Source organism: Monodelphis domestica, chromosome 1 (genome assembly GCF_027887165.1).
Source record: "Monodelphis domestica isolate mMonDom1 chromosome 1, mMonDom1.pri, whole genome shotgun sequence".
Classification (NCBI taxonomy): Eukaryota; Metazoa; Chordata; class Mammalia; order Didelphimorphia; family Didelphidae; genus Monodelphis; species Monodelphis domestica.
The window spans coordinates 457,857,907-458,002,085 of record NC_077227.1 but is presented as its reverse complement, the minus strand read 5'-3'; the positions used below and the strand labels follow the sequence as shown (position 1 = coordinate 458,002,085).

At 41.7% G+C, this 144,179-nt stretch overlaps 1 protein-coding gene across 11 annotated transcripts; it reads left to right on the top strand.

Annotated features, from left to right (window-relative positions):
* Positions 1-44,940: 44,940 nt before the first annotated feature.
* LOC100023014 (tyrosine-protein phosphatase non-receptor type substrate 1) lies at positions 44,941-118,832 on the top strand. 11 transcript variants are annotated; one of them, XM_056812375.1, is made up of 9 exons: positions 44,941-45,518; positions 46,283-46,373; positions 67,096-67,437; positions 94,890-95,204; positions 100,081-100,407; positions 105,294-105,398; positions 109,091-109,115; positions 112,036-112,075; positions 117,591-118,832. In XM_056812375.1, exons 2-9 carry the CDS (start codon positions 46,292-46,294, stop codon positions 117,855-117,857), a joined length of 1,503 nt encoding a protein of 500 aa, XP_056668353.1. In that variant the 5' UTR covers positions 44,941-45,518; positions 46,283-46,291; the 3' UTR covers positions 117,858-118,832. The 11 variants fall into 11 exon arrangements, with proteins under 11 accessions (XP_056668353.1, XP_056668359.1, XP_056668354.1 ...); XM_056812376.1 differs by having other exon boundaries at positions 44,989-45,518; positions 46,286-46,373; XM_056812377.1 differs by having other exon boundaries at positions 45,034-45,350.
* Positions 118,833-144,179: the final 25,347 nt, after the last annotated feature.

The window sequence follows — 144,179 nt, the reverse complement described above, 5'->3', positions numbered from 1 at the left end:
GTGTTTCACTTTCTAATTCTTGCTGCTGAAATGGGTTAGAGATATATAGAAATGCTGATGACTTATGCGGGTTTATTTTGTATCCTGCAACTTTGCTAAAGTTGTTGATTATTTCAAGTAACTTTTTGGTTGATTCTCTAAGATTCCTTAAGTAAACCATCATCTCATCTGCAAAGAGTAATAGCTTGGTCTCCTCATTGCCAATTCTAATACCTTCAATTTCTTTTTCTTTTCTAATTGCTACTGCTAGTGTTTCTAGTACAATGTTAAATAATAGAGGTGATAATGGGCATCCTTGTTTTACTCCTGATCTTATTGGAAAGGCTTCTAGTTTATCCCCATTGCAGATGATGTTTGCTGATGGTTTTAGATATATACTATTTATTATTTTTAGGAAAGGCCCTTCTATTCCTATACTTTCTAGTGTTTTCAATAGGAATGGGTGTTGTATTTTATCAAAGGCTTTTTCTGCATCTATTGAGATAATCATGTGATTTTTGTCAGTTTGCTTGTTAATATGGTCAATTATGTAGATGGTTTTCCTAATATTGAACCATCCTTGCATTCCTGGTATGAATCCTGCCTGGTCATAGTGGATGACCCTTGTGATGACTTGCTGGAGTCTTTTTGCTAGTATCCTATTTAAGATTTTTGCTTCTATATTCATTAGGGAGATTAGTCTATAGTTTTCTTTCTCTGTTTTTGACCTGCCTGACTTTGGGATCAGTACCATGTTTGTGTCGTAGAATGAATTTGGTAGAACTCCTTCTTGGCCTATTCTGTCAAATAGTTTGTTTAATATTGGGATTAGTTGTTCTTTGAATGTTTGATAGAATTCATTTGTGAATCCATCTGGACCTGGGGATTTTTTCTTAGGGAGTTCTTTGATGGCTTGTTCAATTTCTTTTTCTGAAATGGGGTTGTTAAGGTAATTTATTTCTTCCTCTTTTAGTCTAGGCAATTTATATTTTTGTAAGTATTCATCCATATCACCTAGATTGCCATATTTGTTGCCATATAATTGGGCATAGTAGTTTTTAATGTTTGCCTTAATTTCCTCTTCATTAGAGGTGAGGTCTCCTTTTTCATCTTGGATACTGTCAATTTGGTTTATTTCTTTCCTTTTTTTAATTAGACTGACTTGTACTTTGTCTATTTTATTTGTTTTTTCAAAGTACCAGCTTCTAGTCTTATTTATTAAATCAATAGTTCTTTGACTTTCAATTTTATTAATTTCTCCTTTGAGTTTTAGGATCTCTAATTTAGTCTTCATCTGAGGATTTTTAATTTTTCACTTTCTAATTTTTTAATTTGCATGCCCAATTCATTGACCTCTGCTCTTCTTAATTTGTTAATATATGAACTCAAGGATATTAATTTCCCCCTGAGTACTGTTTTGGCTGCATCCCATAGGTTTTGAAAGGATGTCTCATCATTGTCATTTTCTTCAGTGAAGTTATTAATTGTTTCTATGATTTGTTCTTTAACTAACTTGTTTTGGAGAATCATATTGTTTAATTTCCAATTAATTTTCAATTTACCTCTCCATGTTCCCTTACTAATTATTATTTTCATTGCATTGTGATCTGAGAAAGTTGCATTTATTATTTCTGCTCTTTTGCACTTGTTTGCAATGTTTTTATGCCCTAATACATGGTCAATTTTTGTGAATGTACCATGTGCTGCAGAAAAGAAGGTATATTCCTTTTTGTCCGTATTTATTTTTCTCCACATGTCTACTAACTCTAATTTTTCTAAGATTTCATTCACTTCTCTTACCTCTTTCTTATTTATTTTTTGGTTTAATTTATCTAGTTCAGATAGAGGAAGGTTCAGGTCTCCCACTAGTATAGTTTTTCTATCTATTTCCTCCTTGAGTTCCTCTAGTTTCTCCTTTAGAAATTTGGATGCTATGCCATTTGGTGCATACATGTTGAGTACAGATATTTCCTTACTGTCTATACTGCCTTTTATCAGGATGTAATTACTTTCCCTATCTCTTTTAACTAGATTTATTTTTACTTTGGCTTTGTCCAATATCATGATTGCGACTCCTGCCTTCTTTTTGTCAGTTGATGCCCAATAGATTTGGCTCCACCCTCTTACTTTCACCCTATGTGTATCTACCTTTCTCATATGTGTTTCTTGTAGACAGCATATGGTAGGGTTTTGGACTCTAATCCACTCTGCTATTCGCTTGAGTTTTATGGGTGAGTTCATTCCATTCATATTCAGAGTTATGATTACTAGCTGTGTATTTCCCAGCATTTTGATTTCTGCTCCTTTACCTGCCTTTTCTTCTTTCACTATTTCCTTCTACACCAATGTTTGCTTTTGAACAGTCCCCCTTGTTCCCAGCCTTATTTTACTTCCCTTTCTACTCCCTCCCTATTTATCCCCCCCTTATTTTCCCTATAATCTTTCTAAAATTAACACCCCCCCACTCCCTCCCTCTCTTGTACTGCTTCCCTCCCCACCAGACCGTTTGTTACCCTTCTCCTCCCCTATAGGGTGAAAATCTATTCTCTGCCCCCAATGGATTGGATTGTTTTTCCCTCTTTGAGTCACTTTCAAAGCATGTAAAAGTTGAGTATTTCCTGTCTCTGACCTCTTTCCCCTTCCAATGTATTGATGTTCTCCCTCCTCCCACCATGAGCTTCTTTATGACATATAAATTTACCCCAAAATTCTTTTCCCATTTCTTTTAATATTAGCCTATTTTTAAGCTCTAGTTATATATATATATATATATATATATATATGCATACTCATGTGTATATATTTTTGCATGCATATATCTATATACCTATTTATGTCTTATCCTTTCATCCTATACAGTTTGTTGCTGTTCCCTCTAAGTATACTTCTTTTTGCTGCCCAGGTAATAACAACAGTTTTTAAGAGTTACCAATGACCTCTTTTCTTATAGGGATACATATCATTTTAACTTATTGAGTCTCTTAAAAATTTTTTTTTGTTTTTCTTTTTTCCCCTCTTTTTTAATTACCTTTTGATGATTCTCTTGAGTTCTGTGCTTGGACATCAAATTTTCTGTTCAGGTCTGGTCTTTTCTTTATGAATTCTTGAAATTCTTCTATTTTGTTAAATGACCATACTTTCCCCTGTAAGAATATAGTCAGTTTTGCTGGGTAGTTGATTCTTGGTTGTAGACCTAGTTCCCTTGCTTTCCGGAATATCGTATTCCATGCCTTTCTTTTTTTCAGTGTGGATGCAGCCAGATCCTGCGTTATCCTCACTGTAGTTCCTTGGTATCTGAATGACTTCTTCTTGGCAGCTTGTAATATCTTTTCTTTGGTCTGATAGTTCTTGAATTTGGCTATAACATTCCTGGGTGTTGTCAGTTGGGGATTAAGTACAGAAGGTGATCTGTGGATTCTATCAATCTCCACTTTTCCCTCTTGTTCAAGGATTTTGAGGCAGTTTTCTTTAATAATTTCCTGTAATATAATGTCCAGGCTTTTTCTTTTGTCATGGTCTTCTGGTAGGCCAATAATTCTTAAATTGTCTCTCCTTGAACGATTTTCTAAATTCTCTGTTTTGTGAATGAGATGCTTCATATTTTCCTCAATTTTTTCATTCTTTTGGTTTTGTTTTATAGTATCCTGCTGCCTTGTGAGGTCACTCAATTCTAGTTGTTGTATTCTGGTTCTTAAAGACTGGATTTCATCCTTAGTTTTTTGGTTGTCCTTTTCCTTTTGGTCGGATTTTCTTTGGAGGTCATCTTTCATCTTCTTCACCTCATCTTTCATCTGCTTTGCCTCATCTTTCATCTCCTTTGCCTCATTTTTCAGCTGGTTTATTTTGGCTTTCAAGACACTATTTTCTGTTTCCAGATGACTTATCTTAGTTTTTAAGTTCTTTTCCCAATTGTCTTCAGCCTTTCTTAATTGTGTTTTGAATTGCATTTTGAGTTCTTCCAAAGCCTGTATCCAATTCGATGAGATTTCTGATTTTTCCTTTGCTGGGCCCTCCCCCTCTGTTTCATTCGCTCTTTGCTCATTACCTGTGCAGAAGCTGTCTATTGTAATTTCTTTCTTCTTTTTCTGTTGTTTGCTCAAGTTTACCCCTTCTTTGCTCCCCGTATTTGGCTGTGCTCTTGCTCCTCTCATCTTGTTTTGGTTTTGGGGCTGTCAGTCTCCCCTCTTGGAGCTTTGTCAGATCTCTAGGGGATCTTTGTACAGTCTCTAGGGGAGGAATGTTAGCTTCCCTGTCCTCTGGAGGCTTTTGATTGGATTGAGTTCAAGTGGGTTGGGCTGTATGTGGTATGAAGCTCTGAAGCTCTGAAGACTCCTGGAAGGCTGGGCTGCCCAGGCTCTCCAGTTCTCTCCAGCTGCTTCTCCACTGTCCTCAAGTGCCTTTGCCCGCCTCCCTAAACTCTGAGGAGTTCTGATGGGATTAGTTCAACTGGATTGGTCTGGATGTGCCCTGAGGCAACTGTGAGACTGGAGCCCGATGGAGGGACCCAGCCACTGCCTGTTTCTCCCTGGCTTCCTCCCCGCTGTCCAAGCTGGATGCTCCGAGCCCGGCACCCCGCTGCTCACAAGGTAGACCCTGCAAACCAGCACCTTTGCCCGCTCAGAGGTTTCCCCTGCTGCTAGGAGCTCAGCCCTCTGGGTTGTGGAGGAGGGGTCCTGGGACCTACCCTCTGCCTTCCCCTAGCCCTGAGTATTCTCGGATTCTGGCTTTTGGGGGGGTGTATCTTTTGATTTGAGTCCAGAGGGAGGGTTCCCTGCTTCTGTCCTGTTGTTCAGATTGAATTTCGGTGCCCTAGGAGCATTCAGTCTGTATCAGTAAGGAAGGGTCTTCCAGGAGGTCTGAACTTTTGCCGATTGCTAAGCTGCCATCTTGACTCCGCCCCCTCCACTCCCCCCCAACCCCCGTCACATTTCTTACCTTCTCAATGGGAGGGGGTAGGAGAGAGGGAGAGAATTTGGAACTCAAATTTACTTTTTAAATAAATGTTAAAAATAAATCAATAATAAAGCTTTAAAAAGAAGAAATCCTGCAGGCAGCTGGGTGGGTCAGTAGATTGAGAGCCAGACTTAGAGACAGGGGATTCTGGATTCAGATCTGACCTCAGACACTCCTAGCTGTCTGACTCTGGGCAAGTCACTTAACCCTCATTGCCTACTCCTTACTGCTCATCTGCCTTGGAACTTATAGACAAAAGATAAGTATTTAAAAAAAAAATCCTGGAGACCTAAGGAGAGCTAAGCAGGGCTTTCCATCCCAACTAAAAGTGAAACAGGAGACAGAGAGCCTACCCATAACATAAATCCCTGATTCAGAAACTGAAGCTGAAAAGATGAGTAAATCAGAGAAAATACCAATCAGCCTAAAAAATTATTGCAAATCTAACTCTATAACTCTATAATATCTGTAAGAAGAGACTAAAAGGGAAGAATATAGATTTTTCCACATGAAGTACATGAATATCTACAAGAAATGAAGCAAGAGATAAAAAGCAAAATAAAAGCTCTTGAGGAAAAAATTGGAAGGAAAACAAGTAGCTTAGAAGAGAAAATAGTAAACTTTACCCAAGAAATGGAATTCCTAAAAACTATAATAGACCAAGTAGAAATAAATGTCTCTAAGAGAAAAGAAATAAAATCAAAGTAGAACAAAATCAAAAGACTGAAAGAAGAAAAAAATGTAAGCTATGTGATCTTTAAAAAATTGACATGGAAAATAAATCAAGGATAAATAATGTAATAATTATTGGGCTCCATGAAAACCATAAGTAAAATTTAAAAAATTATCAGACACAATATTCAAGATCATAAATGAAAACTTCCCAGATCTCTTAAAACCAGAAGTCAAAGAAAAGTTAGAAAGAATTTACTGATCACCTCTTGAAAAGAAGCCCAAAAGGAAAAGTCCTAGGAATGTCGCAGCCAAAATCCAGAGTTCCCATGTCCAAGAAAAAATACCATAAGCATCCAAAAGGAAGCCATTCAAGTACCAAGGAATTAGAGTCAGAATTCTATAAGACCTTGTAGCTTCTACTAAAAAAAAAAAAAACCCAAACAGAGGAAATCTTGAAATATATCCCAAAAGGCAAAAAGTGTAGGCTTATAACCAAGAATCATGCAAAGCTGAATACAATTCTACGAAGAAGAAAAATAGATTGTTTAATGGAATAGAAGACTTTAAAACATTTCTAATGAAAAGACCAATATGAGTAAGAACTTTGAAATGCAAATATAATGTTCTAGAGAAACCTGGAAAGGTAAATTTGTTTAGGCAGTCAGAAGAAGCTGTATGATACTATAGTGCTATCATTATAACAGAGGGAGAAGAAATAAGTGTTTCTTAAGAACCTTGTCTTCAACAAAAGTATTGAGGGAGTAAAATAAGGGGGAAAACCTAGTGGGGGGGGTAAGCATAAAAGAGAAGGGAAAGTAAGAGGAGGCATATGCAAGTAAAGAAAGGCTGAAGAAAGGGGTGGAACTTGCTATAATTGGAAAGTTTGAGAAAACTATACAAATTTGAAAGAAAGGGTGAGGGGAGCGGACTTCAAATGAACCTTATTCTGATTTGAAACAGTAAAACGAGTTGAACAGAGAATTTGGCATAGAAATACAGGGAGAAAGCAAAGGTGGGAGCAAGTGAGGAGTGAGTAGAGGAAGAATGATACTAAGGAAGGAACAATCAAAAGTAAAACAAATTTCCCAATTTGAAAGGGGAAACTAAAGGGGGGAAAAGAAACATCCATCCTTTTTCATTAGTTTCTTGCTTTCCTGCTTGACTATAATGATTTATTACAAGAGTTTCCCAGCTGCACCTCTCCCCTTTTCTTTTTCTTGATTAGTGGAGGCTAAGAGAAGAATCAAAAGGAGGAAAAATGTTAGCTACCCAAAAGAGGGCTATTGAAACTTGTTTTTTAAAGCACAAAACAAAACAGAAAGGAGTTCAGAAGGAAGCACAGATAAGCAGGACAATTTTGAAAGTAATGTATAGAATTTAGAAATATATAGATATATTAAAAGCAAGTGGTATAAAATGGAGATATGTGGTTTAATATTGAATCTTCTTTTGATGTTCTGTTGTATTTATGGAAATGTTCTTTTTTGGTGTTTAAACAGAGAATAAAAAATTTTTTTAAAGAAGGGAATGGATACAAGAACAAGGCAAGCAAGCAGCTGATTCAGGAGTCAAATAAAGTCAGAAGCACATAGTTAGTCAAGCAGCAGGTCAGCCATAAGCCAAAGGCTCTGGTTCCCTAGAAAACTTTAGGTAGAAACACTGGAGGACCCACCATACCTTCCTAGGAGAGGGGATGCTGTGATGGACCCCAACGGTGGGCTGAAGAGTTTTATCTTCAGAATTCCAGGCCTTCTTGGTTAATTTACTTCTGCCACTGTGCCTACTGAAAGGTCCTGCCTTTTTAATAACAGCCTTAGTTCTTTCGAATTGTGGAAAGGGAACGTTATTCCCACAATGAAACCAGCCCCCACCATAGAGAAGGCATATTCTCACATGCCCAGCCAAGTTTCCTTCTAGAAGGGGCCAGGAATGGAGAGAGGAATAAGGGAATTCAGTCAAGGCAACTGCTTAGAAGCAATAAATGAGAGGATATTTGTAAAAAGTGCTTAGTCCAGTGCCTGGTAAATTGTAAACGCTATACAAATACTTAGTCCCTCCCTTTCCCGCCTATAAAGACCTTCAGAGCACAACACAGCTGGGAGATAGCTCTGTTAGCAGTTATATGAATGAATCTACACCCCTATTCCATAAACTCCAACACCTACTTTCCATCCCTGGGCTAGGAACCGTGGGGGGATACAAGCAAAGCTGAAGAATGCTTCGGAAAATTGCCATTTCCTCTGTGGAGGTTGCTATTGCTTGTCCTTCGTATTCAAGGAGGACCAACGACAGTATAGAGGGATGATCTGGGCTTACATTCGATTTAAGTGAGGCAGAGTGGCACAAAGTGGTCAGCCTCCTTCTTTCTTCCAGGCATCGGAGTCCAGTGGCAAGGCAAAAGTCGTGATGATTGGCCATGGCCCAGGATACACTGGATTCCCTTGACATCTTCAAAGCCTGGCCAAGCTAAGTTTGGAGTCATTGCATGCTTGCAAAAGGTATCCTTCTCGAACCCAAAAGGGTATCCTTCCATGCCCATAACAATATTATGATAAAACAAAAGGCAACAGAAAAGTTAAATTAAAAAGTTAGCCATGCCCTAAAATTCACTACCTTGAAGCCAGTCTGATGCTGTGTCCTTGTACGGATGACGGACACACAATCTATATCTAATCTCACCTATAAAGATAGATTTTATATATTTATATTTTATATATAGATTATATATAATATAATACAAAAATATAATAACATTATAATATAACATAACATAATATAATATAATAATTGGGCCTATAATCTAGGAACTATGCATCCTGTTGGAGCTTCTGTTCCCTTGCTATAGTCTTCAGGGACCCACGGTCACTTCCATGTAACTATGAGAGTTTTAGTAGAGGAATAATCTGTGCCTTACCTCCCTACTAGACCATAAGCTCCAACACAGAAGAAATTGTGTATTATGCAACACCCCCCCCCCCCATATTTACCCTAGGTAGCTAGGTAGGACAGTGGATAAAGTACCAAGCCTGGAGTCAGGAGAACCTGAGTTCAAATATGACCTCAGATATTTCTTAGCTATGTGACCCTGGGCAAGTCATTTAACTCCCATTGCCTAGTTCTTATTGTTCATCTGTCTTAGAAATGATACTCAGACAGAGGGTAAGGGTTTTAAATAAATAAATATCCCAACAGTCTGCACACATTCGAATTAATAAATGATTGTTGAATAAATAAATATTGGAGTTCAATGGATTGGGAGACAGAAAACCTTGGCTCAAATTCCAACTGTCCCTTACTTTGTATATGACCCTGGGTAATTATTCACCCTTTTTAGGCTTCAGGTTCATCCTATGTAAGGTGAGAGATTTGGACTAGATGACCTCAAAGTTCCCTTTCAGCTCCAAGCCTATAACCTTGAATATTAGTGCCCCCATTTGATGACCCTGGACAATTTACAACCTGGCTGGGTCTCAGTTTCATCACATATAATACTAGGTGACCTCTAAATCGCCTTCTAGCTCTAAATCGATGATCTTGCATTATGTATTATGTGTGTTATGGAAACTGAGACCCATTTGTCCAAAGTCACCCAGCTACAGGAGAATGAGGAGAGATGGAGAGAACCCCAGCTGGGAAATGAAAGGAGGAGAAAGCCCACACCCAGAATCTTGGTCTCTTTCATGTTTGTGTCTTAGCAATTTGTGGTGGGTTGTCGAGAATGGGAGAGCAAGAAGCCAGGGAATTGACTGGAGGCCAAGCCACCTCAAAGGAAGAGGCAGCTTTGGCGTGGTGCCAGCCAGTGAGTGAGTGAGTGATGAACCTGAGCCCCAGCTGAGGAGAGGCTCAGTGACACTTACAGGAATGACACCAGGAAAGAAGGCTTCTGGTGGGCGAACATGATTACGCCCTCGCCCACGAACAAGCTACTTACTGATAATTCCATGTTGAGACTACTGCAGAGCACCTGATTTGCCTTTATGTTGGGGGGGGGGGGGTTGGGGGGGGAACAATTCCATGTTTGGGTTGGAATTTTCTGCTGTGACTAATTACTGAGGTGAACTCCCTGTGCCCCTTCCCTGGGACCTGGGGGTAGGAGGAGCAGCTAGTTATTCTTTCCCCTAAAGAACTAAAATCCATTGCCTAAAGTCATCATTCATAGAAATGTGGGGTGTATGGGGTGTTCAGGGAGGGGTAGTATCTCTGGTATGGAGGGCTTGTCGTGCCCTCCTAGGGCAGCTCTCCAGCCTCTGACCCTCACCTGACACCCAGCTCTCACTTGTGGCTCCCAGTAGCTGCTAGCATGTGGCAGCAGCCGCACCCCGGGAAATGGCTTCGACAGGCCGGCTAAACCTTGTGAGGGTAGCCATCGGGTCATCGACCCCTGGTGAACCAGGGCTTTGCTCACCCAGCATGTGAAGACTGTTTCGGCAGAACAGACAGAAGAAACCAATAAGAAGGTTCAACGGCTGAGATGGCGACACAGCAAGGCACTGTGGAGTGCTTAGGGCAGGTTGGAGCACAAAGACAACCCGGCCATCCAATGCAGCTGAGGAAGTCTCCAGATGTAATGACTTTTCATGCCACTGGACCCAGGCTTCCAACGCCGAGAGAGTGGGACTGTCTCTGTGCATCAACTTTTCCACTTAAATCTTCATGCACAAGTGTCTTTGTGCACAAAAACGCACAAAGACAATAGTCATCCTCGGTTACCGAGAGACAACTACTAGACTAGACATAGGAATGTAGGCCATTGTGCTCAAAGGGACCTTAGAGATCTGGGCCTCAGAGCAGGAAAAAGACTTGTTCAAAGTCAAACAATTAATAAGGTGCAAAACCAAGATTCAAACCCAGATCTTCTAGCTTCCAATCTAAGGTTCTTTCTAATATTGCACATTGCCACTCTCCATTGTTTAGCAAGGCAAGGTGACACAGCAGATAAGAGTGCCAGTGGATAGAGTGCTGGCCCTGGAGTCAAGAAGACTCATCTTCCTGAGTTCAAATACTGCCTCATACACTTACTGGCTGTGTGACCCTGGGCAAGTCACTTAACCCTGTTTCCCTCTATTTCCTTATGTAACTGCCTGCAGTCACAAATTAATATATTTGTGGGTGGACACCTGAGAAGGAAAGTTAGAAACTGAGGGGAAATGGGTGACGAGGAGAGGAAGAGGGAGAGGGAGAGGGAGAGGGAGAGAGAGAATATAATGAAGGAAGAAAGACTCAGAGACAGAGTTGAACAACATGGGCTCCAGCATTTGTGCTCCTCTGATGGTAGAAAAGAGAGAGAGCTACACGTGTCCCCAATCTTTTATTGGAAAATCAAGGCATGAGGAATGGGAGGTAGTTAACGAACATGTGACATGGCCTAAGATTTAACATTGGCTCAACTGACAACCACAAGATCAAAGAGGAGGAGGTCAATCAAACATGTGACCTGGTAGGGAATCTGGTCTGTCAAGGTAGGATCTAGGACTCTGTGGCAGCTAATGTCCTGCCCAGGAATTCTCCTGACCTCTGGATTGTAGGTTTGGAGAGTGGTCAGAATGAAGAGTACCAATTAAATACAATGATCAAGAAATAATATGTCCATGAGTCTGGTACCTGAGCACATAGGTTACAACATTAATACATCAATAATACTTTCAAGATCAGAATATACCTGGGATGCCACCCCTTATGTGTAAAATGAGCTGGAAAAGGAAATGGAAAACCACTCCAATATCTTTGACAAGAAAACCCCAAATGGGGTCATGAAGAGCTGGACATTACTCATGACAAAAAGCCCTCCATAATTTGGCCCCAACTTGCCTTTCCAACTTTATCTCCCACTGCTCCCCTACAGTGAAATTTTCTTCCAGCCATGCTGGTCCCCCCAATCTCCCTCAAGCATACCATGAAGGGCAGGAGCAAACCTAGACTTTGCCCTTCAGTGTTAAGTGAATCATTCAGGTTTGTAGAGATAAATTGATTCTCTCTGGGTCCTGAGTAAATTTTCTCTGTCGTTCGGGAGAGGGAAAGAGGGAAAGCCTCAACCCCAGGATAGCACTTTAAATCTGGAGAACTGTATAATAGGTCCCTAGGGGAAGGAAAACTCAACAGATGAAAGGAATTTTTTTGAATCTCTAAACAACCTAATGTGCTTTCCCCTTGATGGAGAAGGAGAATCATATCCCAGGTAGACCTGTAAGTATAGGGAACTATCATGATTCCCCAGAGGAGTTGGAGGCCCACTGTAGAAGGAAGGAGAGTAATTAATAGCCCCAGCTGGGGTGTCCTTTGTGTTTTTTTCTGGAGTTTTTACCAGTTAAATCAAACCTGTTCTATATTTAATATTTTGTTAGCCTGAATGCTTGCATGGAATATAGGGTCTCTCACTTTTGCAGCAGACCTGAATGTGAGTGAAATTCTGGTGCCCTTGGAGGAATTCTGGATGAAGTACAAACCAAATAGATACTCACTGAGAAGCCCTCAAGACTGGTCCATTTCCTCGTAGCTGATAGCTAGTTTGGATTGGTGGAGAAACACCAGAATTAGGAAACCCTGATTCAGTCTCTTTGAGCTTTACTTTCCTTTTCTGCAAAATGGGAGTAATAATAGCACCTATCTTCCTGAGTTGTTGGTATAATAGCTATAACACTGGCTTTGGATTCAGAATGTTTGGGTTCAAATTCCATCTCTGAAGCTTACTACTTTTGTAACCTGGGGTAAATCATCCCCCTAGGTTTGTTCCTGGATCTCTTTTTTAAAAGATGGAGGAAGGGTAATTGGATTTTTAGTTGGATTGGATGGCCTCCAAGCAGTGATGAGCTGGAGAGCCCATTGTAAAATTTTTCAGTGTGCACATTTACTCCTCAAAAATCAGGGCCCGATTTATTGTTTTGGTTAACCCAGGAAAGTGATGGAGAAAATGTGAATAAAGCAAATTAAAGTTTAAAGTGTTGCTTCGTGCATATTGTTTTTCTGGAGCCCAGGTTGTTAAACATTCACCAGCATATCAAGTCCTCGGAGGTCCCTTCCCATTCTAGATCCATGAGGCTATGCAAAGTGCTATACAAATGTCAGCTATTATTATGTAAATCCAAAGTTGCCGTTGTGGCGCACAGGTTATACAAATTAATGTCAGCTATACTTATTTTTCAAGGCCCTGCTCTGGGCTTAGTAACGCAGATGCCCAAGAAGGGAATTAGCTAAAAAAGATGCTGCTTCCCGGGCATACACAGTCTAACATTCTGTGCTGTGACATTCTAGGTTCAGGGAAGCCTTCGATCCCTAAACGTTCCAATATCCACCCCCACCCCCCACCCCAGCTCGTACACTCTACGTTCTAGGGCCCTTCCCAGCTCTGGTGCGCTGTCCTGAAGTCTCTGGAGCTGAGATCCGCAGTCTTTTGGGGGAGCCCTGCCCTGGGTTCAGTGACGCAATCTGAATCCTCCCCCCTCACCAGGTCCCCCTCAGGTAATCTTTTCTAGCTTCGCACCACGGGGCCCGGCCTGGTGGAGGGGATTGTGCTGCAGTGGTGCGGGCGCGGAGAGGAGGGAGAGGAGAACGGGGAGGGCCCTTGGCAAAGGCCGTGGAGAGGGTCGGCTGTGAGCGCCGAGCCGCCCGCCCGTCCGGAAGCGGAGCGTGTCCAATGCGGCCGTTTGCATTCAGGGACTGCCGCCCTCCTGCCTCTTCCGAGCTAGGAGAGGAGCGCGGGGGTGGCTGGGCTGCTGCCCGCGGAGCTGGCTGTGCGCACTAGCTGAGCCAGGAACCCAGGGCACCATCCCTGCCTCCCCTCCCCCTATCTCTGCCTCTCCTGCACCCCCTCGGAGGTACAGCTCACCAATCCAAAACGCGACCTTTCCTAGCCGAGGGTGGGTGTCCCTGAATGGCGTGGGTGTCCAGGAGCTTCCATATCCCCCGGGTCCAGCCGCTGTCATTTCTGCAAATGCTGCGTGTCCCCGGACTCTCTGGGATGAGGCAGGGTTGAGGGGGTTAGGGGAATTGTTCATTCTAGGTGATCTGGTCCGCCTGCCACACAAGGGCGATCTTTACTGCAGCGCTAGCCTCAGTCACCTGGCCGAAGGCCTCGGAACTAACCCCTAAACAAAAGGCACTTTCTGGTGGGATATTACTGAAGTTTATTCCAAAGCCTGTGAGTGAGCAGCTCATCCCAAAGCATGCGACCTCCGGCCTTCCACTGGCAAGGATCACTCCAGACAACCTCCATCTCTCCCTCTTCTGAGACTATACAGGAAGCCACCCTTTGCCTGCTAATTTAACATGTCTTGTGTTTCTGTATTTCAAACTCATAGATTAGAGCTGGAAGGGACCTTTCAATGGAATGTTCAAATTCAAAATGAGCCAACTAAAAGCTCTGACCTGGTCATTCCCTTGCTCAAAAATTTGCCCTAGCTCCCCTGGGCCTCTAGGACAAAATGCACACCCAGCCAACTCCCTTATTCCAGACTTATTCCTTCTTCATATGTTTATTTCAACCAAACTAGACTGCTAGATACTACTCTAACTCCATCTCCAACTCAGAGCATCCCCTTAGAATTTTTACGTTTTTATGTGTTGTTTTTAAAAACCCTTACCTTCTGTCTTAGAATTGATACTAAGCATTGGTTCCAAGGCAGAAGAGTAGTAAGGGCTAGGCAATTAGGGTTAAGTGACTTGGCCAGGGTCACATAGCTAGGAAATGTCTGAGCCACATTTGAACCCAGCACCTCCTGTCTCCAGGCCTGACGCTGTAGACCACTGATGGTGAATCTTTTAAGAAATGGAGTGCTGCCCTCCTCTCTGCCTCCCACTAGAGATCCAGTGCTATGTTCCCCCATCCCCCTTTGCCCCAAACAAGGGAGAAAGGAAGTGTTCCCATTGGCTACTGGACAGAGGGTGAGAGATGTGAAAAAAAGTAATCCAGCTTGGGGGTGGGGGAGGGTGGGGGAGGAAGAGAAGCTCTGCCTGAGTCCCTCTGCCTTTCTAGCTCTGGGAGGGAGTGGGGAGGATGACAGTGTGTCCACAGAGAGTGCTCTGCATGCCATAGGTTCATCATCACTGCTCTTTACACTTCTATCTAGCTGTCCTTGTCCTTATGTTTTAAGCCCCAGTTTAGGCAATACCTCCTCCATGAAGCCTTCCTGCCCTCCTCACTTCTAGTTATTAGGAAGCCCCTGTTCCTTAAATTATCTATTATTTATGTACATGGTGGATCCTGAGAAGAACATAAATAAACTCCTTGAGGGCAGGGACTATTTCATTTTTGTCTTGCTTTCCCATTGCCAGAGCATACTGTTGTGCACATATTAGGAACTTCATGTATTCATGTTGTATTTTGTTGAATTGAGTTGGGAAGGTCCTTAGGATACTTTAGAATGTCAAATCTCCAAGGGACTTCAGGGGGTCTAGTTCAACTTCCTTGTGTTAAGGAGGAAGAGCCTGGGGGGAGGGGGGAACTGTGCCCTGGAGAGTGGGCAAGACTTATCTAGGAAACCTGGCAAATTAGTAAAAAGGCAGAGAATAGAACCAAGCCCCCTGACACCCAGTCCAGAAATTTTTCTATTGGATTATGTTACCCTACTTACATTCTTGTTAAATTAAGTCTTCCATCAATTGTTATCTTTTTACTTGTGCTCTTCTAGTTGCCCAAGTGAATGTAAACCCTTTGAAGGAAAAGACCAAATCTCTCTTGAAGGCATTTGTTTAGGAGTAAAGAGACCTGGATTCCTGGGTTTTGTTGGTCTCGTTATTTCTCTTTCTGCCTTTCTAATATTTTCTTTCTGTCTACCTTAATTGCTCTTCTTTCTTCGATATTTACTTTCCCTCTCCCTGTATCCTAAGCTCTCCCTCACTTTTCTCTCTCAACTTCTGACAGTCTGTCTCTTGTTAATCTCCATCTTCTGTCCTTTGTTTCTCTCATTTTCCATCTCTTTCAGTGTCTGTCTTCATCTACCTTTCTCTTTCTTTTTCTCTGTCTCTGTGTCCCTGTCTCTGTCTCTCTCTGTCCATTTCTGTCTTTCTCCTATTTTTGCCTATCTTTTGGGGTCTCTTTCCCACATGACACTTCCCACACCTACTTACCATGTATATAGATACCTCTTCTGCCCCTGCACCCCAACAAAGTGGAAAGAAGAAAGGACTGAACTGAGGGTGGGTTCAGGATATAGAGGATACCCAGTCTGCCCCAACAATTTGTCCACCCCCATAGGAGGCGGCCGATATCAGCTGTGAGATTGCTGAGGTCTGAAACCCCTGGTTCTGGTTCTCATATAGCATCCATCTACCTGAGTACAGAAGGGATCTGGGGGTAGGGGAGAAGACCATCATGAAGGTACTGACAACATTGCTGCTATGGGAACCAATACTAGAGAAACAGTTCAGGGAGATGATCCATTCCAGGGAGCAACCTCACCCAGGGAAGAGTTAAAACTCTGTGTTTTAATCATTGCCCTCCTCATTACTTCCTGGGTGACCCTAGGAAAGTCATTTAACCTCTGTAAGCCTTTAGTTTCTTCATCAGCTTTGTGTGCAGTAGCTGTGGGTAATGAAGGCTAAGAATGATTGCATAAAACCGGAAGAAACATCAAACTCATTTGCGTTCTTTGCTACAAGAGCAAAATATTTTAATAGCATCTTGTGTAGCAACCTCCCTCCTCCCCTAATCTTGAAGTTAAAATTCTTATTGCAGCCTGGAATTGATTTGGGGGCCACCTACAAAAACACACAAACATACACACACACACACACACACACACATACACACACACACAGAGGGTGGGAGAGGGGGAAGAGGAGGAACACACACGTACACACATGCACACAGACACCCTAGTAAGAGCTCTGCCCTTGCCTGGACTGACAAACACCCAGTCTATTTTTTTAGCAGAAGCTGCTGGTACAGGCTATAAGGAGATAATCTCATAGCTGTGATTACGACATCGGCAGTGAGGCAGAAGGGCCCACAGCAGCTGTGGCACTGCCTTATCAGGACAGGCAAGCAGGAGAAGGCTACCCTCGGTAAGGGCAAACGTGGTCTGTGATGCCTGGTAGGATGGAAGAAGGTTTGCCCCATTGCAAAATGTGAACAGGGATTGCCCCTCTCCCCAAGAAAAGAGGCAGGCCAAAGAGCACAGGATTGGGCATCAGGAATACCGAGTTAGAATCTTGGTTCTACCACTCCCATGTTAGACAATTGTTTGGTCACTTTGGGCAGCTCACTTCCTTCTCTAGACCTCATTTTCTTTTCCTATAAAATGAGGAAGTTGGTCTAGTTCCCTAAGATCTCTTAGAATTCTAAAGTATTTTAATCTTCTGGTGGTCTAAGGTCCATTTTAGTTTCCAACCATTTATTCTGTGAATCTGCTTTGGATTATGTTCTACCAATGGCCACCTGCTCTTAAAGCTAGGAAGACCCTCAAGTGTAGGCCTTTTCCCAATAGAGCAGAATCATAGGATCAGAGCTAGAACTGGAAAGGACCTCAGGCAATCCTTCATTTGGTTACATGGAGTCCCTATGGCACCTGCCTTTCTCTCCCCCACCCCCTCCACCCCCCTCCCCCGTGGCCCCCCATCATATCTGTGGGGTCTCCTGAATAGCAGGCTCAGAGTTCTCTGTGGGTCCACATCCAATAAAATACAAGCTCCAACTCATATATTTACTTCGTCTCAAGTTAGTAACAATGTTCCAAAAGACTCCTCACTCTGGAAGATCCATCTGCCCCTAACACCCCTTCCCCTGATTGGTCCCTTCCTCCTAGAAGGGCCATATTTAAGAAAGTGCCCAAGCCAGCCATGGTCACTCCTTCCTTCCTCTGGGGCACCAATCCTAACTCTCCCCATCTCTCCCAAATTCTTTCTCTATAGATTAGATAATTGCCCTCCTTTCCTCCCCATCTCACACCCTCCTTTTTTTTTCAGCTTCCTTTTATTTGTTGACTTCTCCCATTAGAGTATAAGCCCTCTGAGGGAAGGGACTGTCTTTCTTTTGGCTTGCATTTGTATTCTCAGTGCTGAGCACAATTCCTGACATGTAGTAAATGCTTAATAAATAATTGACTGAGCCAAAGGGATACAAATATAAAGAGAGGCAGTCCTTTCCCTCAATGAGTCTGAATTCTAATAGGAAAGACTACACACATACAATTCAATTCTATATTTTAAAATTTAATTTACATATTTATAATACACATTCATACATGCATATATAAAATAGTGTTTTACATATATGTATATGTACATATGGGTGTTCAAGAGGAGTAGGACCTCTAGTGTAAGAGCTCACTGGGTCTTTTTCAGGGTTGCTCATCCACCTTTGATGTCCACCTGGCACTCAGCCCTCACTTGTGGCTCCCAGAAGCTGTAGCATGAATGGTGGCCATAGCACACTAAAACAGCCTCAGCAGCTGGACTAAACCACTTTGAGGGCAACCCATGATGGACCTCAAACTGGTCAGGGAGTTAAGAGAGTCTACCCTGTCAACTAGAAAAAACACAGAACTATTAAATAATCAAAATCATTCTTTAATCAAGGGCAAAAGGGGTTCAACGATAACAGGCCTCAACAACAGAGCTGCTCACCACAGGCGACTGAACTCTGGTCACTGACCCCTGGGAGTGCCACTGCTCAAGATGGACTCTGAGGAACAAAAGAACTTGGTGAACCTATATACCATTCTAGATGACTTGGGGGCTTAGGGTGAGTGGGACAGTTGATTGACTTTTCAAAGGTAAGAAAGGAAAATGAGGAGTTCCAGACAGGAATAACAGTGAGGGGCTGATGCTTTACAATGGACCCAAAAGGGAAAGACCCAGCCCAGGGCTGGGCCACCTAGGTAAAGGACTTTAGCCTAAAGGGAGAAACCATTGGGACAAAAGAGATACTTTGCATCAGATGGGATTAGCTACTCCCACCCAAACTACCAGGATGTCTATTGTCTAGTGAAGTGTGACCTTTCCTCAGGGGCAAAACTCTCCTGCGTCAAGGTCAAAACCTGGGGTTTCTACTTCCCTACTAAATAAACTGGGGACCTCTAGATTTCCACATTGACAACCCCAAGCATGTAACCCCTGAAGGAAGGGGTTGATGAGAACAATTTGTTCCAAGAACCAGGAAGGAGGCACTGTGGAACCATTAGAGCTTAGTTAGACATCAAAGATGCATCCCCGGCCATCACCAGTCATCCTGACTTTTGTCTTGCCACTGGACCTCAATGACTCTGGAAGAGCAACTCTGCCTCACTTAAATCCAATTCATGGCCAAGTTAAGATGTCATCCGTGATGTCATTGGTCCCCTTCGAAAATGGTCAGACAAAATCTACAGGCATGTATGTATGTATTCACATATTGTTAAAATGAAAGGTGAGGAGAACCCCTCACGATGGTTTAAGGTGAGTTTGATTGTGCTGGTGAACTAGCCCTGCCCCAGGGGTTTTCCCTCCCTGTCTGGGCAGAGAGCCCATGGCTGCCCTCTGTCCCCTTTCAGATATGATGATGACACAGGTAAGCAGAGGGCTTTACCAGAATAGAGGGCACCGTCGGAATGGAGAATGACAGTGATTAGGACATTTTTGTGAAACCTAATCTTCCTGGAAGTCCCTTCTGGTTAAAAAAAACCCTTGCTGGAGGGAGATCAATCACATTGGAATCAGGGCTTTGCATAACCTGACTCTAATAGAGATCTCCCACCTGGACCAAACCTCCACCCTCCAACCTCCTCTCTTCTCTTAAAAGATCTGGCTGCTTTTGAATAAACAAACTCCTTTTACTGGGGACAGAAAATGATGGTTTTAGGTAAGAAGTCAACAGGAATCCCTGTGCTAAATGCCCAGCCTGAAAGTGAGTCCTCTGGCTTTGGCCAATAGCCGGTACCAGTCTGGAACCTCATCTATTCTTCTTATTCTCCTATGCTGGTATCCTGCACTAATGTTAAAGTAATTACGTAAGTCTTTAAGATATAGCTGTCACAGAGAAAGATGTTTCTGTCTTCAGGCCTGACTCAGCCCGCCCTCCAGGGAGAAACACTTTTGGGCTAAGCTGAAATGTCCAGTCAGTCCACCCAGATCTTGATTTGGCAGGGAACAGGATGCGTTCTGTTCACAGACAATATGGGCGTTGAATTCAAATGGGAAATCTTTAGGAGGATGGTGGGATTCAAATTCTGTGATCAGGAAAGGACCTGCTTCCAGTCCAAGGCTCAGAACGGAACCTCTCATCCGTGGGTCACTTTCCCAGAAGTCCCCTCTCTCCAACGTTCCAACTGCCCTGTCTGTCACTCATGCTTTTGCAGTGTTCCATTTCCACTCTGTGTTAAAATCTCCTCTCACACTATACACACATATATGATCAGGAAAGTAAGTTTTGTTTGAAAAGCCAGAGAAATGGCAAGTTGATGTATAAGGCAGCCAAGTGGCCCGCCCTTTCTAGAAGTGATGCTCTCTTGATTTGATTATCTCCTCCAGAGCAAGAAGTGGAAAGCAGGAAGGGGGAGAAGAACACTGACAAAGCAGACAAAAGCAGAGATGGCCTGGGTTGATGAATCTCTGGCTAAGTGGGAGGTAAAAGTGGAGCCTGGTCTTGTGCCTGAAGCTAGCAAGGAGATATAGTGGGCCAAGTTGCTCAAATACTAATCAGCTGGGCTGGGCCCAAGGGTAGGAAGCTCCTTAGAGGAGTGGAATAATTTCTCTAGGGATTGGGAGAAAATTGCAATAGAACTTGGCTTTCCCACCTCCATAAACACTGGGCACACTACCCCCACACATGTGCACACTCTCCTTGGGAAGAATGAGCTGTGCAGGGGGGCATCCTGCCTGAGGGGCCCAGGGGAAGGGTAACTTCCACCTCCAACACCTCCATGAGCTATCTGCTGATGTTCTCACAGGGGCTCTCCGTAGACCTGCTCCCTTGGGCACTGGGCATTGCACCTGTCACTGCCAGGTGAGACACTGTTCCTCAGTGGCATGGTGACTTCTCTGTTGAGCCTGCATGTCCCTCTGGGCATGGGGTTTCTGCCTTACCTGCCCTTCAGTAGAGGAGAAGTGGCTCTAAAAGGGCATCATGCTCCTGGGTCTTTAGTCATAGCCGCCACAGCCAGCTAACCAAAACCAGCCAGTCTGACCAAGAGCTAGATCAAAGCCTTCTGTGACCAAGAACTCCTTTTTCCACTCAACCACTTTGAGGACCCCCCAAGAACCCCTGGGGCTTAGCCGCACATAATTTTGAGCCAGAACAAAGGGTAACTGAGGGTGGCAAGGTCAGTGCTCACCATTCTTATATTTATTATGCATATCTATCACCAGTGAAGCTTAATTACTTTGGTGCTCAACATTTTGACCAATGAAAGCTTTAGTCACCCTACATATTGTCAACCCTTAAACCAGAGAGCCACTGTATGATAACCACCCTGATAATATGAATGAGAAAACAAGCCCACAGAACAGGGAACAGCTAGAATCGGAGGCACCATTCAGCCAAATTTCCTCTGAAGGCAGAGCCAGTTTCATGGTCTAGACTGAGAAGGGAAGGCTAAACAGATGAGGGAAGTCACTCCACCCTCATGGTCACTCCCCTCCACTAATACACAAATTTCTCAGAGGTAGCCAGGGGGTATGGGATATAGAGCACTGAGCCAGGAGTTAGGAAGTCTTGAGTTCAAATTTGGCCTCAGACCTGTAATGGCTGTGTGACCCTGGGTAAATCATTTAACTTCTTTTTACCTTAGTTTCCTCAATTGTAAAATGGGGAGATCACTAGGGATTCCCAGAAGGGTATACTGGTAAATGTATAACAACTAAGCTCTCTGGGAAAAAGATTTACCTACCTTCCAGGGTTGTTGTGAAGCTCAAATGAGATAATAATTATAAAGCAACATCATACTTGCAAAATAGTAAGTGCTATATAAATGTCTATCATTATTATTATTATTATCAACTAAGTGGTATAGCAGATAGAGCTCTAGGTCTGGAGTCCTGAATTAATTTTGACTTCAGATACCTTAGACTAGCTGTGTAACCATGGGTAAGTCACTATTTTGCCTGTTTTCTCAGATGTAAAACGGGGACAATTATAGTACCTATCTCCCACATTTGTCGTATGGATCAAAAGAGAGAATATTTGTAGAAATGTTAACATAGTGGCTGGCATACAGTAGGCACTATATAAATGCTTCCCCTTCCACCTTCTCCTTCCCTTGTTTGTCCAGGGATGAAGATAACAACCAAAAAGGGACATCCATTCCACATTTGACAGATACATTCCCACCTCCCATCCCAAATCAGGGACAGTGTTCTCCATTTAGAAAGTTTGAGCCCTGACCCACAGACATGTCACCAATTCAGTCTTAGAATAGGCATTTTTTTGAGGATCCAAGGGGTCTAATAAGCAAAGTACTCATCTCATTCTGACAGATAGCAAAGATCGCATACAAAGCACTAGAAGGAAGATCTGAAGACCTAGATTCAAATCCCAGCTTTGACACTCCCTGAGTGTCTCAGTTTTCTCATCTTTGAAATGGAAATAATACTTATACAACACAATCCAGGGTCCCTGAGAGGGAAGCACTTTATAAACTTACAGACTATAAAGAGAAGTTGAGTTGCTGCCCACTTATAAGCTGTTTGACCCTGGGTACCATCCCTGGTAATATCCTTCAGGCTGTTTACTAGTTGTCTCTCTCAGGAATGCCTCTACATAATTAGGACTATTCTAAAGTTTAGGCTCCTCCAGCTTCTGCTTGGAGACCTCCAGAGATAGGAAGTTCACTACAATTTTAATTTTTTTTTAACTCCTTACCTTCCACCTTAGAATCTGTGAATTTTAAAACTATTCCACCCTAATCAGACTATACTTTAGAAGATCTGATTTAGCTATTTCCTGATCAGTAACAATGGAGATACTTGGAATAACAGAATCAGGTCTTGGAAACCCTACATTTCTCCACCCTTCTTCATTTAACAAGATTAGGAAGGTCTGCATCAAACTCAAGATTAATTATCTGAGGAAATGACCTTCAACAGAATTGTAGAAAAAAGGGACAGACCTCTGGGCTGTCCTAAGTCAAGTTAAGCAATCATTGGTAAAAATGAGACACAGGAAAGTTATGTAAAACTGTCTATATGAGGCACCTCACTTCCTCTCTCCTCTTTCCCTGGAGAATTGACTCTGGCTGAGAGTGGGCTAGGCATTTCAACATTTTGGAGTGTTGGTGGTGAGTTTTCCCCTTGAGCTGATTCACGTTCAGGCATCTTAGCTGAGCCCCTTTGGAGGTCAGGCTGATTCTTCCCTCCTTCACACTCAAGACCTTACTTTCTAGATCTCCTAATCTTACCATCTGGTACTAGCCCCTTCCTTCTTCCTTCTTCTTAATCTCCTCCACTATATCAATTAAATCACCATAAAATTTCCTGATGAGTTTGGGTGTTTCATTAGGTGATCAAATATAATTATTACATTCAGTCTCAACCATAATTTTAACCTTTACAAATCAATACTATGCATTGGTTCCAAGGCAAAGAAGGGTAAGGGCTAGGCAATGGGGGTTAAGTGACTTGCCCAGGGTCACACAGCTAGGGAGTTTCTGAGGCCAGATTTGAACCCAGGACCTCCCATCTCTAGGCCTGGCTATCTACTGAGCCACCTAGCTGCCCTGTGATTATATTTTCAGGGTGAGCATTTGCCACCTGGGAAACTGCCAATTGCTACCACTCAAAGCTTGGTAGATTGTCTTATTGACTGTGTTAGAAAAATTAGAAAAATGATGGAGAAAATGTTAATTATGCAGATTAAACTTAAAAGTGTATCCTGGGTAAATTTGTTTCCAAAGACCTTAATTGTTAAGCATTTACCAGTATACCCTTCTGTGGATCCCTCTAGGAGCCTGGTGAGGCCTCTGGAGCCCTTTTTAGAATAATGCTGAATAGAATAATAGATAAGTAATAATAATATAATTATTAGATGTACTAATATAGTATATATGATATAGTATTAGAATATATAAAAATAAAAACACAAATTATGTTATTTGAAAGTGTAATTTTTCTCTTCCAAGTGTATAGACAGCTTGAAATATATCCACAAACCTCTTGGAAGGGTCTATAAACCCCAGGTTAAGAACCCCTGTGCTAAGGTCCCTTCTAGATCTAAATCCCATGATCTATGCCAGATATAGGAAGGGGATTATAGGATTTAGAATTTTATATTTATATGTATGTATGTATATATACATATATACACACAAAATTTAGATATATAATTATATATAGAAAATTATATAAGTAGAAATTTGAACATAGAATTTAGTAATCACCTACTACAACCCCATCATTTTAAAGATGAGGAAACTGAGGCCCAAAGTAGCAATATGATTTGGCCCAGTTGGCTGAATTCAAACCCAGATTCTTGGATGCCAGATTTGGTATTCTGTCTATTATGCCATGCCGCCCACAGAAGAGGCTTGCCTCAGCCCCCACACTTTACCTGGCAGGGCCTCGGATTCCTATTTTCTGCTGGGCTCCACATGGGACTCTGGGCTGCTCGGTGCCACCCCTGAGCCGGAAGCAGTCTGGCTGGCCTTCCGGGCTCCCTGTGAGAGAATTACCAAACCAAATTCCTCAGAGCCCACAGGGAGCCAAAGTGAACAATCGGGCGCTGTTTGTGAGAGAGAGGGCTGGCTGCAGCTCGGCCCTCTACAGAGCCCACTGCCAAAACCAGGGCTGGGCTGCTGCCTTCCAGAGCCAGCCTCACGTGGAGGGGGGCCCTGACAGGGAATTCATTTCCATCCTCTTCAGAACCCTTGCTAAGGGTCAAAGAGGCCCGGAACACTTGGCACTCCCTCCCAGAAACAGGTTTTCTCAGGGCTGGGAAGCTTCTCATCACAGCCCTTTAACAAGATTCCAACAGTGGGTCTGATTATCACAGAATCACACAAGGTCGGAACTAGAAGGGCCCTTAGAACTTAGACATAAGAGCTGGAAAAGGCACTCTAGAATACAGACTATGGAATCAATAGTCAAGAGGCAACTAGTTTTCCAATTATTTATTTATTTATTTATTAATGAACAATTGCTCAATTAACCATTAATTAAGCACCTACTATACACTAGGGACTGCACTAAGCACCAAGAAAGGTGCTAAGCACATAAGAAAAGGCCCAAAATGGCCCCTGCTCTCATAGAGCTCACAGTCTAATGGGGAGATGGCATAAAAAAAAAATCTACGAACATTCAAGATATACACCGAATGAACCGGCATTAAGGAGACCCAGAACAGTTTATGAAAGGTGGGATTTTAGCTGAGGCTTGAAGATCAGGAGGTCGAGGACGAGGGAGAGCATTCCAGGGATGGAGAATGCCAGGGAAAATGCTCTGAGTCAGAAGTAGCGAGGTGACTCACACATAGAGAGCCAGAGGCTGGAAACTAGAGGTCCTGGGTTCAGATTGGGCTTCAAATACTTCCTAACTGTGTGAGCCTAGGCAAATAACTTAACGTTTACCACTCTTCTACCTTAGAACCAAATACTTAGTATCAATTCTAAGGTAAAAGGTAAAAAAGGAAGGAAGGAAGGAAGGAAGGAAGGAAGGAAGGAAGGAAGGAAGGAAGGAAGGAAGGAAGGAAGGAAGGAAGGAAGGAAGGAAGGGAGGGAGGCAGGGAGGGAGGGAGGGAGGAAGGAAGGAAGGGAGGGAGGGAGGGAGGGAGGGAGGGAGGCAGGGAGGCAGGGAGGGAGGGAGGGAGGAAGGAACGGAGGAAGGGAGGGAGGAAGGAAGGAAGGAAGGAAGGAAGGAAGGAAGGAAGGAAGGAAGGAAGGAAGGAAGGAAGGAAGGAAGGAAGGAAGGAAGGAAGGAAGGAAGGAAGGAAGGAAGGAAGGAAGGAAGAAAAAGAAAGAGAGAGAGAGAAAGGAAGAGAGAAAGAAATAAAAGCTCTGAAGTCAAGAGATGGGAGTATCCTATAAAAGGAACAAAGAGACCTGTGCTATTCAGCCACAGAGTACAGGGTAGTAAGGTGTCAGAAGACTGCAAAGGTATGAAGGGCCTCATTATAAAGAGCTTCAAATGCCAAATATTGGATTTTATATTTGATCCTGGAAATAAAGGCCTTAGAAAACAGGACATAGAATCTTAGCAATGAAAGTGACATTAGTAATCATTTAGTACGGTCTGGTGTCAGGAAGACTCATTTTCCCAAGTTCAAATTTAGCCTCAGACACTAGCTATATGACCCACAACAAGTCATTTAACCCTGTTTCCTTCCCAGAAGAAAAAAAAGGAAAGAATCCAGTCCAAATCTCTCGAGTAAAACCATGATCCCGAGAAGGGAAAGGACTTACTAAAGATCCCACAGGTGTAGCAATGGAGTCACAGCTCCTAGGTCTGATGCTTCATAGGGAAAGACAAAATTAGAGCCAGTCCTTGGCAAAATTGGGTGTTTGGGGAACTTTGCTTCCCTCTGATCAGTGACGTCTAGAGGAAAAAGTTCAGAAGACTTGGAAATGAGTTCTAGCTCTGCTGCTCAAAGTCTTGTGGGACTTTGGGCATATCTTCTCTGATCCTCAGTTTCCTCATCTGAAAATGACAGTTTGCTTTGAGGGGATGTCTTGAGAGCAGTATCTCACTTTTGTCTTTATATACTCAAGACCTAGTGCTTAACAAATGCTTAACAAATGTTGGTTGATTGGGCACCCAGGATTCTTAATCTTTTCCATCGGGCTTTGGCCCTGTAAGTCTACTGGTGTAGTAGCTCCATCTGGATTGGGGGGGGAAGGGGTTGGAAATCAGCAGACCAGAGTGAAAACAGAAGGTCTCCTGTGCTTGGAGAGCTGAATAATAAGGACTGGTGCAGACAACAAAAGTCATTTGCATCAGATAATGGATAAAGTGACTTGTTATTTCATTAACAAATGTAGCCTGTTAGCTGAGAAGAAAAGGGCTAGAGATCCTCTGTGTCTAAGTGAGCTAGTAGGGATAGTGGGAAGGGTTAGAACCCAGCTTTAAAAAGCTAATAAACCCTTATGACACCCCCAGGAGGAGGCAATGGAACCTGAGCTCAGGAGTAGTGGAGAAAACCTTGGACTTGAAGTCAGAAGACCTAGGTTTAATTTCCAACACATTTACTTGTCAAGCCTCTCCCCCTCTATGAGCCTCAGTTTCTTCATCTTTAAAATAGGGACAATAATACTTGTACTAGAGACTGTCCTGAGTCAGGAAGGATTCAAGGCCTGCCCCTGACAGCAGGTTAGTCACTAAATCTTTCAACATCCCAAGTAATTCTCTCTCAGACTATAGGACACATAGTTGGTACCAAGGATCTTCATGATAGGGGAACTTTCTCTAAATCAGAGTCCTCTATGCTAATTGAAATCACAAGTCATAAAAAAAAAAATAGTACCCACCTCAAAGAACTATTATGATGAAAGCCACTGTAAACCGGTATTTTAAAGTGTGAACTACTTTTTGTAGGGTCAAAGAATTGGAAACTGAGTATTTGGTTGTAATAGAATACTATTGCTCCATTGGAAATGATGAATAGGATGAGTTCAGAAATACCTGGAAAGACTTATATGAACAGATACAAAGAGAAGCAAGCAGAACCAAGAGAACAGTGTATATAGAAACAGAAACATTGTATGATGATCAACTCTGAAAGACTAAACCATTATCAGCAAAACAGCATTCTAAGATAACCCCAAAGGACTCATACTAAAAAACAAAAAGCAAAACTCCACTATTCACAGCCAAAGTATGAACTGTTGGAAACTGATTGCTGATCAAAGCACTCCATCCTTCACTTTATTTCCTTCATGAGTTTTATTGTATATATGATGTGTCTTCAGTCACAACTTGGGGAATATGGAAATATGTATTGCATAAAAGCACTGGTATAACCTATTGACCATCTAGGGGAAGGGTGAAGGAAGAAAATCTATATTGCAAAAATGTTAGAAAATAATTGTCAAAAATTATTTCTACATGTAATTGAACAAAAATAAAATTTAATTTAAAAAAAGGTTATTATTACTGACTATGTGACCTTGTACAAGTCACATCTTTCCCCTTGTCAAATAGGAAACTTGGGCTATAGTTAGACTAGATGTTCTCTAAGGTTCTCTCTCCTATTCTGATGGTCTATGATTCTATCTCACAAGACTGATGACAGGATCCAATAAGATTTGCATAGAAGTTGTAAAATTCTATTCAAATGTGAGGAATTCCTGAATGTAAAAGTAGACAGAGCCAGATCTTCTCTCTTCTCTCTCTCTCTCTCTCATCAAACCTTTACCTTCTGTCTTAGTATCAATTCTAATATGGAAGAGCAGCAAGGGCTAGGCAATCTGAGTTAAGTGACTTGCTCAGAGTCATACAGCTTGATGTTGATCCTATCCCACCTCTCCATCCTATCACTTCCTGAACTCAGACAGATATTAGGAGATCATACCCACTATCACACGGGACCATAGATAGGGAACTAGAATACCATTGAGTCTGGGTTCCTTGTTTTATAGATGAGAAGACTGAGGTATAAAGACCTTGACTTTCACACCAGAATCATAAGATTCAGAACTGGAAGGTCCTAATAGACTGTTCTCATTTTTACACGAGAAAACTGAGGCTAGGAAAAAAGTTAAGTGACTTGCCCAAGGTCACAGAGATAGTAAATAGAAGCACCAGGATGGATTCAAACCCATATTTCTTGACACCTAACCAAAGCCTCTTTCCCTGACACCATGATGAATTAGGATTGGCAAAGAGACCTTGGCCATTCTCTATCATAGCCTCATCATTGTTCAGTCATTTCAGTCAATGCAAGTCTCTGTGACCCCATTTAGGGTTTTCTTGGCAAGTATATTGGAGTGGTTTGCCATTTCCTTTTCTATTTCATTTGAGAGATGACAAAACTGAAGTAAACAGGTTTAAGTGACTTACTCTGGGTCACACACTTCCTAGCATAATTGTCCAAATCCAGATTTGAACTCAGAACTTCCTGACTCCAGGCTGGTGCTCTATTCACTGTACCACCTAGCTACCCTGTTTTACAACCTCATAGGGTCATAGATTTAGAGCTGGAAAGGACCTAATAGTTCGACCACTCATTTTCTAGATGAGGGAACTGAAGCCCAGAGAAATTAAGGGACTTTCCCAGGGTCTCACAGCTAGGAAATGGCAAACTAGGAATTTGATCCAGCAAACCTGAAACCATACTATTCCCAGGAAAGTTCATCCTCTTCATTGGGCCTCAGTTTTCTCATCTGCATAATAGAAAAGGGTCAGACTAAATTACCCCTAAGGACTCTTGAATCTCTGTGTTTGGCTGTAGGACATGCACAGAGGCATGAAGGGCCCAGCTGTTGCCAATCAAGGTCAACCTTCTTATCAAATCCCTTCTGTGGCACAGAGATTGTTATCAAAGAGCCCTGAGCCATTCTGGGAAGTCAAGGCTCTGTAGAACCTTGGCTATTCAGGATAATGCAGCCCTTCCTGCTATGAGGAAGCCTTCCTTCCAGGGCTCACACATCTATAGTGGTTCAAGGTTTATAAAGGACCTCTCTTCCAACACTAAGATTCTAGGATGAGATCCTAGAACTTGAGCAGCCCTTGAAGTCCACCCACTCATTTTACAGATGAGGACACTGAGGCCCATGTACGTTAAATGATATGGAGTAAGTACTATATGGGTTATCAATATATTTGCATGCAGAAGACAGGCCTGGGTTTAATCTTAACTGAGTTACTGTGTCGCCTTGAGCCAATCCCCAGGTTTCATGCTCTCTAAAATAAGGAGCTGACTAAATAACCTTTAAATTTCCTTCTAGCTCAGAGTCCTGTAATTCTATGCTTTTAGACAAGTCTTTTTACATTCAGGGGCCTTGGTTTCTTCATCTCTAAGATGAGGGGGACTTCATAGTCCTGTCTGCTGTCTGAGTCAAACATCGCATGATGTCCATTTTGTAGAGGAGGGAATGAAGGTTAGATTGGTTAAGTGATTTGTTGATACACCCACAGCTAGTATTAAGAGTCAAGGTTGGAATCCCAAGTTCAATATGCTTTCCACCACTCTATCCTTTCATTCCAAGAAGCACTATTGATACTTTGCCTTTTCCCTCCTCTGGGCACCAAAGGGCATGAGCCAGTAGAGCCCATGGGGGCTGGCACCAGCATGCTAGAGCAAGTCAGAATAATTTCACAACATGCCAGGTTCCTTGTTCTGATGTCGACAAACCCCAAGCTATCAGAGCCTCCCCCTTCCGGAGCTCACTGGATTGGCGGGGTATGCCAACATGGTGATCGGTATAATTACTTAACCTCTGAACACTTCCAGCTCACTCCAGGCCAAGTTCAAACAAGAGGCAATCAGGGACTTAAGTGGCTGCCAGGAAAGGATAGCTGCTCAGTTATTAAATATTAAACTAGGTTGGAGACGTATAATTGCAAATGAGAACCGTAGGCAGATGGGCCAATTGGGTGGCTTGGAGCGGGAATTTCAGCTAGCATGGCTCACTGACCAAAGCTATGAAGAGGGTTCACCTCCCTTAGTGACCATTGCATAGCCTCTATGTCAAGCCTGCTATGCCCAGGGACCCCACTGCGTTTTCCCAGTAGCTCCTAGGACAGGTTCATTCAGTGCTCTCTTGGAAGTGCTAACAGGGGAAATTGATATGAGAAAAGTAATTATGGAAAGGAAATACCCCAGTTGAATACTCTCCATGTTCTGGGTCAAGTGTGACTCAGGGCTGTCTGGTGGTTGGGGTTTGGGACCGAACCAGAACCAGAACCAAACATTAGTAAATCAAATATCCTTTAACGAAAGGAAGCTTCCTCAACAAAAGCAAGAAAAGGATATTTAGCAAAGACACTGTTGGTTCATTTGAAGATAGCTCTCTCAGCCTCTGCTTTCACCATGATTGTATACCCATTCAGAAGGTATGCCATCCCAAGAGTTATCCTAGGACAATGGGAAGCCCATGAAATCTGAGGAGTCCAATCCGGGCTGAAAGTTAATGTCTTGAGCTACCAGGAAATTACTTCAAAGATGACAGCCTTAGTCCTCTGGGCCAATTGAATCTTGAGGACAGTTGACTTTGGCAGTAGACCTTAAAGGATTTCAAATGGAGACTTGCTCAGTCCTTTTGTTTTCAAAGAGGACCAATGATATCAGGAGGCGATGTCTTGACTTGGAAATGAATTGGATTTTAAGCAGCAGAGTTGCAAAAAGTTGTCAGCCTCACTCTCTTTTCTAGAGTCATCTTGAAGTCCAGTTGGAAGACAAAAGTCAAGATGACTAGCGATGGCTCAGTCAAATGGAGACTTACAGGGAAAAGAAAAGAGGACAATTGGGGTTTAGGGATAGCGTAAGCAAATGCATACAGGCAAGAGAGTGAGGGATGTGTTGGGGAGATGGAAAACAATCCAAGTTGCCTCAAGGTGCAGGATAAGGCTCGATTGTGGATGTTTCTGAATGTCAAGCAGAGAAATATGGACTTCATTTGAGAGGCAATGGGAAGCCATGACATGCCAGAGCTGGAAGGAAACTTAGAACACAAAATGTAAGAGCTAGAAGAGACCTTAATTCAAGTCAACAAACATTTATTAAACTTCTACTGTACAAGATGCTATGCTTGGGATACAAAAGTGAAAAATGACATAGTCCTTACTTCTAAAGGACCTTACAATTGAAATGACCTTAGAACATAGAATGTAAGGAGCAAAAAAAAGGAACCTTACAATATAGAATGTAGAAAATAAAATGTTAAAGCTAGAAATGACCAAGGGACTTTAGAACATAGAATATAGAATATCAGAGCTAGAGACCATCTAGTCCAACCCCATCATCTAACAAATCAGGAAAATGAGTTTCTGGAACATCCTCTTCCAGAAAGCTGTTGGGCTTTACATATGAACTTTTTTATTTCATAAGAGTCCCTTACTGTCCTTTTCATCTTCACACATGCAACTTCCTTTCAACATGCTAGGAACACATTTGGTTTTGTTTTGGGCAATGAAATAGCCACTTCAGAAAGCAGGTAACCTAAGAACCTGAGCCCCTGAGCAAATACATGATTTTCAAGGTGGGAATGACTGATTAGAAAATCAGTTTTCAGGGTGGGAAAGTACACTTCCTTTTCTGGGGAGTTATATTCCACAGGTCCTCCCAGAAACCAAGGAGGCTGATGTGATGAACTTTCAGGTGAATTGCAGTCAGCATGATGCTTAAATAGACCATAGATAGGGAACTGGAATACCACTGGGTCCTGGTTCCTTATTTTATAGATGAGAAGTCTGAGGTATCTCTGAGGAGAGTTGATTGTTAAAATTTCAATGCCCATATTCACATCTCAGAAATCAGCAAATGGAGGCAGCTAGTGGCTCAGTGGCTAGAGGTCCAGGGCTGGGTTCAGGAGGTCCCAAGTTTAAATTTGACCTCAGATGCTTCCTAGCTGGGTGACATTGGGCAAGCCACTTAACTCCCAGTGCCTAGCCCTTACTGATCTAAGACAGGAGAGAAGGAAGGAAGGAAGGAAGGAAGGAAGGAAGGAAGGAAGGAAGGAAGGAAGGAAGGAAGGAAGGAAGGAAGGAAGGAAGGAAGGAAGGAAGGAAGGGAGGGAGGGAGGGAGGAAGGAAGGAAGGAAGGAAGGAAGGAAGGAAGGAAGGAAGGAAGGAAGGAAGGAAGGAAGGAAGGAAGGAAGGGAGGGAGGAAGGAAGGAAGGAAGGAAGGAGAAAAGAAATGGGCAGATGCTACAAATCAGAACTTGCCATTGTTTTGTCAATTTTCTAGATTTAAGAAAGTGATAGGGAAAACATTTATAATTTAGATTCAACATAAAAGAATGTCTTGAGTACATCCCCCCCATTGTTAAAAAATTTACCAGTGTATCCCCATTTCTATACTATGATTATAAGGTAATAAATTAAGTTAAGCTAAGTATAGGCTCACAGATTTGGAAATGGCAGCAACCTCAGACACTATCAGGTCCAACCCCATCATTTTATAAAAAAGAATATGAGTTCCTGGGAGTTAAGCAACTTACCTATGATTACACAAGTAAGTGGATGAGTCAGAATTTGAACCTAAGTCCTCTGAAAATTTTGCTCCCTTTCCACTCAGTCCTACTACCTAGGGCAAGGGATAATTGATAAGATAAATCCATCAGCATTTATTAAGCACCTACTAAATACCAGACACTGTGTCTAGGCAGCTGGGGAAACCAATACAAAAATGAGATAATCCTGGAGTTTATATGCTACAAATAAGATAAAATAAGATTAGGGACAGGACTTCCTGAGAGAATGACACACTCCATAACTCTGACTGCTTGCTTGTTTTTTCCTCTCTTCCTTTGAGCTGTGTTCTCCCTCCTCAGTGTCTATGGAATTCCTCTGTGCCTCCACCCCTCCTTCCCTCTAGTCTGGTGACAGAACATTTGCCATCTGCATATAACCCAGTGATTATCACAGGCAGGCATAAGCTCCTCCCAGCCTGCCAGGCAACTCTCCTTAAGCCTAATAAGGTTGCTCTCAGTTCCCCAGGAGGGCTTAGAGTTTGAAAAATGAGAGCACACCCAAATAAAGAAACATTCTTAAAACCCTCCCTCTCTCTCCTGGTCTGTGTTCTCCTGAGGCCATTAACTTCATTGGCAACCACTGGGAACCCATCGCTGGGCAGGAAGGGAACTTAGAGGGCATATGTCTCCATCAGAGGCCAGGTGAATATCGCCATCCCCATTATACAGAGAAGGGGACTGAGGTTCAGAGGTGATAGAATCAGCCCAAAGCTACAAAAAAAGGTAGCAAAGCCAGGACTCAAACTCAAGTCTTCCAATTTCAAATCCAGCATGCTTTGCACTGTACCAGGCTGCCTCTCAAGATGAATACTCATGAAGCCACAGTGAACGATCCGTGACAGGATATAATTAAGTGCTAAATTGTGTAGTACCGACTCCAAGTGATAGAAGAGATCAGAGGAGGGAGATCAGTAAGGGCTGCAGAGGCTTCCAGAAAGAAGCTGCTTTAACTGGGCCTTGAAATCAATCAGTCGATTAAAAAGCATTTATTAAGCACGTACTATGTGATAGGTATGATGCTCCTGCTGGAGATACAAAGACAAAACCAGAATAGTCTCCCTGCCCTCAAGTTGCTTATAGTGATAGGCCAATAGGGTGAGGTCTTTGAATAAATGTTTGATGAATGAATGAATGAATGAATGAATGAATGAATGAATGAATTTGGCTTCCTTTAAATCCCATCTAAAATGCCATCTTCTACAGAAAGCCTTCCCCAACCCTTGGAAATTCCAATGCCTTCTCTCTCAGTTAATTATTTTCTATTTACTCTGTACATTAGCTTGTTTGAATATATTTGTTTGCACTGTGTTCTTCCTCATTTGACTGACTGATTGATTGCTTGCCTGCCATTAGGACAGAGACCATCTTTTGCTTCTTTTTGAATCCTTTGCACTTACCATAGTGCCTGGCATACAGCAGACACAATAAATGTTTATTGATTGATTCATTGAATGAATGAATCATGTAGTAGAAAGCACACTAGTTTTAGACTCAATATGTGAATTCAAATTTCATCTTTACTTTTTCTCAAGGGAAGTAACACATACAAATATGATAATTAGCATTATATAACACTTTAAGGTTTGCAAAGTACTTTCCAAGTATAATCTTATTTGATCCTCACAACAATTCTGGGAAATGTTTGTTATTATCATCCCCATTTTACAGATGAGGAGACTGAGGCCAAAAGATGGTAAGTGATTTTCCCAGGGTCACATAGCTGGGAGCGTCTGAAGCCAAAGTGGATAGAGTGCTGGGCCTAGAGTCAGGAAGACTCATTCATCTGAGTTCAAATCTAGCCTCAGATACTTACTAGCTGTGTGACTCTGGGCAAGTCACTTCACCCTGTTAGCTGCCTCAGTTTCCTCATCTGTAAAGTGAGCTGTATTGAAAATGACTGAACAACAATTTCCTGACTCCAAGTTGAACACTCTGCTCACTGTAAAACCTAGCCACTTTTAAGTAAATACAAAGTAACGGAAGGAGTGGAGAAGAGGGACTGGCAGCTGGGAAAATAAGGAAAGATCTTGTTTAGGAGGTGGTACTTGAACTGAGCTTTAAAGGAGCTCAGGAATCTAAGAGATAAAGGTGAGAAAGGAGTGCATTCCACATGTAGAGGATGGCCTGTGCAAAGGCAGTGGGATCATAAGTGGGTAATGAGCCTGGAAACATAAGCTTGAGCCAGTTTACAAAGGATTTTTGGATGCCAAATAGAGGAGTTTGTATGTTATCCTTCAGAATATAAGGAGCTACTAGAAACTTGTGTTTCAGGAATATCATTTTGACAGCTGTGTGGGGATAGATTAAACAGGGGAGAGGACTGAGGCAGGGAGCCTAGTCAAGAGATTATTGCAATAGTCCAAGCAAGAGGCAATAAGGGTCTGAACTAGGGTGGAAGATGTAGAGAGAAGATAGAGACGAGGTGTTGTGGAGGTCTAATCAATAAGACATCAACTGATTCAACATGGCGGGGTGGAGTGGTGACAGAATAAAGGAAATGAAGTTCAGGGTGGCTCTAAGATTTCGAGCCTGGGAGACAAAAATGATGGTGATTTCCTTGACAGAAATAGAAAAGTTTTGAAAAGGTTTAAATTTGGAGGAAAAGATGAATTCTGTTTTGGATACATTAAATTTAAGATTCCTGTGGGTCATCCACTGGGAAATGTCCAAAAGGAAATTGGTGATGAAGAACTTGGTTTCAGTCAGATCAAGTCAGCAAGCATTTATTCATCATTTACTATGTGTAAGACACTGTGCTAAGTACTGAGGATACAAATTCAAGTGCTATAAAAAGAAACTCAATCCCCATCCTCCAGGACTTTACATTCCAATGAAAGAAGGCAAAACACAATTGGGAAATGAAATGAGGGGTGGGAAGGGGTGGAGAGGTACCTGAAATGGGAGTATAGTGATGAAATCCATAGAATGAAGCATGGTGGGTCTGGCCTCTTCCTCAAAATGGAGGTTCAGGTTGGAACTTGCCAATGGAAGAAGAAGACCCAAGACCAGAAGGAGAGGCCAGCTACAGAATAGTTTGGATATGCAAATCTGGGAGTCCTCTTCATAAAGATGATAACTGAACCCATGGCAGATGAGGAAATGACCAAAAAGGAGGTTAGTAGAGGAGAGGGCCTAAGATGTAGCTTTGGTGGGGACAGGGAGAGAGAGCCCACACAATTAGAAAATGGAATGTGGTATGTGATTCAGCCCCAAAGACAGAGGAGTGGCCAGTAAATAGGAGAGCCAGGAGAAAGCAATATCACAAAGAATGAGGACCAAAAAAGCTCATGGATTTTGTCAATTCATAGATCATCAGTTATTTTGGAGAGAACAGTTCCAGAGAGGGAGAGAATCTAGTTAGATGAAGAGGAAAAGAGGAGAGCACCTTTGATGAAAATGAAAATTTGCAACTCTCCCTTCCCCTGTCTTCCCCCACAGACCTGGGTCCCACCAGAATTCACTTCAGTACGAGAGGGCAGTATAGTAGAGTGCACAGGGAACCAGATTTGGAATCAGAATTCTCCTACTGTATTCATGCAGGCAGGAAGTTTTTATCCAAACTTTCAATCCTTCTCCCTATACTCCAAACTCAGAATCCAACACAGTGCTATAGTGATCGGACAGTGGAGATGAACCTTTTAATAAAGCTTTACAGAATGAACAGTGTAGTAGGATGAACACTAGCTTTAGAGTTGAATGTGTGGATTTGAATTTCATATCTACTTCTTACTACCTGTCCAACCTGCAAATCCCATGAACCTAACAATAGGCTAGAGTGAGGTACTACAGAGGTGCCAGATGTCAAAAATACAGAAAATTTGTATCTGCAAAGATTCCCATGGAAGGCCAAGACTTCACCCACTATGTCCTATAACTCAGACTGATCTATAGCCTGGCCCTTTAGAGTTAATTTAGAACACCCACCTGTTCCTCAGGGAGATTCCTCTCTAACAGAGCAGCTGGACTTTTGGTGGGAAAAGGGAACAAAGAGACAAAGAAAGATCCCTAGGGATACCCTTCAAGTTGATAGGACCTCATTCTAAGTTCACCAAATTGCATTATCCATCTAGCTTGCATCTCTCCAGCTTGTTCACTTGGATAATTCAAGAAATTTTGTTCAGTGCTTTGAAGAAATCCAGATAAATTCTTGTCTACAACATTCCCCTGATCTAATAACCCTGTCAAAATAGGAAATGTTCAGTTTTTCTAATCTCTTCCTGATAAAGGCATGTTGGCTCCAAGTAATCATTACTACCCTTTCTAAATGCTTACAAACCATCCCTTTAATAAGTTCTAGAATCTTACCAAGAATTGGAAGTCCAACCCATTGAGCTGTTACTGCAGAATCCCCTCTCCTTTTTTGAAAACTGGGAAATATTTGCCTTTCTGTAGTCCTCCAAAACCTCTTATTCTCTCTGATGATCTTTCAAAGATCACTCATGAAAGCTCAGCAATCTCTTCCTGCCAGGTCTTTCAGGATCTAGGATATAGTTTATCTGGGTCTGCAGACAACTCGGCAGCTAAAGCAATGACCATTTCCTCACTTATCTCAGGTTTCAACTACTTGCTAACTGTTTTTGATAGGTTCTTTCCAGTCCAAAGACCTTTCTCTTTGCCAAGAAAACAAGCCTAATAAGTGTCAAGAGGTTCCAATCCGCTCATTTTGCAGAGGAAGAAAATGAAACCCAGAGAAGTTAAGCAATCTCCTCAAAGTCACACAGGATATAGAGTCTGAACCCAATTTTTCTTTGGCAGTCTAGTGCTCTTTGCAATATATTTCCTAGCTGTGTGATTGTCAAATCATACCTCGGTTTCCTCCTCTGAAAATTGGGGATAATTCCTGTACTCCCCATCTCGAAGAACTGTGGTGAGAAAAGTGGTTTATAAAGCATAAAGTATTATATGTGTTATCATTATATCATCACTACTACTACTACTAATAAATTCTAAAGTGTTAGGAAAATGTCAGATGCTAGTATAATTAATAAATGCTTGCTGAATTGTTGCTCAGTTGAATTGAACAGTAGGTGCTGAATAAATACTCATTGACTTAGCATCTGAAACAGACCTACTGGTACAGCTCTATGAATATAGACTGTGGCTTACTTCATGGGGACATCATTTAGACACCTGCTCTTAGTTACAGGCAAGAACACCGTCTGGCTGTGGACACCTGCAGGTCCCCAAATTGAACCTCAAATAGACTCAGCCTAGGAAAAGCTTTCTTTCTTTCAACTCAGTCCAATAAATGAATGGATCACCTACTACGTGCCAGGGGAATTTTCTTCCTAAATGCATCGTCTAAATAGTAACTCATTAGTAGATTCCTGCACTGTCCCTTCTCTCCTATTAATCAAAAGTTGTGGGTACCAAGCCTGGGTCAGCCAAAACTCACTGTAGGACCTTGGATAAGGAATCCCTGTTCCCTGTTTGTAAAAAAGGGAAAACAATTCCTTCCTTCCTTCCTTCTTTCCTTCCTTCCTTCCTTCTTTCCTTCCTTATTCCTCCCTCCCTCCCTCCCTCCCTCCCTTCCTCCCTCCCTCCCTTCCTTCCTTCCTTCCTTCCTTCCTTCCTTCCTTCCTTCCTTCCTTCCTTCCTTCCTTCCTTCCTTCCTTCCTTTCCTTACTTTCTGTCTTAGAATGGGCACTAAATATTGATTCTAAGGTAGAATCAGTAGTAGTAGTAGTAGTAGTAGTAGTAGTAGTAGTAGTAGTAGTAGTCTCTCAGTAACTGAGGATGACTATTTTCTTTGTGTGTTTTTGTGCACAAAGACACTTGTGCATGAAGATTTAAGTGGAAAAGTTGATGCACAGAGACAGTCCCACTCTCTTGGCTTTGGAAGCCTGGGTCCAATGGCATGAAAAGTCATTACATCTGGAGACTTCCTCAGCTGCATTGGATGGCCGTGTTGTCCTTTGTGCTCCAACATGTCCTGAGCACTCCACAGTGCCTTGCTGCGTCGCCATCTCAGCTGTTGAACCTTCTTATTGGTTTCTTCTGTCTGTTCGAAGCACACATGCTGGGTGAGCAAAGTCCTAGTTCACCAGGGGTCCACGACGACCCGATGGCTACCCTCACAAGGTTTAGCCGGCCTGTCGAAGCCATTGCCCGGGGTGTGGCCACTGCCACATGCTAGCAGCTACTGGGAGCCACAAGTGAGAGCTGGGTGTCAGGTGAGGGTCAGAGGCTGGAGAGCTGCCCTAGGAGGGCATGACAAGCTCTCCATGCCAAAGATATTACTCCTCCCTGAGTACCACATACACCCCAATAAGAATATCAGTAAAGGCCAGGCAAACAGGGTTAGGTGACTTGCCCAGGGTTACATAGCTAGGAAGTGTTTAGAGGTCAGATTTGAACCCAGGTCTTCCTGACTCCAGGCCTGGTGCTCTATCCACTGTGTCACTTAGCTGCCCTGATAGCAGGCCTTTCACTGATTTCCTTACAGGGTTATTGTTAACTTCAAAAGCAATCAGAATAGCTGAATTTACATGGTGTTATAAGATATGAAATGGGTTTGTCCTACATTATCTCAATAGATCTTCATGACCACTCTATAAGATATTTGTCACAGGTAATGTTATACCCATTTTAGAGACAAAGAAATGGGTTCAGTGATTTGCCCATGATCACACAGGTAGTAAGTGTCCAAGACAGGATTAAAAACTGGGCTTTTTTATTCTAGAGCCAAGACTCCATCAGCAATGCCAAGTTATCTCCAAGAGATGTCATGTACTCATAGAATCTTAGAGCTTGGAAGGGTACTGAGAGTGCAGATGTGGTCCAACTCTCTTATGATGGAGAAAATAAGACCCAGATTAGGGCAGAAATTTGTCCAAAGTCACACAGCACTTTAGACACAGATCAGGAGCCAGAACCCAGATCTCCTGACTCTCTAGTCTAAGCATTTTTGTTTTGATTTTTCTCTTGCCATGAGATAATCACCTCAATATCATCTGCCTGCCTCTCTGCCCCAGACTTGTGTCCCCTGTGGGGCAGTTTCAACTAGGGAATAAGGAAGCTTTGCATGTCCCAAATACCCAATAACTGTATTTCAAACCTGGCAGTCCTTAGCCCACTCCCTCAGCCCCCTTCTCCCACCCTGCTGATGAATAGAACAGCAAGCTGTCTGCAGAGCTGTGGGTGTTGCATTCCGAAGGAAACTACTAATTATGGCGTTCTGTCTCTAAAACAGCTCAGGACTAGCGGCACTGTCAAAGCCAGGCGCCTGGCTTCAGAGGGAGGTGGCACTTTCATCTCAGCTGATGACTCTTAACAGGCAGCCTTGCCACAACCCAGATGCCTTTCCCCAGAGCTGAGCTCCAAAAAGTGCCATTTGCTTGAATGGTGTGATGCTGTCAGAGAGCCAGGAAACCCGAGGTGGGCAGGACGTGGACAGACGGGAGCCCTTAGGTTGGCTTACCTTTTGTTTTTACTAAATAACATCCTCTTCCTCTCTTCCCAGTTATGCTACAACCTCCCCACCTTCCCCCCATTCTCCATCCCTTAATAGGATTTAGAGGTGAAAGAAATCTTAGACCATAGACTATTTGAGCTGGGAGGGTCCCTAGGACAGGAAATGTCAGACCTGAGAGGGGCTTTAGAACACAGAATGTCAGAGCTGGGAGGGTCCCTATGATATGGAATGTTAGACTTGAGAGGGACATCAGAACCCAGAACATTGGACCTGAGAGGGACATCAAAACCCAGAACATTGGACCTGAGAGAGATCTTAAAACCCAGAACACTGGACCTGAGAGGAACTTTAGAACCCAGAACACTGGACCTGAGAGAGGTTGTAAAACTCAGAGCTGGAAGGAGCCTAGTATATACTTCAATGAATCTGTAATCTTATAGATGTGAGTGCTTCTTCCATTGGTCTAGATGGCAATTCATTCATACCTTCTCATCTCATGTGATTCTTGTTCATGGCCTCCCCATAAAGCTGTGAAAGTTCTACTCATTACTTGGGAGGTTTTTTTTTTTCTCTATTTCTTTGAATATACTAATAAAACAGCACATATATATATATATTATAATAATAGATTAACAAATAAAAATTTGTAATAATAATTTAACAAATAAAAATAAAACTAATGAAAACAGCAAAAATTTCACATTTCTGTAGTGCTTTAAGTCTTATAAAGTGACATCCTCACAATCATAATAGCCCTGTGAGGTTGGCAAGGCAAATATTACCCCCATTTTACAGATGGGGAAACTGAAGTCCAGCCATGTTTAAGTGATTAAGTGACCACAAGCACACAGCTAGTGTCAGAACCCAGGTTCTTTGGCTCTAAAACCATTACTTCTTTCTACCACACTGAGTGAAAGCCAACTGTATACAGGTAAAGCATTTTTATTACGGCAATCCAGTTAGGTCCTTAGCATGTTTCTAAGTTACTATCCAGGGTTACAGCTTGCACTGATTACCTATAGAGGGTCAAAGAATATTAGAGTTGGAAGGAACTTTCGAGATCAACTAGCCCATTTTGTGGCAGGAGAAACTCATTTCCCCATGATCTCATATTGTTTTGCACTATGGTTTTGGGGGGATGTGTCATGTACCCCTTCTTACCTGGCAGGCAGACAAAGCTAACTAAACAGCAAGTCAGCCTGAGGGAGAGACAAGCATGTAGCTGCCAAGGCAAACCATCACCATCGCTTTGACTCTGTTGCCCCTCTGACTCTGATGGAGACAGCCCAGGACCCTGAACCCAAAAGCATTGGCATTAGCAGTGCTTCCAGCTCAGTGCCCTCAGTCATCATCTTGGGAAGCAACCCCTGTGGAGATGCAGCCTGGGAACACAGCTCCTGTAATTGCTCCAGACACAGCTAATGAAGACCCAGAAAGGAAAGTTCTTGCCTTCAAAGTCCTTCACACTGTCAAATGGTTCAACACTACAGACCGATATGATTTCATTAATGGAAATGTCATTAAACAAGAGGCATTAACATATGCTTTGCCATCGCACCCTAAGGACCATGGGACCTTTCCATCTGACTTGGAGCTGAAACAATAGGGTGTTTTCTTCTCCATTAGAGTTTGAGCTCTTAGAGAGTAAGGCTTATCTGCCTTTTCTAATTGTATTTCCAGTGCTTAGCCCGGTACTTTGCACATAGTAAGTGCTTAATAAATGCTTCAGTAGTTTATTCATTCATTCAACAATAAGATCTATGAAGGCAGAGACCATATTTCATCAGATCATCATATTTCTCAACTTATCAGAAAAGATGCCTCACATACAGTCTGCGGATTACACACAATAGGGGAAGAGGGAGATACAGTTTGGAGTCAAGAGTACTGGCACCAAAGTGCCAGTTTCCTATTATCCAGAGAGCTGGGAAGGAGTGAAGCCCCCTCAGTAATGCTCTGGTAACTGTGGGGCCCTATATAAATAAATAGCAGGTGGTGTGATTATCATCCCATACTAATCCCCCAGGCCTCCTAATCCCTTCCTGGTATGTGTGTGTGTGTGTGTGCTCATGTGTTGTATCTTGGTGAGGGTAGATCTTCTAGGAGTTTGGTTTGGTTGATATTGAGGTCTCAGTTATATGGTAGAAAGACTGATGGATTCGGAATCAGAAGTCCTGGGTTCGAAATTCATCTCTGTGTCTGCATGGCTTTAGGCTTCCTTTCTTTGGGGCTCAGTTTCTGATCATTGCAACAATGGGGAAGAGAATCAGAGGTTCTTAACCTTTTATGTGTTGAGGACCCCTTTGGCAGACTGCTGAAGCTTATAGATCCCTCCTCAGAAAAAATTTTTAAATGCATAAAATCAAATATGTAGAATTATAAAGGAAACCAATTATATTGAAATATAGTTAGCAAAATACTTAACAAGTTCAAAGACTCCAGGTTAAGAATTCCTACTGAGGGGGCAGCTGGGTAGCTCAGTGGATTGAGAACCAGGCCTAGAGATGGGAGGTCCTAGATTCAAATCTGGCCTCAGACACTTCCCAGCTGTGTGACCCTGGGCAAGTCACTTGACCCCCATTGCCTAGCCCTTACCACTCTTCTGCCTTGGAGCCAATACACAGTATTGACTCCAAGATGGAAGGTAAGGGTTTAAAAAAAAAAAGAATTCCTACTGGATGGCCTATAAAATCTTTTCTAACTCTAAGTCCTGTTAAGAACCTATAGTAATTCAGTCTTGTTGGGAAAGATCTCTCCCATCCCGTAAAGTCACCCAGACACCTGGGCATAGGTCACTTTCATAATGACATCTCTTAGTTCTTTCTTGTCAGGAGGTAATAATTATGCCTCAAATCTCTGATATTATTTTGATTTCCAAGGTGCTTTCCTTATAATCTGTAAAGTATGTTGTGTGTTATAATGTCCATTTTGTATGTAAGAAAAATGAGGAAGAAGAAGGAAGAAGAGGAAGAGGAGGAGGAGGAGGAGGAGGAGGAAGAAGAAAAGGAGAAGGAAGGAAGAGGAGGAGGAAGAGGAGGCAAAGAGAGGTTAAATGACTTGACTAGGATTACATAGGTAGCAAGTGTCTTGAATTTAGGTCTTCTTGACTCCAGGACCAGATCTCCATTCTCTGTACCATCTGAATCTAAAGGAGTGGGGTGGGGGTGTTTCCACTAAATCATTACTCTAAGGGACCTACTCTTAGCATGTAAGATTTTTCCTGGGAGATGCAATATCATTTTCCTTTCAATTCACATACTGCCCAGAAACCTCCAAACTTCCTGTAATCTATATACAAGACTTAATCATTCCCAGCAACCATTTTCAGGTGCCAACAATTCCCATTGCCATTCAGATATTAACACAGGACATGAAATGAACTAGAAAGCCAGGAAAGCCAGGATTTGGTTCCAATTTAGACATTAACTCACAGTATGATCTTGGGTAAGTCACTTCCCTACTTTTTGGCTTCAATTCTCTCATCTTTTGGGGGTAAGAGGAATTTCAGATCCCTACACACACACACACACACACACACACACACACACACACACACACACACACACACACACCTTTTTCCAATACCTCCTTCCACTTATCAAACATAGGACAGAATTTTCTCCCCCCCAAAATCTTTTTTTAATGGTAGTCAAAGTTTCTCAGTCCTATTATTTCCATCCTATCCTCACCAGATCATCATAGATTTTTATCATTGATAATAGATCACACTTAAAAAATTCTTTCAACTTTACAAAATACTTTCCTCAAACTCTTGCTAGGTAGGCAGGGGAGTGACTTGAACATGGTCACATGACTAAGAAACATTAGCACTGGAAAAAATCTTGGAAATTATCTAGTCTCCCCCTCCCTTATTTTTTTTTCAGGTGAGGAAACAAAACCCAGAGAGGGGAATGGATACAAGGTCACCAGCATCTTCAATTTTCTCCTCCAGCTGCTGCCACATCTGCAGAAGGAAACTGGAGTCCAGGGTTCCAACCTAGCTCTGGACCTAGGAGGCCAGGACTCAAGTCTGAATTTGAATCTTCTTTCTGAGTCTGTTCCTTGTTGCATGAGTCACCTGTGATGATCTGGCCACTAACCAGGTGAGGACATAACTAATCTCTAGCTGCAAGGAAGCATCCCCTCCTGGTTCCTTCTTTGCTCTCTCAACTTGCCATCTTTTGCTTCATTACCCCACCTCCACTTCTCCTTTCTCTCCATCTTCTATTCCCTTCCCTTCTGCTTCTTTTCCAAACGGTGTTGAAGTCCTTCCTACACACACTCTATTTTTGTCCCCATCACCCTATCCTTCCTCTCCCCTCCCCCCCTTTACATATACACTTCCTGCTCTTCTATCTCTCTTTCCACCTCAGGAAAGCTTTGAAATAAATAGGCATGGGGGAGGGAGAGGAAGGGAAGGAGGAAGGGTCTCTCTGGCTGTTCTAGCTGGAAGAAAAAGGGAGGCAATGAGGAAAAGGCACTGGAGATTCATAGAGAGGACCTCAGTTTCAGTCCTAGCACCATTATATACCTGAGTGACCTTGGGGAAGTCACTTTACTTGACTAGTTCAAAGTTTCTTATCTGTAAAATGAGGGCATTGCATATCAGTCCTGAGCCTCGGATCTCTAAGCTTCTTTCCAGATCTAAATGCAGTCTCCGATGAGAAGGTTGGCCCAAAGCGGGTGGTGGCTGCTTGGATCAGACAGGGGTGCCACTGAGAATGGTGGGTTTTTGAAACCTCCGCAATGAGTTGTTTCCTCTCGGTACAGGGCTAATACCTAGTGGGGACTGAATCTCTGGAAGGGATTTCCCGGTGCCCACAAGGTAGGTCGGTCAACTCCTCCAGTCTACCTTAAGAGAACAATGTTTAAAGCACACCGAGATGACCTTACAAAAACAAGTTTGCTCTAAGTGTAGCAGTGCCCTCTGTCTCCCGTTACTCCAACAGTTGCCTTTTAAACTACCTTAAATCAATTTCGGGCTGAGCCCTTCTCGGGATGATTGTGGTAGGGGTTGGGGGGTGTAGAGAGGTTTGCTGAACTGGTACATTGTTGAAAACCGAGCCCCATCTTAGTCCCGAATGCTAGGCAACGGCGGAGTGGGGGTGCTGGGAGACGTTATCGTAGGAATCGAGAGAGGAAAGGCAGCAGCCAGGGAGGAAGGGGAGGAGGAAGAGGAGGACCCTGCTGGGGGAAGCAGGACTGAGCAAGAGGGAAAAGGAAGCCTTTTGGAGCAAGGGAACGGGCAGCTGCGCGCTTCCGGGAGGGCGCGGGGCTGGAGCAGCCCCAATCCCGGGCTATTGTAGGTGCGGCTGGGGGAAAACCGGCGCAGACTCGGGAGCTCTAGGGCTGAGCTGTTGTGGGGGTGGCGGGAGGACAGACTATGTGATCGCCTGTGGAAGGCGGCCGATTTCCCCGAGTGTTTGGGAAAGGCTCCCGGGCAGCGCACGGGCACCACGGCCAAGATTGACCAGGTCAGTGCAGCCGGCGCACTCTCCCGCGCGCGCGCGCGCGCGCGGATACACACACGCACGCAACACACACATACACATACACTCACACACACACACTCCTCATCCTTTCTATCTCTCAGTCTCTCGCTCGCTTTCTCTGCCTCTCTCCCTTCTTCCTCTCTTCTCTCTCTTCCCCTCTCTCTTTTTTCTTCATTCCTTCCTTTACCTCTGCCTCTTCCCTCTCTCCTGTCTAGGCTTTCCTCCCTAGCGCCCGAGTTACCTCCCCCTTCTCCAGATCTGGGTCTGTCGGTCTGTCTGGGTCTGTCTGTCTCGCCCTCTCTCCTCCCTTTTTCTCCCTCCTCCTCTCCCCTCTCCATTCTTTCTCTCCTTTCTCTCTTATCCTCTCTTTTTTGTCTCTCTCTCTCTCCCCCCTCGTCCACACTCCTTCCATCCGCTCTCTCTCACCTCTCTATCCTCCCCTCAACCCCTTCCCTCTTTTCTCTCTCCTAACCCCCCTCCACCCCCAACCCCCCTGCACATGAGGGCTTCTCAAAAATAACCGTGGCGTGGCATCTCTCTTGCTGCGCCAGGTCAGTTCCCTTTTCTGGTTTGGGGGGAGGAGGGAGAGGGGGAGGCAGGGGCGGAGGAGAGAGAAGGGACGGGGGAGGGGCGAGGGAGGGAAAGGTAGAAGAAGATTGTCATATTTCTGCTCCATCCGCCCGTCTGGTTGCCCGCACCGGGCTCGCTCCTCGCTCACTTGCCGCTTTCCTCTCGCTTTCCAACAGCAGAGCCCCATGGAGCCTGCCCAAGGCTCTCGCCGGCTCCGCTCCTGGTCCCTGATCTGTCTGCTCCTGGCAGCGTCCCATAGCTGGTCAGGTAAGTGACGAGGCTCACCTGCTGCCAGGTGTCTCCAACGTGTGCATTTTGGGGTGGCAGTTTGGGAGCTTCCCTCTCCTCCCTCCCGCTTTCCTTCCTCCTCCTCCCTGTAAGGCTCTCTCTGCAGTCTGCCCTCCCTCCTGCTCTCCCCTCCCCTAGTCACCCCCCACCCCCCACCAACACACACAGTGGGAATGTTTTCCAGGCATTCTGCTCTGTTGGACAGAAAAGAACTGGAGTATTTAGAAAAGAGCTTTGGGCTTGGAGTCAGAAGAACTGGGTTCAAATCTGCTACTTCCTTGCTGTTTTATCTTTGGCTAGTCATTCCTCTCTTCCAAGCTTCATTTTCGTCATCTCTAGGGGGAGGCTGGACTATGGTCTCCAGTCTTCCAGTTCTAACATTCTAGGATTCTGTGCTTTATGTAGACAGAGGGATGGATACAGGTGAGAAGGCCAGAGGCACAAAGGGGAGAATGGCATGGAGCTGGTAAAGGGTTTAGCCACTAATTCCTCATACTCCCGGGCCTCCCCAAACCTGTTATGCTAAAGGACTTTCAGCAGCCAGATCCCTTCCTTCTATAAGAGGACAGGGCCACCTTGCTCCCTGCTGTCTGATTTCTACTGCAGCGCTTTCTAACCTGACCTAATGACTATGCTACCCCCCCCAATGTCCCCCCCCAACACACACACACCTCTCTTCTCAGCTAGTAAGGTTAAGACACTGTATCAACTAAATGCTTTGCGGGGCCTTCCTTTTGGGAAATCAGAGGAATCTGCTGTGCCCCCCCCCTCCCTCCCTCCCTCCCTCCCTCTCTCTCTCTCTCTCTCTCTCTCTCTCTCTCTCTCTCTCTCTCTCTCTCTCTCTCTCTCTCTCCTCTCTTTCCCCTTCCTTCTCTCTCTCTCTCTCCCTTTCTCCCTCTCTCCCTCTCTCTTTTTATCTCTCTCTCCCCTTCTCTCTCTTTCCCCTTCTCTCTCTCCCCCTCCCTTTCTCTCCCTCACACTCTCTCCCCCCCCCCCATCACATGACCAGAAAGGGTGACTGTTTCAATTTTAAAAAAGAGAGAAAGTGTGTGTGTGTGTGTGGGGGGGGTCTCACTGCATTTGGTGAACTCTAAATTTCATTCCGTCAGTGTCTGGGGCATGGTGGGAAGATTAACATGGGAAGGGGGAAGGGTGCAGAAGACCTCCTGAGAGAAACAACAACCAACACTTTGAAATACTGTGACTTTTTTCTAGTGGTCAGTGAAAGCATAACATTGGGATGGCCCTCTTCCTATTTTTCTGTCTTGTTTCTTCTCATTCTGCCACTTCCTTCTGCCTTTCTTCCCATCCCTGATACCAGTAAACCCCACTCTTAGGGAGCCACCTTATAGCAACCAGGGTGCTAAGCTCCTTAGTGAGCGAGCATAAGGGCCATCATATTTTCATATTATTCTACTCTATGTATGACGAGTCATTTTTCCTCTCTGTGACTGTTTACTCCTCTTTAAATGAGGAGGCTGGATTCTGTGGTCTCAGATTACTTTCTCCGCAAATATTCTGTATCCTAAGGGTGCTTTCAGTCTTGACACATTCTGTGTTGCATGTTCTGAGGTTTTTTTCCAGCTCTAATAGCCTGTGTTCTATTTGCCAAAATCCTTCTCAGACCTAACATTCTAAGCATCTGCTCAAGTATTATAACATGTTGTTGGTATATGGTCGGTCTAAGAATATGGCCTGTTTCTCTTGATGTATATTCTTTAATCCCAAGCCAAGAAGTATGTTATAATTCCTGACGCAAACCTTTTAAAAACAAGGGTACTTCCCCCACCCCAAAGGGGTTCATGCAGAGCAGGGAATGGGGCTTACTAAAGCACATTTGGTAAGGGTAAAGAATCATAGGACAATGAAGTTAGAGTTGAAAATGACCATAGGGGCCATCCAGTCTAGTGTCTTCATTTTACAGATGAGGGAAACTGAGGCTGAAGGGCATTCTGTGACTTGTCCAAGGTCATAGGCTGAATTTGAACTCTGACTGTTCTACTTTAGAACTAGTGCTCTAATCTTGACACCGTTACTGTTTGGGGACCCATTGAATCTGCAATGTGTTGTAATAAGCAGCAATCCCAGGCCCTGAGGAGGAGAAGAAGGGAGATTTAGATCTGTCTGTACAGTGCCTTCCAACTTTCTGCATTGAGGGGACCTCTGCCACTTCTCCCTCTGTCTTTCTATTCCATGCATATACTGATGGAGAATGGAGTTAGTTAAAAGCAAGGGGATCCGGGGATCATAAAGTAAGAACTAGAAGAGATCATAGAAGCCATTTAGTGGAACCCCCACTCTTTTTACAGATGAAAAGACTAACTCCCAGAAGGGTTGTAACTCTCCCAGAGTCTCACCTGTAGTAAGTGGGAGAACCGAACCCAGGGCCTCTGACTCCATATCCAGCTTTATTTCCATTGTACCACAGAGATGATATCCTTCTGCTCTGGCCACCCCCACTGTCATTTCAAGAGGTTGTAACTGAGCCAATGCTGAGAGGAAGGAAGACTTGAAGCATTTGTATATTTCATGTCACCCTGGTGAATTACATCTCAAATCTGACCTTTCCCAAGCTGGCCAGATGTGCCCTAGAAATTCATGAATTACGATCTAACTATCTCTCTGACCATCCTTTTCCGGAGGCTGGAAAGGATGTGATTCTTCCTTAGCCACCACTTGTTCATTTTCCTGAGTGGGCACGCTTAGCCAAGGTAGATTTTTAAACCTTGGGCCTCATGGGTTTCTCCTTCCAGATCTTTCTCTGTTTGGATATATCTGGTTCTGCCAAGCAGACAGTGACACTGATTAACAAGTGTTAAGACTGGCTGCCTGTTTATTTTGGGTGACCATTGCTTGGAATACTAACACCCCTCTCTTGTGACAGCCTTCTAGCAAATCTTCCCTTCTTTGCCTATAAAAACAATCTATAAACTGGCAAAGATTAAATCATAAAACTCCCGTTCCAATCCATTCAGCATCAATAGTCTGAGAAAGTGGAAACTGGAGGGGGCTGCATGAACGTTACAATAAATAAATCTTTTGAGCCTTAATTCTTTTCACAGAGGATAAATTTCTCTGCTGAAGAGGATGAATGGGACTGAGGGGGTTGGACGGTCACTGTCTATTTTTACCTCTAAGGCAAGGGCACTATAACTCACCTCTCCCCATTGTCAGTATCTTCCTTTCTTTGGACTAAGCCCAGGATGCAAACCCTGAACCTCTGAGCAATGCAGGGGATTCCCTTCTGACTGGGTGGGTGCACAGAATTCACCTGGTTTGGCTGACTCACAGATTCATTTCTTTGCAATTGATCCAAGTCTGGGAGCGGATGAAGCATGAGATAGTGGGAATAACATTGGAGTTTGAAGAGCTGGGTTCAAATTGTAACTCTCCCACTTAGTAGTCAGGAAAATCCAACCCCTACTCTAAGCCTCGGGTTTCCTTCTTCAAAAAACAAAGGCAGGGGTGGGAGTAAGGGGGGCTCAGGGACTCTGATACAGCTCAGATCCCTTTCAGCTCTGACATTCATTGGTTCAGTGAATTTATGAGAGGGCAAGAAAAGGGGACTGGACTAGGGGGCTGTAGAAGTGGGATGGAGCAGGCAAACAATCTTTGTTGGAAATTGGGTTTGTTCAAATGAGAAACTATAAAATGTCTCATTTGGAAAGCAGCTTCTAAATGAATGACTGCTGGTGTCTGATGCAGAACCTGCCATTACCGCTTGAAAATAGTGTGATCATGTGATTCCTGCCTCTTAGGATCACATGTCCTAGGCTTACTGGGGGCTCAGCATATGAAATTTGGGAAAGGCAGTGGTGCTTTTGAGATAAATTCAACTCTTAAAAATGCAAAAGGAAAGGTTCTAAGGAGATATAGATGAACTTTGTTCTAAGAACCAAAATGTCCAAACCAGCAGCAACCCTCATGTGGTAGCGCAAAAAAAGGATTTCCATTTTCCTGTTCCCTGGGGTTCCCAAGGCTGAATGTTGGGGATTGAACAGTTCCAAATCCCAGCCTAGTGACTCTTCAGTGACCTGCTATCTCCCTATTTTTACCTGTGTGAACTTGGGCAGTTTCTCTCAGCCTCGTTTTCTTCCTCTAGCTAATGGAAATATGGGTCCTGAGCAGTAGCCCCTTCCCATCTAATCTCTCCAGACCTCTTAGGCAACCATGGACAGGTTAGGGATCCCTGGGTATTTGGTTTTTATGATTTAACTCCCTGTCTTTCAATACTCTGTTTTCTGCCACGCTTGCTGGTCTCTTGTCCAATGTTCCTGGGTTCCTGCCAGTTATAAGATTCTCTGTTCTGTGACCTAAGAGTTGTGATCCAGCTGGTAGGTGGTGATTTGGTTTTTCCAATCACCCTTAGCCTTTCCTAAGTATTATGACATTTTACTAACGCAACTTTGCATACGCCTTGGACTTCATTTCACTTCCTCTTTCATAGAAAGAAGATTTTTACCACTGATGTGTGTCAGAGGCTCTTTTAAACCAATGGAGTATATTTTTTTATCATGATGATGTAATGAGCGTTGATGGTTTTTGAATGCCTTTCAATCATTAGCTATTCATTGCTGAATCCTTCTAAGGCTGATCCCAGTCCTGTAACCTAGAGGAAAGAGCCTGGATTGGGGATGGGATTGAGGAGAACTTTGTTGAGTTAAATTCTGGTGATGCTATTGTATAACCTTGGGCTCTACTCTCTGGCACTCGGTTTCCTCATCTGCAACAAGGGGGCAGCTCCAGATGATCTCTAAGGACCCTTCTAGTTCTGACCCTTGGGTTCTGAATATAGAGGCACAATAGAAAGATGGTTGAATTGGGAGTTGGGAGACATGGGTTCTAGTCCTGTCCCTGACTTACTATGTGATCTTGGGCAAATTCCTGTCTCTCTCTAGACCTCAGATTCCTCCTGTCAAATGATCCGGATAGTTTCTAAAGTGCATTATTTCATTCCATTTGTGGTAGATGTAAATTACTTTAACTGTTGGTGACAGAGCTGGGATGAAGGTTTGGGATTCTTGGCTCTGAAGTACAGTGGTCCTCTGGGTTGAGCACTGGCAAATATCTCTAATTGAAAATGCATCAGAGTTTGGGGTGCTGGGGAGGATATTCATGGAATCCCTGTGATTGCGGCTTCATAGAAGGGGTTTCAGCTCAGGGCAACGTTTTATGACTAAGTTACAGTTCATTTCTCTGAAATCCCCAGCTGATCATGGAAACAGTGACAGACCCTTGGCCTGTATGAATAATACATCGAGTGTAACTTAACCATAGCCAGCCCATTGACAAGGGAGCCCCAGGCCCAGGCCAGAGCTGATTTTTTTACCAGGAGTCCTAGCATTGTGGGGAATTTGGGAAACTGAAGCTGGAATCTTCCTCCTGTAGTTTCTCTGTGCCCTTTCCAGCAGATGGCGAGGAGGTGGATGAGGAGGAAGGGAGTTCTAAAAGTGTTACATGGATCCAACAAGCTTGTGTTCTCATTGCTTTGCATTGCCGAGAGCGACAGGTTATTTTCTTATGTGGAATCTTGGGCCGAGGGTCTTTTTTTGTTTTGAGTTGTTTTTTTAACATGCCCAAACCGTAAGTTTCTAGGCTTAAAAAAAATGTTTCTGTAGCTTTCCTGCTGTTGGGGTGGGAGAGCTGAGCTGAGTCCTGGCAGACGTAGTTTAGCTATATGCCACTGTCAAGTGAAGGGTGATTTTGGCTTCTCTAGAGGAAGGCTTTCCTAGTAATCAGAGTTATTAGCAAGAAAGTAAGCTGTCTTCATAGGGAGTAAGTTCCTTGTCACTGGAAGAACTGAAGCAGAGAGACTGAATGCCCTCTCATCAAGGATGTTGTAGAGAGGATTCTTAATCAGATTGGGATTAAACTAGATGTCCTCTGAAGTCTCTCCAACGCCAAGATATTCTTAAAGTGGTCAGAGGTGATGTGGTACAATAAAAGAATATCGCCTTTAGAGTTGGGATATGGGTTTGAGTTTTGGTTCTGCCTTAACCTCTCTGGATCTCAATTTCCTCAGCTTCAAAACCAGGGGTTTGGACTAGATAACCGCTGAACTCCCTCTTGGCTCCTAATTTATGATCCTTAGATCCTTCTTCCACATATCTCCTGGATGAATGTGGATGAAGTAGATGGCCGATTTGGCAAGGTATGCATTTGTAGAGTATTAGAGCTGAGAGGGCCATAAGAACACGAAACTTTAAAGTGGAAAGAGATACTAGGGCACACAACACAGGGAAGGGGAAAGAATAAGCATTCTTACTATGTGCCAAGCACTGTGCTAAGTGCTTTTTACAAATATTGTCCCATTTGATTCTCACAACAACTTGCAGGGTTGGTGCCATTGCTATTCTCATTTTACAGTTGAGGAAACTGAGGCAGAGGTCAAGTGACTTTTCCAGAGTCACACAGCCAGTAAGTATCTGAAGCTGAACATGAATTCAGAGCTTCCTGACTCCAGGCCCAGTGCTCTACACATTGTACCACCAACTATTTTTAGATTCAAATATTAGAATTTGAAGAAATTTTTTGAATTAATTTTTATTATTTTTTAATAACACTAACTTTCTGTCCTAGTAACAATTCTAAGACAGAAGAGCAAGGGCTAGGCAAATAGGATTAAGTGACTTGTTCAATGTCACACAGCTAGAAGTATCTGAGACTAGATTTGAACCCAGGACCTCCCATCTGCAGCCTGGATCTTTATCTGCTGTGCCATCTAGCCGCCCCTAGAAGAGATTTTGATACATAGATTGTCAGAATTAAAATAGATCTTGGAATTCAGACTGTCAGATAAAGTAGTATATGGGAAAACACGTGGGCTCTAAAGTCAGAGGTCCTGAGTTCAAATCTCACCTCTGATACTTTTGTTTAAAGGTGAGAACAGAAAGAAAGTCAGAAAGAAGCTCAAACAAGCAGGATAGTTCTGAAACTTTGATCTTAAATACTCAAAAAGAAAGAAAACAGTACATAATAGAGATCTGTAGTCTCATGTACAGATCCTCTTGTACAAGGGACAAAGTCACTTCTATTTCTTTTTTTTTTTAAACCCTTACCTTCCGTCTTGGAGTCAATACTGTGTATTGGCTCCAAGGCAGAAGAGTGGTAAGGGCTAGGCAATGGGGGTCAAGTGACTTACCCAGGGTCACACAGCTAGGAAGTGGCTGAGGCCGGATTTGAACCTAGGACCTCCTGTCTCTAGGCCTGGTTCTCAATCCACTGAGCTACCCAGCTGCCCCCCACTTCTATTTCTTGACCTCAGTTTCCTCATCTATAAAATTAAGAGATTGGACCAGATAGCTTTTGAAGTCCTTTTCAGCTTTAGACCCCATGAAGGAGGGATTTTGGAAAATAGAATTTTAGAATATAAAATTTCAGACCTGGAAGGAACCTCAGAGATCTAGTTCAATACCCTCATTTTTCCAATGAGGAAATCAAGGTCCCTAAGGTTAGCTGAATTCTTGCTTCCTCTGCATATTTCTTTCAATGTTCCTGTTGATCAGTGAAATGGGGCAGAGGGCACCAAGTAATCCCTGGAGTTCTTCTGAGAAGTGTTACTATCACAGAACAAGAGAACCATAACTAGTTCCAGATCCATGCAACTATGAAGGAAACATTTATTTTCACAGCCGAAACTGCTTTCCTGTTAACTTCCAGGGTTCCTGGGACAGAACATCCTTGCTGAGCCTATTACAAGATATATTTTCCCTGCCAGGCCCCTAGTCCAGAGGGATGCAAAATAGCTGAGGTGGAAGTTGGAAATGATGTAGGATTGGTTCTTTATGTCTGTAAAATTTTCTAGCACATCAGTTTTGAGCATCAGCATGGTGGATGGCCAACGTTTACAGCCACAGGCTAGAAGATAAGATCAGGTGGGCATGTCAGGGAGGTAAATTGGAATCTCTGAATGAGCAATGAACTTTGGAGCTAGGAAAGATTGTGGAGACAGGTGGGTGGTAATCACAGAACTTAGACTGACCAGAGTTCTGAGAGCCTAACTATGACTCACATAGAATCACAGTGTTGGAGTTGGAAGGTGCTGGGCCCTAGAAGAGAGAACAGCAAAAATGGAAGAGATTTGAAAACCATCTAGTCCAGCTGCCTTGTTTTACAGGGGAGGGAACTGAGGCCCAGAGAGAAGAAGTAACTTACTTAATGTTACTCAATTGCTTAGTCACTGAACTGGAATTAAATTAAACCCAGGTCTCCTGACAACTACTCCAGTATTCTTTCCATGATCTCATACCAACTCCACATAACAGACTGCTCCTCTCACTGACAAAAACAACAATAGTCATAACTAAAACACTAAGGTTTTTACAAAGCATTTTGATCTCATTTGAACTTCACAACAACCCTGTAAGGTAGGAATTCTTATCTCCAATTTTCAGATGAGGGAACCGAGGCATCTGAGAGGTCAAGTGACTTTTAAAAATATTATTTTTATTTAGAATTTAACAAATACCAAATCAAATGGGAATTTCCATGTCCATGGAACAGAAAAAGAGGGTTTGTGCATGAAATGGGAGCTTTCTATTTTGTACAGCTTGCTTTTCTTTTTAAATATTTAAGATTAATCTTTCAAGGCTGTCCTGTTTGTCTGTGCTTCTTTATGGCTGCCTTTCTGTTCTCTGCCTTTTGAAAAAATGCCTTATTGACCCTCTTTTCTTCCCCTCCTCACTATCTCAACTCCCCCCATCCAATCATTGGGGGGGAGTGAAGGGGAGAGGGAAAGAGGGAGAAAAACAAAATCATCGTAACACTATCCCTACAAGCAAAAAATCCAAACTCTCCCACATTGTATCTGAAAATGTGTTTCTACATCTGGAGTCCATCACTTCTTTGTCATGATGTGGATAGCGCATTCTTTATGACTGGTCCTCTGTAATAATGGTTCACCATTGCATTAATCAGGATTCCCAAGTCTTTCAAAGTTGTTTTTGTTTACAATTATTGTCCTTATCATATCAGTTATTTTGCTGGTTCTACTCACTTCATCCTGACTCAGTTCATTTAGGTTTTAACAAGTTTCTGGCAAATTTGCTTGTGGTTATAGAGGTAGTGACAGTGACAGAGGTGAGATTTGAACTCGGCTCTCTCTTGACTCCAAATACAAGGTTCTTTCCCCTTTATGATGAATAGGTTTCACTGTAGAATATTTAGACTGGGGAAAGAGTAGATTAGATTGAAATGGGGGTTCTACCACCTTTCTAGTTCTTTTTGACTTGGACAGTGGTAAAATTTTGTACTGGATACCCAAATAGTTAGGGCCATAGTTAGAATTCACACACAGATCCCTGGGTCCAGCACTTTTTCACCCTTTTGTCTTGCCACTGGACTTCACTGACTGGATTAGAGAGAGACACTGATGACCAGTCAACTCTGCTTCATTTAAATCCAATTCACATTCAAGTAAAGATGTCACCTTGTGATGTCATTGGGCCTCTTCAAAAACAGAAAGACAACAACTTTTCCCCCAGTTGTACAGAATTTTGTTGTTGAGTTGTTTCAGTCATGTCAGACTTTGTGACCTTACTTTGGGGACTTTTCTTGGCAAAGAAAACTCATTTTACTGATGGTGAAACTGAGGCAAAAAAAGGTTAAGTGATTTGTCCAGGGTCAAAGAACTAGTAAGTATCTGAGGCCACATTTGAACTTAGGGAGCTGAGTCTTCTTGATTCCAGACTCGGCATGATACTCGCTGCACTAGCTGGCTGTGCTTACCACTATGGCTGGCTTAATAGTTCTGTTCTTATGGGTACAACACACTTGTAGTTGATTTTGCGCATGTGAGACATGGGCACAATTGCACATGTGATATGCCTCGAAGTATAGAATTATTAAGCCAGGTAGTTTAGACCAGTGATAGTAAACTCAAATGGAAACAGCACCACTAAAAGGTACATCTAGATCCTTGCAAGCTGCGTATTGACTTAGAAAACTAGGTGGTATTAACATTATCGATGGGTCTCATTGCATTTTTATTTATTTTGTGAAGTATTTCCCAATTACATTTCAATTTGGGTCTGGCTGCACTCAGACAGCATGGGGCCCGAGGGCTGTGTGTCTGATGCCTCTGGATTAGAGTAATGAACTTGACCCAGGCAAGATATCTGATTATGAAAGTTGGTTCTGATGCTTATTAGCTGGGTGCCAATAATTTCATTTCTCTAAATCTCAGTTTCCTCATCTGTGAAATAAGAGTAATATTTAGATTACCTATTTCTCAAAGTTTGGGGGAGAAAAGAGTTTAAGGAAAGCACCTTAAAGAAATGTTAAAATTGTTTTTTTTTTTTTGAAAGGTAAAGTGGTGTTGTGGCTAAATCACTGGCATCAGAGCCAAAAGCCTTGGGTTCAGGTCTTGCCTCTGACTCATACTGACTTTGTGACTGTGGATAAATCACCTCAGGGCCAAGCAAAGACTAGAAATCACAGAAAATTTACTTTGAAAGAGGGAATGTTCTAGGGATCCCTTGAACCAAAGAAGCTGTGGGTCCAGACTCAATCCCTAAGAAATCAGTACTGGGTCACTCCAAAACAAGTCATTTAATCTTCCTTGCCCTTAGCTTCTCTATCTATACACTGGGGATAATTTGGGGATGCTAACTGTCCTAAATGTATCACATCACAATAGCAATAACTTTAATTTAGTCTATACCAATCCTACAATTTAATTTGTTTGTTTTTTTAAACTTTACCTTCTGTGTTAGAATCAGCACCAGGTGGCAGAAGAGTGGTAAGGGCTGGGTTAAGTGACTTGCCCAAAGTCACATAGCTAGGAAGTATGTGAGGCCAAATTTGAACCCAGGACCTCCCATTTCTCAGGCCTGGCTTTCTATCTGATGAGCTGCCTAGCTTCTCCAATCCCTTATTACTGCTATTGTTATAACTTACGTAGGCTTCCTGTAAATGAGGCAGCATAGTATAAACCTTGATTTTGAGTCAGAAGAACTGAATTTTGGCCCTGTTCTACCACTTACTAGCAGTGTGAGCTTGAGCAAGTCACTCTTTCTGAACTCAATTTCTGTTTTTTGTAAAATGAAGACATTAGACTCGGTGATCGTCCAGTTCTGATGAGACTTGAATTTTTTTCCCTGTGATTTCAAGTCATTTTTCTTCTTTCTGGAATGTCGAGATATCTGCGAGCTTTTCCTCAAAGGTAAAAAGGGACTCCCAAACCATCTGTGCTGAGAATGACTGGTATAATGCAGGGGGAGCCCTGAGGGTAAGACCTAGTCTCTTCCTGTCCATCCCCCTGACTTGGGGCAGGTCAGCCCAAGGCAGCAGCATAGCTCAAGCTCTCTGACTTATTGTGTTACAAGTCAGGGAGATACAAAGATACAAAGTTTAACTAAGACCCAGTTCTTGGTGAAGATGTGGAACCAACAGTCCAATGTAAACACCTTTAAAGACGATCTCAATTTGAGAGTGAAACTTTGTAGCATGATGGAAAACAAGCCAAACCTCTGAATCAGGAAAACCTGAGTTCACACATCACCCTGGATGCATCCTGGCAGTGTGACCCTCCCTTAAAGTCTCAGTATACCTCCAGGCAACTCTCTGAACCTCTCCTCAGCAGAAAAGGTGCCCTTCGTTACTTACTGTCAGAGAAAGTTCCTCCCCAGAAACTCCCCATGCCAATGACACCACAGCTCTGGTAAAACACAACACAACAGCTCAGAATAAGATTCCTGCATAAAAGGAGGACGGGGTGTTTACTGCCAGAGCACATGAAGGAGATGTCATTTGCAGCTGGAGGACTCTGGGAAGGCTTCCGAGGAGGTGTGAGAGCAGGGCCTGGAATGATGACTGAGATGCCTGGCTCCGAGCTTTTGGGTTTGCAGGGCGGTAACCAGGAAGCTCTCTCTGAAACCAGGACAGGTGTGACTATCTAAAGCTAGAGTGTCTCTTTTGCAAGCTCCCCGCACCTGCGCCCGCACTATCCCCAGCATTATCATTCACTGTAAGCTTGTCTGTTCACTTCACAGTTTTAAAGTGGTATATGTCGATTTCCCCGAGTGATTTCCCATTAATGCCAGCTCAGGAGCAGGATGATAGCTGCTGCCACCACTAGGTCCTTTTATTTTTCTCCACTACCAAACTACTCATCCATTCATTCCCCAAGGGGAATAATAAGTTAGAAGGGCTTTGGTTGCTTGGAGGAAGGGCCCTTGGTGAGCTTGGCTAATAATTGCTTGAATTGCTATTTTGGTTGACATTTTATAAAACACTTTGCTCACATCAATCTCGTGAAGTAGGTTGTGTGACGGTCGTTATTCCCATTTTACAGAGTAGGGAACCTGAGGTGTAGACCAAAAAAAAATCACTTATCTAGAGTTACACAGCTGGGTTAGCAGCAGAGCTGGTATTCAAAACCAGGTCTCTTCTGACATAGCATTAAGTTGAGGGAAAGGCCCTAATGTCCTTTGTTAAAGAATCCCAAGAGTCGGGGGAACTAGGTGGCTCAATGGATAGAGAGCCAGTCCTGGAGTTGGGAGTCCTGGATTCAAATGTGGCCTCAGTGTAACCTCTTAGCTGTGTTACCCTGGACAAGTCACTTAACCCCCATTGCCTAGCCCTTACTGCTCTTCTGCCTTGGAACCCATACTTAGTATTGTTTCTACGATGGAAGGTTTAAAAAAAAAAGTCCCAAGATTAGCAAGCAGGCTATCAGCCATTATTGACCCTTGGGTGGTTATTCTGAGCAAGCAAGAGGGGGCAGGATCTTCTCCAGCAGCTTTCTCTATGGCTAGATACAGGCAAGGTCTCTGGAACACGTCTCTTCTCAGACAGGAATCCAAGAAATGAGCCAACGTCAGTTTTCAACAGAAGCCCTTGATGCTTGGTGACTTGCTTCAGTCCCACACATGCACATGCTTTAGATTATTGGAGATACTAGGTAGAACATTAGCTTTTGGCTGGTGTAGTCCATCAGAACGTCAGAACACAGAGACCCTAGGATGACCCCTAGAAGGTAGCTAGGTGACACCAGTAAATAGATTAGGCTTGGAATAAACAGACTTAAAGTGGAGGAATTCAAATGCTGCCTCAGACACTTCCTAGCTGGGTGACCCTCTTTCAGCCTCAGTTTCCTCATCGGTAAAATGTGGATAATATTAGCCCCTCCCTCACTGAGTGCTTGCGAGGTAAACTATAAGAAACATTGTGAGAACTCTAAAGTAAATGCTAGTAACCTAATTCAACCGGATTCTTTTTGAGACAGAAAAACAGAGGCCCAGAGACAGGAAGGGATTTCTCACAAGGGAACTACTTCTCCCAGGAACATAAAAGAAATGACTCACTTGCCCACAGTGCTATCCCAGAAGGAGCCCCGCAGACTCCTAACACACAGGAAAGGGGCAGTCAGCCACCAGGTACTGCCGGGGCAGAGTTCTTGGGTAGAACAGATTCAAACATGAACTCCTCATACTATCTCACTTGGAGGTATACCTCTGTGAATCACTCTCCAGCAGGACTGGATTGAGGCCAGCTTAGCTAATGAGCACAGAAAAGCATTTGGGGCTGGCTTTCGTACTGTTCCTACATAGCAGCTTCCCAATGGGAGGAAGAGCTTCCAAGTTAATCTGATGCAGGTAACCTGGCATGGGGCATGGACAGCCATTCCCAAAGTCCTCTGCTACAGCAGGTGGTAGAGCTAAGAGATGAGGAGAGTCGTAGGATGAGAAAAGCCCCATCTGGGAATCTGAAGCCCTGGTCCCTAATCCGACCAATATCTCTGATTGGCTGTGGGATCTGGGCCTCAGTTTCCTTTTTTGTAAGATGGTCCAGTGGGGTCATCTGGTTCTGACATTCTATGACTTTACCAGTTGTATTCTTTTTCACTGCCATTCCCAGGGCATGCCAGAATGTCTTCACTACCTTACCTGCTCCCTTCCCTCATCTAAATCTTTTCTGCCTTCCTCTTCTATGCCTGAAAAAGGATCTGCTACTAGTTATGTATATCTCAATGTGAATTCCAGTCTTGAATTTCCTTCTCCCAGGAGTATTTGAATTTTTCATCTGGTTTTCTAAGTGGCGAGTGAAGAACTTTATCCCTGAATATAGGAACATCTATAAAACCCAAGTGTCAGAGCCAGAAGGGAGCCCAGAACAAACTCTTCACTGGAGGCCTAGATAGAAGAGAATCACCCACAGTCATTCAGTAAGTTAGTGTTAGGAGTCAAGACTAGAACCCAAGACTTCTGACTTTCCTTCCTGTACATTTTCTATTGAGCTAATGTTAGGCACCTATGGGCAGGTGTGGAAAGGAATGGGGGTGTGGGCCATCTCCCTGTCATCATATCTCACCCTGGAGGAAGTTGGGCAAAAGAGGCAAATTTAGGAAAAACTGCCCAATAATTAAAGTTTAGTGAATGGCCTGCCTTGGTGCAGTGGGTAGAGTTCCTACTGGAGTCAGGAAAACTCATTTTTCTGACTTCAAATCCAGCCTTAGGCATTAGCTGTGTGATCCTCGGCAAGTCACTTAACCCCATTTGCCTTGGTTTCCTCATCTGTAAAATGAACTAGAGAAGGAAATGGTGAACCACTGCAGTATGTTTCTTCATCCATAGAGTGAGTTACAGGAGGAAACAGCAAACCATGCTAGTATCTTTTCCAAGAAAACCCCAGATAGGGTCCCGAAGAGTCAGACAAGACTCACCCTGGAGACAGTTGGGCAAAAACACCCTAAAAGGGGTCATAAGGAGTAAGACACTAAACAACAGCAAGGAAGTAGTAGGTTTGGGGTCTTCAAAGGTTAAGTGACCATTTGTGTTGTATTGAATGGGGGTGCTAAACTTGAATGAGGAAGAGTTGAATTCAAATCCCACCAAAGACCCTTGCCTCAGTGTCCTTTTCTGTAAAATGAGGATAATAATCTTCTCTACCTCCTGGGGGGTATTTGTATATAAAGTGCTTTAGGAAATGTGCTGCATTAAATCAATGCTATTTATTACTACTGCCTTATATGGGGCTTCTTGTTTGCCTGAGAAGCCTTTGAAGTCCTTGGTGCTCTGAGATCCTGTAATGATTCCATGATGTCCTCTCTTGCTCCTTGCTCTGCTGAGCCGCCTCATGGGGAGAGCTACAGCAGGAAAGCAGAGCGGTATTATCCAGCCAAAGCCTCTGAGGCTACTCTATTTAAACTATTGATCTTGCATGGAAACTCAAGCCTTGTTCCCATCAGATCAAGTCAGTGCATTAACCCTGGTGGCCATAAATGCAGACTACTTGGGCCCCAAAGTGTAAAGGTTATATTCTGTGGGAAGTACAGGTTTCATTCATTCTTTTAATCAGCATTGACTCATAGAATGTCAGAATTGGAAAGGACTTTGAAATCACCTGGTCAGACTCCCACATATAAGGAAACTGAGACCCAGAAAAGGGAAATTACTTACCCAAGGTAACATAGCTAATAAATACTGTTTATACAATCAAAATATCTCCTCTCTGGATTCTTCATTTTATACATGAGGTAACTGATGTCCAGAGACTTGCCCAAGGTGGCATGCAGCTAATCAATGTCAGGTGCAGGATTTGAACCTTGGGCCTCAGACTCTAAATCCAATACTCTTTGACTGCCCAAACTGTTTTTTATTGTTGTTATTCAGTTGTTTTAGTCATGCCTGACTCTTCATGACCCTATCTGGTGTTTTCTTGGTAAAGATATTAGAGTGATTTGCCATCTCCTTCTCTAGCTCATTTTACAGATGGGAAAACAGGCAAACAGAGTAAAGTGACTTTCTCAGGATCGCACAGTAAATATCTGAGGCTAGATTTGAACTCATAAAGATGAGTTTTCCTGACTTCAGACCCAGGAGTCTATCCACTATTCCTTTCATCTAGCTGCCCCTGAACTGCTTTTAGTTCCATGAATATTATGCATTCAGAAGAGGAAGATATTCCTATGGGAAGGAATGGTTAGGAAGAGTACCTCTGAGGAGATGGGAGTGAAACTGGGCCTTGGAGATGTTGGTTCTAGATCCTGTAGGCCTTAAACCCTTGGGCACTCTCCAAGTCCAGCTGAGTTGTTGGGCAGAATGCCCACCTTGGTCTCCTATTTCCCTTTAGCTCTTTGAGTTTCCTTAGTCTCCGAGGTGGTGTTCCATCCCCCCTCACCCCGTTTTCCCTTTGGTGTTCATTGTGTGATCTCTTCCATTGGAGGCATCCAACCCAGTCCCTTTCAATAGGGTGCTTTGAGAGCTCCTCCGCACACTGTGGTGCTTCTATGGAGACGGGACCGGCTCCCAGTCTCAACAGAAGTGTCAGTGAGATGCCCATCCTGTGTGAGTCTGGTTTTCGGGAAACATAAGTTTTAGCTTCATTATTTTAGCAGTGAGGGATGTGGACCCATGAGAGAGGGACACCATGAGGATTATGGGAAATGAGAACAGAAGGCCAAACCTGCTCGCTGCTGGGTCCCTCCACCAGCTAATTTGAAGACCTCTGTAGCAGAGGCTCTCCCTGCCAAGACCCTGGGATGAGATGGGAAATCGTGGGGTTTGGTTTGATAGTGAGAGCTCAGCGACTGAGAACACCACATGGAGGATTTTTAACAAGCCTTTCCCTAAACAGAACATACAGAGAGAAGGAGGGAGGGGAGGGGGAGAAAAAAACCCCAGCCTTCCTTGGTAAACAGATTAAAATAATACTTGGCACTTATGTAGCGCTTTTAAAAAAAAACCTTCAAACACTTTATAAACACTAGCTAATTAATTGAGCCGGCTAAATCTGTCTACAGTTGGTGGAAAGAGTGTGAGAAGAGCTAAAAAAAAAAATCCCTATGCCACTCCAACTTTTATCATCAACTGGGTGGTGTTAGAGCCTTCCGGGCACCCTCTAGAAGGTTCTCCTGTTGCAACATGCAAGATTCTTGACACTGACAGACTTCCGTTTGTACACTTTAGCAATCAAAGTGGAATCGGCCATATAGCCACTGATTCCCTGCCTGATTCGTTTATCAGGCCTAAACAAAAGAGCCAAACAGAAACTGGGGAGCCACGTTCCAAGCCAGACACTGTTGGGAACAGAATGGGACTACCTTTCTGAGGCGTTTCATCCTTCTTTTGCACCCACAGACAAGGCATTGGAGATCCAAGGATTTGATCAGTTAAGGAATTGTCTAGGACCCTAGCATTTTGCAAGTCACCAATTCTGTGCTAGAATGATTAGCATTTCATGAACTCTTAGAACTGGAAGGGACCTTGGACCATAGAACAGAGAATACTAGAACTAGAAGAGATTTTAGAACATGGGAAGATAGAGCAGTTCTGTGCTAATGAATGTGAGAACTTAAAAGAAGCAGATGAATATTTAGCAAAATATAAAAAACCCAAATTAACAAAACAGGATGTGGATCATCTAAATTGGCCAATTTTGGAGAAATCAGCCATTTAACAGCTGCCCTGCAAAAAAGATACCCGGGCCCTACAGATTGACAGGTGAACCCACCAAACCTTTAAAGCCTAAGTTTTCTCATATTAAATATACTATTGATTTTTATATAAATTTTCTTATTCTTAAAATAAATTCCAAACAAAATAAGCTTTTCCACTTACAAAGTTGAATAGAAAAAGAGAATTATAACGAAATTGTGAATCTATTACATACTGCTTACTTTTCCTTTTCAGTTGATCATAAATTCAACTTGTAACTTTCAAAGCTGTCCTGTTTCTCTGTTTCCTTCTGGTTTTCTGTTTGCTTTGGAGCATTAAAAAAATGCTTCCATGATCTCCTTATTTTTAGGGTGGACAGTCCTATTGCTAGCCCCTCTTCCTCTAATTCCTTACCCTGTCCCCATCCCCCATCATTGAAAAAAAGAAAAATAAAATCCTTGTGGAAAATATGCACAGTCAAGCAAAACAAATTCCCACATTGGCTGTGTCTGAAAATGCTAGACTATTTTTAAATATAGGGAAAGATGGTAGGCGACTCAGTTCCTTCCATGAGGATGTTATAGTTTGGATCCCTAAACCTGACAAAACTAAGTCTGGAAGAGATAAAGAAGCCAGGGAAGGGGGGGGGGAGGATGTTAGAGCTAGAAAGAGCCTTGGGGTTCAACCCTTTCCTTTTGTAGAAGAAGAAGCTGAACCCCAGAAAGGAGATGCAACTTGACATGATGAGTTAGTGGCTAAGTGGAAATTGGAACTCAGGTTTCCTCATCAGTAAAATGAACTGGAGAAAGAAATGCAAAACCACTCTAGTATTTTTGTCAAGAAAACCCCAAACAGGGTCATGAAGAGTCTGGCACAACTGACATAACTAGACAACAAAACATGTTATATGTAGCTTCCATACTATAGGGCATCTTGGTTTTCTAGGGAATCCTTGTGCCTCAACATGCCCCCTGTATTGCCCTCTGCTTCCCTTCCTGCTCTGGTTATGAAATGAGTAACAATAATGGCATGTGTGTACAAGCTAACTCTCTCTCTCTCTCTCTCTCTCTCTCTCTCTCTCTCTCTCTCTCTCCCCCTTTCTCTCTCCCTTTCTCTCTCCCTTCCCTCTTCATCCTCTTCACCCTCCCTTCTCTTCCTCTCTTTCACATACCCACACAACCTATTTTTCCCTCTTTCCTTCTCTCCTCTGTATTTCTCTCTTTCCATCTTTCTCTTCTTTTCTGTCTTCCATTCTCCCTTCCTTTTTCTCTCTATCTCATACATGTATATACAATCTTTTTTCCTCTCCTCTCTCCCTTTCTTTTCCCCCTCTCTCTTTCCTTCTAACTCTCTTCCTTTCTCTTTTTCCATTTCTAAATGTCTCACAAAATCTGTCTTTCTTTCTTGCTCTCTCTTTTCCAGTCTTCCCATTTCACAAACGAGGAAGCTGACTTCTAGAGATGTAAATAATTTCCCCCAAATCATAAAAAGAGTAAGTGACAGAAACAACATTTGAAGTCAGGTCTCTTGACTCCAAATTCAAGTTTTCCAAGCTCAGTGCTATTTCCAGCGTACCAAGTTGTTCCTTATATAATCCTAATAGTTCTCTTATTAGTCCTAGGCATATTTGTGGGGTGGTGGTTATATTCTGCATCATCATTTTAAAAATCTGAGATAAGGGGTCAGGGTGGAAGTACAATGCAATGGATTTAGAGTCTGGGGACCTAGGTTTAAATCTTAGCTCTGACACTATCTGCGTGACCCTGAACAAGTCCCATATCTTCCCTGGACCTCATTTTCCTCATCTGTAAAATGAAGGGATTGAACTCCATGACCCAAGGTCTCATGACTTCCAACCCCAAAGCTATGATTCTGTCAAAATGCCACAGTGGCAAGTCCAATGGCCTGGGAGTTAGAACCGGTTCTGAGTTTTAACTCTGTCACCAGCCCCAGGGATGATCACTGTGGACAGACAAATCACTTTTGTCCTATGAACCCCTTGGCTTTCTCTTGTAAGAAATAGAAATCAATTTGTTATTACATGTAATTGGTAAAAAAAAAATAAATCTAAAAGTAAGAAATAGGGATCATGAGCATCAAAGGTGAAAAGCACCTTAGAGGCAATCTCAAGGCCAAGTCCCTCATCTTACAGATGGGACAACTGAGTCCCCTAAGGTTGAGAAACTTGTAGCTCAAGGTTACACAAGTAATAAGTAGCAGTCAGAATTTGAACCCAGATCTGTGATTCCAAATCCAGTGTCCATTTTACATCTTGTTTTACCTGCCTACTGTATCATGAAAAAAACATTTGTAAACTTTAAACAATAAACTATTGCTATATTTTGTTTTACTAGTGCCTAAATTTTCCCCTTCATCCTTTTTTTTCCCTTAAAACCCTTGCCTTCCATTTTAGAATCTATATTAAGTATTGATTCCAAGGTGGTGATACCAAGAGTGGAAAGAGCTAGGTATTGAGGTTAAAGTGACTTGCCCAGGGTCACTTAACTAGGAAGTGTCTAAGGCCAGATTTGAACCTGGGATGTCCTTTCCCCAGGCCTAACTCTCTATCCACTGAGCCACTTAGCTGCCTACTTCATCCCTTCTTCCCACTTCTCCCAAAGCCATACCTTATTTAAAAAAAATTTTTTTTAAAGGAAGAAGAGGAAAAAAATAGTGGAATCAATCAATAAATTTTTAAAAATCTGATATTATAGGTGATACTCATCATTCATGGATTCCCTCCCTCTACCCTCTCTCTAGCATCCACAAAGTAGCATGCGACCTTTCTTTTCTTTGGTGGCAAGTCTTTTCTGTAAATTTTCATTGATAATGAAATGCAGGATTGTTATTGTTATTGTTCTGTCTTCCACATTCATTATCATAGTTATCAGGAGCTAGCTTCATCCTAGGTTAAGGCCTTTCACCACTGACTCTATCCCTGCCATTCTTTGCTTTGAACCCTTTCATTCATTTTTCATTCTCTTGCCCCTGAAGGTCTCTTCCTCATGCTTCTTTAGCACTCAAAGCCCTGCTCAGAGGGTAACAGGGGAGGGAACAATATTCTCAGCATCAACCCCAGGGGCTGGGTTATGAGACCAAAAGCAGCAATCACCAGTGGTCTCAGCACTCATCCCGTCCCTTTAGATTGAGTCATGGTCCCTGGGTCCACCCTGCCTAGGATAATTAATGCCACTGGGGAGGACCTCTTCCTTCTACAATCCTGCCTTTGCTTGGGTGATGCTGCCCAGACTGGGCCCTGCTCACCCAGGCCCACTACTGTCTTCTTTCTCTGGATAATAAAGTTTGTTGTTGTATTTTTATAACAGGAGCCCAGGGGGAGGAGCTTCAGGTGCTGCAGCCCAAGGAGCCAGTGTCTGTGGCAAAAGGATTGACGGTCACACTGAACTGCACAGCGACTGATGCCAGTCTTCCAGGGCCAGTGAAATGGTTTAAGGGTGCAGGACCCCAAAGGAAAGAAATTTACAATTTCAGAGGAGGCAGCTACCCCCGGATAAAGGCAGTTGTTCCATCCAGCAACACAGACTTCTCCATCAACATCAGCAACATCACTCCTGAGGACACAGGCACCTATTACTGTGTGAAGTTCAAAAAAGGGAATCCTGACACAGAATTTAAATCCGGAGGGGGCACCATGCTGTCTGTGAGGGGTGAGTAAGCCTGACCAGGGCAGTGGTGTGTGCCATAGGCACCTTCCACATAGAGGAATTCAGTTTGTGGTTCAGGGTAGAGGAAAAAATGGAATAGAAGTGGGGAGAGGAGGAAGGAGCCCTGGAACAAGCTGAGATGACAGATGTGGATCTGCTGTGTGGGCAGTAGTGTGGCACCAGCCATCCCCTCACCATCTTCCATCCCCCTCCTGCTCCTAGCAAATCCCTCTGCTCCCTCACCCACCAAAGAGGCAGTGGAGGCAGGCGGGCGTCTGGGCAAGGGAGCTGCTCTTTGAGCCTGGGCTCACCCCAGACCTGCTTTGGACAGCTGAGCCCTTGGAGCCAGGTTTCAGATTGTTTCTGCTGATCTCCTCTCCCTACGTTGATCCAATATTCCAGAAATTGTTCACCTGGGAAATGAGGATGCCTTTGACTAGGCGAGGCCTTAGGCCTAGGCTCACAAAAGCTGTGACTCCATCGTATAAACTTTAAAGCTGGAAGGGACCCTAAACGTCATCTGGGCCAAACTTCTCACTTAATAGAGGAGGGAACTAAACAGGCCTGACAGGGGTGAAGGGACTTGGCCAATATTGCACAGGCAGTGCCAATGATATGAATTGAACTCAGGTTTTCCAGCTGCATGTCCAGTGGCATTTCTAGAGCACATTGCTAGTAGCCTCTTATGAATCCTCTTTTGGGAATTTTAATCACAGATCTTTCAATGATTCAGTCAGTTACCATGTATTTATTAATTATATATTATATTAAATTATATTAATTAATTACACTAAATTATAACATCTATTAACAGAATAATAATTTTCTTAATATAATAGCAGTATTAATTTATTATATTATATAACCATATAATGTATTATTGATTATGATGTAATTACATTAATACCAAGTATTATATTATGTACCAAATATTTATTAAGCTTTTACACTGTGCTAAGGTGATATAAAGGCAAAGGTGACTGAATGAGTCATTCATCATGACACAGAGCTAGTAAGTGGTGACACTGGCCTGTCCGTCAGTTCTTTGTTGCAGTTGTTGAGTCATTTCAGTTATTTGACTCTTTGTGACTCTTTGCGGTTTTCTTGGCAAAGATATTGGAGTGTTTTGCTATTTCCTTCTCCAGACCAATAAGGTTAAGTGACTTATCTAAGGTCACACAGCTACTAAGTATCTAAAGCTGCATTTGAACTTGATTCTCCATGACTCCAGGTCCAAGACTATCTACTGCACAACCTAAGCTGCCCATGAGTTCCAACTACTCTGTTTCTGAATGTGTTCTCTCATCTTGCTGGAGGACAGTTGGGATGTTAGTCTAGTTTATAGACAAATAAAGACATCATTCATCGTGATGTCAGTGGTCTTCTTTGAAAATGATTCACAGAAACAGCTAGGTGGCATGATGTATAGAGTACCAGGCTTGGAGTCAGGAGAACTGGATTCAAATGTGGCTTCAGACACTTCCCAGTTGTGTGACCCTGGGCAAGTCACTTGACCCCCCCATTGCCTAGCCCTTACCTCTCTTCTGCCTTGGAACCAATACACAGTATCAATTTTAAGATAGAAGGTAAGGGTTTAAGGGTGAAAGGGCAGGGGAATGAAGGATGAAGGACAAACAACACTAAAAGGAAAATTGGGTTTACCATCAAGAGATCCAAGTTCAAATACTGACCCTGTCACTTGCTGCTTTTGTGACCCTGAGCAAATTATTTCTCTTTTCTGGATTTCATTTTTCTCATCTGTGAAATAAAGAACTTTGGCTAAGGTCCTTTCCAGCTCTAAGTTCTATGAACTTATGTTTTAAGGCCCTTCTTGCTCTGACACCTTTTATGCTAACATTCTTTGTTCTAAGATCATTTCTAGCTATGACCTTTTACTTTCTAAGAGGGCTTTCTTCCTAAAGACACTCTCCCAGAAATATTTAGGTATTGTAGGCATTTGCCCTTGGTTTATTTATTTATTTTTTGGGGGGGTAGAAACAAAACCTGCATGTTATAACCAATGGGCCCCTGTCAATACAGTCCTGGGTGCTGGCTTGAGCACTGGGAACAAGGGAATGAGTGGGGGTGTGGGGGAGGGCCAGAGGAGACTTTTTCTCTAGCCTCAAGAAATATCCCTCAGGAAGCTTTTCCAGTCTTGAAAATGTTTCCATCTAAACAGACTCCGGCATAACAACAAACACTCACTGTCCAAACACACAGAATGTGGCTGCACCAACCCGCAGAAATGTCACCGACAAAATCTGTCGGAGCTCAAGAAAAGTCTCCCTGCATTCTGTAAATAGCACACCCAAATGGAAAAGCGTGTGAAATGGGCTTTGTTTCACACCAGTCCCCAGAGTGGCTCCCCGGAGTCATTGTCTAGTGGTTTCTGCCACTGCTGCAGGGAGGCAGTTTTGTCCAGGGAAAGAGGCGTGTTTTGGGAGTTGAGACTTGAGTTTTTGTCCAACTGGGTGACTGTGGATAATAATAACTGACATCACCTATAGATACGTCTTGAAGTTTTAGAAATCCTAAAAATAATATGGTATAATAATAATTTTGATAATCATTTCTTTATGTATTTAGGATAATTTTGGAAGTAATAATTTTCCCTAAAGTAATATAGATGATATTATTGTCCCCATTTTACAGATAAGGAAACTGAACCTTGGGAAAATGAAAGTGATTTGCCTGGGATCTTTCATATAGTAAATGTGGAAACTGGAATTTAATGAATAATAATAGTAGCTAACAATATATAGTGCCTACTATGTGCCAGGTACTGTGTGAAATGCTTTGCAAGTATAATCTCATTTGATCTTCACAACAACCCTGGAAAAGTAGATGGTATTATTATCCCCATTTTGCAGATGAGGAAACTGAGCCCAAACCTTCTGACTACAAATCCAGGAAACCTGTCTCCCCTCTCCTCTTCAGTTTCCTTCTTTTTAGGATAAGGGAGTTGGTCTGAATGATTTCTCAGGCGCCAACGCTAAATCTTATGATCCTATGACGGGATATTTGTCAATGACCTTTCCAACTCTTAAGACAATCATTTTAGACTTATTTTTTGGCCATTGAGATTTTTGACACTTCCAAGACAATAATTTTTTAAAAACCCATTCCTTCTGTCTTAGTATCAGTTCTTCTTTTTTTAATCTTTTCATTCTGTCTTAATATGAATTTTAAGACAAAAAAGTGGCAAGGGCTAAGCAGTTGGGGTTAAGTGATTCACCCAGGGTCAAACAACTAGGAAGTGCCTGAGATCAGATCTCAACTCCAGATCTGGTGCTTTATCTACGTGCTACCTGGCTGCACTATCATCACTTTTCAATTGGCTACATTTTCTAACTTATTAAATATTTTGGTTAAAAATAGATAATAAGCAGGTCTTGGAATCACAAAAGAGATCATAGAATTTTAGAACCCAAAGAACCTTAATAGAGATATTTAGGCCGATCTCTTCCCTTTATAGATGGGAAAACAGACCCAGAGGAGATAAGTGACCTGCCTGAAGTCAATATCAGGATCTGAGGCAGTACCAGACCTGGACTAGTTCTGGGCACATTATGAAAGTTCAAGTTCTATTTTGGTTTTATGTTGGATGCCACCACTTCTGACTTCTTATTTATTTGCATTTTATTTTCCCAATTACAAGTAATAGCCATTTCCAACATACATTTTATGAAATTATATGATCCAAATTGTCCCCCTCTTTCTTTTCCCTTCCCACTTCTCAATGATGGTAAGCAATCTGATCTGGGTTATATATATGTGATCATTCAAAACATATTTTCATATTGGTCATTGTTGTTAGAGAATACTCATATAAAACCCAAACCCCCAAATAAAAACACAAATAAACTAAAGTGAGAGTATGCCTTTATTTGCATTCTGATTCCAGCAGTTTTTTGTGGAGGTGGATAACATTCTTGTCTTTAAGAATTATCCTGTATCATTGTATTGCTAAGAGGAGCTAAGACTTTCACAATTTATTGTTCCACAAATATTGCTGTTACTGTGTATTTTCTCCTGGTTCTGCTTATTTCCCTCTGTATCAGTTCATGTAGATCTTTCCAGCTTTTTTCACTCTTTTTTTAACAATTTACTTTTATTTAAAGATTTCTCTCTTGTGGAAAAAAATAATGGAATAATATGATCATAGATAAATGAAACTAAATGTGAATTATAGCATGTTAAATATTTACAAAATTGGCTAAGCCTAGTAACTTATCTAAGTAAAATCAGGAAATAATTAACAGCTAATAATCCTAAATTTAGTCTTTACAAAGATCAGTGGATATAGAAATAAACCAAGTTTCTATCTTCAATCAAAATTTCATGTTTTCTTAGTCCTCATCCTTCTTAAGTTCTCTGCAGCCTTTGACACTGCTGATCACTCTTTTCTCCTAGACACTTTCTTCTCTCTAGGTTTTTGTGACACTGCTTTCTCCTTGTTCTCCTCCTATCTGTCTCATCGCTTCTTCTCAGTCTCTTTTGTTGTATCTTCACCCAAATCATGGCTAAACTAACCATAGGTGTCCCCAAAGGTTCCACCTTTGGCCTTCTCTTCTACTATATTGTTTCACTGGGTGATCTTGTCAGCTCCCAGGAATTCAATTATCATTTTTAGATTTTTTTTTTAGAATTTAGAAGATTTTTAGATTTGCATATCTATCCATAACTTTTTCCTAACCTCTAGTCTTGCATGTCCACCTGCTTATTGTATATATCGAACTTGATGTCCTATAAACATCATAAACTCAACATCTCCAAAACATATCATTTTCCCTCCAAACACTTATTCCCTTTTCTAACTTTCTTATTACTGCTGAAGGAACCAACATTTTTTTCTCCCAATCACCCAGACTCTCATCCTCAGTGTCATCCTTTTATTTTTTATGCCCTTACCTTCCATCTTAGAATCAATATTGTGTATTGGTTCCAAGGCAGAACAGTAGTAAGGGCTAGGCAATGGGGGTTAAGTGACTTGCCCAGGGTCACACAGCTAGTTAGTGTCTGAGGCCACATTTGAACCCAGGACCTCCTCCTTTCTCTCACCTCCTTTATCCAATATGTTGTCAAATCCTGTTGATTCTTCCTTGAAGACCTCTCTTGGTATAGGCTGTTTTCTGGCATTACAACCTTGGAGCAGGTCTTATGACTTCATACCTGGACTATTACAAGTAGCCTTGCTGGTGGTCTCTCTGACTCAGGTATCTCCCCAGTCCTGTCTTGACCTTTGCTCAGTTGTCAAATTGATCTCCATTAAAGTACAGATATGACCATGAAATCCCCTATTCAATAAATTCTAGTGACTCTTTCTTACCTCCAGATTCAAGTTTAAAGCCCTCTGTTTGACTTGTAAAGCCCTTCATAAATTGGTCCCCTCCTTCCTTTCCAGGCTTCTTACATCTTACACCCTCCCTCCCTTCCTTCGTCATGCCCTCTGCAATCTAGTGACACCAGCCTCCTTGCTGTTCCCTGCAAAAGGCATTCTATCTTTTGACTCTGGGAATTTTTACCAGCTGTCTCCCGAGCCTCTCTCTTTCCTTGTTTCCAGCTTCTACCTTCCTTCAAGTCTAGGCTAAAATTCCATTTTCTAGAGAGGCTTTTTCTCGACTGTACAGACACTGGTGCCTTTCTCTTATAATCTCCAATTTAAAACCCTTACCCTCCATCTTAGAATTAGTACTGTGTATTAGTTCCAAGGCAGAAGAGTGGTAAGGGCTAGGCAATGGGGGTTAAGTGACTTGCCCAGGATCACACAGCTAGGAAGTATCTGAGGACAGATTTGAATCCAGGACCTTCCAATTCCAGCCCTGGTACTCTATCCACTATGCTACCAGCTGCTCCATGACCATACATTTTTTAAAGGCACTATGCTAGGTGCTGAGGATACTTTATGTAGTTTGTATACATTGTTACAGCTTATAATTCTAATTGTTTACATTATTACATCATGCTATGGTTTACTAAGCACTTTTACTCACAGTAACCCAGCCAAAGTCAGTAGGATATATATTTTGTTACCATTCATTCGTATTCAACTCTTCATGACCCCATTTGGGATTTTCTTGGCAAAGATGCTAGAGTGGTTTGCCATTTCCTTCCCCGGCTCATTTTTGTAGATGAGGAAACTGAGGCAAAGAGAGTTAAGTAACTTGCCCAGGGTCACAGAGCTAGTAAGTATCCCAGGTCAGACTTGAACTCAGGAAGATGAGTCTTCCCCAGCTGCCCCAGTGCATATATTACTGCCCCCATTTTACAGATGATGAAATTGAAGCTAAGAGAAGGGAAATGGTCACACAACTAATTTAATCAATGGAACTAGGCCTCAAATTCAGATCTTTGACTCAAAAAGTTCAGGGATCCTTTTTTACCATGTGTTATATTGTGTTTAAAGCTAGTAGGAACCTTTTTTCCAATCCCCTGATTTTATTGGTAGAAAATAGATCAGGAGAGCCTGGTCAGCTTAATGAGGTTAAAGGATGAGATCATTGTTTGAGATTTTTATTACTTCTCCATGATAGGTGGGGAGGGCTTTGATTATAAGTCATATACAGGAGAAGAGCATCCCCCTGAGTGATTGATGATTTAATTGGGTTGGGTTATTATAGCTTGGAGCTCCACAGGCCCATGAAAGGGAGCAGACAGACCTGCAGAAGTGTCAGAGATCCAGAGGACCCTGAGACTTAACAGACACCAGAGCGTAGGATGTGCAGTGCCACATTTCCCTGTGTAACAAGTATGGAAAGGCTGTAAGGAGCAGTGCCACTTAACCACATGGATGGCAGCCGCTGGGTGAGAGGGCATTGGTCTCTGTGCCCCAGGGAGGGTAGAAGGAAACCAGGTAGAAGGTAGGGAAACACATGACCTGGGAGGTTCCATGGGAAAATGCCAAGAGGACTGGATTTTGGTGTTATAAAGAAAGGAAAAGGGAGTTTTGGACTGTACCTAACTGCCAACCCAGTTTCTTGGTAAGAAGAGGAACCTTGTGGCTTCTATTATAACTGAGTCACTTCAAAACTGAAGGATGACTCCCAAACTCCCCCCCTCCCCCGGCATAACCACCACCACTCAGCAAGTGCCACCACACTCAGCACGAATTGTTTTTTAGTTGTTAATGGACAGCTTTCCCCCTCCTGGGGAGTCTAAACGGCGGGATGGAACAATGAATCTGGAGGGCTACATGATTTCATGGAGGGGAAGTTGGGGGTCTCTGAAGGGAAGGAATGCTGGAGTTTTTTAGTTTGTTTTTCTCCTGCTCAACTTTGGAGGAGCAGCTAGGTGGCTCAGTGAATGGAAAGACAAAGGCAGAGATGGGAGATCTTGGGTTCAAGGTTGATACTTCCTAGCTGTGTGACCCTGGGCAAGTCACTTAACTGCCAGTTGCCTAGCTCTTACTGCTCTTCTGCCTTGGAACTGATATTTGGCATCAATTCTAAGACAGAAGGTAAGGGGTTTTTCAAAGAAATTGGAACTTTTACCTGCTCCATATTTGACCAAGACCAGATCATCCCTTTGTAAACAGCTTAGTGGCCCCCTCCTTCTGAGGACTAATGCTCCTGATGCTGGTTGTAGTGTAGACACCTGATCTGCTTTAGCTTTATTGTGTAGCTCAGTGCTTGAGAGATTCACCAGCCTGTCACACAGCTGACATAGGCGTGTACCACCACACTCAGCAAGAATTGTTTTGCATTTTCTAGGGAGTGAAATCAAGCTTGTCCTGAATCCAGAAATATATACCGAGAGATGCTTGCAAGGAACATAGTGCTGATTTTTTTTTAATCCACATCTAGAAGACCTATACTGATATTCCTAGGAAAACTATGGGTGGGGGCAAAATAGGTCAAAGATATGATTTTGTGAGAAACCTTCAAGATCAGTTTATATAAGCCCAAAGTTTGGGGCAATGGGTTGCATAGAGATGAAGAAACTGAAGTCTTGCCTTTTGCAAACATGCCCAGACCTCTTTCAGCCTTCACTTAACCCTGCCATCCCCTCAAGCTATTGCTCTATATTTCTTCTCCCTTTCACAACCAAATTATAAAGATTCTTTACTCAGTATTTCCATTTTCTTATCTTCCCGTCATTTTTCTATCCTTTGCCATCTGACTCCACCCAACCACCTTGCTCCCAAATGAAATTGCTTTTTCCAAAGTTATATGTTTTCTTCATTGTTATGTTCAATGGCAAAAAAAGAAATCAATAAATAATTACATGAATCCAATGACCTTTCCCTGGTCCTCATTCTTCTTAACCTCTCTAATACTGTTGATCACTTTGTTTTCCCTTGGGCTTCTGGGACTCTGCTGTCTTTGTTCTTCTCCTGCATGTTTCACCCCTCCTTCTCATTCTCCTTTTCTGGACCATCATCCATGTCCCACCCTCCTCTTCTATCTATATTCTATTCCTTGGTAATCTCAGCAATTCCTCTTGTTCTGTTATCTATGTAGAAAGCTCCCAAACCTATTTAATCAACTCCAATCTCCTCTCCACTCTAAGACTACATTTACCAACTGCCAGCTGGGTCTCTCTGTGAATCTCCCTCACTATCTCAAACTTAACATATCCAAAAATAAAACTCACATTTTTACCCAAACTTGTTGCTTTTCCAAATGTCCCTGTTTTTGTTAAGAGTATCATCACTACTCCATTCACCTCAGAACCATAACTGATTCTCCCCTTTCCTCCTCCCCTTCCAGTTTTCATATCTTGTTGACTCATCTCACAATTACATAATCCTTTTGAAAAATAAATTAAATCTTATTTAATTAAATAAAATCTTATATTTTCAATTCACAAAAATCTACCTTTTCTTCCTCTTCATTCTCATTTTTCATCTCCAATTAAGGATGAAAGAAATACAAAACTCTTGTTCCAAATATGTTTAAATTAAGCAAAACAAATTCCTATGTTGGTTATGTCCAAAAAGATGTGTCTCAATCTGTACTCTGAGTCCATTAACTTTGTCAGGAGATGGGTAGCATGTTTATTCATGAGTCCTTTAGAATCATAATTAGACATTGTACTAATCAGAATTCCTGCCTTTCAGTTATTTGTGTTTATAATGATGTTGTCACTGTATAAATCATTCTGATTCAGCTCACTTCTCTCTGTATCAGTTCATATAACTTTTTCTGAGTTTCTCTGAAACCATCCCCTTTATCATTTCTTATATCATAATAATATTCCATAAAATTATATACAATTATGTACTTGTACATATATACAATATATGTAACTTGTTCAGCCATTCCCCAGTTGATGGACACCCCCTTAGTTTCCAGGTATTTTTTGCCATTACAAAACAAGTTACTATACAATTATTTTTGCATCCTTAGGTTTTATATTTCTGAGAATTTCCCTTTTCTACTTACCTTTTTTAAAAACTCTTACCTTCTATCTTAGAATTGATACTGCATATTAGTTCCAAGGCAGAAGAGTGGTAAGGGCTAGGCACTGGGGGTTAAGTGAATTGCCCAGGAACTAGGAAATGTCTGAGGTCAAATTTGAATCCAGGACCTCATTTCTAGACCTGGCTCTTAATCTACTAAACCACCTAGCTACCCCTCCCTTCCTTATTATTCCCTACCCCCCTTACCTTCTCTTCTTTTTTTTTTCCTGTTCAGTGAAATATATTTCTATACCCAGTTTGTTTGTGTGTTTGTTTTCTTCCCTTCTTTGACTAGTTCAGATGAAAGTGAGGTTCAAATATCACTCAATTTCCTCTACGCCTTCCTTGTTTATACAAATCTCTATTTGTATATGCTGATGATACAAGATAATCTCCCTTTTCCTTCCTCTTTTCCCCCCCTGCTCTAGTGTATTCTTCTTTATCTTCTATTCATTTTTTAAGATCATCAAAATATAACAGAACCATTCTTATGGCTCCTCTCTCATTATTTATCATTTATCATTTAGGGATAGCTCTATAAACCCCAGTGGATAAGATTTTGTGGGGGCATGTGTATCCTCTCCCCATATTAGAATATTTTTTTCAACCTCTCAAGTTGGAAGCTCTAGATTTTGAATCTGAGGTTCCTGGGAGTTTTCATTTTGGTGTTTCTTTCAGGAAGCAACTGATGGATTCCTTCTATTCTTTTTTGTTCTCTGGTTTTTTTTAAAGCCCTCATCTCCTATCCTAGAACTGATACTAAGTATTGGTTCCAAGGCAGAAGGGCAGCAAGGGTTAGGCAATTGGGGTTAAGAGACTTGTTCAGTGTCACAAAGCTAGGGAGTGTCTGAGTGTCTGAGGCTAGATGTGAACCCAGGTCCTCTAAAATCTGGGTCTAACATTCCATCCACTATGTTACCTAGCTGTCCCAGCTCTCAATTTCTAAGAGATCTGGACTGTTTTCTTTTATGATTTCTTGAAATCTGATGTCTAGGCTCTTTTTTAGTCATGGATTTTAGGTAATCAAATTATTCTTAAATTATCTCTCCTTGATCTGTTTTCTAAATCAGTTGTTTTTGCTGTGAGATACAGTATATTTTCTTTTTTTTTTAACCGTTTGCCTTAGGTTTAATATTTCTTGTTTCTTCATAGAGTTATTATCATCCATCTGATCCATTTCTAATTTTCAGGGAGTTGGTTTTTTTTTTTAACAAAAGTCTTGAATCTCTTGAACCAAGCCCTTTTCAAGTCTTACTTTCAAAGTTTTTGTTTCTTTAACCTTTTTATTTCTTTTAGTGCCCCTTTTTATTTATAAGATTTTGAAACTTTTTAAACTCTTCATCTCTCCCAGGAATTATAGTTGACCTTGAGCCCAAGCTGTGTTTTTCTTTGAGGCATTGCTTATAGGTGTTTCGGACTCATTCTCTTCTTATGGATTTGTGTCTTACACATGCCAATCCTCATAAGAGCTTTTAATGGTCAAATTCTTTTTTTTTTTGACTTGTTCATTCTTCCAGCTTACTTTCGATTTCTGATTTTATTTTAGGATTGGGCTCTTCATAACTTTGTAAGCAATGTTTGCACTGACGTTCCCCCACCACATTCCTATGGCTACTTTCTTGGGATATTGAATATTGTTGTCCTAGGATTTCAGGGATACTCATGCTGAGGACCTCTAAGTTTTCAGTTCTCCACAAATGGCCAGGTCCAGGGCAAAGTCAGATTGGTATTCTCCTTGTCTAAACTCTGTAGTTTTCTAATTTTGGTTTGGTTTGGAGCAACACATCTGTTGGCTTGCCCCAGTTGGAGTTCCAGTAGGCAGTGCTACTAGTTCAGAGTGACAAAACTACAGGCCCACTTTTGGATTCCTGCCTTGATTGTATCTCTCCAGGCTTCAGAAAAGGCTGGAAGCTGAAGCTAAGGCTCTATTCCTGGGATCAGAGCCACATAGCTACAGCTTGCTTCTAAACTTGTTTCTTTCTCAGCACACAACTGAGGGCCTTTGACCATTCCTTACCCTGGAATGATAGTGCAAAGTTCCCTCTTCAGCCTACCCTGGATCCTAGAACTAGATAGTGAGCAGCAGATCTGCCATTTGGAAGTAATTCCTGCACCCTGCACAAGATTAGGCTGTCTTTGCTGGATTGGATCCCTCCTTACTGTGGCACATGGCCTCTCTGTGTGTTGGATTGCTCAGTACAGCAATTCCTATTTAGTCTGACCCAGGTTCCAACATCCATAGATCTTCCTGTCTGTTTTTTCCGATGTACGTTGGAAAAATGACTTGCTGATTTTTCTCCCTTATATTTCCAAATCAGAGCTAGATTTATTATATGTTCTAGAGCAATTTGAAGGAGTTATAGGGTAGAAATCAGCTATACTTTCTTCTGGAACTCTGCAAACTGGGCTCCATTTCCTTCCATTCAACTCACATGGCTCAGTTTCTTAGCACCTGAGGCCTAGAATATGGCAATAGCCTTTGATCTCCCCATTTCTAGGCTTTCCTCACTTTACTCTACAGCACACATAGTTGCCAAAGTGATATCCTAGAACATAAATCTGACCACATCACCACCTCTCCCTCTATACACACGTACTCAAAACCCACATTACCTTTCTATTGTCTCTAGAATAAAATTAAAAGTAGTCATATTGATTTTTTTAACCTGTACCTTTTGTCTTAGAATCAATACTAAGTATTAGTTCCGAGACAGAAAAGTGGCAAGGGGTAGACAATGGGGGTTAAATGACTTGCCTAGGGTCACACAGCTAGGAAGTGTCTGAGGTCACATTTGAACCCAGGACCTCCCATCTCTAGGCCTGATTCTCTATCCACTGAGCCACTTAGTTGCCCTATATAATAGAATCTTAATAAATGTTTCTTGACTGACCATCTCTTAGCCCAGTGTCACTATTTGACTCTTTTGTGACCGCAAATTATTTACTTAATATCTCTGAACCTCAGTTTCCCAGCAAAATGAGAATAATGTTGTTGTTCAGTTATTTTTCAGTTATGCCCAACTCTTTGTAACTCTATTTAAGTTTTTTTATTATCATGCAAAAACACTTCCATATTGGTCATTGTAGTAAGAGCACACTCATACAAAACCAAAATCCTCATATAAAACCTTAGTTACATTGATGTAAAATCTAGTATGCTTTCTTCTGCCTCCATCCTACTCTCTAGTAGTTCTAGTACTTCTCTCTCTGGAGGTGGAGAACATTCCCTGTAATAAGTCTTTCAGGACTGGCCGAGATCACTGCATTGCTGAGAGTAGCCAAGTTTTCATAGTTCATCATCATCATCACACGGTATTGCTTTGTACGTACAGTACATACAGTGTTGCTATATGCAATGTTCTCCCAGTTCTGCCCATTTCAGTCTGCATCAGTTCCTGCAGATCTTTTCAGCTTTTTCTGAAATCATCCTGCTTATCATTTCGTCTAGCACAGTAGTATTCCATCACCAACATGTACCACAATTTGTTCAGCCATTCCCCAGCTGATGGACATCCCTTCAATTTCCAATTCTTTGCTATAAATATTTTTATACAAACAAGCCCTCTCCCCTTTCTTTTTGTCTCTTTGGGATACAGACCCAGTAATGGTATTACAAGATCAAAGGGTATGCACAGTCTCATAGCCCTTTGGGCATCATTTAGGTTTTCTTATTGAAGATACCAGAGTGGTTTACCCTTTTCTTCTTAAACTCATTTAACAGATGAGGAAACAGAGGCAAACAGGATAAAGTGACTTGCCTGCAGTCACACAGCTGAGTGTCTATGGCCAGATTTGAACTCGGGTCTTCCTGACTCTGGCCCAGCACTCTATCCACTGTGCTACCTAACTGCCCCCAAATGGGAATAATACCTGCATTACAAATTTGAGGGTAGAATTGTAAAAATGAAATAATATAATGTGTGAAAGGACTTTTACCAGACTTCCATGTGAATAAAAGATAAAAACATTGGTTCAATTCATCACAGGTATCTACTATAAACAGTTTTTTGTGTGTGATATTGAAGGAAAGAGAAAATTTTGATAATTCAATTAAACAGGTACTTCTTAGATACTTGTTGAGTATAAAACACTATGCTACGTATGAAGATCTTTTTTTAAAAGTTCTTGATTTTAAGGAGCTCACATTCTACTGGTGGGAGGCAGGGAGGGCAGGGATACACAGTAAATGTCACAGGAGATAAGGAGGAAAGGGAGCAAAGGAGAAACCACTCAAAGTGCTCCAAGACTATTTGGTGAAGAAAAGAACAGTAATTAAACAACTGAGGTGATGAGAGGCAGAAGGGGGAAAGGATAAGGGAATTGGTAACTGAGCAAAGACTCCAAAGAGCCATATAGGTGGATAATTTAACTAAGGAGAGAGGAACTACTTGGTGCCCCTACCCTGGGGTTCATTCTACCTTCTTCCATCTCTGGACTTAGGAGAGTAGGGACCCCAGCTATGATCCCTCTCAAGGAGTAGTTTTTGAGGCTTCCTCAATATATGACCCTCTTGGTTGCCATGTGCAAAGGTGGCATTTTTTCTACCCTCTGTTACCATATGGTGGCCACTATTACTGTGTGAAGCAACACATACCTGTCCTTTTATCTTTTGTCATGAATCCCATGGACTGAGTCTACAGGGAAGGTAGAATCCACCAGAGAGGAGAGAGGGTTGCTTGATGCCCTCCAATAAAAGAAAAGGGAGTTTCTTTGATTGCTGAAGGGCTCTAATTGGGTTTTTTGTTGCATCAGATAGAATCTGTCCTATATCTCCCATTTTTTTTTTTGCCTGAATATTCACAGGAAAACGAGGTACTGTTTCTAGGGGACCCTTAGGTTAAGGTACAAACTATGGAGATTATTACTGAGAAGAGCCCTCAAAGTAAACCCTATCCATCATGCCAGGGACCAGGAAGAAGTAAATTTCTATAGGTGGTCAAAGATGTAGATGTGGAGTTTGCAACAGATATTAAGATGGTAGGAATTGATGTGAGAATCATCTATTTAAAGAAAATAATTAAAGCTGTAAACGAAATTACTAAAGGAAGGACAGAGAGAGAGAAGGAGAGAGAGGAGAGAGAGAGAGAAAGGAGAGAGAGAGAGAGAGAGAAGGGTCGGGTGGGAGGAGTAAAGAGAGATACCCAAGATCAGACCCTCTCAGAACACTTAGATATCGGGAAGAAAACAAGGAGCTGGCAAAGAAAAAAGAAGAGATGGAGAGGAGAGCTTTCTGTAATGAAAGAGTGGAGAAGAGAGTATCTGGATGGAGGAGATGGTCAGCAGCATAAAATACTGCAGAGACCCTGAGGTTTTATGAAATCAATTTAATTTCAATTCAATAAGCACTCAAGTCTCAACTATGTACAAAATACTGTGCTAGGCAATGGAAGCACAAAGGCAAAATGGAAATCAATGCCTGCCCTCAAGGAACTTGTATTCTGCTGAGGTGATAAACATAATTTGAAGAAGACAGCAGCAACTAGGAAGTTCAAGACAATTAATTAAACATCATTTTGATAGAAGCTAAGAATTCTAAGAATTAGAAGTAAGGGATGAGGGCATTAGAGCCTGGCAAGAGCACAGAGGCTAGAGATGGGATTCCAGGATCAAAGAACACCAAGTAGGCCAATTGTCTGGAATAAATAATGCATAAAGGGAAATAATATGGAAAGACAAGTTGAATTCAGTTTGCAAAGGCTTAAATGCCAAGCTGAGGAATTTTTGTTGTTTTATTTTTGTTTTTTCTTTATGTTAGAAGCAATAGAAAGCCACTAAATATTCTTGAGCAGGTGAATGGTACACTCATACTTTTTGTTCTATGAAAATTGTTTTGTTAGCTATGTGGAAATTGGACTAAGTATCCACTCAATAAAAAAAAAATGAATGAATGAAGAATGACCATTATCCAGACTGTAGTACTCAGTTTGGACATGTTGGGTGGGTGTGTTGGGAGGGGGGTGCGGTACACCCATCTTGGACCAACATTGTAGTTGAGTAATGAGTTAGGCAGATTGAACAGAAGGAGGAGAGCAGTCTGGATGCCTTTAGGAAATTGCCAAGTTCTTTTATGGCCACAAGTTTCTCCCTAAAAATGGTCCATCTTTTTAATATCAATTCTTCTGGTGGTGAATAGTGTGAGTAGTAGAACTACATAATTGCTGAAGTATTGAAGAAGGTAATGAGGAGGAGATGTATGGTATGAGGAGGCTGCAATAACAAATAAGGAATTAATAAGAAGCAGTTGAAAGGGTGTCACCAAAAACTTATGAACAACAACAACAAAAAGGTAGGCCAGTCATATTGGGAAAATGAAAGAGAGTCAACTGATGGCCCCCAAGGTACCCCAATGCCAAACTTGAGGAAAGTCCTTACAGCATGTTGAGAGAATGATTATAATAATAACTAGCATTTATATAGCACCTTAAAGTTCACTGAGTGCTTTTATAAATTTTTTCTTATCCTTCACAATAGGCCTGGGAGGCAGGCACTATTATTATTATCATTTTACAGATGATAACTGAAGCAGACAGATGTTAGATGATTTGCCCAAGATCTCACAGCTAATAAGTATCTGAAGCTGGATTTGAATTCAAGTCTTCCTGGTCAGGTACTTTATCTACTATGCCACCTAACTACCTCTAATATACAGGATACCCTGTGGCACACTTATGGAAGGACATAGATAGAGTAGGGCCAAATGGATCATGATCTCCATTGTTAGAAGTAATAATGAAATCATAGACCTGTTGAAGCATTACAGTGAAAGATGAATTGAAGAGGGTAAAAAGTGAAAGCAAGGAGTCTAATTAGGAAACTACTGTAAGAGTCTGGGGGGCAAGTGATGAGAGCCTGAACAAGGGAGGTAGCCCTGGGAATTGAAAGATGGGGATGGATGTAAGAAATACTGTGGAAGTAGAAGTGATAACTCGTCACAACTGGTTGTGAAGATAAATGAGAGAAAAGGAAGAGAAAAGAGTCAAAGATGACTTCAAGGTTATTAAACTGGGTGATAGTATTGGGATTGGAGGGCTCGGAGGTAAGAGAGTGAGAGCCATCTTGGACATGCCGAGTTTGAAATTCCCATGGGATTGTAAAAGTTTAAAATTTAAGTTTTTATGGGATATTCAAGTAGAGATGTCCATCAGATATGGGACTGGTATTCAGAAGAAAGAATAGGACTAGATATGAAAATTTAGGAGTCATTTCTAGAAAGGTGATCCTTGAATCCATGGGAGCTTAATGAGATCCTTGAGAACATATTATAACAAGCAAAAGATGAAATATCTGAAGTAGCAAAGGTTTGCTCTTTTAATTATATCAATTTATTAAACAAAGCATGCCAGTTGCCTAAGAAATTGAGACCAGGCCCCTTTCTCAATAGAGGACCAGACTCCAGTCTTTTATACATTAAAAACAATTAATCAAATAAGTCCAATTAATTAAAAGAAAAATATAAATAACATTAAGTAATTCTGATTTCTAATTGGATGAAAGATTAGGAACTTTCCAAGTTGGATAGGGGAGAGTGAACAAGAACAATTCCCTGAATTCAGAAAAAGAGGTATCCCACTCCTCCCAAGTAAATGTCTGTAAATAATTAAAGGAACATGGAAAATAATAACTGATCACTATGGGGCCAGTTTTCAGATAAGACATTTGGTTTGCTTGAGATGAACACTTCTGAGAAAATTCCTTACATCAGTCTTTGGATCTGACAGCCTTTCTGGTCAATATAACCTAGGTCCTTGGTTAAGGGTCTCTAAACAGCAGGTACAAGTGATCCAGCTTCCCTGCCATACAGAGCTAGGTTCAAACAATGCAATAAGGTTTTCTCCCAATCCCCACAACTGAATAAAATTTTCTTACAAGACAGAATTCAGACTAGGTCCATAATTGAATAGAAGACTTTGGAGCTAAGCAGTAAAGATGACACACAAAACTGTCTTAAATTAATTGAAGTTATCTTTTTTAAATTAAATTTTGTTTCAGTCAAGAAAAATCTTCCTTCTTTTCCTCTCATCTCTTTTCCCTCTCCCCCAAGAGTAAGAAAGAAAAACAAAAACCTTTACTAACATGTATAGTCAGGCAAAACATTCTCCTATTGGCTGTGTTCAAAAATATCTATCTCAGTCTGCACTCTGAGCCCATAAATTCTTTATCATGTTTTATCACAACTAGAATCATGGTTGATCATTGCATTGACCAGAATTCCTAAGTCTTTAAAAATTGTTTGTATTTGCAGTATTGTCACTATATGAACCATTTACCTGGATCTGCTCGTTTCACTCTGCTTCATTTCATACATGTCTTCTAGGGTTTCTCTAAAACCATTCCCATCACCATTTCTTACAGCACAATAGTATTCATATACCATAATTTATTCAGCAGTTCACCAGTTGATAACATCCACACAGTTCCATTTCTTTGCCACCACAAATATAGGTGCTATAAATATGTTTTGTATCTTTAGAGTTTGTTTTGCTTAAGGTAAATTCCTAATCTACCCTTCCCCCCTTTTAAATGAAAATTGTTCTTATTTTAGCACTCTTTTTTTTTCAAATTGAGTTCTAAGTTCTCTCCTTTCTTCCCATCCTTCCCCCCCACCCCTACACCCACTGAGAAGGCAGGCAAAATTATATCAATTTTATGTGTGAAATCATGCAAGGCTTTTTTCCCCCCCATATTAGCCATACCATTAAAAAATAAAGCAAGAAAATTATACTTCAATTTGCTTTCAAAGTTCATCAGTTCTCAAGAGGTGGATAGCATTTTTTCATCCTATCTTTTGGAATTGTCTTGGACTGTTGTACTGATTAGAGTAGTCAAGTTGATCATTATTGCCACATTGCTGGTACTGAGCACAATGATCTCTCAGTCCTTCTCACTTCACTTTGCATCAGTTCATACAGGTCTTGCCATATTTTTTCTGAAACCATCTCCCTCATTATTTCTTATAGCACAATTGTACTCTATCACATTCATATACCCCAATTTATTTAGTCATTTCTCAATTGATGAGTATCAACTTGATTTCCAGTTCTTTGCCACCACAAAAGGAGCTGCTACAAATACTTTATACATATTATGTCCTTTTTCTTTGATCTCTTTGGGGTACATACCTAGTAGTAGTTTGTTTGTTGCTTTGTCCTTCATTTTTTAAAACAATCCGTGACATCAGGGGATGATTTGTACATGAATTGGAATTACGAGAGGCATAGTTGCATATTCATCAGCCTCACTCTCTCTTTCACAGCACAGTCATCTAAGTCCAATAACAATCCAGAAGTCAGGGCAATTGGTGGTGGCCTAGAATGCAGTGGATGATCTTGGCTTCTTCAATGTCTAATCAAGCTCTAAGTGTTCTACAGCATCTGCTTCAGCTGCCTTCATGGGCATTGGAACAAATTGTCTCATTTGCTCATTCCACCGGGGAAGTCTTCATATGCCTGGGGCAGACATCCTCCTAACTCACCAATAGCTTTGTGGCCTATCAGTAACCCTCAACCTGGTTTAGCCCAGTCAAGATAGTTTTACCAGGGTGCGACCACTGCACAGGCTACAATTTGAAGCCAAAGATGAAGATTAAGTGCCAGGTGGACCCCAAAAGTAGATGACCAACCCTAAAAAGGATTCCCACTAGAGGTGCTAATTATCCTTGAACACTCATAGATCCCTAGTAGTGGTATTTCTGGGTCAAAAGGTATGTAGAATATTATAAGCCTTTGGACATACTTCCAAATTGTTCTCTAGAATGGTAGAACCAGTTCAGGACTCCACCAACAGAGCATCAATGTCCCTGTTTTCCCTCCTCCCCTCTAACATTTGATATTTCTTATAGTTGTGAGGTGCTAACACAGAGTTATTTTAATTTGCCTTTCTCTAATCAATAGTAATTAGAGCATTTTTTCATATGACTATAAATAGCTTTGATTTCTTCTTCTGAAAACTGCCTTTTCATATCCCTTGACCATTTAAGAATTAGGGAATGGTTCTTATTTTTATAAATTTGACTCAGTTCTTTATGCATTTAAGAAATAAGGGATCTCTTAGAGAAACTTAGGATAAAAAATTTTATATTACTTCATTGTCTAAAGTACCTTTTAGCAAAATAGCTTGCCTGGTTATCTCTTTTTGCTTTATTTAAGATTCTTGATTGCTACTGCTAGCTTTTTACTTCAATCAAATCATAACAAATTCTGCTCCAGCCTTTAATTTTAACTCTGCATGTGTTTTTCTGTTTCAAATGTGTCTCTTGTGAGCAAAATATCATTAGATTCTGTTTTCTAGTTCATTGTTATCCACTTCTGTTTATCCTTCTCTCTTTTTATCCTGCCCCTCCTCAAAAGTCCATTTTGCTTCTGACCACTGAATCCCTTAATCCAACCTCCATTTTATTATCCCGTTCCCCTACTATTTCCTCTAATGGGCAATATATATTTTTATATCCAACTGAGTATGTATTTTTAAAAAAATGTTTTATCTTTATTTTATTTTAGTAACAAATTTCCACATAAGTTTCCCAAGTTTTATGATTCATGTTGTCTCCGTCCCTTCTTCCCTTCCCCTTCCTAAAGTTGACAAGCAGTTTCAATCTTGGTTATACATGTATTATCCTACAATACATGTTTTCATATTATTCATTTTTGTAAGTGAATAATCTTGTAAAACCAAAACCCCAAATCGTATACCCAAATAAACAAGTGATAAATCATATGTTTTCATCTGCATTTTATTCTTCAACAGTTATTTCTCTAGAGGTGAATACCATTCCTTTTTTTAAGTTCCTCAAAATTGTCCTGGATCATTGTATTGCTATTAGTGGCAAAAATCTATTACATCTGATCATCCCATAATATTTTCAGTTACTGTGTATAATGTTCTCCTGGTTCTGCTTATTTCACTCTTCATCAGTTCATTCAGGTCTTTCCAGCTCTTTCTGAAATCCTCCTGTTCATCATTCTTTATAGCACACAATAGTATTCCATCACCATCATGTGCCACAGTTTGTTCAGCCATTTCCCAATTGAAGGACATCCCTTTTGTTTCCAATTCTTTGCCACCACAAAAAGTGCAGCTATAAATATGTTTGTACAAACAGGTCTTTTCCCATTAAAAACAATCTCTTTGGGATGCATATCTATTAGTGCTACGGCTGGGTCAAAAGGTATGCATTCTTTATAGCCCTTTGGGCAGAATTCCAAACTGCCCTCCAGAATGGCTGGATCAATTCACAACTCCACCAACAATGCATGTGTGCCAATTTTGCCACATTTCCGTCAACATTTATTATTTTCCATAACCATCATATTGGTCAATTTGATAGGTGTGAGGTAGTACCTCAGGGTTGTTTTAATTTGTATTTTTCAAATCAAGAGGGATTGAGAACATTTTTTATTAGATTATTGATAGCTTTGATTTTTTCATCTGAAACCTGCCTATTCATATCCTTTGACCATTTATCAATTGGGGACTGACTTGGATTCTTGTAAATTTGACTTAATTCTTTATGTATTTGAGAAATGAGACCTTTATCAAACAATTTTGTTATAAATCCCCCCCCCCCCCAGTTTGTTGCTTCCCTTCTAATCTTGGTTGCATTGGTTTTGTTTGTACAAAACCTTTTTAATTTAATGTAATCAAAATGATTCATTCTCTTGTTTAGTCATAAATTATTCCCTTCTCCATAGATTTGACAAACTATACTATGTTCCTCTAATTTATTTATATCTCTCTTTATGTTTAAATCATGTACTCATTTTTACCTTATCTTAGTATATGTTGTGGGATATTGATCCAAACCCAATTTTTGCCATACTGTGTTCCAGTTTTCCAAGCAGTTTTTGTTTAATAGTGAGTTCTTATCCCAAAAGCCGGGATCTCTGGGTTTATCAAACACTAGATTGCTAAGGTCATTTACTCCAAGTCTATTCCATTGATCTACCCTTCTATTTCTTAGCCAGTGCCACATTGTTTTGCTCATTACTGCTTTATACTACAGTTTAAGATCAGGTACTGCTTAGGACACCATCCTTCACTTTTTTTTCATTAGTTCCCTTGATATTCTTGACCTTTTGTTCTTCCAGATGAATATTGTTATTATTTTTTCTGGTTCTATAAAAGTTTTTTTGTAATTTGATAGATATGGCACTGAATATGTAACTTAATTTGGGTAGAATTGTAATTTTTATTATATAAGTTTGGCCTGCTCATGAGCAAGTAATGTTTTTCCAATTGTTTAGATCTAATTTTATTCGTGTGGAAAGAGTTTTGTAATTGTGTTCACATAATTCCTGCATCTTGGCAAATAGATTTCTAAATATATTGTCTAGAGTGATTTTTTTTTTAACCCTTACCTTCCATCTTGGAGTCAATACTGTGTATTGGCTCCAAGGCAGAAGAGTGGTAAGGGCTAGGCAATGGGGTTCAAATGACTTGCCCAGGGTCACACAGCAGGGAAGTGTCTGAGGTCAGATTTGAACCTAGGACTTCCCTTCTCTAGGCCTGACTCTCAATCCACTGAGCTACCCAGCTGCTCCCTAGAGTGATTTTAAATGGAAGTTCTGTTTTGAACTCTTGCTGCTCAGTTTTGTTGTAAATATATATAGAAATGCTAATGATTTATGTTGATTTATTTTGTATCCTGCAACTTTGCTAAAATTATTAATTATTTCAACTAGTTTTTTAGTTTATTTTCTAGGATTCTCTAAGCATACTATCATATCATCTGCAAAGAGTGATAGTTTAGTTTCCTTATTGCCTACTTTAATTTCTTCAATTTTTTTTCTTCTCTAATTGCTACAGCTAGCATTTCTAGCATAATATTAAATAACAGTGGTGATCATACACATCCTTACTTCATTCCTGATCTTACTGGGGAAGACTTCTAACTTATCTCCATTGCAGATGATAGTTGCTGATGGTTTTAAATAAATCCTACTTATTATTTTAAGGAAAGGCCCACTTATTCCTATGCTTTCTAGTGTTTTCAGCAGGGATGGGTGTTGTATTTTGTCAAAGGCTTTTTCTGCATCTATTGAGATAATCATGTGATTTCTATTAGTTTGATTATTGATATTAATTATGCTGATGGTTTTCCTCATATTAAACCACCTTGCATTCCTGACATAAATCCCACCTGGTCATAGTGAATAATCCTTGGGATATTTTGCTATATTTGCTTTGCTAATATTTTATTTAAGATTATTGCATCAATGTTCATTAAGGAAATTGGTCTATAATTTTCTTTCTTGATTTTTGGTCTTCCTGTCTTAAGTATCAGCACCATATTTGTGTCATAAAAAGAATTTGGTAGGACTCCTTCTTTACTTATTTTGCCAAATTGTATAGTATTGGGATTAGCTGTTCTTTAAATGTTTGATAGAATTCACTTGTGAATCCATCTGGCCCTGGGGGTTTTTTCTTGGGTAGTTCATTGATGGCTTGTTCAATTTCTTTTTCTGAGATGAGATTATTTAAGCATTCTAGTTCCTCTTTTATTAATCTAGGCAATTTATATTTTTGTAAATATTTATCCATTTCACCTGGATTATCAGAATTATTGCAACTGACTGTGCATATAGAACCAATTCTGATAAGAGGGAGGTTCAGGTAATGCCCAGTTCTCCCCTGTTTCCCTCTACACTGTAAAAGCTCTGTCTTTTCTTTTCTCTTTTCTATAAGAAAATTTCCCCCATTCTACCTCTTCCTTTTCCTTTTTCCCAGTACATCCCTTTCTCACTATATTTTTGTTGGGAGAGATAACCCCAAAATATTTGACTCACAGTTATGTAGACCCCTTTTAACTGCCCTACTAATAATAAAAGTTCTTAGGAGTTACAATTATCATTTTCCCATGTAGGAATATAAACAGTTTAGCTTTATTGATTCTTATGGTTATTCTTTCTTATTTACCTTTTCATGTCTCTCTGCTATGATTTTTTTTTTCCCATCAGGAATGCTTGAAAATCCTCTATTTCAGTAAATAGCAATGTTTCCCCCTGAAGGATTATACTCGGATTCGCTGGGGATTCTTGGTTGTACTCCTGGCTCCTTTGTCTCCAGAATATCTTTTTTTAAGCATTCTACTCCTTTAATGTGGAAGCTTCTAAATCTTGCATAATCCTGAGTGGCTCTACTATATTTGAATTTTTTTTTCTGGCTGCTTGTGATATTTCCTCCTTGCCTAGAAGCTCTGGAATTTGACTGTAACATCCCTGGGAGTTTTCATTTGATAATCTCTTTCAGGAGTTGATAAATACATTCTTTCCATTTCTATTTTACCCTCTGGAACTAAGATTTTAGGGCAATTTTCCTTTATAATTTCTTGAAATATAATTTCTGAGGACAGCTAGGTGGCTTAGTGGATAGAGCCCCAGGCCTGGAGGTGGGAGGTCTTGCATTCAAAACTGGCTTCAGAACTTCCTAGCTGTGTGACTCTGGGCAAGTCACTTAACCCCCATTGCCTAGCCCTTACTGCTCTTCTGCCTTGGAACCAATATACATTATTGATTCTAAGATGGAGGGTAAAATTGAAACCCTGGACCTACTGTCTCTAGGCCAGGCTCTCAATCCACTAAGCCACCAAGCTGTCCCCTCAGACTGTTTTTTGATTGTGACTTTCAGGCAGTCCAATAATTCTTAAATTATATCTCTTTGATCTATTTTCTGATGTAGTATTCAATTTTTTGTTGTTTTTCTGATGCAATATTTCATTTTCTTCTATGTTTTCATGCTATTGACTTTGTTTTATTATTTCTTGATGCCTTATGAAGTCATTAGCTTCTATGGACCTAATTCTGATTTTTAAGAAGTTATTTTCTTCAATGAATTTTTGTATCCCTTTTTTCATTTAACCAGTTACAGTTTTAAAAGAGTTCTATTCTTCATTGAATTTTTGTGCCTCTTTTGCCAATAAGCTGATTCTATTTTTTGAGATTTTACTTTCTTCAGTATTTTTTGTGCCTTTTCTACTGAGCTCTTTTAAAAAATCTTTGCCTTCTCTTTGAGAATCAATACCACAAATTGGTTTTCCAAGGCAAAAGGCTAAGTGATTGGGGTAAAATGACTTGCCCAAGGTCACAGAGGTGGGAAGTGTTTGAAGCCAGATTTTAACCCAGGACCTTTTATCTCCAGGTCTGGCATTCTATCCACTGAACCACTAGCTGCCCCTGTTAATTCTCTTTTCATAATTTTCTGGTCTAAGAGTTCCTGAAGCTGCTGTTGCTATTGTAGCTTGCCTCCAGGGCCTTGCAGAATGTGGTGCTCTCTAGACTGGGCTCTAGTTCCAGTATAGACCTCTCTTATTGATTTTTGTAGTTGCCTTTGGCTGGAAAATAATGTCTCATTTTGACCTTTTATTGGCCCTGCCACTCCAAAATTTGATTTGAGGAGTTATTTTAAAGAGGGACGAGTTCAGCTGGATTGCTACCTATACTCTGGCATCTTAGCTTTGCCTCCTGAAGAATTATCTTGAGTAAGAGGGATAAGACTTGTTCTCTCTGGTCTCAGGAAAGAGAAATAGGAGTAATACACAGAAATTGCAGAAGCAGATTTCAACTTCTTATACAGAAAAATATTCTAATCAGAAATGTCCAAAAGTAGCCTGGGTTACCTTAGGAAGTCATGAGTTCTCCATTACTTTAGATTTTTTAAAGTGGCTAAATGTGAATAAGTTGTAGGGGAGATTCCTTCTTAGGTATGGGATTGGTCTAAATCATCTTAGAGGCTTCTTCACACCGTGATAGGTTTAAAGCAGCATGGGCGGCCAGGAAACAACCTCATTTATAAAATAAGGATAATAATAGCACTTACTATACAGTGTTATAGTGAGATATTGAATGAGATAATATTGATAAAAAGGGTTTAGTACCAGGTACAGAAAGGCATTTTGTTTTCCTCTACCTCTCATCTCAACCTCCCAATCTCAGGAAGGTGCAGGGAGAAACTTGTAATAAATATGCATTGTCAAGCAAAAACATTCCACAAAAATTCTTCTTCTTGAGTCCATTAATTCTTGGTCAGGAGATAGGTAGTCTTCTTCCTCACTGGTCCTTTAGAATTGTGATTGATCACTAAATTATTTGGCTTTAAAGTCTTTCAGAGTTATTTGACTTTTCAATGTTGTTATTTTAAAAATCATTGTCCTAGTTCTGCTCTCTTCACTCTGGATTGTTCATTCAGGTATTCCAGGTTTCTTTGAAACCTTCTGACCTCAGATACTTGGTAGCCTTGTGACCCTGGGCAAGTCACTTAACCTCTGTTTGCCTCATTTTCCTCATCTATAAAATAAGGATAATTATAGTGCTTCCTATTTAGGGTTATAGAGAGATATTGAATGAGATAATATTTGTAAAAAGTGTTTAGTACAGTGCCTGGCATGTGATAAGTGCTTTATAAATACTTATTCCTTTTCCCCTTTCCATCTCTTTCATTATTTCATTTTTGAATACATTGTTTTTTCTAGAAGGCAATTTGGAATTGTGCCCAAAGGGCTTTAAAGGAATACTGCTGGGAGCAGCTGGGTGGCTCAGTGGATTGAGAGCCAGGCCCAGAGATGGGAGGTCCTGAGTTCAGTTCTAGCCTCAGATACTTCTTAGTTGTGTGACTCTGGGCAAGTCACCTAACCCCCATTGCCTAGCCATTACCACTCTTCTGCCTTGGAACCAATGCATAGTATTGAGTCTAAGATGGAAGGTAAGGGTTTAAAAAAAAATAAAAGAATGCTTGCCCTTTGGTTCAGCAATACTACTACTAGGTTTGTGCCCCAAAGAGATAATAATAATTAAAAAAAAAAAACTTGTACCAAAATATTCATAGCTGCGCTCTTTGTGGTGACAAAAAAAAATTGGAAAACGAGGGGATGCCCTTCAATTGGGGAATGGCTGAACAAATTGTGGTATCTGATGGTGATGGAATACTATTGTGCTAAAAGGAATAATAAAGTGGAGGAATTCCATGTGAACTGGAACAACCTCCAGGAAGTGATGCAGAGTGAGAGGAGCAGAACCAGGAGAACAATGTACATAGAGACTGAAACTTTGTGGAATGATCAAATGTAATAGAATTTGCTACTAGTAGCAATGTGATGATCCAGGATAATCCCGAGGGACATAAGAGAAAGCATGCTATCTACATCTAGAGAAAGAACTGTGGGAGTAGAAACACAGAAAAAACAAACAAACCATATGATTTATTACATTTGTATGGGTATATGATCTATGGTTTTGGTTTTAAAAGATTGCTCTGTTAGAAAAATGAATAATATGGAACTAGGCATCAAATGATAACATTTGTATAACTTAGTGGAATGGTCTGTCAGCTGTGGGAGGGGGGAGAGAAAATGAATTATGTGACCATGGAAAAATATTTTAAAAATTAAATATATATATTTAATTTATTTCATTAAATATTTTCTACTCACACATACAAAAATCTTAACATTAAAATTTTTAAATGTTGAGATCCAGATTCTCTTCCTCTACCACTCCCTCACCCCACTATTATATCTGTTAAACATGTGAAATTATTCAAAACATTTCCTTATTAGCCACATTGCAAAAGAAAACACAGACACAAACATAAGGGGAAAAGGAAGAAACTCTTCATTTTATAGGTGAGGAAAACTGAAGCCCAGGGGGGGTGAGTGACTTATACAAAGTCATCTGAGCAATAAACATCCAACAGAGGAATTGAACCCAGGTCTTCTGACTCCAAAGCCAGTGTCCTTTCCATAGTTTTTAGCAAAATAGGATGGATTGAGAAGACCTAAACATATTTTCTTTCTCCTAACACTCTCAGTAAAGAAGTACTATATATAAGTGAAGTTTATGGCATCAGTAGGCACACATTTTTGCCATTTCTACTGTATTTATAGTTTTTAAAAATCCCTTTTGTGAAACTGATAGAGAATTAAGATGAAGCCAAGTAGCAATAATTTAAAGAAGTAACTAAGGGACTGGGCATTGGTAATGATTCTTTTGTATTTTCTTGATATTTTTATTAATGGTTTATTTAGAACTTTAATTTCAATGTATTTATTAATTGTTTCTATCTTCAGCCAAGCCTTCTCAACCTTTGGTGTCTGGCCCCCAGGGGAGAATAAACGTTGGGCAGGTGGAGAATTTCACCTGTAAGGCACATGGCTTCTCCCCCAAAGACATCAAACTGAAATGGCTTAAAAATAACAATGACATTACCACCAACTTACCCAAGATTTTCCCTGAGAATAATAGCGTCTCCTACAACATCACCAGCACAACTCAGGTGAAACTGGAAGCTAATGATGTCCACTCCAAGATCATCTGCGAGGTGGATCATGAAACATTAGAGACTCCTCTTCAAGGGAAAATGAATTTGTCCAGCATTATTCGAGGTAGGTGAACCTTTGCCCTGAACACATTCCCCACTTCCTACCCTATTTTCCCTAATTAGCTCTGGAGCATAGGCGACCCTTCTTTAGACCTGAGCAGGGACTGTCTTCTGCCTCTCTTTCTATCCCCAGCTCTTGGCACAGGACCTGGTACATCGTAGGCACTTACTAAATGCTCATGGACTGATTGGCCTGAACCAGAGCTGCTTCAAAAAATTGACCTTTAGCTATTAACCGTGCAGCCCAAAGAGAATCTTCTGAGATTTGGCCCTGGGAACTGCCTTTCCATGTATCTTTATCCCTTACTCACAGCATCCCTTCTCCTGTCTCCTGAGTTCACTCTTCAGAGAATCGAGATAACAGTTCCCAGTCCCCTGAGAGCTCACACGGCTTTTCTCTCCTTGTGTTCCAGATGTGTTTATAGATGAGGAAGTGGAAAGCTTAAAAATTCAAAGTGACTTCCTTGGGGGTTACACATCTAGTAAGCTTTGGAAATGGAATCAAATCTAGGCTTCCTGATCCCCAAACTAGTGATCCTCCCATGATACCATGGAATTGCTTTCCAATTCAGCATTGGACATGGGGTTATGGACAGTACCAGAGCCTTTGCCCTCAGAATGCCAGGAAAGCAGAGGAAAAGGAAATAGAGGAATATGGTATAGTGGGGAAAAGGAGTTAGAAGATTTGGGTCAAGAACTGTTATTTGCCACATCTTTGACCCTGGGCAAGACGTAAAACCTTCTGAGACTATTTCCACATCTGTAAAATAAGGCATAACAATACTTACTTAGTCTGGCTCCCAAAGCTATGGTGAAAAAGATGATATAGAAACCAAAAGGACTCATGTGAGGTAGGTTTTGTAATTATCCCCTTTAACAAATGCAGGAAAATGAGGCAAACAGACTCTTCCAAGATCACACAGTAAGTATCTGGGGTCAGATTTGAACTCAAGTCTCCAGACCCAGTTCTTTTTCCATTGCACCTTGATCAGGAATCTTACGTGGTAAGGAAAGGGTAGTTTTAGTGTTTTGATAGGATTGGGGGACTTCAGACTCCACTGGGCATGCAGAATTTCCAATGGAAATACATCAATCAAAGCAATGTGCAAGCAGTTACACTCATCTTCCTTGCTGGTTTACAGGGAAGATGAATCTTAAGGATCTCATAGATACAAAGGGTGTACTCTAGCTTGGTAAAGAATTAACCTGAGGTTCCCATAAGGAAATCAGGTCTTCCCAGAGACTGAAACAAAGGAGACAGAGGGTGAGAAATATGAAGAGGGTTGTGCTTGGGGGGTTGTGTTTCATCATATACAGAGGTCACTTCAAAGAGGGACAAAGTTGTATTGGATTAGAGGCATAAAAATGCTTATACTGTATGCTACTCAGAGGCATCTAGGTGGTGCAGTGGACGGGGTACTGAACCCAAACTTGGAAAAACCCAAGTTCAAATGGAACTGTGTGACTCTGGGCAAGTCACTTAACTCTGCTTGCCTCAGTTTTCCACTCTTTAAATGGGGATAATCATGGCATGGATAGGTCCCAGGATTATTGTGAGGATCAAATGAGATAATATTTATAAGTGCTTTGCATACCTTAAAATGATAAATGAATAGCAGTTATTATTTTTGTATGAGATGTTTGGATTACATTATGTCCCTGGTTTACAGTGACCCCTTTTTGCTTTCCCAGACCATCACCTGCTCTGGCCTTGATTCTTTCGCCCTCCAAAACACCCATAGTTTACCAATTCAACCATATACTGCCATGGACCCTTGATATCCCCTGTTCCTCTGTCTGCTCATCACTCATCCTTTCGAAACTCCAGCCCAGTATTTCTTCAATCCTCTCTTCTCTTCTACTGCTCCTATGCTACTGAGCATCTCTAGAAAATATTGCACAACCATACTGTATGGGGCCTCGAATGTTACCTGTTTGCCACTTGGCATTCACTGTTGCTTACAAATTCTTTTCTTTTCCCTGATCAATTGATTCCCTCTTCTCCTGCAGGCCCCCTGTACTATGATCTCCCTGTTACCACCCAGCAGAAGACTTTAATTTTACTTTAATGAAAAAAACTGAAGCTATCTATTCTGCACTCACCCTCATTCCTAATTCCATACTCTGAATTACCTTAACATCATTCCCACTTTCCTCTGTTCCAATTTAGAGGATAAGATGGCTCTTCTCCCTGCTACCAATAAATTTTCTTCATATCCCTTGATCCCTTCCCTTCAGGAGCTGGCCCCTTTGATCATTTCCTCTCCTTCCAGAACGTTCAGTCTCTTCTTCCCTACCAACTTCTTGCCTGCTGTCTCCAAACATGCTTAAATTTCTCCCATTCTTTAAAAACTTTCAGTTGACTCCATACCCTCAAGCTATCATCCTATATTTCTCCTTCCTTCCACATTCAAAATTTTTTCACAACCAAATTACTAAAAAAAAAATGTTTTTTTAAAGGCTATCTCATTGCTTTCAGTTGCTCTCTCACCTCTTTCTATTCAACTCTTGGTAGTATAATTCCTATAATTAGCTCTTCTCAGTAACTTATTCCACTTCCCCTGTTCTAAACTCACTACCTAACTGAAACTGCCCTCTCAGGTCATCAGTGATCTCTTTATAGCTAGATCTGCAGGTCTTTTCTCAGTCCTCTTCCTTTTTTGACTTTTCTTCAGGGTTTGACATAGTCTATCATACCCTTCTTTCCATTCTCCTTCCTGGGTTTTTGTGGCTCTTCTCTTCCCCATCAGACCAAACTTACTGTTCTCCTTTGCAAGTTCATCCACATCTAGCCATCTATGCATGGGTGCCCCATAGGGCTATCCTCTTCTATCCCCATACTCTCTCGATAGTGATCTTATCTGCTCCTATGAATTCAATTGTCATCTCTCTGTAACTGCCTCCAAAATCCACATTTTCAACCTTCATCTCTCTCTGGGACTCTAATCCTGAATCTTGAACTGCCTACTTAACATCTCTCCTTGGAAAGCCCATAGGCATTTCAAATTTAACATGTCAGAAACTCCTAATCTTTCTGATTTGATCCCTCCTCCTAACTTCTCTATTCTTGTTGAGGGCACCATCATTCTTTCAGGCATCTAGACTAGTATCCTAGCAGTCATCCTTGAACCCTTCACTCTCAACTCACCTACTGTATACAGTGCATTCTTCTCACCATCCTTCATAATGCCAAGGCATGTCAATTCTACCTCCAAATCTCTTATATCCATTCCCTTCTCTCTTCCAGTGCTTAGCACAGTGCCTAGCACATAATTAAGGCACTTGATAAGTATTTATTGACTAACTGTTCTCCCTACTCATACCATAAATGCCACAATCCAAGTCTCCATCACCTCTTACTCAGTCTTTGGTAGTAGCCTCCTAATTGACTTCATTCTCTCTATTCTTTCCCCTTTTCTAATCCATCTCCTCAAAATCCATAAAAGCCATATTTCTATAGCACAGGCCTAGCCATAAGAAGCTTCTATGGCTCCTGATTGACTTTAGGTTGAAACAAAAACTCCTCTATTTGGTATTTTAAGGTTCTTCCCAAGCTGGCTCCAGCCTAACTTTCCCAGTTGATTGCATATTACCTTCCCTCTTGCATTCTTTGCTTCAGTCAAACTGGGCTATTTGCTCTTCTCTATATATAACATTCCATCTTCCACTTTTGGGCCATCTCCTACCACTGTATTTTATTTCATAGATATCCTATATTTACTTATTATCTGTGAAAATATTCTATTCTCCTAGTAACAGGTAAACTCCTAGAAGGCAGAGATTGTCTCACTTTTGTATTTCTAACGGAGCATCTGGTACAGGACCTGGTGCTTAATAGTTGCTTATTGGTTGATTAACTATAGGATGAGTGCAGCAAGAGCTAACATCTGTGAGAAATCAGACTCTCATCTCAAGGTTCAGATGCCTTCAAGGATTGTCTGATCCTACTTGGCCCCTTCCACCAAATAGCCAAGTTTTTGTAGACAGAAACAGTTAGATGTACCTGCTTCCTTAATAGCCTTTCCATGTTCGGTGTCTTCTAGGGTGTCTGGGATCTGCTTGACCTCAGCCGCTGCCTGTACAAAGGATTCCCTTTCTGAGCATATCACAAAGTCTAAGCCACTATTTTTAAGAACTTAGGTCAGCCTGCTGAGCTGACCAGCTCCTGGTTGGGCCTCATCTGTGCTATAGAATATCCTGAAGGCAATAAGAGAGGGACACCGGATGGCCATGTCACAAATTGGTGTGTTCTCCCTGAGTCATTCACTTTTGATATCACATCATAATTAGATCAGCTCTCTGAGCTTGAGTGGTATCTTTTAAGTCCCAAACAGCCTGGCATAATCCTAGAAAAAAAGAGTTCTTTTCTTCTTTCTTCATCCCTGGTGAAGGAGTTTCCCTTAGCTACAAATCTATATGTCCTTTGCTGGCATTGAGGAAAGTAGGTTGTGGGAGCTGGGACAGGAAAGCTGGGCTCCCACAGCCCCAAGAATCCTTACTGCCAAGAAAAGCAGCCCGAATGAGCAAAGTTTAGTCTTTGGGAAGGAAATGGGCAATTGAGGAGAGGGACAGACTCCATTCTTAGTGGTTTTCAGACACTTCAAGTCAACAAACATTTGCCACAAATGATGTGCAGGATACTGCTTAGGTGTTGGGGATACAGAAAGAAAAAAAAATAGTCTCTACCATTAAAGAGTTTACAATCTAATAGGAGAACCTATTGCCCCTGATAATAGATATTCCCCAGTTAGACTCAAGGATGCCTCACTACCAGGGCAGAGTCCCAGACCTCAGTTCTTATCCCCTCCCCTGTGACTCTGGGATGGTCCAAAGGACTGGAAACAGACAGGTCTTCATTGGGGCTTTGCCTTTTCTTCTAGTTCTACCTAAAGTGAACATTTATCGTGACTTACTTCCCATGAACCTCGCCAACGTCACCTGTGAAGTAAAAAAGTTCTTCCCCAATATTGTGGATATCAGCTGGCTGGAGAATGGCACCGAGAGAGATAAAATCAAGAACCACAATGCCACAGAGAACAACGATGGCACATACAGTTTCAACGCCTCATTCCAGGTCAACATGTCTTTGGTGAAGGAAGCGAAGGAGATCACTTGTGTGGTGACACATGATTCCCAAACTTCTATCAGTAACAAGACCATAATACCACTCATATCTCATTCTGGGAAGACGGATGAAACCAAAGAATGTGAGTCTATCTTTGCTTTCCTAAGGAGGTTGTACGATTTGGAAATAATCTGTGTTGATTCAGCACTGTGGTTCTTTCAGGACCACCATGGCTAACCTGACCAAGGAGGGTAAACAAATTGTCATTAAAATCCTCCTTCTCATGGGTACAAGGGCTTTTTAGTTAACAAACCTCTTCCAGACCCATTATTTCATCTAGTCTTCCTGACCACCTTGCCCTTTGGTGGGGCAGAGACTTGTCCAAAATTACACAGCTAGTAAGTAATGGAGCCTGAACTAAAATCTAGACCTTTGATGCCTCATCCAGGGTTGATTCCACTATTCCAAAATGTCATCTAGAGAGTGCTGAACCTGTTAATGCAAAGGACTATTGTGAGGCTCAAAGGAGATAATATTGTAAAGTGCTTTAGCATAGTGCCTGGTATATAGTAGATGCTTAATTCATGTTTTTTTCCTTCCTTTTTTTGGTTGGGAAACAATTCACCAGTCAAAAGTCCACCATAATTATATTTGCCACAATTTTCATACTTAGTTCATTTCAGAAAATTGAACCACCATCTCACATATTTCTGTATGGTACTATAAGGCAGCTAGGTGGTATAGTGGCTAGAATGCCAGACGTGGAGTCATTAAAACTTAATTTCATATCTAGCTTCAGACACTTACTAGCAAAATGAGTATAATAATAGCACCTACTTCCCAGGGTTGTTAAAGCACTTAGTACAGTGTCTGGCACACTGTAGATGCTTTTTAAATATTAGCTATGGTTATGTTACATCTTTGAAAGACCATAATATTATAGGTCCATAGGAGTAGCTGCCTCTCTGTTCATATGTTTCAAGAACCACACGCAAAATGAACATAATTGTAAAACTTTTTTTCACACAAAGACACCTAAACAATTAAAATATATTAATTGCTCATGGGTAGTCTGATCCAATATAATAAAAATGACAGTTGGGGGGGGGGTTGGAAATTTTTATTTAGTCAATTTAGAACATTTTTCCTTGGTTACAAGAGTCATAGTCTTTCCCTCCCCTCCCCCAACCCGTTCCCATAGCCAATGCACAATTCCACTGGGCTTTACATGTGTCCTTGATCAGAACCTATTTCCATGTTGTTGATGTTTGCACTGGGATGTTCATTTAGAGTCTACATCCCCAATCATATCCCTTCGACCCATGTAATCAAGCAGTTGTTTTTCTTCTGTGTTTTTACTCCCACAGTTCTTCCTCTGAATATGGATAGTGTTCTTTCTCTTAATCCCACTAATGGAAAAGTCTATTACATTTGCTTGTACCACAGTGTATCAATCTCTGTATATAATGTTCTCCTGGTTCTGCTCCTCTCAGTCTGCATCACTTCCTGGAGGTTGTTCTAGTTCCCATGGAATTCCTCCAGTTCATTGTCCCTTTTAACACAATAGTATTCCATCACCAATAGATACCATAATTTATTCAGTCATTCCCCAATTGAAGGACATCCCCTCAAAAAATGACAGTTTTGCCTAAATTGATTTATTTATTCAATGTCATACCAATCAAAGAATTATTTTATGGGGTTCAAAAAAACAAAATTCATTTGGAAAGAACAAAAGGTTAAGAATATCAAGAGAATAAATTTTAAAAAATGTAAAGGAAGGTGGGATAGTAGTCCCAGATTTCAAACTATAATGGAATGTATTAATTATCAAAATGATCTGATGCTGGCTAAGAAATAGAGTGATTGATTAATGAAATAGATTAGGTACACAGTTTATAGAAGTAAATGATCATAGTAATATAGTATTTGATAAAACTCAAAGATTCAAGCTATTGGGGCAAGAAGTCACTATTTTACAAAAACCGGTGTGAAAATTGGAAAACAGTCTGGCAGGCATTAGGCAGAGACTAGTATCTCACACTATATACCAATATAAGGTAAGAATAGGTATATGATTTAGACATAAAGAATAATATTATATAATACATGTATAATCCAGTGGAACTACTTGTCAGCTCCAGGAAGGGAGAGGGAAGAGGGGAGGGAGAGAAAATGAATCATGTAACCATGGGAAAAATATTAAAATAAAATAAAATAAAAATTATAATAAAAAAAGAAGACTATAATAAGCAAACTAGGGGAACATGGAAAAGACTACCTGTCAGATCTGATTCCATTATATTCATATACCATAATTTGTTTAGGCATTCCCAAGAAGGTAGACAGACACCCCTTTATCCAATTTGAGGATATTTGGAAAGGGCAAGAACAAATATGTACAAGGCTCTGTAAGATAGTCTGGAAATAAAAAAAAAAAAACCAGTCCCTATCCTTAGGAATCTTACATTATACTTTATATAAATTATCTAGAGTGCAAGCATCATTATCCTCATTTTATAGGTAAAATCATCAGTAAGCTGGACAATAAACATTTACTAAATGCCCACTGTGTGCCAGTCATTGTGCTAGATAATCTCCACTCATAAGGAGCTTCCATTCTAATGGGGGATGAAGCAAGTATTTCTATATAAATACATGCATCATAAGTATTAGGGGGAAATATATGTATATATATACATACACACAAAATAGTTGAATACAAGATAGTCTGAGAAGGAGAGTGGTAACTGTAAAATGGAAATAGCAATAGCACCTGCCTCCTGGGATTGTTGTCAAAAATCACATGAGATAATATCTGTAAACCACTTAGCACAGTGCCTGGCACATGGTAGACAATATATACATTCTAGATCTTAGTATTCCATTAGATTATAAGCTTCTTGAGGTCAGGGATTATTTTTTCCTCTTTTTGCATCGTTAGTGCTTCATGCAATGCCTGGCACCTAGTAAGTGCTCAGTAAATATTAGTGTTTGAGATATATATTAAGAGAGGAGAGATTCTCTGGTGCTTGTTGGACAGCAGTCACAAAAGCATGGCAATGGGAGATGGGAATATTATGTGTGAAGAACAGGGAGGAATCCAGTTTGACTTGACTGAAGAGAGGAAAAGAGAGTGTTTCAATGAGTTTGAAGAAATAGATCGAGATTATGTTGTAAAAGGCTTTAAGAGCTAAACAGATGTTACGTTTTACTCTAGAGGCAATAATTGGAATTGATTAAATTGGCAAGTGACAGTCATACCTGTACAAGGAAAATTACTTTGGCAACAATGTAGGGCATGGACTGGAGCTAGCAGAGATTTGAGGTTGTTTTTCAGTCATTTCATTTATGTCCAACTCTTTGTGACCCTGTTGAGGTTTTCATGGCAGAGGTACTGAAGTGGTTCACCATTTCCTTCTCATTTGACAGCTGAGGAAACTGAAGCAAACAGGTTTAAGTGACTTGCCCAGGATCACATAGCTAGGAAGTGTCTGAGGCTGGACTTGAACTCTGGTTTTCCTGACTCCAGGCATGGTATTCTAACTTCTGTACCACCTAGCTGCCCTTGAGATAGGGAAATAAATTAAGATACTGCTGCAATAATATAGACAAAAGAAAACAAGAATAGCTGTGTTAATGGAGAGAAAGAGTCAGATCCAAAAGATGTTGTGGAAGTTAAAAGGACAGAATTTGGAAACGTTGGATATATGGGGTAAAGGAGAATAGGGAGTTGAGGATAATGCCAAGGTTCTGGACTGGAGGCACTGGGAAAAGGAGGATGTTGCCTTCAATAAAAATAAGAAAGTTTGGAAGTGAGGATGCTTGGGAGGATGACGAGTTTCCTTTTACACAGATTGAGTTTAAGACATCTCTGGGATATCCAGTTTGAAAGGTCCAGTAGGCAACTGGTGATACTGGAGAGAGTAGACTAAGGAGAGAGAGGTAGATTGAGCTGGAGATAGAGATAGAGATACTAAATGCCATTTGCACTAATGATCACTAAATTCTTGGAAACTAATGAGGTCACTAGTAGAGAATGTAGAGAAATAAGAGAGGAGGACTTAGGACAGAACCTTTCCGAGTACCCATAGTTAAGGAGCATGCAAGATATGGATAAGAAGCCAGAAGAGGCAGGGAATGATCAGAGACAGGAGTACTTCCTACTGGAAAGTAATATCACAAAAACAGAGACTGGGCAACAGGGTGGAATGCAACAGACAAGGCCAGATGCAGGAAGTCAGAGAAAAGACCATCAGATCTGGCCATTAAGAGATCACTGGTGACTTTGGGGAGAAATTTCAATAGAGTATGGAAAGCTGAAGTCAGATTCAAAAGAATTGAGAAGTAAATGAGAAAAGAAGAGAGGAAGTAAAGGCAGTAAGTATAGATAACGTTTTTTAGGAGTTTTGCTAAGAAAAGGGGGAGATATGGGACAATAGCTTGAGAGCAGCAAGGTTTAGTGACAGCTTTTTTTTTAATTTTTACAAAAATATTTTTTCCATGTTACATGATTCTTATTGTCTTTCTCCCTTCTTCCTTCCCCCCTCCCAGGGCTGACAAGCAATTCCACCATGTCATGTCTCTTTTTATTTATTTATTTTGTTTTGAAAATCCTTACCTTTTGTCTCAGGCAATCAAGATTAAGGTCATACAACTAGGAAGTATTTGAGGCCAGATTTGGACCCAGGACCTCCCATCTCCATGCCTGGCTCTCTAGCTACTGAGCCACCTAGTTTGCCCCAATGAAATATCTTTTTTAAAAGTTATGACCAAAAAAAAAAAAAACAGAATCCCATGAAAGATTTACATCATTTCTTCTTTATCCTCTTACTGCCTGTATGGGAATATGTGCTTGATCCAGTGAATCTGTCCACATGTCTTAGAACATCTGAAAACACACATCCAGATGCTCCTGGTTAATGACTCTTATTTAATATAATGAAGCTTCTTTCTCTCTCACTCTCTTTTTTCCTGCATACACAAAACACCTGCTTCCTGTGATTCCTGCAAACTTTTTCATTTCAGCTCAACAGCCCCAAAACATCTTCATTGCAGTGAGTATAGTGAGCATTGTGTTGGTAGCTCTGCTGATTGCCACCATCTACCTCATCCGAGCCAAACAGAAAAAAGGTAAGTGTGAATTCCATTTCCTGTTTTCCTCTTCAAAATCACGGAACATTTAAAAAAAAATCTAGACCTAGATTTCCTTGATGCAGACAACTCCTGGGGGAAAACCCCTTTACCCTTCCATCAATGCAAATAAGCAGTCACTTTGCAACCTATAGTCTTAGAACTTGACCTCTTAATACCCCAGGCAGCAATCTAGGACTATAGGTTGCAAAAAGATTGCCAATCTACATTGGCAGAAGTTTTCCTACTGGAGTCCCCTGCACCGATGAAATGCCAAGTTCAGCCCCTCCCCCCCAATAAATAAAATATCAGCATTGGAGGAGGCTATGAAACATGTACTGTTGATACCCAGATTGTCATTGGAAGCATGTCCTTTGAAATCGGAGGTGCTGGGAATGGAAGGAAACGTGGAACACTGAACGCTAGAGTGACTATTGTAAAACGTTAAGAGTGAGAGAGGACCGTGGAGGGCACCTCATCCAGTCTCCCTTCATTTAGCAGACGTGGCCATGGGGCCCAAGGCGAAGAAACAATCTGCCCGAGGTCACTAGTCTTTTCTCAGGCTGTTCAGCCGGCAGCATCCCAGAAAGGCAGGACGTCCACTGGTGGGATTGTGGGTTGTGGCTCACACCGTCCTTGACATGATTAGCATTTGTCTCGGGACCCTGCGATGTCTTCAATTGCTATCCAAGGTACCCTCTGGATATTTCATCTTCAGGAGGCATTCTGACATCCTAAATCCATTTTATTTGCTACTTGGATGCAGTGTGGTGTCATGGGGGACTTGTTGGAATAAGAAGGTTTGAATCCAAGGACTGGCCAATGGTATTTGCCAGTGGTGAGATCTCTTTGAGCCTCGGTATCCTCCTGTGACAAATAGAGGGGAAGAGAGAGTCAAATTGTTTTTTAAACCTTTACCTTCCATCTTGGAATCAATACTGTGTATTGGCTCCAAGGCAGAATTGTGGTAAGGGCTAGGCAATGGGGGTCAAGTGACTTGCCCAGGGTCACACAGCTGGGAAGTGTCTGAGGCCAGATTTGAACCCGGGACGTCCTATCTCCAGACCTGGCTCTCCATCCACTGAGCCACCCAGCTGCCTCCAAGGAGGATAATTTTTGTGCTTCCTGCCTCATAGTTCTGTGAGGACCAAGCAAACAAAACCCAGCATAAATAAAATATATATTATATAATATATATATATATATAAAATAGAACTTGTTTACAAGCTGGAGCTGCTGCTGTCGTGACAGAGGCTCTGTGAAATTGGGTGAATTCAGCTGCAGGTGCATCGGGAGATTCGGGGTTTGGGCATCACTTACACAGAATGTATGTGCATCTGGCCAGAAAGGTTCCTCCATGGGAGCAGCTTGTACTGATTGACAGTTTGCCCTCTGAGGAAAAAATTTTGAGGTCATTTTGCATCTGAGCCTAATCACAGTAATAAATCACATTTATATTGTACTTCAAAGAGTTTCAGTGGGCTTGAGGGAATTGTCATTTGTCCTCACACCACCACCGGTAGGTAGGTAGGGCGGGCAAGTATTATTACCCTCATTTTATAAATGGGGAAACTAAGGCTCAACAAGTTAAAGGGATTTACCTGTGAGGCTCAGAGCTGGAAGTAGGACCTACACCTTTTTTTTAAAGCCTGCCTTCCATTTAGGCCAGATTTAAACTGAGAACCTCTCATCTCCAGGCCTGCCTCTCTTCCCACTGAACCACCTTGCTCCCTCCCTGCCCCTTTTTAAATTCCAAATTCCCTATACCACACTGGCCCTTGGACACTGGACCTCAACAAACTCAGTCACTTCAAATTAGCCTCAGAGAAAGTGTTAGTCCTCCTGGCACACTGTGTAGACCCCAGACCTTCTCAGGGATGCCCATCCACTTTTTTTTTTTTAAACCCTTACCTTCCGTCTTGCGGTCAGTACTATGCATTGGCTCCAAGGCAGAAGAGTGGTAAGGGCTAGGCAATGGGGGTCAAGTGACTTGTCCAGGGTCTCACAGCTGGGAAGTGTCTGAGGCCAGATTTGAACCCAGGACCTCCCATCTCTAGGCTCATCCACTGAGCCACCCAGCTGCCCCCGCCCCTCCACTTTTGATGTCCACCTCCCCCTTGGAAAGAAGGGATTGGAATAAAAAAGCTCTCTATTACCCCTTCCAGCTCTAAATGTGATGATCCTTTGCTCCTTCCTTAATTCTTGGGAAATGTATTTCTTTTCTTTAACAAAGTTCCCAGGGTAGGAGGAGCTAGAAACAACCCTTTAGATTTCACCCTGAACCCTGCTCCCCTCCGCCTCTGCCCCCGGGATGGAGAGCTGCAAGGAAGAGAGGAGAAGCGGGCCTGTCTGGGGCACAACAAGCAGAGCTTTTCTCATCTGTGCTGCGGGCTCTTGGGCTGGCAGATTGTGCAGATGGGGCACCTGTGCCTAGTCGTGCCCTGGGCACCCTTGTATGCCATTCTGCCAGCCTGTGTCTCGCGCTCCTGCTTTGTATTAGGAAATCACAGGGCGTTAGAGGCAGAAGGAATTTTAGAACAAGGGATGAGAGAGGTCGAAAGGACCTTTAGATCACAGAAGGATGAAAACAGGAAGTAGTGGGCCTAGAAGGGATCTCAGTCCTTATTTGTTCCAACTCCCTCTTTTTACAAAGGGGGAAACCGAGTCAGCCAACAAGCTTTTATTTTTATTTCATTTTATTTGACCAATTATTTTCCTGATCTTATTTTTTAAAAAACCCTTACCTTCTGGCTTAGTATACCTTCTAAGGCAGAAGAGCAACAAGGGCTAGGCCATCGGGGTTAAAGTGACTTGCCCAGGGTTGCATGGCTAGGGAATGCCAGAGGCTAGATTTGAACTCAGTTCTTCCCAACTCCAGGCCTGTGCTTCCTAATTGCTCCCCACCCCAATCCCACTTTACAAATGAGGAAATAGAGACTCAAAGAGGAAGAAAAGAGAGTACCTCAAAAGTGGAAGAGATAGGATTCAAACCCAGGACTCTCACCTCTAAGCCCAGCAGTCAGGCCTCCATGGCGCTGCCACTTCATTGTGACGAGTGACTTGGTTCTTGTTCTTTGATTCTAAAAGAAAAGAAAATATAACCAAAGCCTCAAAATTTCATCATTTCATGGAATTTTCACCTGGAAAAAACTCTGGAGATCATCTAAGTCCATCACTCTCATTTTGCAGTGAAGAAGCTGAGTGTTAAAGGGGTTAAGGGAGGTCCCCAAGGTGGTGCTGGCAGCCATGCAAACGGGCAGGGAGTCTCTACTCGGGCTCCCTCTGCTCCTTTTTTGGAACCCCGTAGTTTGCTTTGATTTTCTTTTCCTCACTTCCCAGAAAATAATTTTGTATTTCTTTAAGGAAATGTGGTAGTTGTTTTTTTTTTAAGTTTCTTTACGGGCAGCTGGGTAGCTCATGGCATAGAAAGTCAGGCCTAGAGACAGGACGTCCTGGGTTCAAATCTGACCTCAGATGCTTCCTAGCTGTGTGACCCTGGGCAAGTCACTTAACACCTATTACCTAGCCTTACTGCTCTTCTGCCTTGGATACATGATATTGATTCTAAAATGGAAGGCGAGGATTTAAAAGAAAAAGAAAGTTTCTCTGGAAAGTTGAGAGGCTCCTCCGTGAAGGTCATGAGAATGGAACCTTTTAAAGATTTTAAATGGATTTCTCTCTCTCTCTTTCAGCAAAAGGTTCGACTTCTTCCACGAGGTAAGTGCGGGCGAGAGGTGGGTGGTGGGGACATACTTGATTTTGTTGCCTTAACTAAAAGAAGGTGAGTCACGGAGGTGACGTAAATAGAGGCGAGGGGAAGAGCCAGCACCAAGTCTTGCCCTGGGCCCTGCTGCGCTTCCTAGCTGCTCCGGAGCGGTGTCTTCACGATCCCCTCAGGTCAGATACTTGGCCTCTGCTTTTAAAGAGCGACGGGGCCACCCAGCAGCTGAGACCTGTGATCTGTCCGGCAGGAAATGTTCTTGAGGCGCGTTCTGTGTGCCAGGCACTCTGCCAAGCCCTGAGGGTTCAGGGACAAAAGCAGCCCCTTCCCTCAGGGGGCTCCCCGTCTAACTGAGGGCAGCGTGCAGAGCAGCTATTTACAGGGTAACCTGGAGACAGTCAGGAGAGGGAAAGAACTGGGGGGGGGTCAGGAGAGGCCTCCTATGGAAGGGGGGATTCTAGCGGGGACTGGAAGGAAGCCACGAGGTGGAAATGAGCAAGGAGGGCGTGCCAGGCGTGCGGGACAGCCAGGGACACTTCCCGAGTCAGGAGAGCAGTGTCCTGTTCTAGGAGAACAAAGAGGCCATTGTCCCTGTGAGTCAGAATAGATATGGGGGATGGAGTGGCAATGGAATAAAACTGGAAAGGTAGAGGAGGCCAAATGATGAGAAGCCTTAAATGTCAACGAGAGGGTTTTATATTGAATATGTAAATAAAAGTCCCTAGCAGGGAGGATAGTGGCGGAGGAGATGGAGCGCCCTGTTTAGACCCAGGAAGACTTGAATTCAAATTTGGCCTCAGGTACTTACTAGCCGTGTGACCCTGGGCAAGTCATTTAGCCCCAATGTGCCTCAGTTTTCCCATTTGTAAAATGGGGGTGATAAAATCTTGCCTTTCCAAATTTCTCTCACTCCACTATTGTTCTCCCAAGTATGCCTTGGACTTTTACCACCTCCATGGCCCTGCTTGTGCATTCTACAATGCCCCTTTCCCCTGTAGAAATCTTCTTTCTTTCCAAGTCTGCCACTCCTTCAAGAAGCTTTCCCTGATTGCCTCCAGTCCTAACATTCTCTGTAATGACTCTCACAGCCCTCCCTGACTCTGAATCCAAAGCATTTTATAGCCAAGTCCCAGTGAGTGCAAATCATGAATCCCACCGGGGGCAGCTAGCTTTGGGGTCTACAGCAGGAGAGAAGGGATTAAAAAACAATGGATCCTGTGACGTGCTGGCATTATCTGAATGCCCATTACCTACGTCCGTCGGCCTGGAATCAAGTCTCCATTTTACATTATTATTATAACCTGGAAGAGTGCAGATTAAAATGCAGGCAGCCATTTCACAAGATGCCTCATTCACACTAATTGGGACTTGCCTGGGGGGTAGATGGTCTTGGAGAGTTAATTCGCTTTTCTTTAACCCTTAGAAAGAAAACAAGTCCCAGTTCTAAGGAAGAAGAGCGGTAAGGACTAGGCAATGGGGGTTCAGTGACTTGCCCAGGGTCACCCGGCTAGGAAGTGTCTGAGGCCAGATTTGAACCCAGATATTACCACCTCCAAGACTAATGCCCCATCCACTCACCTCAGTGCCTCTCTCTAGGCAGAGCTTGTTGTCTGAAATCTATGGGGACCCAGGAACACAAACACTCACTCAACAAACATTTGTGGAGTGTCTACCGTGCCTAAGGCTTTGCTCTGGAGAGGCTGGGAGATGTCAAGATGAATAAGTCACGGTCCCTGCCCTAAAGGAGACTGGAGTCTAGTGGGAAAGAAGCACCGCGCAGCGCCGGTTAGAGGACAAATGCTGCGTGTCCTGCCTCCCTCAGGAGAGCCGCCGTGGTGTCACGGAGGGCCTCAGAATCCAGAGCTGGGGCTTGGAGGTGCCGGGCTTCGGCACTTTAGACTTTAAATAACAACAATGCAGTGGCCTAGGGCTCTGGGAGCTTTGTTTTCCTGATGATAATAATAATAATAATAACAACAACAATAATAATAACAATAACAATAATAATAATAATAATAACAACAACAACAACAACAATAATAATAATAATGATAATGATAATGATAATAATAATGATAATATTCTCATCGGGCGCCGTGACTCGGGATCCTGTGGTCGTGTGTGCCCGCCCCCGGGAAAGGAAGGGCTTTTTAAAAATAATTTTAAATCTATTTATTTAATTAATTAATTTAGGATATATTCCCATGATTCCGTGATTCATGTTCTTCCCCTCCCCCCCAGCCAGAAAGGAAGGGTTTCTGTGCAGTCGGGGGATTTCTCCTGCTCGGTGACTGCTCCTTCGGCTTGATGCCCTGTCACAGCCGAGATTCACTTTTGTGGACAGACCCTGTTGCTTAACGCTGATGATATCCAGTGTGTTGCCCCGGGGTCTCAAGGTCCACGCTTGAAAATCAATCACGCCCAGGCAGAGGAACAGCAGCGCCCGTACTGAAGTACTCGTCGGCGTCTGCGGCGCGTTGCTGCCCGAGATCGTGCCAGGGTGTCCCCATTTGACAGAGAAGGAAGCAGAGGCGCAGACAGACAGCGTCTCCCGCCCCATGCCGGGCTGAGACCCGAATTCCTCTCTTCTTCACCCAGGGACGTAGCTCCCGTTTCTGTATGATATTCATATTTAGAAAGCGCTTTTCTCCCGGGAGCCGGGCGTGCTGGGCAGCGTGGGCATTTGTTCCCATTTGACAGAGTCAGGACCCTGAGGCTTAATGAGGCCGGCGGACCCGGCCGGGCACCCAGCTAGACTTCTGGTGGGGCTCTGCATTGGCCGGGAGCCTTAGTTCAGACCCAGGGGCTCGCGTCCTGGAACAGCACCCGGGAGAGTGAGCTGGGTCACCGGCCTCTAACTAGAATGAAGCCATTACTGATTTATCTGATGCATCCCGTCTTGACTTCCTCTTCCAGATTACACGAGCCGGAGAAAAATGCCCGAGACCTAAGCCAGGTACGTACGGTGCTTCCCCGGGCTCGCTCCTTTGAGCGTTCCGCGGCAGGGATTTGTGTCCGAGGAGCCAGGCTGGAGGTGAATGCCAATGCAATCGGGGCAGTTTGGGGCAGAAGGAAGCTCGTTCCTGGGTGGTGTAGACCGAGCGGTCCCCGCGTGCCAGACCTCTTCGGCAGAGGTCCAGCTCCCGCTCGCGGCATCCTCGTCTCTGTCCTCCCGGGGGGCAGGAGGAGGTCTCTTTGCAGCTTTTTAATCTTTTGCATAGGATGTCACAGGGATTCCGCTAGTCTTTTTACCCGTCATCTTGGCACAGGACTGACCTTCTTTTTCCCAGCCATCCATCTCCTTGCTGGCGTTAAGATGACGGAGAATGAGGTCTGGGCCATACTTTGTGCGTGTAATAGCTTCAGGATCCAGATTCAGTTCAGTAAATAGCTCCCGACTTCAGACTCTACATTGGACCCTCTGGATAGGCATGAGCCATATCGCTTTAAGACTTTAAATAACAACAATGCAGATTTTTATAGCTCCTACTCCGTGCCAGGCGCTGCACTAAGTGCTTTACCCATATCCTCAGCTGATTGTCACAATATTATTTTCCCCATTTTCCAAATGAGAAAACTTAAGCACGCTGAGGTTAAGTGATTTGCCCAGGGTAATAGAGTTAGCAAGTGTTTGAGTCAGATTTGAATTCAGGTTTTCCATCTAGCTGCCTCCTTTTTCCTTAAACCAGTACTGTGAGGCACGTAGTAAATATTATGATGCCCTGGGGGGGGGGGGGGGCGGGAGGGGGCAGCTGGGTGACTCAGTGGATTGAGAGCCAGGCCTAGAGATGGGAGGTCCTGGGTTCAAATCTGACCTCAGACACTTCCCAGCTGTGTGACCCTGGACAAGTCACTTGACCCCCATTGCCTAGCCCTTACCACTCTTCTGCCTTGGAACCAATACACAGTATTCCAAGACAGAAGGTAAGGGTTTACAAAAATAAAATGATGCCTGCTTTATAGTTTAGGAAACCAAGACTTAGCCAGAAAAGTCATATTAATTTCCTAGAATCACCCAGTTAATAATAGTCCAAGCCAAGATTTTTTTTTCAAACCCTTACCTTTTATTTTAAAATCAATACTAGGTATTGGTTCCAAGGCAGAAGAGCAATAAGGGTTAGACAATGGGGGTTAGATAACTAGCCCAGAGTCACACAGCTAAAAAGTGTCTGAGGCTAGATTTGAATCCAGGACTTCCTACCTCTAAGCCTGGTGCTCTATCCCTGAACCACCTACTTGCCCTTCCAAGCCAACACTTGAACCCAAGCCTTTGGACTCCCCACCTCCTTTCCACTGTGATAGCCTGCCTTCCTCTATTTGATAATAATTCAGCCAATTTATTTCTATATTTTTTGTTTCTTTGGTGGTGAGATTGTGCACAATTGACCTTGTCCAAGACCCAGTCCTCTCACCAATCTTTCCCTAGCTTCTTGGTTTTTCCTCAGTTAGTTACTGTTGGCTGACGCTTCCTCCCTGAGGGGAACACAGCACAGGCAGGGCACGCGTGGGTCCTCAGGCCCATCCCTTAACTCACAATGCAAAGGCTTGCTCTGGTCGTGCTTGACATTCTCCATCCTCACCCATATTTTAGATTTAATCTTTGGTAGTGAATTTGGTGCTGGTGACAGCACAGAGCGTGGAAACCCTGGAACACGGTGCTCTGTCCATTGATCAAAGACAGCACAGACAATAGCAAATGGTTGTGGCTCGCCAGCCGTGGCACCGGATCACCTTCAGCAAGGATGATTGCTAAGTGTTAGAAAGATGTCGCTCTAACAAACTCATTATTTTTTATTAGAAGGCCTGTAGAAAGAACATGTCCGGCAATAATGAGCCTTAGATGAGTCTCAGCTAAGCTACTAACTCTCCGTGTTTCCTAGGATAAAGAACTTCCCCTCTTTGGGCCTCAGTTTCTTCCTTTGTTAAATATCTGGGTGCCTTCCTAGCTGAATGACCCTGGGCAAGTCACTTAGTGCCAACTGTCTAGCTCTTAATGATCTTCTGTCTTAGAATCTTTAGTATCAATTCTAAGACAGAAGAGAAGGGTTAAAATAAATAAATAGCTAGAAAGGACTGGGTGGCTGCTGAGATTCTGTCTGACGTGAATCTTAAACTTTTTTTTTTAATTTTTATGAAGCTTAGACTTTAGGAAAGCAGCATTCAGAGGGTTCAGGGGAAAACTAGGTAGGATCTGATGGGCTAAAATTCTACAAGGGAAGCCAGCCTGGGGATGGGAAGCTACACAAGGACATCCCCAACCAAATGAGATTTTTTTTAAAAAAGATATGTATATGGCTAATGTGGGGGAAGGTTTTGCATGACCTCACACCAACTCCATCCTTCATATCAATTCTAAGACAGAAGAGCAGTGAGGGCTAGGCAATGGGGGTCGAGTGATTTGTGTGGGATGACACAGCTAGGAAGTATCTGAGGTCAGATTTGAACCCAGGACCTCCTATATCCAGACTTGGCTCTCTAGCCACTGAGCCAAATAGTCCTCTTAAAAGAAGAGATTTTCATCTATTTTAGGGGGAAGGCAGATTAAAGAATGGGTAAGACTATTGCTTGGAATGGAGAGTGACCTAAGAGAACTGTTCACGTTGTATTTCTCTATTTTCTCTGAAATGGCTAATGGGAAATTCATTTCCAAGTTAAGTAAAAAGATAGTAGAAAGCCACCCTCCCCACCTCCTCCATACTCCTCACTACTACCCCTGTTGCCCTTGAGGAATTCAAAGCGTCTGGCTCCATGCAGTGATGTCTTTGGACAGTCAGAGAACCAATAGGTACCGTCTCTGAGCCACCATGGGCAATCTTGGAAAGAGGTAGAAAACAAAAATTCTGTGGTATGAGAACGGGGCCAATGACCCATCTTTGAGAAGGAGGCATGAGAACAGTCTACAAACTATAGGCCAATGGATTCTACTCAGTTTCTAGGGGGGGCATTCTCTAATGGATCATTAAAGAAATGGTCATGTCTAGCTAGTAAAGGATGCAGTGATTATAAAGAGCCAAGCATGGCTCATGGATAGGTCGTGCCAGACTAACCTTTTGGCATTGTTGCTAAGCTAGTAGATCAGAGGATATAGTTTACCTGGGTTTAAGCAAAGTGTTTGATAAAATGTCATGTACTGTTCACAGGAGCAACTAAGTAGCTCTGTGGCTATCAAATCTGGCCTCAGACACTTCCTAGCTGTGTGACCCTGGGCAAGTCACTTGACCCCCACTGCCTAGCCCTTACTACTCTTCTATCTTAGAACTGATACTAAGACAGAAGGTATGGGCTGATTTTTTGTTTGTTTGCTTTTAAGAAAGAAAAGGGCAGCTAAGTAGCTCAGTGGATTGAGGGCCAAACCTAGAGTCAAAATGTCCTGGCCTCCAATCTGATCTCAGACATTGCCTAGCTGTGTGGCCCTGGGCAAGTCACTAAACCCCACTTGCCTAGCCCTTACTGCTCATCTGTCTTAGAATCCATACCTTGTAAGACAGAAAGTAAGGGCTAAAAAAAAAGAAAAGAAAACAGTGGTGGATTTAGATCAAAGGTCTCAAACACATGCCATGCAGCACACAATACTCTTAAGTGGGGCCTGAACCATATTAAAATATAATTGAGAAATATTTAATAAAAATACAGGAGAACAACAATAATTTTTTATTTTAATTTTTAAAATATTTTTCCATGTTTGTGTGATTCATTTTCTTTCTCTCCCCTCTATCCTCCCCCCTCCCAGAGCCGACAAACAATTCCACTAGGTTGTACACATGTTATCACTTGATACCTGACAATTTTTAATATGGGGCAACTAGGTGGCTCAATGGATAGAGTGCCAGGCCTGGAGTCAGGAAGATTCATTTTCCTGAATTCAAATCTGGCTTCAGATATTTCCTAGCTATGTGACCCTAGACAAGTCTCTGTTTGCCTTGGTTTCCTCATCTGTCAAATAAGCTGGAGAAGGAAATGGCAAACCAGTCCTGTATCTTTGCCAAGAAAACTCCAAATGGGGTCACAAAGAGTCAGGCATGACTGAAGCAGACATAACTGGACAATAACAACAAATAATCACAAGCATTTCTATAGCACTTTAAGGTTTACAAAACCTCACAGCTATTATTAACTCTATTCTACAGGTGTGCCAACTGAGGTTGAGAGAGTAAGTGATTTGTCCAGTGTCACACAGCTAGAAAAGCCTGAGGCAGGACTTGAACTCAGGTCTCCCTGGCTCCAGGTCCAGCTCTCTCTACCTGCTTCTCTGAGAGTCCTCTGAGAGAGCTTTAAAATTCTTTGATTCTGGGATTTCTTCCAGTTCTGACATTCTGTGTTTCATGATCCCTTCTGGCTCTAACATTCTACAATCAATAGTTCATCCTTCTAGTAGCACAAGTGTAAGCAAGATTCATCACCAGGACCAAGTTCAGCTATTCAATTCACATAGGATTCCTGTTACCACATATCAGTTTGCTTTCAGGATCAGAATGCTATTAGGATACATTTCCCATAAATGAATGAGTCAACTGAGCTCAGTGGGGGAAAACCAAACTGCTAGAGATCTCGGAATAAGATGGAATCCTAGATAATCATATTACAGAAGACAAAGAGTGGGGCCATTGTGTCACTGGTGGCTTAAAAGAAGGGGCTGTCAAACATAATTTAGATATATTCATAGGATTTAAAGCTGGAAACAATAATAGAGATCCGCAAGTCAGTCCCAATAAATACTTGTTGTTTGACAGCACTGTTCCCTGACTTCTTTTCCTTTTCTTTCAAACCCTTACCTTGTGTCTTAGAATTAATACTATGCATTGGTTCTAAGGCAGAAGGACGGTAAGAGTTAAGGGGTTTAAGTGACTTGCCCAGGATCACACAGCTAGGAAGTATCTGAGGCCAGATTTGAACCCCAAACCTCCCAACTCTAGACCCGGCTCTCTATCCACTGAGCTACCTAGCTGCCTCATCCTTAGCACATTTTCTCAGACTTCAGTGATTTCCATCAAAGAGGAGGAAGAATAGGAAGTTTAAGTCAAAGACTTGAATTCAAATCCCAGCTCTACCACTCACTAGCCAAATGACCTTGAGCAAATATCTCCTCCCCTCTGAGCCTCAGTTTCCTTCTCAGTAAATGAGGAGGTTGAATTAGATATTATTGTTATTATTCAGTTGTTTTCAGTTATGTCTGATTCTTCCTGATCCCATTTGGGGTTTTCTGGGCAGAGGTACTAGAGTGGTTTGCCATATCCTTCTCCAGTTCATTTTACATATGAGGAAACTGAGGCCAACAGAGTTAAATGACTTGCCTGGTGTCCCACAGCTAGTAAGAGTCTGGAACTCAGGAGAAGAAGTCTTCCTGACTCCAGACCCTGCACTCTATCCACTGCATCACCTAGCTGTGTTAGATAGTCTCCATCTTCTCTTCCAGCTCCTACCATCTACTTCTAAGTATCATTGACTGAATTCTCTGTTGCTGTGTCATCTAGATTCAGGATTCCAATGATATCAACAATGACATCACATATGCAGATCTGAACCTGCCCAGAGGAAAAAAGAGCGCCCCTCGAGCCGTGGAGAGCAACAACCAGACCGAGTACGCCAGCATCCAGACCGGCCCATCCCCTCAACGAGAGGATAACCTGACCTACGCAGACCTGGACATGGTCCACCTGAATCGATCATCCAAGAAGGCTACCACCAGACCCGAAGAATCATATTCAGAATATGCCAGTGTCCAAGTCCAAAGGAAGTGAACGCCGCCTCTGGGTTGCTGGTTTCATGCAACGGCGGCGGTGGATCAGGAAGGCTCTCACTAGAGCCATACAAAGTTGGCAGCGTACCTCCCAGGAAGTGCAGTGGAAGTGCCTGCCAATCTCTGTTTACGGCGACGCTGCTGTGTCCTTTGGGACCCAGCGATGAGGGGGAAGATGGCCCCGCATTGCTCTCCACTGTACACTAACTCATGAGCTTGGTGTGCACTTCCACCAAGGGACCAAGGGCTTTGGGGCAAGCAAAGTATCAAACATTTCCAAATGCAGAGAGTGACATTCCAAAACTAGAGTTGAATAAAAGAACAGAAATCTGGGAAATGCTGCTCCTCCCCACTGTGGTGACATCACAATGGCCTGGGAGCTCAGGCTCCCCTCCCTGCCCCAGCCCAGCCTTCCCAGCTGGGATGGGAGCTCTCTCTTTAGACAGATCACCTTCATGGCTTTTCAGTAACACAGTTACTGACTCCAGGTTCCCCACCCCTGCCCCCAACCACATCCTTCCAGGGCAAAACAGGAAGGAAAAGCCGACCCTCTCTTCCCCCAACCCACCAGTGACTGCACGTAGCTCTGGGAGATGGTTCTCCGGATGCTATCGTCTTGTCTAGGGAGAGGCTGGAAGGACAACGTTGTGACCTCGTTAGTGAGATTGGCATCTCAGCTCTCCTGCTTGTGTTCTGGCACAGACTTGGTGTATCTGTCAGGAGAAGTGGGTCTTCAGATTAAATAAGAACACCCACTTTCACACCGCCTCGTTGATGTGTGACTTGACGCTCCCCTGGACACCCTTCCCCAAAACTCAGTTGTCACAGCTGTAACTACATACAGACACACCTCTCATTTCTAGACCTGAATTTTGCTTCCAGCCCACACTAACACAGCAATGCCTCGCTGCTGTTTACTCCTGTAAATTAAGAAATGTGAAATGTGCAATCTTGAAACCAAGGTGTTAGAAATTTTGATCTGTGGTTGTTTTTTTTTTTTTAAGCATTATATTGGCTCTTTGTCATGTGTTGAAGTCCAGTGTTACACATGGTTGAGTCTTACAGGGTATAGGAGGGTTTATCCTTTGCTGTTCAGGATGAGTTTTCTTGAAGCAAAAACAGGATTCTATATAGTACCAGAAGATTACTGGGCAGATAGCCACAGTCCAGCTATTCCTTGGGGGCACCTAGCTTTCTGAGTGTGATTAAATTGGCAATGATGGCTTTAGTGGGATGGAGCAAGCGCCCTATGACCAATAGAGCTTCTAAACTCGACCTATGCCATAAGTGGAACTGCTGAGACGATGTCTAGCAATTTGCAGGGCAGCATCCTTGGTTGTGTGAGCTAGTGGATAGCATGCCTGAGAATGCTGAAACCAAGTTCTCACCCAGCTCCAACACTAACTCACTGTGTGAGTCACTTAGCCTGGTGCCTCAGTTTCTCCACCTGAAAAATGGAAATGAGAAGATTTGCTACCAATCTCTATAAAGCACTTTATGATTTTGCAGTCCAGGGAACCATTTTGGGGAATTGTTCTTCTTGCAGAAGCAGTTAAAGAGCTGATGCCACAGCTCTGAAACCTGTCTTCTCCAGGACGTCCCCTTCTGTTTCTGCTCGTTGCAACTGCCAGAGTGAAGCTGGACCAGACAGAGAAACAGGGAGTTACTGGAGGGCACTGAAGCCAGTCTCAGCTCCTCCCTTGTCCTCCCATCTCCAAAGCTGTGGCATAGGCTAATGGCTTCTTCTGCTTTTTCCAGCAGTGACACCAATTACCATCCTGTCATTCAGACTGTGAAACAGATCTCCTAGATGGAAGGCTGATGGGGTGAGAGGATGGTGAAGCCAGGAATCCAGGGAGGGCAGATGTTGCATGACCTGTTTTGACTGTGCTGACATATTAACTGTTCAATCTTTTCCAGCTAAATGCAAATATCTATCCCCACTCTCCCAGGGTCCAACAGCTCTGTCCAGAATTCCTGGCTAGATGAGTCAGAAACAAAAGGCATTGGCCTAAAGAGAGAATCCTCACCTCCCCCAAGTGACCCCTTTCTCTTGAAGACTTCATGTTCCTGGCACGAACAAAGCTGTTTGAGGGCAACATTGTGCTTCCCAGCACAAGGCTCATACTGTCTGGCATGTGAAGAAGTCAAGGAAGTATCTGATTAAACATGCAGCGCGACTGTAATTGTCGCTGCAATCAGTTCGTTTGTGGGGTTTGTTTTAGGTGGCTCGACAACCCCCAGCCAGGCACATCTGGTGAAATCATTCCCTTTTTCCATATAGGTCCTTCCAGAACCCAAAAATGTCGGCTTGCAAACTGCCTCCCTCCCTCTCACTCCTTCGCTGGAAACACCATAGTATTTGAGGAGAACGTTCTCAGATTCTCTTGTTCTCTTGGTGCCATCATTTTTTGTGTGTCTTTTATCGGGGGTAAAGGGTGGTATGGGGTGGGTGGGGAGGATGGAAAGAGGCCAAAGGAAATAGGGAGCTTTAGCTTTAGCTCAGCTGCTTTGAGATGTGTGCGTAAGCTGTGTGATGGCGTTCAGGTGAGGAAGAAATAGAAATATGCAAAGAAATGCAGTGTCTGAAGTTTCTTTGAAGAACACCAGGACGGAGCCAGGCCCCGATTTGTATATACTTGCTTCTTAAACTTTTTTGGCTTGCAAAATATTTTTGTAATAAAGATTTCCGGGAAATAATAATTTGAAAAGTTGGGAAAAAAAGAGCTATTGTCTGTGTCTATATCTTTAATGGCTATGGTCTAAGTCTGTGTTGGCCAAAGGGGTAGGAGGGATCTTCAAGACCATTGCCATAGCCTCTTATTTCACAGAGGAGAGAGCTGACCCAGAGAAGCAATGGCACTTGCCCAGATCAGGATTCTTCCCATGGTATGTGACTGCACACCCCTGACTAGATCTGACTTGCTATGGGTGCATAAGCCAAGCTCCTGGAGAACTTGCTGCCCATCCATTTTTAAACCCTTACTTTCTAGCTTAGTAACAACTCTTTCAAACAGAAGGATAAGGGCTAGGCATATGGGGTGACCTGCCCAGGGTCACACAGCTAGGAAGTGGCTAAAGCCAAATTCGAACCCAGGTCCTCAGTGACTCCAGGCTTGGCACTCTATCCACTGTGCCACCTAGTTGCTCCTTGCTGCCCACATTTATAATGATAATAACATACATTTGTCTAGTACTTAAAACAAACAACCCTATGAGTTCAATAGGACAGGTGTGATTAACTCCATTTTACAGTTGATGAAACTGAGAGGCTCAAACAATCTAAAATGATTGGCCCATAGTCACAGCTAGGAAATTTTTAATCTAGAATTTGAATTCGAGGCTTTGATTCCAAATCCAGTAGTGCCCTTTGCACAATCCACTGCCACCTAATGCCATGCTATTCTGACTGTTGGGTCATAGATTTAGATCTAGAAAGGCCATGTGAGGCCATCTAATCCAATCCTTTTGCGTTACGGAAGACACAACCAGAATGGGGAGTTTGAATAACTTGCCTGAGAATGTCTGAGGTAAGATTTGAACTCAGAATTTTCCTGACTCCAAAAACAGCCTCCTATCCACAATTCTACCTTACCTCTCAATTTTCAGTAGGGTGACTTGTAAGATTTAGACCTGATTCCATATCTTCCTCTAACAAGACATGACACAAACAACATTTTCTTTGGGTCTTTTCATCTTGAGTTTTTGTGGAGTTTTCCCTTCCTCCTAATCTCTCTGACTTCAGCTGATGAGGCACAGCAGTGAAATGTCAGGAAACCACTGGAGCAGAAAGGATGTCCTGGCACTCAGCCATCATCCTTGCAACTACTTGGGTTGAGGGATAAAACTTGGGCATCATAGGAACCAAAAAGACAAAGTCACAGAGAAAGGAGCCGAATACCACTGTGGCCACAAACTTAGGGACAATCCCCAGAAATTGAGACTGAGCAAAGCAGAGAAGTGACAGGAAGGCAATGAGAAGAAATAATTCCTAAATGTTACAGTTGTGCAACCGAAGAAGAGCCATTTCAGGAGGTAATGAGTTTCTTGCTTCTGTGGGCATTTAGGTAGATTCATTGCCCAACCGTAGGAAATACTAGAAATTCCTGATTCAGATAAGAATTGAGCAAGATATACTCTAAGGTTCCCCACCCCCTTCTTTAAACCCTTACCTTCTTCCATCTTAGAATTAATAGGATATAGAGTCCAAGGCAGAAGAGAGGTAAGGGCTAGGCAATGGGGGTTGAGTGACTTGCCCAGGATCACACAGCTAGGAAATTAATGAGGTCAGATTTGAAGCCAGGATTTCCCATTTCTAGGACTGGCTCTCAATCTACTGAGCCACCCAGCTTCCCGCTAAGGTCCCTATCAAGTCTGAGATTCTCAGGACAGTGTGGTATGGTGGGACTAGGATTCTAGCCTTGTGTATACCACTAACTGGTTCTATGATCTTGGGCAAGTCCTTTCCCTCCTCTGAAACTGTTTCCTCATGACTACTTTGAGGGATCACAGTAAAAGTTTTCAAAATGCCCTTCTACCTCCAATCAAGTTTCCGTGATTTGTATGTGTATACAGCATAGAGGTATTGTTGGTTTTCTGTTAAGATTGCACTCCCACACAGGGGTAGTAATAATAATAATGAGGCATTATGGAAGATGACATTAATAATCCACTATCAGGAGGGCATACATTCTAGTTTATTTTTCCAGAAGGGAAAATGAATTCCTACTGGTATCAGAGACATAACTAGGGCAGGGTGACTGAGGTTTTTCCCCAGGGCACTGAATTTAGCAGTCACTGAAAGCACATGCAGTCCTTAAGAGCATAAAAACAATAGTTTAGTGCCTAGTTGGCAATAAGGCTAAAATAAGAAACTACAGAATGGGCAGATCCTTCTCCCTGTGGTTGCACTCCCAGAAGAGCTCCTCCTCTGACTGCCCTTCCCACTGCAGCACCCTGGGGCCTTTGTCTTCCCCTTCCCCCAACCACCTCAAGGAACTGAGGGCACCATTTTGTTTAACTTGCCCCATCTGTATGAATTGCCTGTTATAGTTCTCTCTGATGTCGTGAGAGGGACCATGTCATAATGGAGAGAGCACTATTTTAGGAATAAGGAGACCTGAGTTCCAACAGTTCTGTCATTGACATGTTATGTGACTTTGGGCAGTCAGTCACTTCTTCCCCCTCTAGACCTCTACAACAAAAGGGTTGTTGTTGAGTCGCTTTTCAGTCCTGTCTAACTTTTCATGACCCCATTTGGGATTTTCTTAGCAAAGCGATGAGAGTGGTTTGCCATTTCCTTCTCCAGCTCATTTTATAGATGAGGAAACTGAGGCAAACAGGGTTAAATAACTTGCCCAGAATCACACAGCTAGTAAAGTGCATAAGACTAGATTCGAACTCGGGGAGATATGTTTTCCTGACACTAGACCCATCACCCTATCCATTTCACCACCTCACTGCCCCAACAAAAGGACAAGGCTGGGTCCTCTCTAAGTTTCCTTTCACCTCTAATAGCCTGTGAACAGTTATCTGTCTAACTACAATCCATCCATATTTCTCACTTAGCCCTGGCTCCCTTGGGGCCTCAGGAATGTATTTGACTTAAGTCAGGGATACAGTCTATTCATCAAAAACAACTGGAGGATCCAGCCTGTGCCCTCTCTTTGTGCCAATCTGTCCTTCATGACCAGGCCAGAAGAATCCTCCTTACATATGGATCTGTTCATTTTACTCTGCTCAGAAAGCTTTATTGGTTCCCTAATATCTAATGAGTATAATTCCATTTTTTTTTTAATTCACCCCCCTTCATAGTGTGATGCCTTTTTAAAGCCTTTCCTTCACTCATTTACTCTTTTGCCTTAAGAGCATATGCCTTCACCTGTCTTATGCCTTCACCAGAACTAGGGAGAGGCACCTGGGCTTAGTCCCATGTCACTGAATTTAAAGGCTGCCAAATGTAGAAGGCAGAGACAGCACTTTTCCTTCAATAGTACAGTAGGTAAGTTAGGCTAAATTTTACTAGGGAGCCACCAGGTGGAGAATCATGGTGAGTTTCTACTCCACACTGTGGAGTATACATCATGCTCTATACACAGTCATTCTTGGGTATCTCTCCCTCAGAGGTCAGTGTCCACTGCTCCCAGCTTGCCAGTACCCACTCACTGACAAACATAGACAATGTTCACCTGAAGTCATACCCCATGCCATTTGTCCTCAGGCACATTTAGGTTTGTGATACTTGCCCAAGGTACACAAATTCCTAGTTCCAGCTCTGCCTTGCTATCACTGCTCCTTAATTCTAGAATGACTCCCTTTTCCTTTTCACCTGTTGAAGGTCCAGTCTTTAGATCTCAGCTCAGATACCACTTCTTCCAAAAAGCCTTCCCTGATCCCTCCTGGTTGCAAAAACTTTCCCTCCTCAGTCCTTGAATAGTATTATTTCTTTCATGTCTCTACTGCATTGATCAGGTAATCTTGTGCATGATAGCTGCCTGAGTTTGTTTCATAGTAGATCATAAGACTTCAGAGATCTTGAAGGGACCTTAGATATTACTTAGTCTGACCTTCAACTCTCCCTCCTCTATTTACATATTGAAGAGGAAGTAACACTCAAAGCCACACAGGAAGTCATAAAGCCAAGATTGTACACGAATCTTCCAACTCAAAATTCAGTATACTTTCCCCTGTACTGTTTTCTTTATCATACTAAATTATAAGCTTCTTGTGGGCAAGAACACTCCTTTTTTTTTAATTAAAAACTATCCTTACCTTCTCTCTTAGAATCAATACTGTGTATTGGCACCCATTCCTATTAAAAACACTCAAAAGCATAGGAATAGAAGGGTCATTCCTAAAAATAATAAACAGTATATATCTAAAACCATCAGCTAATATCATCTGCAATGGGGATAAACTAGATGCATTCCCAATAAGATCAGGAGTGAAACAAGGATGCCCATTATCACCTCTACTATTTGACATTGTACTAGAAACACTAGCAGTAGCAATTAGAGAAGAAAAAGAAATTGAAGGCATCAAAATAGGCAAGGAGGAGACCAAGTTATCACTCTTTGCAGATGACATGATGGTCTACTTAAAGAATCCTAGAGATTCAACCAAAAAGCTAATTGAAATAATCAACAACTTTAGCAAAGTTGCAGGATATAAAATAAACCCACATAAGTCATCAGCTTTTCTATATATCTCCAACACAGCTCAGCAGAAAAAACTAGAAAGAGAAATCCCATTCAAAATCACCTTAGACAAAATAAAATACTTAGGAATCTATCTCCCGAGACAAACACAGGAACTATATGAACACAACTACAAAACACTCTCCACACAACTAAAACTAGACTTGAGCAAATGGAAAAACATTAACTGCTCATGGATAGGACGAGCCAATATAATAAAAATGACCATCCTACCCAAACTTATTTATCTATTTAGTGCCATACCCATGGAACTCCCAAAAAATTTCTTTACTGATTTGGAAAAAACCATAACAAAGTTCATTTGGAATAACAAAAGATCAAGGATATCCAGGGAAATAATGAAAAAAAACCACATATGATGGGGGCCTTGCAGTCCCTGACCTTAAACTATATTACAAAGCAGCAGTCATCAAAACAATTTGGTACTGGCTAAGAAACAGAAAGGAAGATCAGTGGAATAGACTGGGGGAAAGCGACCTCAGCAAGACAGTATACAATAAACCCAAAGATCCCAGCTTTTGGGACAAAAACCCACTATTCGATAAAAACTGCTGGGAAGATTGGAAGACAGTATGGGAGAGATTAGGAATAGATCAACACCTGACACCCTACACCAAGATAAAATTCAAAATGGGTGAAAGACTTAAACATAAAGAAGGAAACCATAAGTAAATTGGGTAAACACAGAATAGTATACATATCAGACCTTTGGGAGGGCAAAGACTTTAAAACCAAGCAAGACAGAAAGAATCACAAAATGTAAAATAAATAATTTTGACTACATCAAATTAAAAAGCTTTTGTACAAACAAAACCAATGTAACTAAAATCAGAAGGGAAACAACAAATTGGGGAAAAATCTTCATAGAAACCTCTGACAAAGGTTTAATTACTCAAATTTATAAAGAGCTAAATCAATTGTACAAAAAATCAAGCCATTCTCCAATTGATAAATGGGCAAGGGACCTGGATAGGCAGTTCTCAGATAAAGAAATCAAAACTATTAATAAGCACATGAAGAAGTGTTCTAAATCTCTTATAATCAGAGAGATGCAAATCAATACTGTGTATTGGTTCCGAGTCAGGAGAGTGGTAAGTGCTAGGAAATGGGGGTTAAGTGACTGGCTCAGGGTCATACAACTAGGAAGTACCCAAGTTCAGATTTGAACCTTGGACCTTTCCATCTCTAGACCTGATTCTCAATCCACTGAGCCTCCTAGGTGCCCTCAGGAACTATCTTGACCATACTTTGTACCCAACCCCCCCTCCCCAGGATCTAGCACAGGGCTCTGCACACAGTATATTATTAATAATTATTGAGCAAATTAATGGAATGAATAACTACTTGTGCTCCAACCAACTTCCTTGGCAATACCAGCCCAGGCAGTAGCTTCTTCAAATAGAAGGTGTGTGTTCCAGAGCCTCCCACCAAAGGCAGAAAGAAGAGCAGAAAGGGAAGAGGTATTTGGGAGAACCTCCAAGAATCCATCTGGTTGTAAGTGAATGATGTGTGAGCACAAATACCAGGTCCTAAGGAGGAACTTGTGCAAGTGTCTGGGTTGGAATTAGAGCACTCAAGATTCCTGGCTCTCAGCCCCTTTGGGTTCAGCTACTTTTCTTCCCTTGAGGAGAAGAGCACATGAAAGAGATTATTTGTCAGAGAAAGAAGCATTTCAGGAAGTGGATCCAAATGGTTTGGGGAAAAGCAGTTTTGAGAAAGTGAGGTACCACCTACAAGAAGAAGAGAAAGACCTTTAGTTGTGTATCATGTAATATATGCGATTGTTAAATGAGCAGATACTTTACAAATCTGGCTGACTGGAGGTTAGGATATAGAATTAAGGATCATGGTAATGCCTTTTCTCCGGTGGACCAGAACAATAAATCTTCAACATTTCTGCTGAGCTATGATTTTGAAGAATTGGGGTTCCTTTGTCCTGGAAGCAGATTACAACCGACCAATCAAACAATCAATCAGCCAGCATTTACTGTGCTAAGTGCTTGGGATACAAAAACAATTCCTGCCCTCAGAGACCTTACATTCTAATAGGATAGACAACATATGCATAAATCAGTGCAAACTAAATTAAATAAAACTCTTCAGTGCCTGAATAGATGGTCTCCATGAATTCTTGTGGCTGAAAAGATGCCATTTCCTGGCAGCCAACCTTCAAATAATGAACCTCTCCTAACTTAGTTAGGCTGACCCTCAATGGCAGACAGACAGTACTTGGGGACTTCTACTCAAAATCTATTCCAGCTCAGCAAGGCCTGCCAGAGCTGGTTTTCCATTGGTGTAGCCTTGGAGAGCCCCAAGTCACCCCCATACTATTAATAATGTGAAACAATAGAGGAAGGCTTTGGTAGAGAAAATTGACCAACAGGTCATTTAAATTAGCACAGCCTTCTCATCTCTAACACCCCAAATCTCAGCCCTTGTATGTATGCTCCATTCTTCATGAAGACTTCACTGATGCTGCCCTACCCCTGACTAACAGTATTCTTTTTACTCTTCAAAATGTCCTACACCATTTAAAAAAACTCTTACCTTTCATCTTAGAATCAATACTGTGTATTGAAGAGTGGTAAGGGCTAGGCAACAGGGGTCAACTGACTTGGCATAGGGTCATATTTGAACCCAGGAACATCCATCTCTAGGTTTGGATCTCAATCCACTGAGCCGCCTAGTCACCCACCCCACCCCACATCATTTTCTCTAGATTCTATTCAGCAATTTAACAAGAAATTATTAAGTGCCCACTGTGAGCCAGATTGGGGGAAAGGGGCAAGCTATAAAGGGAGGGATTTAGTATTTAAAGAAACAAGGCAAATGATATTATTGGAGAGAAAGAGGGAAAGTGCTTTAATAAACCAAGAGGATGGAGAAGACTCCAGTAGGTGATAGCATCTGCACCCGGCCCAAGGAAGCTAAGGGTTCTAAAAGACAGAAATGAGAAGGAAATGCATTTCCAGCATGCAGGGTAGCACTACGCAGTGAAGGAGGCAGGAGAGGGAGGACTGAGATCAAGAAACAGTAAGTAGGCTGATTTGGTTGAAGAAGATAATGGGCGAAGGGGAATAATATAAAAATAGGTCTGGAAAGTATCATTGATTTGCTCTGTCATACACTCCCTTATATTACACTTGTTTACCAGTCCCATGGTCTCCCGATGGTGCTTCTGTCTGATTCTCAGGTCTTTGCGTCTTGAATCAGCTGCCTTCTCATCCTGGAACCACCTAAGCCTCCCGGGGCTTCTTCCCAGTAGCACATCCCTCCTCCGCATTGGCCCCTTTCTCTCTTTGGTGATCATGCAGGGAGCTTTGTTTCCCCCCCAGCTCTGGGTTTCGGACTGCTCACTTGCCCCTGTTCTTCCCAGGGACTTTCTCCTCTCTCGTTTTTTTTTTCAGCTGCCTTTTCCTATTAGAATAGAAGCTCCTTGAGAGCAGGGACCTTTTATTCTTTTTGTTTCTATTTGTATCCCAGAGGCCCATAGTAAGCGCTTCCTGAATGGTTATTGCCTTCCAGTCCCCCACTAGGCTATGATCTCTCTTCCAGAGAAGACTTGGAGACGGTCTTTTGGGGATTGGTTAGTTTATTTGTGTCTCTTCGGGGCTTGGCAGGTAGTAGGTGCTTAATCGGGGCTTGGCACCTAGTAGTCGCTTATTAAATGTTTGCCAAATTTACAAGTGCCTTCCCAAGGTCGTAAAGCCTGCCCTTGAGCCCAGGACGCCCGATTCCCTCCACCCTCTCTCCTTTCCTGCCCTGGATTCTTCCCACTACACCTTATCAATAAATGCTCCGTGATTGATCTCACTCAGCGTGTGGGCCTGCTACTGGGGAGAAAATGTCCTCTGACAGCCAAGAGCCTGATAACAAGCCCTTGGAAGGAAAACAGAGCGCTCTAGAGCCTTGGAAACCAGAGTGGACTGGAGGGTGGGGGGAGGGATGGAGTGGGGGGAGGGATGGGGGACGCTTTCTCCACACCCAGAGTGCACAGCTCCTGCATTGCTGATGCTGATCCAGGGAGCCTCGGAAGCTGCAGGAGGGCGGGCGGGTTGGGCAATAAAAGTTTCTCCTCCGGCCCCCCAGGTGGGTCTGGCCCCGGTTCAAGGACACTTGCCGAGCCTATGCCGAAACCCGTGGGACTCCGGATTCCTAAGCCATCAATCGAGACCTTCTGTTTCCTGAACCTCTCCATCCCTGAGCCGCCGGGCCGCCAGGGCTTGGGCATCCATCTCCTTGACATCATTCTTTGCGGCAGGACTCCTATGTGTATCTTGGCTTGCACGGTCATTAAATGTCACTAAAACACATTAAGGGTGAGAGTTTAATCACCCCCGTGATGGGGCACGTCAGCCACATTCTGTTATGTCTCCCTCCCGGGCTATAAATTGGACACTTTGCACATGCAGATTAAAGCATTAAAGTTAATATTATGTGCGGCGACATAAAACTACAGCACGAGGGGAATGCGCGGGCATTACTATAGGACCTTTCATTTGGAATTTCTTTTCTTGGGGCAATTAAATCCGGAGTCGGTCTCTTACTTGAAGCACATCTTGCATTTTAATTGTCCTTAAAACAGGGTGGGGGGGAGCCGTGGGTGAAAAAAAAAATCTGGTTTACATAATGATGGTTTACATTTTCTCCCCGCCACCCTGAGAGGCTGGCAATAATAATAATCACAGGAACCCATGTTGGGATTTCGACTGACAGTTTGCATTGTGATCTCCTTAGATCCATCCAACGTTTTCCATTATTATCCCCATTTCACAGGTGTGGAAATGGGAAGGGTTATTTTTTCCTTCTCTGAACCTCAGTTCTTCATCTGTAAAATGGGAATAATCCTACCTGTGCTACTTCACTCAGAGATATATTGATTAGTCATATAACTAGTAGGTGGCTGAAAAAGGGAGTAAGAGAACCGAACTCTACTGAATTCTAATCCTTTCTTAGACATCTACCCCATCAATTCATCAGGATTGATGAATCATAGGGTTCTATTTAGCTAGATGTTCATTCATCATTCATTTGTTTATTTATTTATTTATTTATTATGACTCACCATTTCCTTTATTTGCACAAAATAGTGAATAATCATATTCTGGCTGAGGGGGAAAATGATAGTTTAAACATGTCCTGCCTGAAGCATCTATTTTAAAGGCTTGGGACTAGTTGTCTTAGCCCCAGCACCTTAGGATAGGTGGATTTAACAGGATAGGGGTTACTAGGTAGAGTAGAGAGGAAATAAATCCCTGATCTTTCATGACCTTAGATTCAGACTTGGTGGCTTTAGGATTAGACTTGATAACCTTAATGTCAGACTTGGTGTCCTTGAGGTCAATGAGCTTGGGAGCCTTGGGGTCAGTGGGCTTGGGAGCCTTGGGGTCAGTGGGCTTGGGAGCCTTGGGGTCAGTGGGCTTGGGAGCCTTGGGGTCAGTGGGCTTGGGAGCCTTGGGGTCAGTGGGCTTGGGAGCCTCAAGGTTAGTGAGTTTGGGAGACTTGGGGTCAGTGGGCTTGGGAGCCTCAGGGTTAGTGAGTTTGGGGTCAGTAGGCTTGGGAGCCTCAGGGTTAGTGAGTTTGGGGTCAGTAGGCTTGGGAGCCTCAGGGTTAGTGAGCTTGGGGTCAGTGGGCTTGGGAGACTTGGGGCTGGCAAGTTGAGAGTCAGGCTTTGGGATTCTGGTGCCTGTGCATTTGGTGCTGGCCAAACCTAAGGTTTGGATACTTGGTGGCCATCTTGGGGCCAGCAAACCAGGCATTGACTTTGATGATCTTGGACCTTAAAAGACTTGGTGCTCCAGACATTAATGGCCTCTGCTTGAGCCTTGATGACTTTGGCACTGTTTTCTCCCTTAGCTTCTTCTTGTGTTTCTTGGCAAAATGAATGTTTCTCAGAACCTTAAGATCAACCCCTCTCAGAGACTTATCTCTCTGATGTAGATTTCTTGGTGCTATTTCTGTGCCATTTTCGTGATTATTTGTGGGTGGTATGATTCTATGACTTGGTCATTTTTATACTGGAAAGGGCTGAGAGCAAGCAAGAAACAAGCATAAAATTTTAAATATAATTTAATATCTTCATTTCCTTAAAAAAATTTTTTTTAACCTTTACTTTCTGTCCTAGTAACAATTCTAAGACAGAAGGGCAAGGGTTAGGCAAATAGGGTTAAGTGACGACTTAAGATTACACAGCTAGGAAGTGCTTAATGCAAGATTTGAACTCAACTCCAAGCCCAGTGCTTTATACATTGTGCTATATAACTGGCCTCACCCCCCTCATTATGCAAGGATGAAATTGATACTTATAAAATATGAGATTAACTAGTCAGAAAAGTGGCAGAGCCAAGATTGGAATCTAGACCTTGTAAATCTAGATCTAGTACTTTGTAGTTCATAAGATCATAGATCATCTCTCTCCAAGAGACCTCAGAAATCATCAGATCTAATCCCCTCATTTTACACATGAGGAAACTGAGGTTCAGAGATGTCACTTGCTAGAATCACACAGCTAATAAATATCCAAGGTAAGACTTGGACTCAGTGCCTTCTAGTTTCAAGTTTAGAACCCTATGGTTTTTGCTAGTGAGGCACAGACAAAGTAATACTAGTTATGCTCTAGTGCTTATTATTATTAACTAGAACACTAGTCAACATTTCTACAAAATTTGCAGTTATGAAACACTTTTTTTTTATTTTATAGTATTTTATTTGATCATTTCCATGCATTTTTCATTAAAGACAAAGATCATTTTCTTTTCCTCCCTCCCAACCCCCGTGGCCGACGCGTGATTCCACTGGTATCATATGTGTTCTTGACTCGAACCCATTGCCATGTTGTTAGGATTTGCATCAGAGTGTTCGCTCAGAGTCTTTCCTCTGTCGTGTCCCCTCAGCCATTATAGTCAGGCAGTTGCTTTTCCTCGGTGTTTCTACTCCCTCAGTTTGTCCTCTGCTTATGGATAGTGTTTTTTTCTCCTTGATCCCTGCAGATTGTGCAGGGGCATTAAACTGCCACTAATGGAGAAGTCCATTACGTTCGATTATACCACAGTGTGTTTGTCTCTGTGTACAATGTTCTCCTGGTTCTGCTCCTCTCGCTCTGCATCACTTCCTGGAGGTTGTTCCAGTCTCCATGGAACTCCTCCACTTTATTATTCCTTTTTGCACAATAATATTCCATCACCAACATATACCACAATTTGTTCAGCCATTCCCCAATTGATGGGCATCCCCTCGTTTTCCAATTTTTGGCCACCACAAAGAGTGCAGCTATGAATATTTTTGTACAAGTCTTTTTGTCCATTATCTCTTTGGGGTACAGACCCAGCAGTGCTATGGCTGGATCAAAGGGTAGACATTCTTTTATCGCCCTTTGTGCATAGTTCCAAATTGCCCTCCAGAATGGTTGGATCAGTTCACAACTCCACCAGCAATGAATTAATGTCCCTACTTTGCCACATCCCCTCCAGCATTCATTACTTTCCTTTGCTGTTATGTTAACCAATCTGCTAGGTGTGAGGTGATACCTCAGAGTTGTTTTGATTTGCATCTCTCTGATTATAAGAGATGTGGAGCACTTCTTCATGTGCTTATTAATAGTTTTGATTTCTTTATCTGAAAACTGCCTATCCATGTCCCTTGCCCATTTATCAATTGGGGAATGGCTTGATTTTTTGTACAATTGATTTAGCTCTTTATAAATTTGAGTAATTAAACCTTTGTCAGAAGTTTTTATGAAGATTTTTTCCCAATTTGTTGTTTTCCTTCTGATTTTAGTTACATTGGTTTTGTTTGTACAAAAGCCTTTTAATTTGATGTAGTCGAAATTATTTATTTTACATTTTGTGATTCTTTCTATGTCTTGCTTGGTTTTAAAGTCTTTCCCTTCCCAAAGGTCTGACATGTATACTATTCTGTGTTTACCCAATTTACTTATGATTTCCTTCTTTATGTTTAAGTCTTTCACCCATTTTGAATTTATCTTGGTGTAGGGTGTCAGGTGTTGATCAATTCCTAGTCTCTCCCACACTGTCTTCCAATTTTCCCAGCAGTTTTTATCGAATAGTGGATTTTTGTCCCAAGACCTGGGATCTTTGGGTTTATCGTATACTATCTGGCTGAGGTCACTTGCCCCCAGTCTATTCCACTGATCCTCCTTTCTGTCTCTTAGCCAGTACCAAATTGTTTTGATGACTGCTGCTTTGTAATATAGTTTGAGGTCTGGGACTGCTAGGCCCCCCTCATTAGTGTTATTTTTCATTATTTCCCTGGTTATCCTTGATCTTTTGTTATTCCAAATGAACTTTGTTATGGTTTTTTCCAAATCAGTAAAGAAATTTTTTTGGGAGTTCCATGGGTATGGCACTAAATAGATAAATAAGTTTGGGTAGGATGGTCATTTTTATTATATTGGCTCGTCCTACCCATGAGCAGTTAATGTTTTTCCATTTGCTCAAGTCTAGTTTTAGTTGTGTGGCGAGCGTTTTGTAGCTGTGTTCATATAGTTCCTGTGTTTGTCTCGGGAGATAGATTCCTAAGTATTTTATTTTGTCTAAGGTGATTTTGAATGGGATTTCTCTTTCTAGTTTTTGCTGCTGAGCTATGTTGGAGATATATAGAAAAGCTGATGACTTATGTGGGTTTATTTTGTATCCTGCAACTTTGCTAAAGTTGTTGATTATTTCAATTAGCTTTTTGGTTGAATCTCTAGGATTCTTTAAGTAGACCATCATGTCATCTGCAAAGAGTGATAACTTGGTCTCCTCCTTGCCTATTTTGATGCCTTCAATTTTTTTCTTCTCTAATTGCTACTGCTAGTGTTTCTAGTACGATGTCAAATAATAGAGGTGATAATGGGCATCCTTGTTTCACTCCTGATCTTATTGGGAATGCATCTAGTTTATCCCCATTGCAAATGATATTAGCTGATGGTTTTAGATATATGCTGTTTACTATTTTTAGGAATGACCCTTCTATTCCTATGCTTTCTAGTGTTTTTAATAAGAATGGGTATTGTATTTTATCAAAGGCTTTTTCTGCGTCTATTGAGATAATCATGTGGTTCTTGTTGGTTTGTTTGTTGATGTGGTCAATTATGTGGATGGTTTTCCTAATATTGAACCAGCCCTGCATCCCTGGTATAAATCCTACTTGATCATGGTGGATGACCCTTCTGATCACTTGCTGAAGTCTTTTTGCTAGTATCCTATTTAAGATTTTTGCATCTATATTCATTAGGGAGATTGGTCTATAGTTTTCTTTCTCTGTTTTTGACCTGCCTGGTTTTGGAATCACTACCATGTTTGTGTCGTAAAAGGAGTTTGGTAGAACTCCCTCTTTGCTTATTATGACAAATAGTTTGTATAGTATTGGGATTAACTGTTCTCTGAATGTTTGATAGAATTCACTGGTGAATCCATCAGGCCCTGGGGATTTTTTCTTAGGGAGTTCTTTGATGGCCTGTTGGATTTCATTTCCTGATATGGGATTATTTAAGAATTCTATTTCCTCTTCTGTTAGTCTAGGCAGTTTGTATTTTTGTATATATTCATCCATATCACTTAAATTGGTATATTTATTGCCATATAATTGGGCAAAGTAATTTTTAATGATTGCCTTAATTTCCTCTTCCTCAGAGGTGATGTCCCCCTTTTCATCTTTGATGCTGTTAATTTGCTTTTCTTCCTTCCTTTTTTTAATTAGATTGACCAGTACTTTGTCTATTTTGTTTGTTTTTTCAAAGTACCAGCTTCTTGTCTTATTTATTAAATCAATAGTTCTATCACTTTCAATTTTATTAATTTCTCCCTTAATTTTTAGGATTTCTAGTTTGGTTTTCTGCTGGGGGTTTTTAATTTGGTCACTTTCGAGTTTTTTTATTTGCATTTCCAATTGATTGATCTCTGCTCTCCCTAGTTTGTTAATATATGCACTCAGGGATATGAATTTACCTCTGATTACCGCTTTGGCTGCATCCCAAAAGGTTTGAAAGGATGTCTTGCCATTGTCATTTTCCTCGATGAAATTATTAATTGTTTCTATGATTTCTTCTCTAACTAAACAATTTTGGAGTATCATATTGTTTAGTTTCCAATTAGTTTTTGATTTGGTTTTCCATGTACCATTACTGATCGTTATTTTTATTGCCTTGTGGTCTGAAAAGGCTGCATTTATTATTTCTGCTTTTCTGCATTTGTGTGCCATGTTTCTGTGACCTAATGTATGGTCAATCTTTGTGAATGTGCCATGTGGTGCTGAGAAGAAGGTGTATTCCTTTTTATCCCTATTTATTTTTCTCCATATGTCTATTAATTCTAATTTTTCTAAGATTTCGTTCACTTCTTTTACCTCTTTCTTATTTATTTTTTGATTTGATTTATCTAAATTTGATAATGGTTGGTTCAAGTCTCCCACTAATATGGTTTTACTGTCTATTTCTTCCTTCAATTCTCCTAGTTTCTCCATTAGACATTTGGGTGCTATATTATTTGGTGCATATATGTTGATTAGTGATATTTCCTCATTATCTAAAGTCACTTTTAACAAAATATAATTACCTTCCCTATCTCTTTTGATCAGGTCTATTTTTGCTTTGGCTTTATCAGATATCATGATTGCCACTCCTGCCTTCTTTCTGTCAGTTGAGGCCCAGAAGGTCTTACTCCATCCTTTAATTCTGACCTTGTGGGTGTCTACCCGCCTCATGTGTGTTTCTTGGAGACAACATATGGTAGGGTTTTGGATTCTAATCCATTCTATTCGTCTACGTTTTATGGGTGAGTTCATCCCATTCACGTTCAATGTTATAACTGTCACTTGTGGACTCCCTGGCATTTTGATATCCTTCCCTAATTCTAACCTTTCTTCTTCAGCTCTACCTTTTAGTCCAGTGATTTACTTTAAATCAGTCCCCCTTGTATTTCCCTTTCTAACCCCCTCCCTTCTTATTCCCTCCCTTATTTTCCCCTGTAGTCTTTTTAAAAATTCCCCCCCCCCACCCTCTCCCTCCCTTGTACTGCTTCCCTCCCCACCAGTCTGTTTTTTACCCTTCTACTCCCCTATAGGGCGCAAATCTATTCTCTTCCCCAATGGATTGGATTGTTCTTCCCTCTTTGGGTCAGTTTCAAAGTACGTAAGAGTTGAATATTTCCTATCTCCAACCTCTTTACCCTTCCAGTGTATCGATGTTCTCCCCCCTCCCGCCATGAGTTTCTTTGTGACATATAAATTTACCCCCATTTGTTTCTTTTCCCATTTCTTTTAGTCATAACCTCTTTTCTTTTTTAGCTTTTGTCATGTATATATATATATATATATACATACACATGTATATGTATTTATGCATGCATATCTCTATATACCTATTTATGTCTTGTCCTTTCATCCTATACAGTTTGTCACTGTTCCCTCTGAGTGTAGTTCTTCTAGCTGCTTAGGTGATATCAACAGTTTTTAAGAGTTGCCAATGACTTATTTTCTTATAGGGATACATATCATTTTAACTTATTGAGTCTCTTAAAAAAAACCTTTGTTGTTGTTGTTGTTTTTCCCCTCTTTTTTAATTACCTTTTGATGATTCTCTTGAGTTCTGTGGTTGGACTTCGAATTTTCTGTTCAGGTCTGGTCTTTTATTTATGAATGCTTGGAATTCCTCTGTTGTGTTAAATGACCATACTTTCCCCTTATGAAACACTTTTTAAAAAACCTTTACCTTCTTTCTGTCTTAGAATTGTTACTAAGTATTGGTTCCAACACAGAAAGGCCATAAGGTCTAGATAATTGGAGTTAAATGACTTATCCAGGGTCACATAGCTAGGAAGTGTCTGAGGCCAGATTTGAACCTAGGTCCTCCTAGCTTCAGGTCTGGTACTCTTTTCACTGAGCCACCTAGCTGTTATAGCACTTTATAGACTGTATCACTCAATCCTCTCAACAACCATATAAGATAAGGAAGACAAATAACAGAGTTATTATATGATACAGTGGAAAAAACAAACAAACAGGAAATCTGGTTTCTGGTGCCTGGTTTGCCACCAATGATGTGACTCTGGACGAGTCACTAGTCCTTAATTTTCTTTTTTGTAAAATAATAGCTGACATATAGTTCTTTAATGCTTCCCAAACACTTTGTAAACATTGTCTTTTTTGATACTTAAGATAACTGTGGGAGACAGGGACTATATTATTTTCCTCATTTAATAGAGGGGGAAACCAGTTCGAGAGGTTAAATCACTTGCCCAGAGTCACATAGCTAATAGGTGTTTAAAACCAGATTTAATTATTTGATGCTTATAAGCTAGAGTGAGTTTTTGCTAGCATTTCAACTTCCTTTGGCTTCAAAGAAATGTTGGAAAAGCTCAAGTCAGTAATACAGTGAGAAGAGAGGGAACTTGAGAGTCTCATTTTAAAGTTATGCTATTTTCACCATTGTGAAAGGTCTGGCATTTTAAAAAAACAAACTTGTGAACAAGAGAAATTAAATTTCATTGCTATTTCTAGATAGCAATGCCAAAACCCAGCAAAATTAGTAGAAAGGAACATCCCATTTTAGAAAGCTAAAAACAAAAGCACAAAAATCCAAGAGTTAATCTACCACGACAAACACATTCTCACATAAATACAGTTGCAAAATATTCTATAAAGAAATAAGGAATGATTTAAAAAATTGGGAGATAGTTATTGTTCATGACTGGGTCATGCCAAAACAATAAAAATGAAAAGACTACCTAAATTAATAGGTTTAATTCTAGGCTAACCAAACTACCAAGGAAGTACTAGAAAGATAATATACTTAAATTTTTTTTTCATTCTGAAGAACAAAAGGTCTGCAATCTTAAAAAATAGGGAAAAAGGAGAAATGAAGAAAGAAAAGAAAGAAGACAAGAAGGAAAAGAAGGAAGAATAATACTTCTAAGATTCAAATTATATTGCAGAACCATAAATCTCAAAACTATTAGGTGGTTGGGGGTAGCTGGGTGGCTCAGTGGATTGAGAGTCAGGCCTGGAGATGGGACATCCTGGGTTCAAATCTAGCCTCAGACACTTCCCAGCTATGTGACCCTGGGCAAGTCACTTGACCCCCATTTCCTAGCCCTTACCACTCTTCTGCCTTGGAGCCAATACACAGTATTGACTCCAAAATGTAAGGTAAGAGTTTAAAAAGAAAAAAAAAACAACTATTAGGTGGTTAAAAAAAAATAAAAAGTCCATCAGCAGAAAAGATCAGATAAGGAATATTTTTTAAAGTTAAAATTCAATAGTCCATTGTCCTATAAACCTAAAAACATAATTCCTTAGGGAAGGACTCCATATTTGATAAGAACTACTGCCACTGAGGAAACTGGAAAACAGTTTGGTAGAAATTAAGTTAGAGGGGGATGCTAAGTGGTTCAATGGATTGAGCCACACTTAGAGATGGGGGGTGGGGGTGGCAAAGGGGTGGGTCCTGGGTTTAAATCTAGCCTAAGATATATCCTTGCTATGTGGTTCTGGGCAAATCAATTAACTCACATTGCCTAACCCTTACCACTCTTCTGCCTTGGAACCAATACGAAGTTAAGAGTTTAAAAAAAAAAAAGAAATTAAGTTATGATCATCATTTTACACCATATACCATAATAAACTAAAAAGAAATATGCAACTTGAATTTTAAAAGATCTATTAAAACTCGCATGTATAGAGGGACTATCTTTAAAGAAATAAGAGATGGGGGAAATCACAAAAAGGAAAAAATAGATAATTTTGATTACATCAAACTAAAAAAAGTTTTGAATGAATAAAGTCAATAAGAAGGGAAAGTGTTGATGGAGGGAGGAACCCTTATATAAAATATTCTGATAAAGTTCTGATATTCACCAATGGATATGAACAAACAATTTTCAAAAGAAGAATTTCAAACTATTAACCAGTGTGGAAAAAAATGCTACAAATCTCTAAAAATAAACACAAATCAGAACAACTCTAAAGTTTTATCTCCCAGTAGAAAAAAATGGCAAAGGGGGAAAAAGATAGAGTCAGTTTTGGAGGGATTTTGTAAAGAGTTTCTGATTCACTGCTGAGGGAGCTATGTGTTGAACCAAACAGTCTGGAAAATAATTTGGAATTATGTAGAAAAAGCTATTAGAATTCCCATGTCATGGCTTATATAATGACCCAGCAATTCTATCATTAATCATTTAACTCAAAGACTTTGAAGGCAAAAATAAGGGTTTCATATACACCAAAATATTCATAAAATAGCTTTCTTCTGTGATAGCAAAAAAATGGAAGCAAGGGTTGCCCATCACTGGGAAGTGAGTAAACAAATTGTAGTACATCAAGGTAATGGAATATTACTGTACAATAAGAAATGATGCATAAGCATGGACCATTTCGAGATGAGTGAGAAGACTTCAGTAAACCAGTGCAAAATTAAGTCAAATAAACAAAGAAACATGATGTACACAATGACTACAACAATGTAAATGGAAAAACCAACAATAATTTAAATTGAGCACTGTATTGGCCCTAGAGAAAAGTTAAGAACATGTACCTACTTCCCCCCCTCTTTGCTGAGTTGGGGGACGATGGGGTGGGGAACATCTCACGTTCTGTCAGGCATGATTGATGTGTGCTGATTGTTTCACTGAACTGCTTTTTTTGGTTCCTTCTTTTAAAGATCTTTGTTATAAGAAATGGCTATGTGGGTAGCCATAGATGGATATATTCAGAAATAAGAGCAACGTTAAAACAAAAGATATCAATCAAAATAAGATTTTTAAAAAGAAGGATGACTTAGCTCCAGAGCACCACTGGGTGGAAATAATAAGAAATTAAGACCTCTTCCTGACTACAAGTACAACCCTTTTCCCCTTATGCCCTGCTGTCTCCCTCTAAGCTAAGAAAATGGATATTTCTATTATTAGACCTGTTTTACAGAGAAGGAAAATTCCATTCAGAGATGCAGGAATGCATAGATGAGCATCAGAGACAGTATTTAAGTCCAGGTCTTCCTTCTTGTTTTGGAGTCTAACACTTTATTCACCATGCTGCTCTCCCCTCCTCCTCCCACTTTTAGCCCCCTGAAACTGAGGTTATATAACAGAATGGATAGAAAACCAGTATTGGTGTCAGAATAGATCTGGGTTCAAGTTCTGTCTCTTTACGTTTTAGCTGTGTGACCATGCGTAAGTCATTGCATTCATATCCCCAGAACCTAGGACAGTGCCTGGTATATAGTAGATACTTAATACTTTTTGATTGATCGAAGAGTTGCCAGTTGATGGAAGATACTTCATCTAAAAAAAAGGAATGATTACCCACTTTTTACAGAGGAATTCACTAATGCTCAGAGAGTTAAGTGCTTTCCAAAATGTTGCCTCAGGATGAACAGGAATCCAGAAGTGTGTGTTTTATTAAGGCACAGAACAAGGCAAGGCAGATCAGGTCCTGTCCCTTAAATACAAACATATGGGGTTATGGACAGGCATTTGTTCTATTACTACTGGAGTAATAAGGGTATTGAAATGAAAAAAATAAGAACAAAAGCCTTTACAGTAAGAAGCAACTGGCCTCTGGGAGAAAATAGCAACCAAGCCAGTCAAATACCACCGATTGGAAACCCAGTGTCATAATGGCAACTCTATCCCATTGTTCACATGTATAAAATGCTTCAGCTCAATGCTTGTAATTTGATTTTGCTTCCAAGTATACATTCAGCCAGTTTGGGCTAGGTTTAAAAGTATCTTGTTTTAAAAAAAATAAAGCCAACAAAAGCTTTTGGAATGTGCCTTCTCTTTGTCCTGCTTCCTCCACTTTGTATTTGAACTCTGGTCTTTCAACAACAATCCAAGAGAATCTCCCCTGATGTTCTCAGCATCATTTCCCTGGGATCAGACAAAAAGAAAGGATTTTGGCCTAAAGGGGGCTGTTTTCTGTTAGAAAAGCTGCCTCCTCAGAAGGCTAGAGGATTCTGTGTGGAAGGAGAGGAGGCCTTTGGCAGAGGGGGCTGACTCTCCTGTAGCTTCTTATTGACCATGGGTTCTCCCAAGAGAAACCTTTGAAGTGGTAAGAGCCTTTCTTGCTCCCTGATTCTTTAAAAATCTTTATATCATTATCAGACGGTTTGCTTTTCCCCAGGGCTCTTCTCCCTCTACTTTTGTAACAAATCCACCAGCTGGAGCTTTAAATGGAAGCTTTTGCCATCGTCAGTGGTTAAAGCAGTCTCTGATATGGAAAAAAATAAGAACCTTGAGGTAGAATCAGAACCTTAGGGTGGGAAAAGTAATTTTCATAGCATTCAAGTCCAACTCTCACAGCCAGATGCATTAATTGCCTCCACATCATTCAGAGAAGTGATGGTCCTGCCTCTGTTTGAATTGCAATGATGAGCAACTCACTAACCTTTAAAGTCAGAAGTCATGGGTTCAAGTTCTATCTCCAGCATTTACATCCTGCAAGGTGATAAAAATGCACTGGAGTCAGCAATATGCATTAGTGGGTGAAGAACCAAATTAAAATGGAATTGAGAAATATTTAGGGGCAGGCAGGTGGTGCAGTGAATAGAAGGCTGAGCCTGGAGTCAGGAAGATCTGAGTTCAAATCTGGCCTTATAACTAGAATCTGAGTTCACATCCAGCCTCAGACACTTCCTAGCTTTGTGAGCAAAGGCAAATCATATAACCTTTGTTTGTCTTCATTTCTTCATCTGTAAAATGGTAATAATAATAGTACCCATCTCCCAGGGCTACTGTGAAGATCAAATGAGATAATTATAGATTGCTTAGCCCAGTGCCTGGCACATACAAAGTGTTATTTAAATTAGCTATCATCATCATCATCATTTTTATTAAACAATAAATAAAAATATAATAAGACATAGATAATATTATGTGGTTTTCTAAGTTAATTTGCAGCCTATAAAGATCCATATGGTTTACTGGGACTTTGGCTCCACTGGTATAGAGGATCTTTGATTTGGAGTCAGGATCCTTCACTTCCCATCCCTGCTCTACTATTTATTTGCCATAAACTTGAATAAATCATTTTCCCTCTTTGAGATTCAGTTATCTCCTCGACATAATCTCCTTTTTATAATCTATAAAACGGGAATAATATAATACTTGTCTTACCTACCTCTTAAGATTATCCCAAAGAAAGTGCTTTGTAAACCTTAAAATGCTAGAGAAATATGAGTTGCTATTAAATTCCCATGTCCAATTCTTACAAAGTTCTTCCTTATACTGAAATCTGTCTCCTTGTAACTTCCACCCCCTGGTCCTAGTTCTGCCCTATAGATCTTTGGAGAACAAGTCTAATCCTTATTTTAAATGGTTTTTTAAAAAAATCCAACCCATGCTGCAATTACTATAGCTTACAATTGTGAGTCTTCCATTCTGTATACTCTTCCCTTCCCCCAAATCTCATGTTTCAACAAATTGGACTTTTTTCCATGTTGGCTGTAAAGACAAAGGATATTGAAATACCAGCATAAACCCACTCTAAAGTTACAAACACCGAGTGGCTCATTTGAAAAAAGTCCTCCTTCCTCTTTTACTGAAATCCAAGAACTGTATGAGCTATTGTGCTTATTCTGAGACAGATCTGAAACCAGAGGGAAATTTGCCTAGAGAAATGGGTTGGCAACGTGGGATGAAGAATTATAGGATTTAGAGCTGGAAGGATCTGTAGTCATCATCCAATCCAGTCATTTCAAGGCATAGAAAGGAAGACTGAGCTAAGAATTGGAAAAGCCAATATCATACAGCTAGAAAGTAGCAGGACCAGAATGTAAATACAATTTTACATATATATATAACATTTTATACACACACGCACACATATATCCTTACCTTTTGTCTTAAAAACTGATACTAAGCATCATCTCAAGGCAGAACGGCCTTAAGGGCTAGGCAACTGGGGTTAAGTGACTTTCCTAGAGTCACACAGCTAGGAAGTGTCTAAGGCCAAATTTGAACTCAGGATCTCCCTAACTCTCTATCCACTGAGCCAACCAACTGACTTAAGTCTATTTTTTAAATATTTAATTTCCTAATTACATGTAATAACAATTTTCAACATATATTTCCCAAAATTATGAGATCCAAATTGTCTCTCTCCCTTCCTTCCCTCCCCCTACTGGAGCTGGTAAGCAATTTGATCTGAGCTATATATGTATTATCATGCAAAACTGTCTTCCATATTGGTCATTGTTATAAGAGAATATTTGTATAAACCCCAAACCTCGAAATAAAAATACAACTAAACTAATATGAGAAATAGTACACTTTGATCTGCTGCATTCCTACTCCAAAGAGTTCTTCCTCTGGAGGTGGATGTCATTCTTTGTCATAAGTCCTTCTGAATTGTCCTGAATCATTATATTGTTGAAAGTAGCTAAGTCTTTGACAGTTGATCATCATACAATATTGCTGCTACCATGTGCAATGATCTCCTGGTTCTGCTTATTTCACTCTGCATCAGTTCATGGAGGTCTTTCCAGCTCTTTCTGACATCATTCTGTTCATCATTCCTTTTAGCACAATAGTATTCCATCACCAGCATATACCACAATTTGTTCAGCCATTCCCCAATTGATGGGCATCTGGTTAATTTCCAATTCTTTGCCACCACACAAAAAGCTGCTATAAATATTTTTTAACAAGTAAGTCTTTCCCCCCTTTTTTATATCTCTTTGGAATACAGACCTACTAGTGTTATTACAGACTCAAAGAGTATACATAATGTTATAGCCCTTTGGGCATAGCAAGTCCATTCTTTTTTAAAAGAGATCAGCAGTCTTTAGCACATTGCATGGATTCCCATAAAAGCAAAGGGGACATACTAGAAATAGCCCTCACTCTGAAGTCAGGAGACCTAGATTTGAATGCTGGTTTTGTTATTAATTGACTTAATTAATTATTTTAAGGTCTGTTATTAATTATCTTAAACTCCTCTGTAAAATGAGAGACTTGGACTAGAAAATGCTCACCGAGGTCTAGTATCCATTGTATATTCTTAGTTCTTGTTTATAGAGCACTTCCATAGCTTACAAAGTGCTTTCCTCTATGAATATGCAACTCCATGAATGAAGTAGATAGGGCAGTAATTGCCATGTACATTTTGAATGA

Bases quoted from the DNA above. Each gene is read 5' to 3' on its own strand.
- LOC100023014 (XM_056812375.1), top strand. From the start codon at position 46,292: ATGGAGCCTGCCCAAGGCTCTCGCCGGCTCCGCTCCTGGTCCCTGATC. The intron at 95,205-100,080 runs GTAGGTGAACCT...CTTTTCTTCTAG, and splicing joins TTTGTCCAGCATTATTCGAG to TTCTACCTAAAGTGAACATT. The intron at 105,399-109,090 runs GTAAGTGTGAAT...TCTCTCTTTCAG, and splicing joins CCGAGCCAAACAGAAAAAAG to CAAAAGGTTCGACTTCTTCC.